This window comes from Leptopilina heterotoma, unplaced genomic scaffold, assembly GCF_015476425.1.
Source record: "Leptopilina heterotoma isolate Lh14 unplaced genomic scaffold, ASM1547642v1 Lhet_66, whole genome shotgun sequence".
NCBI classification, from domain to species: Eukaryota; Metazoa; Arthropoda; class Insecta; order Hymenoptera; family Figitidae; genus Leptopilina; species Leptopilina heterotoma.
Window position 1 is genome coordinate 998062 of NW_025111153.1, and position 144179 is coordinate 1142240.

The 144179-nt window shown below is 28.5% G+C and overlaps 9 protein-coding genes and 1 non-coding gene across 14 annotated transcripts; 6 read left to right on the top strand and 4 right to left on the bottom strand.

Moving 5' to 3' along the window:
- Window positions 1–1220: 1220 nt before the first annotated feature.
- Window positions 1221–11095, bottom strand: LOC122510106 (RNA transcription, translation and transport factor protein). The gene is made up of 4 exons (XM_043624520.1): window positions 10898–11095; window positions 1980–2201; window positions 1809–1907; window positions 1221–1677 (listed from the first exon to the last, which is right to left on the bottom strand). Exons 1-4 carry the CDS (start codon window positions 10956–10958, stop codon window positions 1313–1315), a joined length of 747 nt encoding a protein of 248 aa, XP_043480455.1. The 5' UTR covers window positions 10959–11095; the 3' UTR covers window positions 1221–1312.
- Window positions 11096–12103: 1008 nt separating this feature from the next.
- LOC122510108 (F-box only protein 7-like) lies at window positions 12104–13821 on the top strand. The gene is made up of 3 exons (XM_043624522.1): window positions 12104–12414; window positions 12797–13045; window positions 13454–13821. Exons 1-3 carry the CDS (start codon window positions 12398–12400, stop codon window positions 13641–13643), a joined length of 456 nt encoding a protein of 151 aa, XP_043480457.1. The 5' UTR covers window positions 12104–12397; the 3' UTR covers window positions 13644–13821.
- A 628-nt stretch (window positions 13822–14449) lies between these two features.
- On the top strand, window positions 14450–17168 carry LOC122510105 (speckle-type POZ protein B-like). Its single transcript, XM_043624519.1, has 2 exons — window positions 14450–14665; window positions 15134–17168. The coding sequence occupies exon 2, from the start codon at window positions 15174–15176 to the stop codon at window positions 16125–16127; it is 954 nt and encodes a 317-aa protein (XP_043480454.1). The 5' UTR covers window positions 14450–14665; window positions 15134–15173; the 3' UTR covers window positions 16128–17168.
- A 4930-nt stretch (window positions 17169–22098) lies between these two features.
- On the top strand, window positions 22099–23937 carry LOC122510109. The gene is made up of 3 exons (XM_043624523.1): window positions 22099–22212; window positions 22686–22737; window positions 23501–23937. Exons 1-3 carry the CDS (start codon window positions 22135–22137, stop codon window positions 23926–23928), a joined length of 558 nt encoding a protein of 185 aa, XP_043480458.1. The 5' UTR covers window positions 22099–22134; the 3' UTR covers window positions 23929–23937.
- A 2304-nt stretch (window positions 23938–26241) lies between these two features.
- LOC122510110 lies at window positions 26242–32057 on the top strand. 2 transcript variants are annotated; one of them, XM_043624525.1, is made up of 6 exons: window positions 26242–26652; window positions 27133–27301; window positions 30771–30922; window positions 31009–31244; window positions 31357–31569; window positions 31634–32057. In XM_043624525.1, exons 1-6 carry the CDS (start codon window positions 26440–26442, stop codon window positions 31761–31763), a joined length of 1113 nt encoding a protein of 370 aa, XP_043480460.1. In that variant the 5' UTR covers window positions 26242–26439; the 3' UTR covers window positions 31764–32057. The 2 variants fall into 2 exon arrangements, with proteins under 2 accessions (XP_043480460.1, XP_043480461.1); XM_043624526.1 differs by lacking the exons at window positions 31357–31569; window positions 31634–32057 and having other exon boundaries at window positions 30771–30905; window positions 31009–31140.
- Window positions 32058–43057: 11000 nt separating this feature from the next.
- Window positions 43058–51082, bottom strand: LOC122510111. The gene is made up of 2 exons (XM_043624527.1): window positions 50890–51082; window positions 43058–48126 (listed from the first exon to the last, which is right to left on the bottom strand). The coding sequence occupies exons 1-2, from the start codon at window positions 50971–50973 to the stop codon at window positions 44719–44721; spliced, it is 3492 nt and encodes a 1163-aa protein (XP_043480462.1). The 5' UTR covers window positions 50974–51082; the 3' UTR covers window positions 43058–44718.
- A 357-nt stretch (window positions 51083–51439) lies between these two features.
- LOC122510112 lies at window positions 51440–54076 on the top strand. The gene is made up of 2 exons (XM_043624528.1): window positions 51440–51579; window positions 51700–54076. The coding sequence occupies exons 1-2, from the start codon at window positions 51502–51504 to the stop codon at window positions 53830–53832; spliced, it is 2211 nt and encodes a 736-aa protein (XP_043480463.1). The 5' UTR covers window positions 51440–51501; the 3' UTR covers window positions 53833–54076.
- A 40-nt stretch (window positions 54077–54116) lies between these two features.
- On the bottom strand, window positions 54117–70166 carry LOC122510113. 4 transcript variants are annotated; one of them, XM_043624531.1, is made up of 3 exons: window positions 70124–70166; window positions 69789–70056; window positions 54117–56920 (listed from the first exon to the last, which is right to left on the bottom strand). In XM_043624531.1, exon 3 carries the CDS (start codon window positions 56858–56860, stop codon window positions 54812–54814), a length of 2049 nt encoding a protein of 682 aa, XP_043480466.1. In that variant the 5' UTR covers window positions 56861–56920; window positions 69789–70056; window positions 70124–70166; the 3' UTR covers window positions 54117–54811. The 4 variants fall into 4 exon arrangements, with proteins under 4 accessions (XP_043480466.1, XP_043480465.1, XP_043480464.1 ...); XM_043624532.1 differs by having other exon boundaries at window positions 56867–56920; XM_043624530.1 differs by lacking the exons at window positions 69789–70056; window positions 70124–70166 and adding an exon at window positions 58933–59354.
- Window positions 70167–79752: 9586 nt separating this feature from the next.
- On the bottom strand, window positions 79753–79825 carry Trnak-uuu. The gene has a single exon. It is a non-coding gene; the product is annotated as a tRNA-Lys (tRNA).
- A 6879-nt stretch (window positions 79826–86704) lies between these two features.
- Window positions 86705–94486, top strand: LOC122510080 (tryptophan--tRNA ligase, cytoplasmic). Its single transcript, XM_043624488.1, has 3 exons — window positions 86705–86974; window positions 89895–90832; window positions 93623–94486. Exons 1-3 carry the CDS (start codon window positions 86842–86844, stop codon window positions 93785–93787), a joined length of 1236 nt encoding a protein of 411 aa, XP_043480423.1. The 5' UTR covers window positions 86705–86841; the 3' UTR covers window positions 93788–94486.
- The last annotated feature ends 49693 nt before the right edge of the window (window positions 94487–144179 follow it).

The window sequence follows — 144179 nt, forward strand, 5'->3', positions numbered from 1 at the left end:
AATTTTTATTCAATACTTGGTTGATATTAAAAAAAAAAAATTTTATTTTCGATTTTTGAAAAAACTCAATTTTTTTTGGTTCATTTTTTTGTGGTAATAGTATATACTCACTTCAAAGTCCTGTGTGAATTTCAAAATGGGATCTGCATAACTTTCTGAGAAAAAAATAAAAATGTAGAATGCTATGGATTACAGTTTTTACTTTATATCATGCGAATATGGCTCAATTCCGAGAGCTTGCGGCAAATTCTTGTAATTGAGATTACTTCATAACGTTTGTGAATTCTTGTCATTATTTTGGTGTTACTTGCAAGATATTGTTTCACAGTTTCTTTTCTCATTTTTGAATTGTAATACGTTTGATTTTCGTTGAATAATGAAAAAATTGTAACAAAAATGTTTTCAAGTGCTGTTAATTGTTCAGAGCCATTTACAATCATGGATAAATAAACGTTTCTGATTTATTAACTTTCCTGTCAAAAAATTTAACCTATTTGGTTACTGCTACCTATAGCGCAAATTTCAAGCCCTACGACAATACATTTTTATTTTTTTCTCAGAAAGTTATGCAGATCCCATTTTGAAATTCACACAGGACTTAGAGGTGAGTATATACTATTACCACAAAAAAAAATTAACCAAAAAAAAATGAAGTTTTTTCAAAAATCGAAAATAAAATTTTTTTTTTTTAATATCAATATTGAATAAAAATTTTCTCAAAAATTTTTCAACGTAAAGTGTTCTTTTTTATTAACAATTTAAAAAAAAGTGGACCTTAATATCTTTTGCTGGAAAAAAGTTGTGGTTGAATATTTTTCCAAAAAACCTTCACTACTTTTTTAGTTACATTCAAGGGAACAATTAAACACATTTTCATTGAAATCCCTTACTAGAAGGAAATTTCTATGATCACTTACCATGGAATTGCTCAAATAATAATTGAATTGAAATGATGAAAATAATTTTTAAGAAGTACAATATTCTTATAATATTAAATAATGATTTTATCGATTTGCCATCTTTAATTATTATAAAGCATGAAGATCGACATCTTCATGTTTTATAGTTATTATGATTATGAAAAATTTAATTTATAGTTTTAAGTAAAATGTTCTCTTATTTGACTCGGACTAGTTATATTTTTGTCAGTAATTGGTCCGTATTTTTCATTTTTGCCTGATTAGGTACCCCAAGGCTTTTAATTATGTATACACATAAAAAATCGTACAATATTTATGTTTATTTTTAAATTTCATATAAAATGATTCAATTTTTGATAAATTATAAATTAAATTATTGTAAAGCTAATATTTTAAAATCCAACTTTTCCCAATTTCGTATCGGTTTTTGGATTCGCAGTGATCGATTGAACACTGACAATGGATTCGTTGATTTTCGTTTGTAAATCGCGGAGATCTTGAATGTAGAGGAGTTGAAGAATTCTCGATGCTTTATTTAAAACCGGATCCTTCATGTCGGGTCCAACTTTATATTCTAAAATTGGAAATGGTTTACCCTCGGGTATGAAGGCACTTGGATTTTTTACAACAGATGGACTTAACTTTTTACAAACTAGTTTACTGCATGCCTCTAATGTTACCAAATGATCCGGATGTTCTTGAATGTCCAAAAGTTTCGCTAAAGCGGTCACACCTTCCTTGAATTCTTTACTGTCAACTGGAAATAAAAGGAAAAATATTTTTAAAATATTTCCCAAAAATGAAAAATTTGAAACATTCATTTATAGATAAAATGAAATAGAATTTAATAATTTATAAATTTTTGTTTCATTTTGTGTAATAACTTACAATCTAAACTGTCGAGTGGATTTGTTGATTTCACTGTAGGAGCAATGATTTCGGTTTTTTTGTTTAATTTGTTACTCAAAATATCTTGACAGACTTTTTCTGAAAAAAGGAACATTGAAGAATTAATTTTTTTAAAATTTTATTTACGATTTAGAGTGAGAAAAAACTTACGATTATCCTCGTATTCGTAACGAATTGCTTGACCTACAAGCCACTCAACTTTATCTAACAAAGAAGTTGTCGGTGGACATCCAACTTCTTTGCAATATTGATCAAATGCATTTGGCCAATTATTCGATTCGATTTGTCGTAAAGCTGTTCGTCCTTCGGGTTTGTGATAGCGAATTTTTTGATCTTCAAGCCACAAAACAAGATGTCGAAGTTCATTTGGATCTAAATGAATTTTAATTTCTTTTTTAATGCTTTATGGTTAATAAAAGTTATGAACATACATGATCATAATTTTCTGAATCACTAATTTTAATTTTTGAAAAAATTAAATTTTAAAATGATTTTTGACAAAGTTTGAAACCATGCACATTAAAATGAATCCTGAAAAGGGGGACAAAAAATGTACCAAACAACAAATTAAAATGTGTTAAAATTTATATTAGGAATGTAGTAATATTCAATTACACGGTGCTACAAAAAATTTTTTTTGTCATATACTTTTGATCTCATGTATAGGAACTTGTAGAGGAGGTTGAACTATTAATTTTAGTATGTTTGAAATTTCAAATACACCCCCGAAATTTAAAGTTATAGTTCAAAAACCAAAATTTCATCAATTTGTGTATAAAAATAGTTGTATATTGGTTATTTTTCAATCGATTTGGGTGATTCAGGGCTTATTGGAAAGCTAAAAGTTGTCGTTTTTCAAAACTTCAAAGTTAATAAAGTTTCATTGAAAAATGTGGAAGCTGTGAGCCAAAACATACGAACAAAAACTCAAAAAATTCAATTATGGTGACTTTGGCTTAAAAATACACCCTAAATTTAAAGTGAACCCACATTATATCATATATTGCAAGAAACTACATGTATTTCCCTTCAAAATGAGCTGTAAATGGACTCGATTGGATAAAAATTCTCCAAATTATGAAGGTTTTAGTAATTTTTGTCATTGTTGGTATTTTTATAAATATAACAGATTTCACTTCTACAAGTTAAAAAGCATTTTGTTTTTAAATAATTTAACATTTTTATAAAAGAAATATATAAATTGTAAATTAAAATTAAAATTAAAACATTAAGACAAGAAATTAGAATCAATCGACCAGCTTGTTAAACTTTAGCAATAACAAGAGGGATAACTCCGAATTTAAACAAAAAAATTAAAACGTTTTAACTTTTTGTTTGCGTTTGTATGAAGCTGGATCGGTCTCTCTTTTTAACGACCAACAGTAGTTAGAAAGCATGCTTATTTTATTTTTTCCAAGAAACCGATTTTCCATAGCTAAAATCTCCTGATGGAAATGTTCACCCTGTTCATCAGAAAATTGGCCCAAATTTTCGGGAAAGAAATCCTGATGCGAGTTCAAAAAATGAACTTTAATGGACATATTGCATCCCATTTTGCTGTAGGAAGTCAAAAATTCTTTTATAATGCTGACATAGTTTTTGCTTCGATGATTGCCTAAAAAGTTTTGACACAAATCGACAAAACTGTCCCATGCTCTTCTTTCAATTGGCGTTAATTTACTCCTAAATTCTTGGCTTTTCATGAGAGTTCTAATTTGTGGACCAATGAAAATTCCTGAAATATTTAATAACAAAGCTCATGCAGTATATATTAATTGAATTCTAAATTCGAGTAAAAGTGTTCTTCAAAGAGGCCGCACAATTATTTAAACAGATGATAAAATTTAGTAATAACAGTTGTAATAACCTTCTCTTATTTTAGCTTCGCTCAGACCTGGAAATATTGCTTTCAAGTATTTAAATGCTTCGCTGTTCGGGTCTAACCTTTTTACAAACTGTTTTATGTAACCGAGTTTAAGATGCAGTGGTGGCAGAATAACATTTTCTGGGCTCACTAATGGAATATTTATAACATTCTTTTTACCAATCTGAAATGCACTTCGCCGTGGCCATTCTTTACGTGCATATTGATCAATTTTTGCCCGATTGTCCCATTCGCATAGGTAACACGGATGTTTGGTGTAACCACCTTGCATCCCAAATAGAATAGTTAGAACTTTCAAATCGGCCACAATTTTCCACTGATGGGTAGTGTAATCAATAAGATGAAGAATGTGTTTCAAAATGTCATATTTTTCTTTCAAGTTCGTCGCATATGCTACGGGAATCGAAGGCAACTTATTCTCATTATGTAAGAGCACAGCTTTTAAACCTAAATGTAAAAAAAGAAATTAATATTTATAAATAAGTGCCATCATATTATGTCGCAAAGAGCCGTATTATTTTATAATTTAAAAAATTTATTTTAAAGATTCACCGGTTAGTTTTTTAAATTGGTCTATTTTGATACAAAAACTTGAAGTTACTTTAACCATAAAATTTGGAACATTCTGTGATAATGACTGTTTTAAATTTATTTTAACTAAAAAATATAATACAAACTTTTATTGGAGCCGTCTATGAACAAACGCCAATCTTTTGGATTATACTCGCATTCAAAAGCAGCAAATAATTCTACGATATTTGAACAATATACGAGGTCTTTGTATATAATGTCCTCTTTAAAAACTTCCTCAAATGCATTTCTATATTTGTGGTCTCTAGCAAAAGTTATCCTGAAATCTGGTGCAACCAAATTAAATTCTTTCAAACGAGAACCAAGAAGTTCAGTTTGTCTCCAAGTAATACGCAATTCTCTAATCATATCCATGTATCGTTCATTTGAAATTAATTGAGGCTTTTTAGAAGTTGATGGTGCTTCAAAGCTCGTGTCTTGATCTGACATAGATGCAGCTGATGACTCTGATGATGTTGAAATTCGAAGTTTATTTAGGGCAATATCTACATCAGTATTTTCAAGTATAATTGACGCCTTTATTGGCGGAACATTTTCATGGAATATCGGTTTTGTTACTGTCGGAACGTCAGCATATTTAATAAGTTTTCGCGTTTGAAAACGATAACCTGTAATATTAGTCTGACAGAAAAAACATAATCGTTTAATATGCAGTGGTACAGGCTTCCAAGTCATTGGTAATGAAAACTGAAAATGTGTTCTTCCCTTTCCACTTTTCCATCCTTTTAGAATCATTGCACAAACGGAGCACACGAATTCTGGTTCATACCATTCACTTGTAGTATACTTACGATTAAAAAATTTATTGTATGCTTCAATAACTGATTTATTTGTGTCGAATCTTATTTGATGATTTATGTCAACAAATAAACCACAGACATAACAAAATTTATTCCGCTTGTCGCACATTTTATTATTTTATTTACAAATAAACGTTAACTATCTTTCAATTTCTCACTCCCGAACTGTCACTTAGGTAGACAACTTCAACCGTCATTTATTTGTTACTATGGTGAATCAAAAGTACACTCTAAACATACATCAGAGAAATAGAACGTTTAACAATAAAAAAACTTGCTAAAATTGGTTGTAGGTATTAAATTAGGCAAGAAAATAAAGCAGTAGTTTAACATAAAATAAATATTTTAATCCTCACAATTTTGTTATTCATAGTATGTACATAAGTATTCCAAGCTATTTAATACATAAAACTGCACCAGACTTTAAAATCTCATTTGCGTTATCCAAAAAATTATTGAAACTAGATTTTAAAACTAATGTTTAATAATATAAATTTTTCAAACTAAAATCTTAAATTCTTTAATGAATTTAATAAAAATGTTGAATTATTTAAAAATAAAATGCTTTTTAACTTGTAGAAGTGAAATCTGTTATATTTATAAAAATACCAACAATGACAAAAATTACTAAAACCTTCATAATTTGGAGAATTTTTATCCAATCGAGTCCATCTATAGCTCATTTTGAAGGGAAATACATGTAGTTTCTTGCAATCCTTATTAATAAAATCAGACTTTTGTCTGTACATTGCATAGAATTCAAAATTTCTATTATATTCCTTCTTTTTACACTCTAAGGAATGCGAAAATACTATTAAGAAAATTATGTGTGTATGTGTATATGTGTGTATGTGTGTATGTGTGTATGTGTGTATGTATGTCCGCAAATTTTCGACCGCGTATCACGGAAAAACGGTTCGATCGTTTGAAGTGAAACTTGGCAGTCTTTTAGGCATTAGCCTAACTTAAAATCCTAGCGATAGTAGATTAAAAAATATTAATATGGACGAAAGTTATGCCATTTTTTCAAAAATTCGAAAATTCGAAATTTTTAGTTTTTTCATATACTTTAGTGAATTGTACTTAAACTTGGTACAGGGTTAATTTTAGTGTTTTTTATGAAGATTTAATCGTCAGAATAATAAAATTTTGAATAACAAATAAAAAGTGTTAGATTTAAATATTGAAAAATTAAAAAGTTTAAAAATTGAAATTTTTTTGTAATTAATTTTTATACGGTTGTATTTCTTAGGTCAACAATAAAAATTTGTTGTTGAGATCATAAGTTTACTTTCTTAAAAGAATTCTATTAGGTCAGAATATTAACAATATCCATATAATTAATATGAGACTTTTGTCAGTATGTTGCACAGAATTCAAAATTGCTATTATATTTTATTAATTAATGATCAAAAAATGAAAAACTCAAATTTCATTCTGATGACTAAATTGTAATAAAAAATACTAAAATTAACCCTGTATAAAATTTAAGTAAAATTAATGACAATAATTATTTCAAAAGATAAATTTTGAATTTTAAAAATTTTGAAAATATATAGCACTAGCTGTCATGTCGTACCCGTCTTCGACGGGTTTTAGTTTCTACCAATACATTTAACAATGTTTCTACCAATCTGCGGAAAATCAAAAATACCCGGGATAAATTAATTAATAATTAATAATTAATAATTAATAATTAGTTAATTAATAATAATTAATAATTAGTTAATAATTAATTAATTAATAATTAGTTACCATTAGCTATTTCGGTAGTATAATTATACTATTTGAATAGTCTCCACCCTTTAGCAAAAAATCAAAAATTATCAAAAATTCGAGAAACCGAATTTCTTAAAATTTAACATTTTTTTCTTCTCTTTTATATCATTAAGCTTCATTATTTTTGTACTCTTCAAAAATACTTTACTTATATTTAATAGTCTCCACCCTTTGGTAAAAAATCTAAAATTATGGAAAATTAGCAAAAATTCATAAAACCGAATTTATTAAAATTCAACATTTTTTCTTCTCTTTTATGGCTTTTGGCTTCATTATTTTTGGGCTCTTCAAAAATACTTTATCTAATTTGTTATCTCCACCCTTTGGTAAAAAATCTAAAATTATGGAAAAATAGCAAAAATGCAAAAAAATGAATTTCTTAAAATTAAACATTTTTCCTTCTTTTTATGGCATTTAGCTTTATTATTTTTGTGCTCTTAAAAAATACTTTACTTATTCAATAGTCTCCACCCTTTGGTAAAAAATCTAAAATTATGGAAAAATAGCAAAAATGCAAAAAAATGAATTTCTTAAAATTCAACATTTTTCCTTCTTTTTTATAGCATTTAGCTTTATTATTTTTGTGCTCTTAAAAAATACTTTACTTATTCAATAGTCTCCACCCTTCGGTAAAAAATCTAAAATTATGGAAAATTAGCAAAAATTCAAAAAACCGAATTTCTTAAAATTCAACATTTTTCCTTCTTTTTTATGGCATTTAGCTAATTATTTTTGTTTAATGTAGCAAATTTCTTACTTTACATACTGATCTTTAAATAAAAAACTTTAATAACTTTTCCTGAAAAGCTTGCTTAAAGATTAAAAATCACTATTTTCTTAGAAAAAAGTTGATCTAAAAAAACGAAAAAAAATTTCAAAATACATCTTTTTTAAAAATTTTATCGTAGAAATGGGTTGTATTTATCTGAAAAAGTTAGCTAAGGATAGTTTTTTCATTCATTTTACAAAAGATAAAAAATTTGCATTTTTTTGTTTTTTTGAATTTTTTGGAAAAATGTCATAACTTTTGTTCAAGTTAATATTTTTTAATCGGATAAGGCTATGATTGTAAGTTACTTTAATACCTAATAGACTGCCAAATTTCACTTTAATTGGTTGAACCGTTTTCAATTGATGCGCGAACAAAGTTTTGCATACAGACAGAGACAGACAGACAGAAATTTTTTTTACATTTTTAGAATTCTAATGTCTCAAAACGAAAAAATATATAAAAATTTTAAAGTTTGGAGCAATGTACAGATAGTAATCTGATTTTATTAATATAGATAATGTTCGTTCACATTAATAACTTTTAGTTTACTATAGCTACACTAAAAAAAGTTATATGATTCAAGTAATTATAATTATTTGAAAAATAATATCTTATTTAAAAAGTTTTTATTTCGATCTAATAAGAATTTATTTCGTTTAAATAATTTTATTTAGTTGAATCAAATAAATCTTAATTGGATTAATTAAATAAATACTTGACTCTAATAAATAAATTTATTTAACACAAATCATTTCTAAATTTTATATTTTTTCATGGATTGCTTCTAAACTTTCTATAGTTGAGTATTACATGTTATTTAGTCACATTTTAGCATAATTTTTCAAAAATACTTTCTTATAACGAAGATGTAAGTATAAAAATGTTTTGAATATCAAAAAATTGAAAAAATTATAATTGATACCAATTGCTATGAAGCTTCATTCAGTAGTATTTGTGGGCTCTCTGATTTAACTTTTAGAGATATCTTGATCAATGTAAAGACAAAAGTTAAACACGGTGTTTATTTTGGTTTAAAACAATTTCCGGCTTTGTCCAAATTTTTCCTGGTTTACTGGACGGGTTTTTTTTAATAATACATTTAACAGGGTGTTTACCAACCAGAAAAGACGTAAAATATCAGGGAATTTAATGTAACCGAGAAAAACTGGATCTACTTGCTATACAATTAGTTCGAATTAGACTGTACTATAACTCAAAAAACTGGAGGAAATTTTAGATTTATTTTAATACATTATATTGATTGAAGTACTACAAATTGAGAAATATTGTTTTCTGCATTTGAATTAGTTAAAAATAACTAATTTGATAATAAAAAGTCGGTCACTGTTTCAAATGGTATTATTTTCCTAATGAAATAGACAATAGTAACTAATTATTATTTTTTCCCTGTCAAATCAAATTCCCGGCTATTTTCCGGTTTCCTAGGTTGGTAGATACACTGTTAAGTGCATTATCAGAAACTACAACCCGTCGAAGACGGGTACGACAGCTAGTATATGATATAATGTGGGTTCACTTTAAATTTAGGGTGTATTTTTAAGCCAAAGTCACCATAATTGAATTTTTTGAGTTTTTATTCGTATGTTTTGGCTCACAGCTTTCACATTTTTCAACGAAACTTTATTAACCTTGAAGTTTTGAAAAACGACAACTTTTAGCTTTCCAATAAGCCCTGAATCACCCAAATCGATTGAAAAATAACCAATATACAACTATTTTTATACACAAATTGATAAAATTTTGGTTTTTGAACTATAACTTTAAATTTCGGGGGTATATTTGAAATTTCAAACATACTAAAATTAATAGTTCAACCTCCTTTACAAGTTCCTATACATGAGAACAAAAGTATATGACAAAAAAAAATTTTTGTAGCACCGTGTTATTATCTAAAATTTTAACTAAAAATTCATTTTTAAATCAATTTTTATTAGAATATTCGATGAGAAGTCAATTATTTAAAAATAAGAATAAATAATTTTTTGAATAATTGATTAATTCTTAAAATTGAATTCTCATAAAGAATTTCATCAAAATATTTTTAAATACATAATTGAATTCTTTCGACGAATTTTAATTAAATTTTTAAGAATAATAATTACATTTTTCGAGGAATTCGATTAAAATTGTATTAAAAATAATTGAAATTCTATGCGATGAGTTTTATTATTTATGAAATTATAATTCGATTTCGATTAAAATTGTATTAAAATTAATTGAAATTCTATGTGATGAGTTTTATTATTTATGAAATTATAATTGAATTATTGCGAAGAAATTTTAAAAAAATGTGTAAATAATTAAATTCCTGTGAAATTTTGATTATTTATGAAAATAATTAAATGTTTGGATAGAATTTGATCAAAATTATTTTCAAATAATTGAATTCTTTTGAAAAATTTTATTAAAATAGTAAATATTGAAAATCATTGAATTGAGGAAAATTTTTGAAAATAATTGAATTTCGGAGAAGAATTTTGTTACAATTATAAAAATATTTAAAATTTTGATAAGAATTTTTTAAAACTAATTGAATTTCTGCGAAGAATTTTATTACTTTAATTGAAAATAATTGAATTTCTGCAATCATTTATAACTTCTGCAAAGTTTAATTTTTTATTGTTTTTAACTAAAATTTTTCTATAAATTCATTATTTTCAATAATTAATTAAATATATATATTAAAAATTTAATTAATTATTGAAGAATTTGAATTATTAAAACTTTTCAAAAATCTAAGTTCTTTAAAATTTCTAATTAAATTCATTGAAAATTGAAATTTTTAGTCTCCATTTTATTTTTTCCAAAAAAAGTTATTAACATTAAAAAATCACGAGAATGAACATAATGTATCAATCTGAAACTTTCCTTTTATAAATTTTTAACAATTGTGAATTAGAGAGAAAAAAGTGCGAAGAAATTGTGAAAGTCTATCACAAGAACTTTATATTTCATAAGTTTTTATTTTTGTTTAATAGTTTTTATAATTAATTACTAAAAATCGCAAAAATAAGTTCCTGTAAAAAAATTAGTCGACAATGACATAAGTCGAAATATAATGGACTGACTCTAACATTAAATTTTTTTCGACTGCAATGAAAGGTTTTTTAAGGTCTTTTCTTAAAAAATTAACTACAATTTTGTTATATTTATTTTCTTTAATATAAATAAGATTTACAATACCTAACCTCAAAACCGGATTTTCAAGAAAATGACTCACCGTTTCCATTAAACTTTTCCCAATCTTCGAAATCTAAAGCTTTTAATCTTCTTCGAAACATATCTTCAGTTTTTAAAAATCAATTTTTACTGTTTTCTGAATGAAAATGTAGAAAAATATGAATTTTGCTATGTACCCGATGTACTAAAGAAATGTGTTTACAATTTACAACCAACACGCAGAGTTCTGCTCATGCGCAATTTACAATGAGAGAAGTAAACGTGAAGCCGTGAAAATGATTACTAGCAGAAAACTTTTTGTCCTTTTTGTATAGGTATAGGCTCAACTGTCAAATAAAACCGGAATGTTTTTTTTTATTCATCGTCCGTGTGATTACAATAGTCAACACTTAAAATGAATGCTCCTTATTTAGTGGAAGAAAGTTCTCTCGTTCAACTGGCTCCAATTTTAGAAAATTTAGTAAAATCGCTACCTAATAATGCGACACAAAATGATTATTTAATTACTGCTGTTATTGTTGTTTTGGCAGAAACAGGATTTTTCATTCCTCCTAATAACGAACAAGAAAGGTATGTAAATATATTATTTTAAATATACATTTTTAAAAAAATTATTTTAATTATTTTTTCTAGTCTTGCATTTATGTTTTTCTGTATTTTATAATTTTTATAATAGAAAAGCTTTCAATTTTCTAAATATGAATAAAATTATTTAAGTATTTGTATAGGTAATTACTGGTTCAATGATTTTAGTACCTACCAATACATTTTAATGTTTGTCTTTACATTGCTTAAAAGTTAAAACTGCTTTAAAATTTATGAAATTCATAAATGCTTAAAAGCAAAATGTTATTGTTTTCATTATGTGCCACGTGAATTTAACCGAAAGTTTTTAGGATAAAACTTTATCATTGTCAATTATTTTTTTTAAAAAAAGTTTAGAATAATTTTTTAAATATAAAATTTTTATGTTACAGAGTAACTAACTTACTAAATAACTAACTAACTTAGTTACTAACTTACTAATTAATTTCCTAACTAACTAACTAACATAGTAACACACTTACTAACTAACATAGTAACACACTTACTAACTGTTAGTTACTAATTAACTTACTAACTAACTTCCGAACTAACTAACTAACTTAGTAACACAGTTACCAACTAACTGTTAGTTACTAACGTTACTAATTAAACTTACTAACTAACTTCCTAACTAACTAACTAACTTAGTAACACAGTTACTAACTAACTGTTAGTTACTAATTAACTTACTGACTAACTAACTAACTTAGTTACTATAACTAACTGTTAGTTACTAATTAACTTACTTACTAACTAACTACACTTGAATCTTGATATAACGAGTGCTTGATACAACGAACTGTAAACTCTCGTTACAATGAGAAATATTTGTCAAAAATGCACGATTTACTGACCAAAGCTGATTATAGAGCCATTATTCAATAAATTACTGAATTATCAAAACTTAAAATTACAATAAAAATCAAACGGTTGCTAATTTTTGAAAACCCATCAGATGTTTTACTCTGCTCGGTGAGTACTTTCATCCCATTATAGTCAAGTCTTAACCCAAAAAATTTTTCTAAAATTGTTCCATTGTGTAATTGATTTTTGTATGGAAAGAAGTTGAAAGAATTTTTATTTATGGCATATTTGGAATTTTTTCTACTTATAAAGATTTATGAATAACAAATTTTCTAGTTTCTATAAGCAGAACAATGATGGAAGTCTGATTTTATTTATATATGTAGATTCAAATATAAATTTTAATGATTAAATTCGAAAAACTAAAGTTTATCACACTATGCTTCTAAAATATTCTTTTAATTACAAATTCCTTTTTAATTTAAAAATTACGAAATATTTATTATTCATTTTCCAACTATAGCTAATATTGTTATATCATTGTTTTTAGGTGTTCTATTAAATCTCTTCGGATTCCCGAAAATTGGAAAACTGATGGAATATATCGAATCGCATTTAGATATAATATTGGAGGGGACTTTACATGTAAATTAGTAGCAATTCCCGTAGGGGATAAAATAGTACTTAACTTTTCCTCTCGGTCCCTCTATTGTATAGTTCTTCAAACTTTAAAATATATTAATCCTCATTCCAGTGAAATCGGCGGAAAATTTTGGAATTTAAAGGAGTTTTCTTATAGGTGAAGTTTTATTTTAAAAGATATAAGAAGCGAATAATTTTTTAAATAAATTATTTGCTGTGAAGTATAAAAGAAATTTAATACTTCTCAAAATTATTCATTTTAACTTTGCAGTAACTGAAATTATATTTAAATGAAAAGTTGTTTATTCAGTCGCATGAATATTAATGGGCAACTCTTTGTCAAAAAAGCCACTCCTGCTGTCCATCACAGAATTATTGTTGGAAAAATAAAAGACTTTCTGTCTCGACTCTATTAGACAGCTGTAGAAAGTTCCAAATAAAATTAGGGGTTTTAAGCTACATTTTTCGTTTTTAGAAACAAATTTTCAACATCAATGATCATGTGATGGTCAACAAGACTGGCTTTTTTGACAAAGAATGTCCCTAATCAGAAAATTCTTTATAGATTAAAAAATGAAATACTGACACCGTTACGAGTGGAACTCCTTACTGCATTCGGACTTCCAAGTCCAAGTCTTCTTGGAGTTCCGGAAGAAGTAAAAAGTTATATATTTAAAATGCTGGACTCTCGTAGCAAAAAAAGTTTATTATTATGTTGTCCACGTTTCTCGAATGTTTACACACGAAGAAGATAACATCATTTGTGTTGAATATTGTCTGTACGTGTTTAAATGATAATATAAAACAAAATATATTATATATTTACCACATTTTATGTATATTGTAAATTACAATTTTAATTTTTAATTATAAAATCGACAAAAACAATAAGGGCTTTCATTATCTATACATGTTTCTACAATAAATATATTTTATATCAGTACCACTCGTTCTTTCTTCTCCTCCCCTTTGTTAAATATTATAAGCGTCAATATTCATTAAGACATATTAGTAAGATATTTGACAAAACATTATTTTCTAAGATGGAATCGTTTTTTTTATCTTACACATAAGAGAACAAATAAATTACCTATTCTTGTAGTGTAACTAGGGCATTCACCTCATATAGACTTTATTATCATCAAAAAGTTTTTATCACACAGTCATTTTTTCTACAAAGTTAAGATTATTTTTGGATGTCCTCTTATGAGTTCAACGTTTATTGCTAATTAATTTTGATAAATTTATTTTATTAAAAGTTTTTTACCCTGGTAATATTAAAATGGAAATGAAACAATATTAATTATTTTATTATTAATAATTTCTTAGAAACTTTGATTCATACTATAAAGAAAACAGGGTCACTGACTTATCTTATAAGTAAACAATTCATAAACATATAATTATGAAGATATATATTTTTCAAATATTTGGAAACGTAGTTTGTGCTGAGCCGAACAATAGTATAGATAAAGGAGATATTTTACTTTGCAAAAGATTAACAAATATTAAGTGTAATTAATAAATTACCGATTCAAAACTTAGTTATCACTTCGTTAGAGTTGTAACAAGATTTAAATCAGTCATATTGAATCTTCAAAGTAGTAAAATTTAAAATTTAAAATTTAAAATTTTTCTAGTTTATTGAATAAATTTTGAAAAATCGAAACTTTACGTAAAATTTAATATTATAAATTCAGTGCTTAACTTGTCCTACATTGATTCAAATAGGAGAGAAGAATTCTTGTTCTAGAATAAGGATCAACTACATTAGTGGGTAAGAGATTTTTCAATGCTTATCCGCCATATTGGATCCACCATTTTGAATTTTTAAAAACTGACCCCAGATTCGTATTCAGCGACTCCAAAAACCTCTAAATAACGATTTTCAAGCAAATTCAGTAAAAAGAAAAATGCGTGACTCAAAGGGTTAAGTATATAATATATATAAAGTTTAAAATTTAAATTTGATTGTCATTTATTAAATTATTTTTTAGTTTTAGAATTTAGTCTGTGTGATTGCACAGGGAGCACAGAACTTTGTTATAAACGTTAAATCTTTCATAAGTACATAGTTACAATTACCAAAAAAAAGTGACAATCCCAAATTTCAATAGCAAAATATAGTTCCTAATATATAGTTGCCAGTTTTCAAATTTATGTGATACGTATAATATTGATAAGTCATAAGTGTTTTATAAAACTGTAAGTATGTTGACTTTTTTCTTTCTTTCTTCTGTTTTAGGTGTTTTATTTGAACTACCAACTGAAGCTCACAACTAAAAATGAGTAAAGACACAATAAATACCATCTACACGTGGGAAATTAAAAATTTCAGAGAGTCCATTTGTTCACCAACGTTTACGCTGACAAACGATAGCGAGACAATATTAAAACTGGAGATTGAAAAAAGTTTTCATGTCTCATTATATTTAGCATTTCTAAAAATAAGCAACAATTTAAAAAAAAATTCTCAAATTAATATGAAATGTTCTATCATGAACAGCGATTCTGTAAAAGTACTTACTCGACGAGCAAATTTTTCAATCGATAACATTGACGATTATGAATATGAATTCTCAGATTTTATTTCATTATCAGAATTAGAAAGTTTAATGAATCATAAAAAAGCAAACAAAATTACGATAATTTGTAAAATCAAACAAATGTGTGATATTTCTTCAAAAGTTTACTTTCCTGAAAACATTCCCTATTTTGAGGGATTTAAATTTTTCATAAACAATGAACATTTAAGCGACGTAACTCTTAATTTAGGTGAGCAAAAAATTCGAGCTCATAAAGTTATTTTGGCTGCTGCAAGTCCTGTATTTTCAAAAATGTTTAAACACGAATGTAAAGAAAACCTTACAAACGAAGTAAAAATCGATTTCGAGTATGAAACATTTTTAAACATTTTAAAGTATATTTACAGTGGTAAAGTTGAAAACTTTAATAGTCTAACAATTGAATGTTTTAAAGTTGCTGACTATTATCAAATCGATTCTTTGAAAACAGTTTACTTAGAATTTTTACAGAATAATTTAGAAAAATTAAATAATGTGTTTCAAGTTTTAAAACTCGCCGATGACTATCAATTGAGTGATTTAAAAAATTACTGTATAGCATTTTTTGTTGATCGTAGCAAAGTTTTGATACAACACAATGATTTAAAAGCTCTAAGTGAATCACATCCTAATTTATTGTTCCAATTGCTTGAATCAGTAATTGATAGAAATTAAAAAGATATTATGTAAAAAGAAGACTGTATCATAAAAGATGAAACTGCAAACTGGTATTGCTCAAAAATCCACTTTTTACTTTTATAAAAGGTTATTTAGATTTAGTTAGTTGTAATGTATCAAGTAAAACTTTATTTGTTAGCAATAAAACAAGAATACTCCAGTGAATGTATATATGTATATGCGGCATTTTACAGAGTATCGCATATTCTCAAAAAAGTGAGAATTATCATATTTGTTTGAATTCAGTGCAAAGACAACTGAGGGGCTCAAAGTAAAAGTGGTATAAAATAACAGTGCAAGCAAAAGTGAGTCAAGTTTTCGTAAGCGCGGAAGAAAGAAACAAATGTTACGCTACGAGGAAAAACGAATTACTTTTGGCTGCGAGCAAAAGCGGGATAAGATTTCACTGCGCGCAAGAAAGGGATACAGATATATTCCGTTTTTGCCCGCACTCATTTTAAGATTCATTTTTGCCTGTTTCACTCTTCCCATATATTTTATATTATTACCACTTTAATACTTATAATGATATTATTTCAAAATTAATTAACAAATTCAATTTTTTAAAATTTTAATTTTAAAATAATATAATTATTTCAAGTTTTAGGTATTTAAATTTAAATTCAATTACTTTACAATCAGACAAGAATCGAAAATTTTTTTTCAGCAGACCATCAATTTTTTTGCATTTTCCTACTCAAGTAGGTACCCAATAAATACCTAATAAGTTTCGTCCTATTATCGATAGGGGAAAGTTGTTAAATCAACCCCTAAATTTAAAAAAATAAAAAAAAATAGGAAAAAATTGTTATTTAAAAACTAATAACGAGACCATAAATTTTATTGCATAAAATTCATTCACTCGATGCCCAATCAATACAAAAAAATTTTGACCCGCAAGTCGATAGGGGAAAGTTGTCATTTTCAACCCTTAATATTTAAAAAATCGAAAAAAAATTACAAAAAACTTTATTAAAATTGCAGTTATCCTTTGACCAGCGATTTTCTTTTTGTTTATTGTTTCTACATACTCCACTAATAAGTAAAAATAATTTCAGAAAAATCGCCGCCCGGAAAACTTGACTTTTTTGCCCGTAAAAATTAAAAAATTGAAAAAAAAGTTAGAAAAAAATTTGTGAAAATTACAATTATCCTTTGACCAGGGATTTTTTTTTTGTTTATTGCTTCTACATACTCCACTAATAAGTAAAAATAATTTCAGAAAAATCGCCGCCCGGAAAACTTGATTTTTCTGCGCGTAAAAATTAAAAAATTGAAAAAAAATTACAAAAAAATTTGTGGAAATTACAATTATCTTTTGACCAGGGATTTTCTTTTTGTTTATTGCTTCTACATACTCCACTAATAAGTAAAAATAATTTCAGAAAAATCGCCGCCCGGAAAACTTGATTTTTCTGCCCGTAAAAATTAAAAAATTTAAAAAAAAATTAGAAAAAAATTTGTTAAAATTACAATTATCTTTTGACCAGGGATTTTCTTTTTGTTTATTGCTTCTACATACTCCACTAATAAGCAAAAATAATTTTAGAGAAATTGCCGCCCGGAAAACTTGATTTTTCTGTCCGTAAAAATTAAAAAATTGAAAAAAATTAGAAAAAAATTTGTTAAAATTACAATTATCTTTTGACCAGGGATTTTCTTTTTGTTTATTGCTTCTACATACTCCACTAATAAGCAAAAATAATTTCAGAAAAATCGCCGCCCGGAAAACTTGATTTTTCTGCCCGAAAAATTGAAGAAAAAATTAGAAAAAAATTTGTTAAAATTACAGTTATCTTTCGACCAGGGATTTTTTTTTGTTTATTGCTTCTACATACTCCACTAATAAGTAAAAACAATTTTAGAGAAATTGCCGCCCGGAAAACTTGATTTTTCTGTCCGTAAAAATTAAAAAATTGAAAAAAATTAGAAAAAAATTTGTTAAAATTACAATTATCTTTTGACCAGGGATTTTCTTTTTGTTTATTGCTTCTACATACTCCACTAATAAGTAAAAACAATTTCAGAGAAATTGCCGCCCGGAAAACTTGATTTTTCTGTCCGTAAAAATTAAAAAATTGAAAAAAATTAGAAAAAAATTTGTTAAAATTACAGTTATCTTTCGACCAGGGATTTTTTTTGTTTATTGCTTCTACATACTCCACTAATAAGTAAAAACAATTTCAGAGAAATTGCCGCCCGGAAAACTTGATTTTTCTGTCCGTAAAAATTAAAAAATTGAAAAAAATTAGAAAAAAATTTGTGAAAATTACAATTATCTTTTGACCAGGGATTTTCTTTTTGTTTTTTGCTTCTACATACTCCAATGATAAATAAAAATTATTTCAGAAAAATCGCCGACCGGAATACTTGATTTTTTTGACCATAAAAACAAAAAAAAATAAGAAAAAAATTGTAAAAATTACAGATGTCTTTTGACCAGAGATTTTCTTCTTCTTCTTACTTCTACACATTCCCCTAATGTATCTACACAATTTCAAAAAAATTGTCGCCCGGAAACTTTGACTTTTTTGCCCGTAAAAACAAAAAAATTAAGAAAAAATAGGTAAAAAAATGGTGAAAATTACAAATTTCTTTTGACGAGAGATTTTCTTCTTGTTTCTTACTTCTACATATTTCCCTAATGTATCAACAAAATTTCAAAAAATTCGTCGACCGGAAACTTTGATTTTTTGCCCGTAAAAATGAAAAAATTAAAAAATTAAAAAAAAAATGTAAAAATTACAGTTGTTTTTTGACCAGGGATTTTTTCTTCTTTGTTATTACTTCTACATATTCCTCTAATATGTGTACATAATTTTAAAAAAATTGCCTTCCGGAAAGTTTTACTTTTTGCCCGTAAATATTAGTAAAACTCAAAAAAATAAGAAAAAAAATTGTTAAAATCACAGTTGCCATTTGTCCGGATTGTGCAATTCAAGGGGAGATTTTTATTTATCGTGTCTTCTTTTGGCATTCGTTCAGTGCTCGGCCAATGCAGCGATACTTTAAATCCTACGGGAAGACGAGATTACCCGAATACACCCGAAGTAATTCTCCAACACAAACTCTCAACGTCGCCTGTTCTCTCCGCGAACTTGAGTGTTTGCCTGTTGGGTCCTAGCTCTGGTGCGTTCGGCAATTTTCGGCTTACCTTGAGATTTAAAGACTCGCTACGTTGCTTTCCACGTTTAGCACAACGAACGAAAATCGAATAGGGACTACCAAATGACATTTTGGTCCTACACACAGTGGGATTTTTTTACAATTTACTTTTCAAAAATGTCTTCAGCCTACAATTTTTAAACGATTTGAGTGTTCTTGTATTTAAATTAAAGGGGAATAAATTCTTATGACATCCCTTGAGACTGATTTTTGAGATTTTAATTGTTTATAATTTTTTAGTTTAATGAAAGTTAACAAATTAATACAATTTTTTAAAATGGACTTTTATTTCTTATTCCGTTACTGCACATGATTTAAATCAGTTCAAGATAATCCAAGAAGACCACTAGGCAATTAATAAAACATATAATAATTTTTTTAAATTGTTGTAAGCAATAATAATTGAAAAATAGATTTTTCTGAAATTATTTTTACTTATTAGTGGAGTATGTAGAAGCAATAAACAAAAAGAAAATCCCTGGTCAAAAGATAATTGTAATTTTCACAAATTTTTTTCTAATTTTTTTTCAATTTTTTAATTTTTACGGGCAGAAAAATCAAGTTTTCCGGGCGGCAATTTTTCTGAAATTATTTTTACTTATTAGTAGAGTATGTAGAAGCAATAAACAAAAAGAAAATCCCTGGTCAACAGATAATTGTAATTTTCACAAATTTTTTTCTAATTTTTTTTCAATTTTTTAATTTTTACGGGCAGAAAAATCAAGTTTTCCGGGCGGCAATTTTTCTGAAATTATTTTTACTTATTAGTGGAGTATGTAGAAGCAATAAACAAAAAGAAAATCCCTGGTCAACAGATAATTGTAATTTTCACAAATTTTTTTCTATTTTTTTTTCAATTTTTTAATTTTTACGGGCAGAAAAATCAAGTTTTCCGGGCGGCGATTTTTCTGAAATTATTTTTCATTATTAGTGGAGTATGTAGAAACAATAAACAAAAAAAAATCGCTGGTCAAAGGATTTCGATTTTTTAAATATTAAGGGTTGAAAATGACAACTTTTCCCTATCGACTTGCAAGTCAAAATTTTTTTGTATTCATTGGGCATCGAGTGAATGCATTTTATGCAATAAAATTTATGGTCTCGTTATTAGTTTTTAAATAACAATTTTTTCCTATTTTTTTTATTTTTTTAAATTTAGGGGTTGATTTGACAACTTTCCCCTATCGATAATAGGACGAAACTTATTAGGTATTTATTGGGTACCTACTTGAGTACGAAAATGCGAAAAAATTGATGGTCTGATGAAAAAAAAATTTCGATGCTGAGCATCGATGGCAACTTCAGGCACATTAAAATTTAATTATTTAAAATTTCAATCTAAATTCTAATGTATATTTAATAAAAATTGAATTTTAGAAAAATTAAACTACGAATATTTGTAAATTTTAATTGCTAAAAATTTGCCTTAAATTTCATACTATAATTTTTTGAAAATAATTAATTTGAAATATAATTTTTGTTAAAAAGTTTGTAAATAATATAAATGTAGGAAATTTGAAATACAAATTTTTGTATATTTGAAATACTTACTTTTTTTCACAAATTTAGGTCAGTAATTACATTTTAAGGAATTTTTAATGCGAGATTTTTTAAACATAATTGAATTTCTAAAAAATTTTATTACAATAATTGAAATTGACTTATGAAACTAAACTTTTATTAAAAAAATTTTAATAATTGAACTTTGGAAGAAATAGAGTTATAATGTTTAGGAATTTTGACTTGAAATTTTTTGTTAATTTCAATTATTAAAATTTGTTATTTAACAACCTTTTGAAAATAATTTTTCGAGAAAAATTTTCGAGAAAAATGAAAAAGTTTTCCAGTAAAAATTAGCATGTTAAAAACTTGAAAAATATTAGGAAATTATTTATCTACATATAAATAAATAAATAACATGATCATATTTTTAATGTAACTAACAAATTTTTCAACAACAACAAAATATTAAAAATAAGTTTTGGAAGAAATATTCTGTTCACTTTAAAGGAATATTCTATCAATATTCACACATTATTATTATTATTTTTATTATTTATTCTTATTTTATTATTCACACATTGAAACAATTAAATAAAAGTAAAATAAACGAAATGGAATCAAACGTCAAATTGTCAAAATGTAGCGACGGCTCGTATCTCGACATTACTATAGACTTCACGGTGCGAGCAAAAGCGGATCAACTTTTGACTAAGAGCAAAAATGGGATAGCCATTTAGCCCGCTTTTGCTCGCGCTCGAAAGAAATTCTGTTTTTCCTCGCAGCATTCATCTGGCCCATTCTTACCCGTCAGAAAAGTTAACTCACTTTTGCTCGCACTGTTATTTTATACCACTTTTTCTTTGAGCCCCACAACTGTGAGTTTGCTTTTAACTATTTATAAGTGTAAAACAAGTACTCAATTAAAATTTAAGTGTAATTTTTTACTTTTTTAAGTAATTATCTCAATCATAATGTTTTCATTATTTAATTACATCTTATAAATTTATTAAATAAATAAAGATTTCAATGTTTTTTAAAAAATGTGAGTTCTGTCTTATTTAGAGAATTATAATTTTAACTCAAAATTAAGTTAATGAAGTAATTTAGATAATTTATTTGAAGATAGTGGATTTCTTTTCTTATTAATTATTACTTATACACCCTTTTGTAAATTATTTTTTCTTAGAGAATATTATAGAATTGAAGAATCATAAATAGAAATACACATATAAATATCATTTGTTTTGCCTAACAACCTTATAAGACAGAAAAAAATCAATATCATATATTTTTTCTTCGTTTTACTTCAAACAAAAGAAATAATAGTTGTTCAATCATGTCAAAAGTTACTTTTCAACTAATTTGTCTTTTAATTTCCATCAAAAACTGTATTTTTCTACCTACCAATAAACATGTAAGTTTTTCATATGAACAGTTTTACGATTTTTAAAAACTTTTTTTCATTAACAGTTTTTATTGAAATAATTAATCTTTTATAAAAACTATGATCTTATGTCTAGTTTTTAAATAAAAAACAAAAAAAAGTTACAATAATAAAAATCAACAATTAATTATTTATAATTGTTCCAAATAGTGAATAAAATCGCATATTATTTATTTCAAAAATTAAATGGATTTGAATATATCCGTTTCATTACAATAATTATTATATTTGATTTCAAGTATTTTAAAGTAACTTTTATGTATTCTGTTTTTAATGTATGGTCAAGCTTTCATTAAAAATGTACACATATCGCATTATTTTATGTTATATGCGCATTAGAAAATTAGAAATTAGAATAGCGCATTCTTGTTGTTTCTTTATTAATATGTACAACATTAAAGAAAAATAAATTTAGGTTTTTAATAATTAAGAAATTTTTTTAGATGAAAGAAACTATGTATAAATTAGCGGAAGCAGAATTATCTAAATTTCCAGGTAACAATAAAAAATACGAAAATAATTTATTACATAGGAAAAATAATTTTTGTTTAGGTACTTTATATTCATATATTAAAAGGGTCCAAATTACATCTAAAATATTTTAATTTGGAAAAAGTTACAATTAAAATTTTTCTTAGTTAAAAACATTAAAATTTCGAATTTTTTTTTACATTAAAGTCTCGGAAAGGTTTTATTTGAAATTTTGAAAAATTAGGTTTTCGAAATATTTCAATTCTGTTGTTTAAAAATATATGAATTTTTATAAACAAGTAATTATTAATTATGTTTGAAAAAATAAAAAATGTTCATTTAATAAAAATATGAAAATTTTTTTTTTTTTAATTGTTTATATGTTATATCATTAGAAAGTGCATAATAACAGCTAAAAATTCCATAATAGAAAACATCTTTTCCTTCTTGTTTTAAAGAAACTACAAATTTTTCAAATATTCCATCTAAGACAAAAAGTTTAAACTTTAACCCCCTTCAGTTTGTTCAAATAAATTAGTAATATTTGGTATTTTTAATTGTATCTAATAGGACTACTGTTTGTGCAAGCTTTGAACCTAATCCCAAACATTTCAAATTTGGACCCGGATCACTTGACGACGTGGGAATATGCCACATATTAAATATGTGGCATAATTATAATTATACTATAAAATAGTAATTTTCCTTAGCAATTTTGGATTGGAATTTTTTTTACATTTTTGTAAACCAATCAAATTAGAAAATACATTTTTTCTGATGATTTCAGTTATCATGATGGAAATTCCAATGAAAGTTGATATAAATAATCCATTACTTAAAGGACTGCTGGAGAAGGAAGCAGAAAAATACAAAAAATATTATGAAAAGTCTTATGAACCTCTCATTACCAACATTCGTAGTATCAAACATTTAATAAAAATCCAATCTGAATTTATATTCCATGTGACATTTGGAGCCAGTAATTGTACCAAAGGATTAAAAGAACATTGCGTTCTTATACCAAATGGAGAGAATGATGAATGCATCATCGATGCTTATTCCCTCTTTCGCTCTACTGATAATAAAAATTATCGAGTCTTTCTTTATTGCACTCAAGATGTATTAAAGGAATACCAGAAATCTCCAGTGAATTTATTAAAAATACAACCTTATGTTTTCTCACCAATTGTTCTTCGAAGATGGTCGTTAAGATAAAATTGTGACACTACTGCATAATCAGAAAACAATATACTTTTTAAATATAATGTATACTTTATATATTATATATAGCTTTTAACATATGTATTAAAGATTAATAAAAAGCAAAATAGTTTTATCTGTATTAGCTGCATGAGTTTTATATTAGTTTTTAAAACTGTTCAAAAATAGTGCTAAACGTGGTCCAAAAAGATGAATATAACAATACTAATTTTATTTAATTAAATATTTAAATTTAATTAAAATAATTTGTTTTAAGCCTGAATTTTTACATCCAATAGCTTGGGAACACTTTCTTTTCTCTTTCTTTTCTTAATTCAATAAATAAGGATTAATAAAAAATAAGTGGAATAAATTCCATACATTCGCTGAAGACGTATAAAACCTTTCCGGAATTGGGAAAATTGATAATAAGGAAGATATAGGAAAATATAAATTTTTATTTACTTCTATAAAAACTGATAGTTGAATTTACAGTTTGAAAGTTGAAACTGGAATTGGAAACTGGGCTGAAGTTCAGTAAAAATCAGGAACTTGAATTTAAAACTTGTGAGTTGTGATTTACTAATAATTATAGCAATTGAAATTTAAATATTTTAAAGTGGGAACCTTGAAAATTTGAAAATAAATGAGACTTGAGACTTTTTGTTCTTTAGAAGAATTTCTGAGAACTTGAAGAAATTTAAAAGATAACTGAGCTTTTGTCAAAGAACATGTATATTTATATCAATTATACCACTACCAATTTTCTTAAGGGAGGAAAATTTGGGGATGGAAATATTGTAGAAAGGGAAAAAGAGGTTGGCTATTTTAGGATTGTTTTAAGAAAAACAATATGGAGAAAAAATGCATTAAGAAAAGGGTCTAATTGGTGAACTTTGGGTCCGTCCCATTTTTACTGAGTTTTCCTTTGAAAAAGGTGCTGGGACTTTTTCTTCCTCAACTTCATCTCCCCTTCCAACTCCAATTTCATAGAATTTACAAAAATGTCGAATTTTCCTAAATTTAACATTTTTTCTAAATAATTCAAATTTTCGTATAAAAATTATTTAAAAATTACAATTATGAATATTAACTTAAAATTTTGAATCTTAATCTTAGAAAATACTATTTTTGTCTCTACACGCAAATAAAGATTATCTACTTGAAACTAAATTATTTTTAGCAAATTAAAAATATTTCTAATTATGAAAAATTAAACAATAAGATTGTTTAAAAGTTTTTGAATTTTTTTAATCCAAGTTTGACGACTTGCATTTTCTGAGAAAAAAAATTATACGTTAATACCTATAAATAATTCTCATTCTGTAGAAAATCATCTTTAACTCACATTGAACAAAATTATACTTTATGTATAAATTATTATAAAAACATTTCAAATAACAGATGTCTTACTTGACTTGATAATATCAGGTATATTAAATTTAGATCTGAGAAATAAAATCTTTGCTTTTTGTATTTGATGATAAAAATTATTAATTTTTTTCTAGTAAAATTAGTCTAATAGCTTATATATTTATATATATATTTATATATATATATATATATATATATATGTACATACATACATATTTATATTCATATAACCTATTAAAAAAAAATTAAAAATTTTTTTTTAAATCCGATTATTCAAATTATCAATTTTTTCTTGTAAAATTTGTGCCTTTTTCTAATATACGAAGAGAATCAATATATAACTCGAAATTAAAGAAAAATTAAATTAAGCGTTAAAAAATGTAACTATATTTTCCAACAACAAAATAAAGTACTTAATAAAAAAAATTCACGAATTTAAAAAAAATTGCCGGGGTTTTCCTGGTTCGCTAGACACCCTGACTTAATGCATAAAAGATTGAAAATCAAAGTTTCACTATTAGCACAAAGTGTCTATCGAATTATGATTTTCAAATTCCTGGATCTCCCAGGTGAAAAATTAAATTTTCCCGGATTCTTTTTTTAAAACATCACTAACTAAACTATTAATTTATTAATATTTTAATAAAAAAATATTTAAAAAAAGCTGATTATATTAAGTCCATATATACGTTTTCTTTATTTGTAGACATATAATATTACTTGTTATATCAACTAATAAATTAAATAATAAAATAAAATATTGAATAACTAAAGTAAGTTACATCAAATTTATTTTCATTTGTTATAATTTTTTCTTTTGAAAAACTTGATAAAACATATTTTTAAATTAAAATTTCTATATATAGGGGAAAGGCTTGCAGGTTATCTCACTTGCATTATTTTTATTCTAGAAGTGCCATAATTAATCCGTCAGCAGTCGCGCTTTCAGATGACTGAAAGTCATTACCCATTTCATCTGCATAAAAATGAAGTTTTAGCTCTTTTACTAGAGGCACATGATGACACTGAGAACTACAATTGGTCAAATGATTCACCTTATCAAAAAAAATTTTGCTGTTTCGCTGATAAGTTTTCTCATGAAAATTGTTTTTTCTGTTAAGAAATGAAGTTACCCGTGTGGAAAAAGCCCCCATGAAGCCCACACGACGTGTTGTTTTGCGAAAACTAAATGTCGTGGAAATGAAAATTGATGCTCGAAACGCAAGTGGTAATACCCCTGTCAATGAAGTAACGGCAACATTTTCTTCACCAGATAAAGATTTGGAAATATTTCCTGTGACCAGTACTTTGGAATTGGATAACGTTGAAATTAAATTAGCTGTTCCAGCATTTTTCAACAAACTCGTAAGCGTTTTTAGTTATTTATAAAAATTAATTTTTTTATAAAATCAGGAAAGTCAGAAAAAATTAGTTATAGAAATAAGGGAAAAATAAAAGAAAATTTTCAAAAGTACCGAAAATATGGAATTTTTTTGTAAATAATGGGAAATTTTTTTTATTTTGATGTTTAGTGACCTCCAGAACCCTTGAAACCTTTTAATTCTTCAACGAATTTTTTTATTTTCAAGAACTTTAAATTGCTTAATTCTTTAAAATAAAAATTATTAAAACTTCAAATTTAATTTTACATGTGATTCACATCATCAGAGGTTAAGAAAAGAAACTTAAAATTTTATGTGGTAATCATGAAAACGGGGGAAAAACTACATCAAATTCTTTTAAATCACAATTTTAAAAAAATTTGAAAAATGAACAGTTGATAGGTAACAATCAAAGTTTCATGAAACTCATTTTTACATAGTAATTTATTGTTATCCATTTCAGTCAGGTGCTGCAGTTTATTTAGGAAAATCTTTTTCAACGAGAATGACCGTCACTAATATTATGAATCATTTAATGACTTATAATGTGGGAAAGCTCTACACAATGAAGGGAAAAGGAAAAGATGAAAAACCGGCGTTTGAAAATAAAAAATTAAACGCTTTGGTACATAGTAAGTAAGTTTGTTTGCACTTTTAAATAAAAATTTAAAATAAAAAAATTGGACAAGTGCGAGTTGTACTCGCACTGCAATGGCGGGTTCCGCACACAAATATTAAAACAATACTTGTAACATTGATCGGTAATTGGTAGAATTAAAATAAACAATTATAAAAATATATTAAAATCATTTGATAAAAAAAAATAACTAAAAAAAATTAAAGTATTGTATATATCTAATATTGTAAACAATAATAAGCAGAGGAACAAAATTTTCAAAATTTATTATAGTTCCTCTGCTTATTATTGTTTACAATATTAGATATACAATACTTTAACTTTTTTTAGTTATTTTTTTTTATCAAATGATTTTAATATATTTTTATAATTGTTTATTTTAATTCTACCAATTACCGATCAATGTTACAAGTATTGTTTTAATATTTGTGTGCGGAACCCGCCATTGCAGTGCGAGTACAACTCGCACTTGTCCAATTTTTTTTTATTTTTAGTTAAGAAATTAAAGTCAGAAAACAACCTCTCATTTATTCAAATCAAACTCCTTCTACATTTTTATTCATTGGTTCAGTTAAACAAAATGGAGAAAAAATTATTATTTAAGAAATAAAACATAATTCCAACCCCCCCCCCCAAAATGGATGTTTTAGACCAATTAAAATAAAATTAAAACTCCTCCTTCTTAAAGAAAAGTATTTCTTATTTGTGGCTTCAATAGAACAAAATGGAGAAAATATTTATATTTAATAAAGATAAAATTTAGTCCCAACCCCCCAAAGATAAGATGGATGTTTAAGACCAATTAAATTAAAATTTAAACTCCTCCCTCTTAATAAAAGCTAGTTTTTATTCGTGTGTTCAATAGAACAAAATAGAGAAAATATCAAACTTTAAAAAATATAAGTCTCAACCCCTCACGAAAAAAACTGCTATTAGCCAATAAAAAAATCAAACTCCTCCTATATTTTTATTCATTGGTTGAGCTAAACAAAATGGAGAAAAAATTATTAGTTAAGAAATAAAACATATAATTCCAACCCCCAAAAGAAAAAATGGATGTTTTAGACCAATTAAAATAAAATTCAAACTCCCCCTTTCTAAAGGCGGAGAGTTCTTCAATAGAACCAAATGGGGAAAATATTAAACTTAAGTAACGAACGTGATTTGAGGTTAACTTCCCCTCTAATGTTGATGACAGAAAAGTTAATTATTAAAAATAATTAATTTATAAATGAATTTTAGTTAAAAACACTACAAAATTTGAATTTTGAAGAAGTTACAAATGATTGATAAAAAATTCAATTATGTTCAAAATTTACAAAAATATCTCAACAAAATACCAATTATTATGATTATAAATTTAAAAAATCTTCTTGAAAATTTAATTATTTTTAAAAAATTTCCTCATTTCAATGAAACATTTGTTTCATACAACAAAGTGTTTAAAATACTTATCAGCAATTGAAAATCGTCAGCTCTAAAACTAAATAGTTTATTTGGGTAAAAAGCGATGTTGATTTTAAGAAAAGTTGAGTTCCTTATAAGAGAAAAAATTCTATTTTTTCTATAAATAACATATCAGAATATATCAGATATCAGAAAGTCATAGATCTGGCTGATTTTAAACAGAAGTTGACAGAGAGGATTCGCAATAAACATGCAAATGTTGATAGAAATCAATCTAAATAATTCAGTTGTTGCCATATAATTGCTGCAATTATATGTGTATAGCATGAAGAGAACGCAAGCATATAATTTGCAAAATATATTCTAAAGATAGTAAGTGAGGTTTCATAATTATTTACTACATTGTCACTGTTGTACTCGAACAAAAAAGAAGAGCAATGGAGAGATTATTGAAACGGGACGCATGATTATTCCCCAAATGTCATTTTTCCGAAATGTCATTTTACCGAACTGCACTTTTGCGAATAGTCATTTTTGCGAAAAGCCAATTTTGCGAAATGTCACTTTTGCGAATTGTCATTTTTGCGAATCGCAATTTTTACGAATTGTCAATTTTCCGAAAAGTCATTTTTGCGAATCGCCATTTTTACGATTTGTCAATTTTTCGAAAACTCATTTTTGCGAATTGTCATTTTTGCGAATCGCCATTTTTACGATTTGTCAATTTTTCGAAAACTCATTTTTGCGAATTGTCATTTTTACGAAAAGACATTTTTGTGAAATGTCATTTTTGCGAAAAGTCATTTTTACGAATTGCCATTTTTGCGAATTGTCACTTTTGTGAATTGTTACTTTTGCGAATCGCCATTTTTACGAATTGCCATTTTTACGAATTGTTATTTTTGCGAAAAGCTATTTTTGCGAATTGTCATTTTTGCGAATCGATATTTTTACGAATTGTCATTTTTGCGAAAAATACAATAGTGAATTTATAGATACCTACAAGTTTCTATTGTATTTTTCGCAAAAATGACAATTCGCAAAAATGACTTTTCGGAAATTTGACAATTCGTAAAAATGGCTATTCGCAAAAATGACTTTTCGGAAATTTGACAATTCGTAAAAATGGCTATTCGCAAAAATGACTTTTCGGAAAATTGACAATTCGCAAAAATGGCAATTCGTAAAAATGACTATTCGCAAAAATGGCTTTTCGCAAAAATGACATTTCACAAAAATGTCTTTTCGTAAAAATGACAATTCGAAAAAATGAGTTTTCGAAAAATTGACAAATCGCAAAAGTGACAATTCGCAAAAATGACATTTCTCAAAAATGACAATTCGCAAAAATGACTTTTCGAAAAATTGACTAATCGTAAAAATGACATTTCAGAAAAATCTCTTTTCGCAAAAATGACATTTCACAAAAATGTCTTTTCGTAAAAATGACAATTCGCAAAAATGACTTTTCGGAAAATTGACAATTCGTAAAAATGTCGATTCGCAAAAATAACTTTTTGAAAAAATTGACAATTCGTAAAAATTGCGATTCGCAAAAATGACAATTCGCAAAAATAGCTTTTCGAAAAAATAACAATTCGCAAAAGTGACATTTCGCAAAATTGGCTTTTCGCAAAATTGACTATTCGCAAAAGTGCAGTTCGGTAAAATGACATTTCGGAAAAATGACATTTGGGGAATAATCATGCGCCCCTATTGAAACTTGTAAAGTGGGTTCCGAATAACGTTCGTGAAAGTATTTATCCTCTGATTTTCATAAACTGGCTGTCAATCTTTGGCTTCAGTGGATACCCCTTAGGCGGTACGAAATATAATAAATTCCGTTCCATTCCGGTAATAATATTTTTAGGTATGTTCTGCAAAATTATCTGCAAATGGCTCCACTAAATAATAATAATTTATTAATGACTAACAAAAAACAACTTATGTTCATTCTTTATTGATTTTGTAATTATTTGATTGAATAATTATTATTATTAATTTTTATTATTAATTTTTATTATTAATTTTTATTATTAATTTTATTCTTACTACAGGTATTCTTTGTTTGATGATTTGTGACGTTTTTCACGGATTACAGTCTGATAATCTCTCGATAAGCTCATTTGCATATGTTTTCGAAGGAGTATTTGTGATTGACACAATAGTAATATTTGCTGCTCACATAAACGGTTGGTTTAATTTTAAGGTACGTGATAATAATTTTAAGACGAAATTCAAGCATATGTTAAAAGTTCCTACAAGAATTGTAATTTGTGCCTTTCAAATTAATAGAAGTTGAATGATCTTTATAAAAGTATGATGGAACTGATTGATGCGACTAGAAATTTTGGCTCCAAGGAAAATTATAGTACAACTTTTAAAAGTCTACTAGGATGGATATTTGCTTTTTCATGTTTAGGCTTCATGACAGAAATTTGTATGTATAAACAATGGCAATTGTATGGAATACATTTTTCGGTGTTCTACTTTCCAACAGTTATAGATTTGAATATACACTCAAATATCAAGTACGTATATTTATGGTATTTTAAAATCACAAAGCAACTGAAAATAATTTACAAGTTTTTTAGAAACATATGTTATTTAAGAAATAAATAATTTTTTTATTTTATGTAACAGATTCATTGCTATTAAAATCAAATTCTTAAACAACTTGCTGATAGAAAAGTTTGAGAAAAATTCAAATGGATCAATCTTACATGATCTGTTAGAACATTCTGCATTCAACGCAAATGCATCTGATGCTTCTGATTTTCATTCGTCAATAGAAACAATTTATTTAGAGTCTAGAAATTTAACAGAAGAAAAGAAGAGTTGTTTGCAAAAAATAAAGTAAGTATATACATATTCATAAATAAGTTTCTTCTATTTAATTTACCAAAAAAATTTTTTTCAGATGCCTTTATTTGAGTCTTTACATTCATTCTCAGCAGTTAAATCAAATTTATGAAATGCATTTACTTTTGCAAATGTTCTCTAACCTATATAATTTAGCAATATTAACTCAGCTAGGGTACTGTGGATAATCTTTACGAGAAAAATATTATGCCAAAACCATTTAACAAAAAATTCATTTATCCGAAATTTCGTTTGTTGTAATTTTCAAAATTTACGAATTATTTTTTAATATTTTAATCCAAGTCCCAGAAATATCATTTTTCCTAAAATAGCAATGAAATTTTAAAATATTTTTCCCATCTCTGTAATATTTTAAGACAAAAATAAAATTTCTGAGACTTGCATTATGTGTTAAAAAATAGTTGGGAAATTTGAAAAATGTCATATGGGAATTAGGTTAAAAATTCTTTAAATCATGTAAATATTCGAGTAAATAAAATTTAGGTGAATAAAAATGTTTTAACATTTAAATATAATATAGAAAAATGAAATTTTGCAACATTTCAAAGGTGAAATAAGAAAATAAATAAATTTATAAATTAATGTAAGTAGTTAATTATTAATCATTAATTATATTTATTTAATTATGTAAAACCAATAATGGTTTTATAATAATGATTTGTAGTTAGGTATATTAATGATTGCACTGGGTTACAAAAAAATTGGCAAGTCGTGTTTATTTAAAATTTTCTGTGTTTATTTAAAGTTTAGGTGTCACTGAATAAGAATGTACCAGAAAAAATTTTTTTATTCGGTCATTCTCATACAAAACGAGATTAAAGTTTCCAAAAAACCGCATTTTTAGCACTTTTTGAGGCAGTGTAACAAGAAAACGCAACATGATAAAAATCTCTACAAGAGCTTAAATAAAAGCTTAAAACTGAAAGCTTAAAACTGAGGCTCAGAACTGAAAAGTACTTTAATAATCACTGGAAACCTGCAGTCGCTATCTGAACTTTCAATAAACACAGGAAAATTTAAATAAACACGACATGACCATTTTCATTATCATCGAACAAATTAAAATGATTTGTCTGGGAATGTAAAAAATCTGCTAAATTTTAAAAAATTGGGAATTTCCTCATACTTTTCATTCATTTTCACAATTTTTTGACAAAACTCGATTCATATCTCAAAATGTACTACATTTTAACAGTTCACAGCTTGTTAAAATTCTCATTTTTCAAAATTTGACAAATTTTCTTAATTTTAAAAAACTTACAGTAAAAGGCGTTTCATTTTATTTTACATTTAGTTTAATATGTACTGTTTCTTGTGAAAATTATATATTTTATTAATTAAGGAAGATTTCGACTATATCAGCAATTACTGACATCTATTAGACGTCAATTGAACTCTTTGGTTTAGAGTCAGGTGTTATTCTTAAGATAATTATTCCGATATGGTTGTCGGTAAATAATTATATTTTTTGAATTTAATTTTTGATCTGAAAAAATAAGCTGCGTGAACGACTGCACTGTGCATCTGTGAGGACTCGAACCCCAGTTAATAGCTGCCTTTCGCGGGACTAACGCCTACCAATGCTCCATGCCAACACAGCCTGGACGTTCACGTTTCTTATAATCTCAGATCAAGCCCATACACTAGTCGAAGAGCTGTATAGTTAATGTAGGAAATTATTTGCTGATGAAGAATTTTAATTAAGGAAGATTTCGACTATATCAGCAATTAGTGACATCTATTAGACGTCAATTGAACTCTTTGGTTTAGAGTCAGGTGTTATTCTTAAGATAATTATTCCGATATGGTTGTCGGTAAATAATTATATTTTTGAATTTAATTTTTGATCTGAAAAAATAATCTGAGATGATCTGAGATTATAAGAAACGTGAACGTCCAGGCTGTGTTGGCATGGTGCATTGGTAGGCAATTTCATTCATTTTTTCTTAGGGGGTTGGTATTATATGTTTTATTTTTCAAATATTAATTAGATTCTCCATTTTGTTTAACTCAACCAACAAATAATACATTGCATTTTGAAAATAGGACCCACATAGCACAATAGTATGAGGTAAGGTTATGTTGAGTACTAATCGTAAGGCTCATAAGGTTACACGATATTGCTGTGGTAGACCTGAGGTGAACTAAAAACTTCCGCCATGGAGGTAAGGTTACATGTTAGGGTGTGGTGACTATATATGATAAGGCCATGGTAACCTTACACGTTAAGGTTGAGGTAACGTTACATGTTAAGGTTGAGGTAAGGTTACATGTTAAGGTTGAGGTAACGTTACATGTTAAGGTTGAGGTAAGGTTACATGTCAAGGCTGAGGTAAGGTAATTATTAAGTTGTAAGGTTGAGGTAAGGTTGTGATAAGTTTACCAGTTATAGAAAATATTGAAAAAATAATTAATAAATAAATATTCAATTAAAATGTTAAGTTTGTTGCTCTTCTCTATTTTGGAAACCTGACATGAAGCAGAAAATTTTGAAAACAAATTTGGGGGGACTGGGATTCGAACCCGGGATCGGCGCGCATAAACCTATCATTCTAACTAACTGAGCTAAGTAGAGAACTGGCAGAAGAAAAATTAATGTTGCCTTTAAGGTGAACCAAGAAGATGATTAACTCCTTAAAGGCAACATTAATTTTCCTTCTGCCAGTTCTCTACTTAGCTCAGTTAGTTAGAATGATAGGTTTATGCGCGCCGATCCCGGGTTCGAATCCCAGTCCCCCCAAATTTGTTTTCAAAATTTTCTGCTTCATGTCAGGTTTCCAAAATAGAGAAGAGCAACAAACTTAACATTTTAATTGAATATTTATTTATTAATTATTTTTTCAATATTTTCTATAACTGGTAAACTTATCACAACCTTACCTCAACCTTACAACTTAATAATTACCTTACCTCAGCCTTGACATGTAACCTTACCTCAACCTTAACATGTAACGTTACCTCAACCTTAACATGTAACCTTACCTCAACCTTAACATGTAACGTTACCTCAACCTTAACGTGTAAGGTTACCATGGCCTTATCATATATAGTCACCACACCCTAACATGTAACCTTACCTCCATGGCGGAAGTTTTTAGTTCACCTCAGGTCTACCACAGCAATATCGTGTAATCTTATGAGCCTTACGATTAGTATTCAACATAACCTTACCTCATACTATTGTGCTATGTGGGGAGGGGTTTATTTTTATTGGATAGAAATCTTTTTTTCTTAACGCGTTAAGACTAAATGTAACTTTTTAAAAATTAAATATTCACTCCCTTTTTGTACTGTTGAACTAATGAATAAAAAAATTGCTTTCGTTGAGTAGGAGGAGTTTGAATCTTATTTTTATTGGCTAGAAGTCTATTTTTTGTAAGAGGTTGAGCTTAAATTTTATATGTTCGCTCCATATTTTGTTCAACTGAAGCAACAAATAGAAAAATTTCTTCCTTTATGTAGGAGGAGTTTAATTATTATTTTCATTGGTGTGGATCATCCATTTTTTCTTTACGGTTGGGATTATGGAGAATTTACTCGCAATTTATATGGAATATTTATGGTTTCTCCAATTTACCAGGATGTTCAGGATAAGAATGGATTTTATGTTCTAGAATTAATAATCAACGACTGATAATTCAACAATTTAACAACAGTATATTACTAAAGAATTTACAGAGCGATATTTAGATCACTGCTCAGTTTGCCGGTAGTCAAAACCAATCTGACTCTCCTCATCTCTACAGTCTTCTTTTCCTTTCCGTGCGGTTGGCGCACGCGCACTACTTTAACTCTAAAGGTTGGTCCCCACATATACTCCCCCCTAAGTGTTAACGATATATAAAAATTATTAACAATATTTGGGGTCGTAGACAGAAAATTAAATTACATTTTGTTATGACAAAAAAGAAAAAATTACGAAGATTAACTTTGTTAAATGAAAAGAATTTTGTTTTTTTTTAAAACTCAAAATAAAAATTATTCTTAAATGTTTATAAAAAAGAAAAATAAAATATGTGGAATCAATCAAATTTCTGAGCAGTAGATCTTGTATACAAAAAAATACATTCGTATAGAGAGAATTTCTCTTTTTAAAAAAAAATGATAGAAAGGTAAAAATACTTTCTAATATCTTATATAATATGAGAATAAAATTTATGAGATCATTTTTCTTCTCTTTAAATACTGTCGTGTTTCTTTTTAAAAAAAATTATTTTACGTAATACAGACGTAGACTAGACATTTTACATCTTTCTCGCGCTGACAATTTTCTATCTATTCTCTAAAAGTGACTTTCTTTCTTCTTAAAATATTCGGTTGAAACTTTTTCGGTTTATTAATACTGACAAGAGGATTCACGATATAATCGTGATCGAGTAATACGTTCGTTTTAGTCGCGATTTTTGAACTTTCATGATTTGTTATCGCTCTTGCAAGATTATCACGATTTTCGACTTTAGGACTAGAGTCATAAGAATTTTGATCGTCAGAAGGTTGATCGCTTTCGAAACTTACAAGCACAGGAATCGGTGGCGGCGAATCTTTTTTATTAGAATCGTTATTGAAAATCGTCTCATCTGGCTGAGGATCCACCCGCGTCGGAATGGATCTCGGAATTTGGAGATTATTTATCTCGTCAGGTCCGAGTACCACGAACGCGGGTTTCAATCTCTCGACAGACACCACTTTGTTTGATCCATTTATTTCTATCTCGAAAAGTCGATCGGAAACGCGGCCAACGATCCTGTGCGGTCCGGAATACAGAGGTTCAAGCGATCTTCTCACCTTATCGACGCGTAAAAAAACATGTGAGCAAGAGGTCAAACTTTTTGATACAAAAATCCTGCGCCTGCAGTGATGAGCGACTTTCGCGGGCCTTACTTCGCGCATGTGTTTTTTGAAATCAGACAAGAAGGTCTGAGGATCGCATGAAAAATCATCGGAAAGTAAAAACTCGCCTGGCAAACGCAAGGTTGTACCGTACAGGTATTCAGCGGCGGAAGCTCCGCACTCCATAACGGCCGATCTCAGGCCCAAAAGCACGGTGGAAAGAACACGTGTCCATCTGTGATCAGAATGACACATTATGGAGGCTTTGAGCGAGCGATGCCATCGTTCAATCATCCCGTTTGATGCGGGATGATAGGCGGTGGTTCGAATTCGGTATGACCCGGACACCTTCAAAAGCGCGGTGAAAAGACGGGACTCGAATTGTCTGCCCTGGTCGGTAGTAACGGTCTCAGGGACTCCGTATCTAGAGATCCAATGATCCACAAAAGCCTGACAAACGGTCTCAGCCTCCATGTTCCTCATGGGGATGGCCTCAGGCCACTTTGAAAAACGGTCCATGATGGTGAGACAATAAACGAAACCCTGATCGTCGGGAAGTCTGCCTACGATATCAATATGGATATGCTTGAATCTTGATTTGGGAGAAACGAAATGAGCCGGCTGTAAAGTCGTGTGACGAGCGACCTTGGACCTCTGGCAATCCAGACACTGTCTACAATACTCCGCAATTTCTTTGTGCATCGAAGGCCACACGAAATGTTTGCGAATCATGCGGTCCATGACGCGGGCGCTTGGGTGAGCTGGAGAATGGTGAGCGTGAAGGATTTTTTTACGCATGGTAAGTGGAACAAAGAGTCTCAAATCGTCGCCTGAAACGTCACAATAAATAACAACATTCTCGGGACCCCAAGGTAATCTCTTCAAACGAATTGACCACTCTTTGGTCTGAAGGGCTTTTTTCACATCCTCATCATCTCTCTGAGCTAAAGCAATTTCTTTCAGTTCGACTTCCGATGACAAAACGATAGATTCGACCCGGGACAAGGCGTCAGCGACAACGTTCTCAGATCCGGATAGATGTTCGATATCCGTCGAAAACTGAGAAATGAACGATAGTTGACGCTGTTGACGCGGAGATGACTTTTCTGACTTTTGTTTAAATGAAAATATCAGGGGCTTATGATCCGTCAGAATGCGAAATTCGCGGCCTTCTAAAAAATGGCGGAAATGACGAATCGACTCGTAAATGGCCGTCAATTCTCGGTCAAAAGTGCTGTAAACACGTTGCGCAGATGTGAATTTCCGGGAGAAAAAGGCCAGTGGTCTCCAAACTTCGGAAGAAGATTCTCCACTAAAATCTCTTTGCTCAAGAGCAGCACCGATTCCGGAATCTGATGCGTCCGTTACTAATCGTATCTCACAGTTTAAGGAAGGATGCACCAGAAGAGAGGCATCCGCGAGAGCATTTTTTATTTTTTCAAAAGCCGCCACAGACTCCGGGGTCCAATTTATCTTTGTTTTATCTTTCTTTTTAGAATTAACGAGATACTGATGTAAAGGTTCAAGAATCTGAGCAGCGTGTGGAATGCTACGACGATGGAAGTTAACTAACCCTAAGAAACGACGGAGATCATGAACCGTTTTCGGAAGAGGATACGAGGTCACAGATTTCACCTTCTCGGGAGTTGGAAGAATTCCCTGAGCATTAATGATGTGGCCCAAAAATTCTAGTTCTTGTTGGCCAAATTGACACTTATCAACGTTAATACGAAGGCCGGCATTCTTCAATCTTTGAAACACCATATTGAGATGTTTCTCATGCTCAGTGACGTCAACTGAAGCAATAAGAACATCATCAATATAGGCGAATACGAAATCCAAATCTCCTAGCGTTTGAAAAATATAACGTTGAAAGGTCTGACCTGCATTTTTTAGGCCGAAGATCATTCTGCAAAATTCGAAGAGACCAAAAGGTGTTATTACAGCGGTCTTCTCGATGTCCTCGGGGGCAACGGGGATCTGGGTGTACGCCATATGGAGGTCAATCTTTGAAAAGATTTTCTTTCCAGCGAGGCAAGAAGCGAAATCGTGTATGTGTGGGACTGGATATCGATCTGGAACAGTTACGAAATTCAATCGACGAAAATCACCACAAACGCGAAAACCTCCCCCCTTCTTTGGGGCCAAATGAATCGGAGCGGCCCAAGAACTACCAGATGGTCGACAAACACCCTGTGCAACCCAATTCCTGAATTGATTCCTTGCTATCTCGAGCCGATCAGGAGCCAAACGACGAGCACGCTCAGCCAAAGGAGGCCCCTGAGTATCGATATGATGAAAAACATTATGTGTTGATGCAACAGGTGACTGTGAGATCCCGGTGAGTTCCGGATATTGTGCTAAAATTCTTGAAAACGGTGAAGAGCGGTCGATCGTTTTTACACTCAAAGCACAAACATTTCGAAATGTCGCGTTAGAATGCAATTGTGTATGTGAATCAACAAGACGTCGTTGACCAAGGTCAACGGCAAGACCAAAGTGAGCCAAAAAATCGGCACCTAAAATGGGGTGTGGAACCGAAGCGACACAAAAATTCCAGCTAAAATCGCGTCTAATTCCGAGATCCAGGGTCATGCGTTCTTTACCGAATGTCGAAATACGCGAATCGTTAGCGGCAAATAAAACCATATCGGAGGGTTCGCGTTTTGAATTTTTTTTTACTGGTATGAGCGATACATCCGAACCGGTATCAATAAGAAACAATAAACCGGAAACACGATCGCGTATATGGAGACGTTTAGAGGCTGATCTCAATCCGATCGTCTCAACACGATTAGGCGAATTTAGTTTTCCGAAATCTTTTTTTTTCTTTGATTTGAAAGAACACGGTTCTTTGCAATACTTTGCATCTTCAGCGAATTTTCGGTGATACCAACAATCCTGAGAATCCTCAGGTTTTTTATCGCGTTTAAAGTTGCGCGACTTCGAGCGAGATCGATGGTTATTCTGTTTTGATATCTTTGAGTCAATGGCATTTACACGTTTTATTAAATCGCCAAGTTGAGATTCAAAATTATGTGCGGAAGTGGAGGGTAGACTAGGTGAAAGTTGTTGATTTCCCTGAGTGGAAGCGGAACAAGTGTACGAGGCATTTCGCTTGCTGGGTGTAAAATCATGATACCTCGGATTAGCGTTGAAAAACATGATACCTCGGTTTTGATTTGAAAAACATGACATATCGTCGTTTGGTTTGAAGAACATGACACGTCGAAAACAAAAAATTTTTATTCAAATTTTGGTTGGTACCACTGACCGCGAAATTTAAAATGTGTCAAATATTTGAAACTTATATGAAATAAATAATTTCGCTTCATAATATGTCAGGTCGAAGGAGAATAAGGTAAAATAATTTTTTATAGCAACAGTTACAATTCATAAGAATATCAATTCGAGAAATGCAAATTAGCGAAACAACAATTACCAAAAATAACAACTCATAACAAAACAATTTCGCAAAAATTAACAATTAGCAGAAGCATCTATCAATTCTTTAGACTGTTAATGCGAAGAAAGCAAGTTTGCAAAAATAACAGTGAAAAAATTAATATTTTGTAAGAATGGAAATTTGCAAAAATGACAATTTACAAAATAACAATTGGCGAAAATAACAATTCTGTGACTTCCAATTCGCTATAAATCAAACTCTTTAAATTTAAACTTGAAATTCCACATAGAACTGAATGTATCCCCGATTCAAATTAAACTTAGCTTGATGATTTTTAATTTGACATGTCAAGTAGAATGTAGTATTCGAGAATCCAAATTGAACCAAGTAGATACTTAAACTTAATTTTTGTATTTGGAATTGCAAGCTGATACTTTTAGTATGTGCGAACTTGGAAATGCAAGTAGAAATTATAAGATTAGAAATCCATGTTAAAACAAGTCGAAACAAAAATTGAAGAGGACAATCCAGAATAAATCCATTTCAATTTTATATTGGATATTCATTTCAGTTACATAAATCGGATTTCGAAGTTAAAACCAGTAGACACCAGTAGATCCATGTTCAATTTCTACTAGTCTCAACTGGTTCTTTAATATAGGGAATTAAAATAAATTTCATGTCGTGAAATATTTAAAATTATATGAGTAAAGTGCAAGATTTTACTTTGATTTTAATCTCTTATCATATATTTTTTAAAAATGTAATATAACAAATCATTTTAAATTTCGCGGTCAGTGGTACCAAACAAAATTTCAATAAAAAATTTTTGTTTCGACGTGTCATGTTCTTCAAACCAAACGACGATATGTCATGTTTTTCAAATCAAATCCGAGGTATCATGTTTTTCAACGCTAATCCGAGGTATCATGATTTTACACCCAGCAAGCGATTTGTAGTCTCGTAAACTTTATCGGCTAAATCAGCCAATTCCTGAAGGTCTGTGACTCGAGAAACTGCGAGAATCGATTTTGTACTAACAGGAAGCTGGTCCAAGAAAACTGACTTCAACACATCATTATTACACTGAGTGTCACCTAAACTCCGCAAACGAGTAAGAATCAGAGAAGGTTTACCGTCGGAAGGGAAGTCGCCCTTTAAAAGTTGACGCAATCGAGATTCAGAAGAAACAGAATAAGAAGCTAAAACCCTTAATTTAATCTGCGTATAAATATTTGCAGGGCGTGGTTGAATCATGATAATGTCACGAGCGCACAGCAAAATTTCAGGGTCGAGTTCAGCGATAAGGTATTCGGCTCTAGTTCCTTCGGAGGTAATACGAGAGCTATTAAATGCTGCTTCAATTTGAATAAACCATAACGCGGGATCATTTGTAATAAAACGAGGTAACTTAGGTGTACGGATCGGTTCGACTCGAGCGTGATTGTCGTGCAACGTTCGAAGTTCCTCAGTAACATTTGCCAACTCGGCCCTCAAATTCTCAATCGCGGCATCCGACTCGGCCTTTATCCCGGCAGCCACGGTGTCAAAGTCGTCGTCTGTCATCCTGATTCCGGAATTAAACAAATTATTGATAATATAGACAATAAAAAAAAATAATAATATCAATAAGACCGAGGAACCGAAGCCCAACAGTGCAGGCGCAAAGTGGCAAAAAAAAAGAAATTTAAATAATCCGGTAAAAAAGGAAAATTTCTTTTTTAACGATCAACCTTTTTCGACGATTAGCGCGAGAAAAAAAAAAGGAAACAAGGTATATTTGTTTTGCATAAAGACGTATGCAACAGTAACAATTTACATTATGGTCCGAGAATTGTTATGTAAATAAAATGCAGATTTGGATCGTAACACCGCGCGTATTTTTTGTTTGTTTTTTAAAAAAAAAATTATTAAAATTGTTGTCGATAGCTCGAAAAGAGAATCGTTTTACCACGAAAAACAAATTATTTTATTTTCGCGATGAGAGAATGCATTTAACGTGCCAATTTAATAGAAAAAAAAAAATTTTATGAAAGTTTCATCTCTAAAAATAAGAAGAAAGAAAGCTATTTTCCCTGTCCTTAAAGACTAGTGATAAATTATATTTACTTTGAAAAGCAACTAAAATTTACTTTAAGTCAATAATGAGAAAAAAGTGAAAAATCGATAACTTTTTGAAAAATAAAAATATTTTCGAAAAAAATTACTATAATTTTCCTGATGATTACGGCGGTGTAGTCCATCGGTGGAAGATCTGCGATGGCCTCTGGTGAGTGCAGTCGATTTCCCAGGAAGCGCTGAGTCGAGAGGTTTAGTAAAAGAAATGGCAACTGGTTCTGTTGAATTTTTGTCGAACGATGTCACTGTATTTGCGAGGCAAGGCAGGAAATGTCCCTTGTACGTGAAAACGAGGGAAGACGCTCGGCTTGTACTCCACAGCATTCGGAAATTTTTCAGCATGTAAAAAAATAAACGTGTCACAAATTGGACCGCTTTTTGAGACGCTGAATAAAAAAAATGAATTTTTGTACTGACCTAGTGTGGGTGAACAATGTTCACCCACATACGAAGATCTGCGCTCGAAAAGAATAAGTGGCTGCTTGGCAAAACAGGATACTGAAGTCGGAATGAGACCTCGAATCGATCCTTGTTGAAACCTTCTTGGTTGCAGTAAAATCCCTTGAAGAGAACAGGTATCGGATCAGCTTTTTGTAGTGGTAAAGTAGCCTTGATACGTTTCCACACCATGTGCCGTTCGTCAAAGTCCAGGAGTTGTTCGAAATTTGTCAAAATCAGTAAAAATATCTCGTCAGAATTGGTGAGAAATATTTTCTAATTTTTTTAAAGTTGTTTGATGCAGTAATAACTGATGGATTGTCGAGATACAGGTAGATTCTCCTTTTTTTCGAAGGTCGAACATGTGCACCGGAAGTGAGGTTATGTGAAATTTTCACAGTCGAAAAAATGGTATTTTTCGGAGTTTTTTTGAGCTGAAGGTAGAAAATTCTTTTTCAGCAAGAAAAACTTTTTCCTCTTTTTTTCCAGTTGACGCTTTGTAGACTCAAAATGAGAAAAAAAATCCTATTCCGAAACTTGCGACGGGGTCACCACTATGGAGAATTTACTCGCAATTTATATGGAATATTTATGGTTTCTCCAATTTACCAGGATGTTCAGGATAAGAATGGATTTTATGTTCTAGAATTAATAATCAACGACTGATAATTCAACAATTTAACAACAGTATATTACTAAAGAATTTACAGAGCGATATTTAGATCACTGCTCAGTTTGCCGGTAGTCAAAACCAATCTGACTCTCCTCATCTCTACAGTCTTCTTTTCCTTTCCGTGCGGTTGGCGCACGCGCACTACTTTAACTCTAAAGGTTGGTCCCCACAGGATTATGTTTTATTTTTAAAATATTATTCTTTCCTCCATTTTGTTTAACTAAACCAACAAACAACAAATATAATAATTGCTTTTTGAAAATAAGAGTTCGAATGTCAGCCTCACCATTTGTCGTGAAAAATGCGCGGCGATATATCAGTAGTATTCTAAACAGCACGCACTTTAGCATATTGGGTCGAACGCTGCCAGGGGAAATCTGCTTCGTTGTGTAATTTTTATAGTTACCCACACTATTTACATTTAATTAGAATTTTAATAATTATTAATAAATTAGTGTTATAATCAACGAAAATTGACTTATTTAACAATTCTTTATTAATATTAAGGGTCTTCTCTGTTGATTTATATTTCTTCACTTTAAAAATTGGCTAAAATAGAGAAGAAAAAAAAGTCACACGCATCACTACACTTTTATAATTATTATTTATTATTTATTACTTTATTTATTATAATTATTGTATAAATCTACTCTATATCTAACTATTTCATCATATTTATGCATGTTTCGTACTTTTCTACTCAAATTAATAAGTATTTTATAAAAGAACCAAAAGTGCACCCAGCTGGGTTCACTTTCGGTTATTAATCAAATCAAACCACTCGAGTGGTTTGAAAGTTTCTTTGATTTTTCTTTTTTATTAAATTTATTTCAATTTATTTATTACCTGTGGTACGTGAATATAATTTCAATATCAACGATAAAATTCACATCAACCATGCAAAACCAGAAAATATGAAGTTTAATTTAGAGGGTTACAATGGTTTGACAAAATAACACTTTTCTATTGACAAATGCTGGTTTACACAATGTTGCTGACAAGGAGCCAAAAATGATTTCATTATTAATCAATAAAATTGACAAAATTAATTCGAAATATATGTATGATTTGAAGAATAATCCATATTATCAAGGACTCTTAAGACAATATATGAATATTCTACGTTCTCTATGAAAATTTTCATAATTATGTGCAATAAAAAAACATGAAAATTAATAGAAACATTGTTTATTTATACACAAACACGTGATATTTATCACATTTGACAAAACTCATTTCTGTCAAAAGTTCTGCGGGGGTGTCCACAACAGAACCATGCCCACAACCGAACCTCTTCCCCTATTGATCAACATTTTATTTCAGAAAAATTAAATAATAAATAAAATTCAGTGTAACATTAGGTTAACAATCTTTTTTGTATAGATTCACTTTTTCACTCATTTATTTATTGAGAATAAGTCCATAGGGCTAAAAGCCCTTCAAGAAACAAAGTACATATAGTATAATTGTAGAAATCAAGCAAATGAATATAAAAATAAATAACACTTTCATTTGAAGGCTGTAAGAAAGGAAAGTAGCTATAAACTATTGTTAAAAATAATATACATTTTAGAAGAAAAACTTTAATTCTATGCACACAAATAATACAATTGCGGGACTTATTGTTGGAGTATAGTACAATTAACAATTAGTTTATTCAATATGTGGAGTCGCAATAATTATTGATATAAGATTGTAGATTATTAGAACGCAGCAAACGGAAATAATGTGCAAAAAAAATTTGATACATTTCATTGTAGCTCAAGTCAATATTGTAATCTTTGTTGAATTTAATAATTCTTTGTATATCGGCAGCAACAAATGAATCAACGTCGTTGATTTTACGCAAACCGGATTTTCTCAAAACAAAAGTGAGATTATTTAACTTACTATTGTGGTGTTCTTTAAAATTTATTCTAAAACGACTTGGTTCTTCATGGAAGAAATGTATTTTATCACCAAACTTAAATTTAATAGTAGCATTGACAAGATTTTTAGTTCTGTCGTCGCTGATAAATTTGTGTTTAAAAATGGTCGAACAATCTCTTTCAACTCGGACAGAAAAATATAATTTATTATAAAGAGCACCATGAATGTTGTCCTTAATTTGTTTTATAATTATTGTCAAATCAACGTAATTTATAAATATCTTTAAGAACAATACGTTACCATATCCTAAAGCATCGAAAGTATATTGCAGTTCGGGTGTATGTGCTTTTTCACCCAAAATATTACTCGTCTCATTCCGGATATTGTATAAACCATCGTTTTTCAAAAGAAAATAGTTAGAGTTTCCTAGACTATGATATCCAGGTAAATTAAACTTCAGTCTGCTTGGTTCTGAATGATAGAAGTAAATTATGTCGCCCGGGAAGAATTTGTGAACTTCATCTATAAGACTTTTATTGTTCTCAGTGATGCCTGAAAATTCATGTTTAATAATAACATTACCATTTCTTTCTAAACTTATCAAAAAATATAGTTCATTCGAAAAACGATGATGAATATCACGCTTGTTTTGTTTTAAAGTTATTGTCGAATCATCGAAATTTATATATATTATAAAGAACAGTTCGTCATCAAATCCTAAAGCATCAATAACATGTCGTCGTGTACCTTTATAAGCAATTTTATTTTCCTTCATATCGTAAACTGAATTTTTGCTTAAAGAATATAAACCGTCAGTTGTCAAAACAAATGAATTCTTCTCTTCTACACTATTATATTCGGGTAAATTGAATTTCAGTCTTCTTGGTTCTCGGTGGTAGCAATTAATTTTGTCACCCGGAGAGAATTTGTGAACTTTATTTAACAGACTTTTATTCTTCTCCGTATCGCCTGAAAATTCATGTTTAAAAATAACATCACCATCTCTTTCTAAACTTATCGAAAAATAAAGTTCATTCCAAAAAACTCCATGAATGTTATGTTTGATTTGTTTCAAAGTTATTGTTGAATCAATGTAGTCGATAAGAATTATCAAGAAGAGTTCGTCACCAAAACCTAGAGCATCAAAAGCATATTGCAATGCAGTTGTGGGACTATTAAAATAATTTACAGCTTTTTTAACATCAGACTCAGATTGTACTTTTGATTCTGGAATGATTGGATTCAAACCGACATTTGTAACTAGAAAAGTATAACTGTTCTCTGCTACTTGATCCTCCCACTCTAAATTTAATTTTAAACGATCTGCATCTTGGTTGTAAATAGTAATTTCATCGTTGATTTTAATGACTTGCAAAACTGGAGAAAATGTCTGGTGCAGTGAATAATGGCTGCAACTGTATTTCATAATGGACGAACCATTTCGCTTCAAGTTTATCGAAAAGTATTCATCATCGTTTGTCGAATTACCGGAGATTTCATTATGCAATTGTTTTATTCTGAGCGTCATGTCAGAGTATCTTATAAATATGTTTAGAAATACGTTGTCATTAACATCTAAGACATCAAAAGAGTAGTGAATCAAGGGCGAAGCTATATCCTCTGGAATATTTCTCACATCAACCTTAATATACGAATAGTTTTTAATAGAATGATATGTTATGACACTAGCGTAAACATTTTCACCTTTCTTCTCTGCTATATAAACAGAGTAAACACCTGCCGGCAATTCCAAATGCATCATCCAAAAATAAATAGTGTGACATTTGTTATTTAAATACAGACAACAGTTCGTGAGATCAATTGGAGATATTATTTTAAATGCAACTTTTACATAATTAATTTCCATCTCTGTCATCAACATCAGAGGAGAAATTTCTCTCAAATCGCGTTCCTCACTTCTGATACTTAAATCGGTTGGCTTAATACGAGAATCAACGGCAGGCATTACATTCTTTCCGGTCGCAAGTAGTAATTCAAAATCGTAATTCAATAAACTGTGTTCATCAAAATTGATCACTTTCTTCAAAAATGGTAATAAATTTATATCGTACAGATCAAAAAATATTTCCAGAATAGTAGGTACTATATTATTCGGGAAATCAGAAGTTACAACCTGATTGTTAGGCATATGTCGAATTCGAAATTCCCTTAAATTCGTGTCAGTTCCATCATAGCCAAAGAGACTTATAAATAAACTTAACTTTTCTTCATAATTCCACTGTGGGAAGAGTTTTCCATATTGATAACTAAAAATATCATTTAACTTATATGGCACGTCTGTATTAACGCGATTATTTTGTTTTCTGAACCTTTGTTGATACATGATTGCAAACATATCATTCCACAAATTGTACGTTTCTCCAAAACTAACATCCGTTTCCTTCCTGTTGTAGTAGTGGGCAAACTGTTGCAATAAGATCCAACTCGATCCTCTTTCAGGTTGTAGAAATGCTTCAATATTATCAGTAACAGATATCCAATGAAAATTGAAATTCGAACATGTTGCTGAATTAATAACATTGTTTGCATTGCATCTTTCTGAGCGTATAAATAAAGATGTCCGATCGATGAATTTTAGGGAAGAAAGAATGTCTTTCTTCTCATAAGTATGGATAGTTGTCAAATAGTCGTAGTACTCAACTACCTCAATTTGATTCAGTAAGCCAACGTACAGACTAGAAGATGATGATTTTAAATTTTCAATGTCTTGCACTGAGAGCAACATTTGTGTATAGTAGTTTTCAACGAATCCGTAAACTTGTACTTTTTGGTAAAATTCAGATTCATCCTTTTCTGAAGAATGAAGTGTAACATCATTGGAATCAAAAATTGGTAATGGTAACCATTCTCTAGTTTTAATTCTTATCGTTACTGGCACATTGTTAGAAACTGACATCATAGGCACACAATCATAGTATGCTGTATAGGATTTACTAAAATTCGATTTCCCAGCAAGATCCAATATGTTGAATGAACCATCAGGTGCATCAGCAAGACAATAGAAAAATAAGTTTTCTATTGTCGAGGCTGCCTCCACTGACAAACTTATTTTCGATCCTTCTTTAATAATTATTCCAAAATGAGTTTTGTAATGATAGAATTGATTTTGAATGAGATTTTTCGTCCAGGGATCCGAAAATTCTCGAATCAATGGTTTTGCGATTCTTGTAGTAACCTAAAAGATATATTTCTTAGTTAGAATACTGTATATTATAAAATAATTTCAGAATATTATAATTTCATTTCGATTTTAAATAATTTTATAACACATTTTCGAAAATCGTTTTCTGCAAAGCAACCTGTTAATAAATAAGTTGCAAGTCGTGCATCAAGTCTTTATAACTATTAGCAAAGTTTGGCAAAATATAAATAGATTTTACGGATTTCAGGACGTAGTTTAATAAATAATTTATAAATTATAAAGGAGAAATAACACAGCCACACAAAAAAAATAAAGTGTTTTGATCTGGGGTCGAGACATATGTATTCCGATGTATTTCGATGCGCTGAATCCGAATCCGCCCTCAGAATTTGGCCAATGGGTCCTGGTTTCGCCCTAACCTCAAAAAATACCCTAAAATCGTTAAAATGGTCACTTTTGATTTATCAAAATTGAATCTAACCGCATGTTGATAATTTTCTAAGATCCCTTAATTTAAATAAACTATTCTATAAGCTTTTCAATTGAAAATTCTTATAAAACATTAAATCTATCGAACCTAACCTCAAAAACACATCTAAGATTCCAAACAAACAAATTATACCATACACAGCGCAATAAAAAATAGGTAAGCTCATGAAAGTTACAACTTAGGTGTTTCTATGACTGCTGATTACGAATCCGGTGTTAGTTTATCAAAATTCAAAATGGCGGATCGAATATGGCGAACAATATAATTAAAATTTGTTTTGATTGGCTTGAAAATCGTTACTCGGGGGTTTTCGGGGTCGCTGATGACGAATCCCATGCCGGTTTATAAAAATTCAAAATGGCGGATCCAATATGGCAGTTTTTAATATTTTAACGATTATTTTAAATTCATCACTCGCGGTTTTTCGGGACCTTTGATAACGAATCCTACACTGTAAAAAAATCTGCTGTAAATTTACTATGTCCGACGTTGGAAAGTTTGGTCACTATGTCCGACGTGGTATTTTTACACGCCGACTGTAATCTACATAACCTGCAAATATTTTTTGAAATAATATTTTCAGTCGTAACTTTTTGTATTTATGAAATATAGCCCAAAACTTTTTGTTATATTATTATTTACTTATAAATTAGCATATACTTTCTATAAATGTACATTATATACACTTTTTTAGAGTTATTTATAAAAACTTGAAAATTTTTTGAAAATCTTAAAGGAATAAGAAAATTACATTCGCCATGTAATTGTACAGATCGTACGACGTAATATTACGTCAAAGTGTAGAAATACACGCAATGTAAAAATACCACGTCGGACATAGTGATCAAATTTTCCTACGTCGGACGTAGTAAATTTACACAAAACTATTAAATTACATAGTCGTATAATGTAAAATTATTAAAAATAGTAAAACTACTTTTGGAACGAAATAAATTTACTACGTACAACCTATAATTTTGATGTGTGAAATTACAAGTTTCGTGTTATTTTACACCAGATTTTTTTACAGTGTATATCAATTTTTATAATCTTAAAGTCTTACGAATTGTTAGAAAACAATTCGTAAGACTTTAAGATTACACGGAAAAAAATTTTTACTGTGGGAAACAGCTAATTTCAAAAATAAATAACATAAAGAATCTATTCAACTAATTCAATGAATGATTTCCAATGCAGTAGTCAAACTGTTTCTCTGATATAGAGAAAATGAATTTCACTGGTCAGCCATATTGGAAATATTTGACAGTTTACCATTCTCATAGAAATTTCTCTAAAATCACAAATGTCAAATTTACATTTCTTACCTCTAAATACGTATTAATTTACTGATTTTACATATTATTAGTTATAATATAAAAAATATAATTAATAGAATTTGAATAAACGCTTTGAACATTAATTTAAAAATGTTTTCATTCAAGTGTTATTTTGAGGTTACGTTGTTTTCAAAAGATAACGCAAGAAATATAATTTTCGCTAGATCAGCGAAAATGGATTATCGATGGAGCCAAATCAGTGAAACTTATAGCTATTATAGTGATTGTTATCTCTACTTTAGTAGAACTTTTTTTAGCGTGTATAAAAATTGATATAGGATTCGTTATCAAAGGTCCCGAAAAACCGCGAGTAATAAATTTAAAATAATCGTTAAAATATTAAAAAACCGCCATATTGGATCCGCCATTTTGAATTTTTATAAACCGACATGGGATTCGTCATCAGCGACCCCGAAAACCCCGAGTAACGATTTTCAAGCCAATCCAAACAAATTTTAATTATATTGTTCGCCATATTGGATCCACCATTTGGAATTTTGATAAACTAACACCGGATTCGTAATCAGCAATCATGAAAACACCTGAAGTTGTAACTTTCATGAGCTTACATAATTTTTATTGTGCTGTGTATGGTATAATTTGTTTGTTTATAATCTTAGATGTGTTTTTGAGGTTAGGTTCGATAGATTTAATGTTTTATAGGAATTTTTAATTGAAAAGCTTATAGAATAGTTTATTTAAATTAAGGGATTTTAGAAAATTATCAATATGCGGTTAGATTCAATTTTGATAAATCAAAAGTGACCATTTTAACGATTTTAGGGTATTTTTTGAGGTTAGGGCGAAACCAGGACCCATTGTCCAAATTCTGAGGGCGGATTCGGATTCAGCGCATTGAAATACATCGGAATATATATGTCTCGACCCCAGATCAAGACACTTTATTTTTTTTGTGTGGCTGTGTAATCAAAAAATTATTTTTATACCATTTGTAGAATTGCAACTTACGTATGAATTCCATTGAATCCTCTGCTTTGCTATTGAAGAAACGACAAGTATTGATAATAACTTTAATAGTAATAAGGTATTCATTATTCACTATTTTAAGAATTAAATAATAACTTCAAAACTTAAGTTTAAAATTTTCTATAATGTCACGTCTTATATAGCAAAAATTCTGTTAGATTTCTTGGAAAGTAAGCATTTACATTTTATCAACATTATGCGTATGATTTGACGTTTCAGTAAATAATAAAATCCTAGTAATATTTAAATTTTTCTCTACTGAGAATCTATGAAAATCAATAAAACTATTTGTAGAAACTACGTCAATCGATAGAGACAATCGATTGTCGTCATAAATTTGAAGAATTGATTTTAGATTTTAGAAATTTCTTAGAAATTACATAAGAAAATTAATTATTATAAGAGATCATCTACATCATTTGTTTACCTATCAAATTATACAGCAGTCACGTAGGACAATTCAAACATATGAATAAATTTAAATTTGTTTAATTAGTAAAAAAAAGTATATAAATTACAAAACTGGTTAAAATCTCTTTAATAGTAAGAGAATATTTGTTAAATTACTTATTAATTTCTAAAATAGACATAAAAATGATAATATTAACAATTTTGAGTATTTTTTTATTTAAGGTTTCGAACACCGAAGGTGTAGTAAACTGGAATACCGAGGTACGTATTGAAAAATAATTATTACAAGCTATGTATGTATTTTTTATGTTCGATAATGAATCGACTATTTTGAAATTTTTGAAAATTAAATTTTTCTGATTCAAAAATTTTTTTGTTTAGGAAATTGAGAAAACAGTGATACCATTGGTTAGGACATTCGACGATTCTTGGAAAGTTCATACGTACAGATCTCCAAGGTATCATTACAAGAGTCACTTTGGAATAATAATTAAAAAAGGAACAACTTTTACCCTAACGACTCAGGCAGTAAAAAATCTGACATATTTTCACTTTTACTGCATTACTGAAGAGTATGAAAACCTTATCGATGAAGACTTTGAGAAGACAAACAACAGTAAAAAAGTTTATACAACGACATCCGATTGTGTGCCAATGTTACCAGTATCGTACAACATCGATGTGAAGGTAAAATTAAGAACTACCAATTGGATTGATCTACCTGTTTTGGATACAAAAAATATAACCTACCGTATGTCAGAAGAAGCTGAAAGAGAGTTTTACAAAAGAATAGAAGTTTATGGTTTTGTTGAGAGTTATTATGTACAGATTTTAATGACAGCAAGTGACGTAAAGGCAATGTTAGCAAATAAGTTCAGTTTGTATGCTTCTGTTCAAAATGAAGAGGATATAATAAAATACTACAACTATGTGACAGGTGCGAGTCGATATGTAAATAAAAATGATTCGTACGGACATATTATGGTTGAAAAATATAGAATTTTTGATCAAGTTTATAACAAATATACTGGACTTTATCATGAAAGAAGTATATCATTTGGTAAATCTATAGTAAACAATTTTCTAAATCCTGTTCGAGGATTACGATGGGCTTTAATGCACGAAATTGCACATTATTATGATCTGCCATATTTAGTTAATGGTTTTGCAAATTCCTGGGAGACCTGGACCAACATATTGAGTTCTTTTTATAAGAAAAAGATTTCAGACGAACCCGCATTATATGACTATAATAAGTTAGAAGACAATGAAATTATATCTAATTATCGACAAGGTATTAGTATTAACGGAAATTGGAATAAACAAGAAACAAAGTATGACTTTAGAGACAAATTACAAGTCTTTTTAACATTATTTGGATACGATGGCACTGACAAATCATTTAGAGAATTCAACATTCGCTATTATTCAAAAAAGAATACAGCAAAATACGATGTAATACCAATAATTTTGGAAGTGTTTTTTGATTTGTACAAGATAAATATATTGCCATTTTTAAAGAAAGTTGTGGACTTTAAAACTTATCATTTAGTAAGTGAATTTTTAGAATTACGACTTTTGACCGGTCGTGCTGTAATGCCGGCTATTGATTTCGGCCTAAAACCAACCGACATGAAACTTAGGAGCAGGGAAAGAGACTGGAGATCACATTTACCTTTGATGTTTATGTCTAAAATGAAGAAAAAGTTCGTTGAGGTGATATTTACTATTGAATCCCCAATAGATCCCACTGGTGCTTGTCTGTATTTGAATAACATTTGTCACACTATTGTTGGCAATCGTATGAACATCAAATTATTATCAAACGTGTACTCTGCTTATGTTTTACAGGAAAAAAACCAGACCTTATACGTGAGTGATATAAAATACCACAAGATATCAAAAGATAAAAAAATTGATATCAAACTAATGGATCTTCCTTCTATTGCAACAAAATTATTCTCCGATAGTCATCAATCCTTTACCATTCAAGGACTTAATTGCCTAATTTTTAAAATATTTATAAATTATAAAGAAATGACAATACAAGTAAAGCAAATCAGTACCTACATTGACCCCTATTTTAATAATAAATTATATTTTTCAATAAGTTTAGAAAGGAATAATTCTTCTATTTTTAAATACAACTTTTTGGGTTATCCAAGACTGAATAAAACTGTCGTACGTGTACATAATTTCCAGATCAATGATAAAATCCACATCTACCATGCAAAACCAGACCACCGTATAAAGTTTGACTTGGGGGTTTACAATGGTTTCATAAAAAATAACACTTTTCTATTGACAAATGCTGGTTTACACAATGTTGCTGACAAGGAGCCAAAAATGATTTCATTATTAATCAATAAAATTGACAAAATTAATTCGAAATATATGTATGATTTGAAGAATAATCCATATTATCAAGGACTCTTAAGACAATATATGAATAGTCTACGTTCTGAAGGATTAGAAAGAATGATACCAAAAAATTGGATTACACCGAGAAACTAGAATTTTTTATATTTACTATTTCTGGTACATCTGTTAAACCATTCAGTGTTCGGTTACTGCAAACTATATGAAACATGAATTATATAATTTACAATTAAATCAAAAGAATTATATTATTACCTTCTCTATATATGTCATTCCTAATTTTTTAAATCTAAAAGTCGAAAAAATTATTGGCAATTATCAGTTGGCGTAGATCATCCATCTAAAAAATTTTAACAATTGTATATTTCTTCAGAAAACAAAATCTTTTGAATTCAGTTAATTAAAAACATTTGTGACGACGGTTTGTTGTGCAGAATTTGTAAAAAGTGTTTGTGAACAGAGAAATATTTGTTAGAAAATGATTGTTTACCAATTTTACGTGCCTGTGAACAGAGAAACCATCGAACACAGTTAAATAATAATTGTAATTTTAATTACACTTCTTAAAGTGCAATAAACTATGCTATTGCTTTATGATTGATTTTAATGACTTTCTTATCCATTCATCCTTTATGAAATATTTTATTACCTTCAAACAGTGGTTTACAGCTACAAATTATTATAAAGTTTCTGTGAAAAACTACATAGAAATGTTGTTGTCATTGTAATACTCCAAATCAAAATTTATTAAGAGTAAGTTGTTCGCGTACAACTTACACTGTTTTTATTAAAAAATATATTAATTTCAACAATTTTTTTAAATAAACAAAAATTCGTTATTTTAAAGGAATTTGACGCCAAAATCAATTCCTAATTAAAGTGAAATTAAATTACATGTTCACTAATATAAATATTATGCTATTACATTCCTTAGTATAGGTTAAGTTCTAAACAGAAGAAAGTCAACTTATTCCAGTTTTACACTCCAAACGATAAGTTCAATTATTCTTTTTTCTTCGTGTATTATTATAAAGTTTTGCTAACAAATGTCAACATTCAACACAACTGATTAATTCCACAGCAATAATTCGAAAAAAATTGCCACAAAGATATCTTAGTTTGCTGCTGTAATCCAGTTTTTTGGTATCTTTTCTTCTAATCCTGTAGAACGTAAAACATTCACATAATTAATTAACATTCCTTGAAAATATAGATTTTTCTTTAAATCCTCATTGTATTTCAAATAATAATTATTAACGTTTTCAATTTGTAATGAAATCATATTTTGCTCCATGTCAGCAACATTATGTAAACCGACTCTTGTCAACAGAAAAGTATTATTTTGTTTAAAATTATTGTATTCCTTCAAATCAAACTTTAAGCGAGATGGTTCGACATGGTAGATGTGAATTTTATCATTAATCTGGAAATTATGTTCACATAGCAGAGCTTCATTTCTTTCTGGATAACCCAAAAAGTTGTATTCGAAAACAGAGGCATTATTTCTTTCTAATCTTATTGAAAAATATAATTCATTTTCAAAATTCTTGTGAATGTAGGTATTGGTTTGGTGTATCGCTATATTCATATGTTTATAATCTATCAAAATTTTCATAAATGTCCACGAACCGTGACCTTGAATAATAAAGGAATATTGTATTAGAGATAAACATGATTCTGTTTCCCGCAAATCCTTTACTTTGACATAAACATTTGTATCTTTTGATATGGTGTGGTATTCTATATCACTAGCATACATGCCTTGGTCTTTTTTACTTAGAATATAAACTGAATAAACGTCTGATAATAATTTGATGTTCATACGATTGCCAACAATAGTGTGACAAATGTTATTCAAATACAGACAAGCACCAGTGGGGTCTATTGGGGATTCAATAGTAAATATCACCTCAACGAACTTTTTCTTCATTTTAGTCATAAACTTTAAAGGCAAATGTTGTCTCCAATCTTTTTCTCTGCTCCTAAGTTTCATGTCAGTTGGTTTCAGGCCGAAATCAATGGCTGGCATTACAGCCCGACCGTTCAAAAGTCGTATTTCTAAATTATACGACAGGGAAGGAATAGTTTTAAAGTTGATAACTTTCTTTAAAAATGGCAATATGTTTATGTTGTATAGATCAAAGAAGACTTCTAAAAGTATTGGTATTACATCATTTTTGTCTGTATTATTTTTAGAAAAGTATCGAATGTTGAATTCTCTGAAAGATTTGTCAGTACCATCATATCCGAACAATGTCAAGTAGAAGTGTACTTTTTCCCTATAATCCCATTTTTTATTCTCGATAGTAATTCCATTGCGATAATTCGATAGAAGCGTGTTGTTCTCGTGATCTTCGTAATCAAGCCAATAATCCATAGAGGAAAATTTGTGTTGATAGAATGCAGAATAAATATTAGTCCACGATTCCACGGTGTATCCAATACCGTTAACAGTCCCTTCAATATCATAATAATGAGCAATTTCGTGTAATAAGCCCCACTCAAATCCTCGAATAGGATTTAAAAATGTATCTGCTGCAGAGGTGAACGCTATACCGTATGGATATAAATGTCCCCCGTAGAAATCTTCTTCAGTACGGCTAAAAATTCTGTATTTTTCAACTAAAGCATATGCGTATGAATCATTTTTATTTACATATCGACTCGCGCTTGTCAAATAATTGTAGTATTTAATTATATCTATTTGGTTTTGTACTCCAACCAATAGACTGTAATTTTTGGATTGCATTTCCATGATGTCTTTTGCTGTCAGCAGCACTTGTACGTAGTAATTCTCAACGAAACCATAAACTTCTACTTTTTTATAAAACTCTCTTTCAGCATCCATTGACATGCGATACGTTACATTTCTAGTATCCAAAACAGGTAGATCGATCCAATTTTTTGTTTTTATTTTCATTTCCACATCGACGTTGTATGATACAGACATCATTGGTACACAATCAGAAGTTGCTGTCAAAACTTTTGTAATGTTACTATGATCTCTAAATTTTATTTCATGAACATTATACTTTTCAGTTATACAGTAAAAGTAAATATTTCTAAGATTTTTTAATGCCTTAGTCGTCACAGAAAAAGTTGTTCCTTTTTTTATTATTATTCCAAAGTGACTCTTGTAATGATACAATTGTTTATTGATCATGTGTACTGCCAATGAATCGTCATATTTTCGAATAAGTGGCCTTACTGTTCTTTCGGTTTCCTGAAAAATATAAAAAAAACATTTTATTTATGTTCCACTAACATGTGGTTGCCTATAATTAAAAGTACATATTACTATTTGTTAACTTGTATACATTATGGTATCCAAAAAAATTTAATTTCGAATTTTGATTATTAACACATGCCAATAATCAATTCAAATTTCCAAAGAAAAATACATGGGTGAAATAAACTTTTCAAAAATCCTAAATTTTTCATTTTTAGCTAAAAATTTCCCCGGTTTCAAAATAGTGGATGATGAAAGCTGCGTTATGAAAATGAATTACAATGAAAACAATGTTTTAAAACATATTCATTGACAGAAAATCAATAAACTTTTTTTCTACAAGGATTTTGGGATTGTTAATCCAGAATTTAGTAACAGAAAATAAACACGTTTTGTTTAAGGGGTTACCCCCACTTGCAACTTTGAAAAAATCGATTTTTCTTTTATTGCATTTTTTTGAAGCATAAGTAACTGAAAGTATGTCCTGAAAATTTCAAGTCAATTCCAACAAAATTGACTGAGATATGAGCTTTGAAAGAGGCGAAAGAGACTGATATATACTGATTTGTATATACATATATGCATCGATAAAATGAATATCTTTTTTTTAATTACCACCATGACTTTTCAGCCTACTTCTGGAAACCAAACTATTACGTACTCCCACTTACCGGAGTTGATTCTATGTAACTTTACAAAAAAATTATTTTCTTCGTGGAAACTGAAATTGAAACTTTAAACGCGTTTTTCTCGAAATGGCATTTCTGAAGTCGGTGACCAAGATTACTCAAACACTAATGAACCGATCTTCTTGAAATTTTGCAGGCTTATTTAATACATAAAAATGTAGTCTTTAATCGTTCGATTTTCTTTTTCGAAAAAAAATGTCCGTTTTATAGCCAAAAAACGGACGTTTTTTTTCGTTAAAATCGAACTTTTAACTTAGACTGTCAGCCATTTTGTGAAAAATAAATATTTTTTTAAATCCTTCGATTAAAGACTAGTTTATACTCATATTTGACTAAATTTATCCACATTTTTTGATTCCGATGATTCACTTCGCCGCAATGTTGGTCACCGCAAACCGTATAAATAAAAATATTATTTCGTTGACGGCAGTTTGACACTTAACTATGTAATATTTTTTAACAAAAAAATTACTAAAAGTTCTTCAATATGTGTTCTTTAAGATGATATAGTTATAGATTAAAAAGGTTTTGTAGTTTTCTTTAAAAAAATTCATAAAAAAGGCTTATTTTTTTGCGCTACAAGTGGGGGTAACCCCTTAACATAAGGACATGAAAAAGAGTACACACTGGACATATGCTTAAATAATTATTTTTCAAACATACCTCAGTATACCAGTTAACTACTCGTTTGGTGTTCGAAACATTAAGAAATAAAAAAATACTTAAAATTCTTAATATTATCATTTTTATTGCTATTTTTCAAATCGGTAATTGAACCAAGCAGTCAAAAAATATTCTCTCACTGTCTTGTGATTTATATACTATTTTTTACTGATAACAAATTTAAATTTAATCATATGTTGGAATTGTCCTACGTCACTGCTGTATAATTTAAAAAGTAAACAAATGTTGCAAATTGTCTATTTTAATATTTAAATTTCTAATGTAATTTCAAAGAAATTTCTAAAATCTAATATCAATACTTCAAATTTATTTACAAAAGATTGTTTCTATCGATTGACGTAGTTTCTACAAATAGTTTTATTGACTTTCAAATATTCTCAGTAGAGAAAACTTTAAATATTACCAGAATTTTATTATTTACTCAAACCTCAAATTATACACATAATGTTGATCAAATGTAAATCTAACACAATCTAACAAAATTATCTAACACAATTTGTGCTATATAAGATATGAAATTATATAGAAAATTTTAAACTTAAGTTTTGAAGTTATTATTTCATCCATAGGCCTTCAATGTGATAACATTTTATAACCTCAAAATATATGATTTTTTTAAAGCACCTAATTTACCTCGTAATTAATATCTGTTATAAATAATATCTAAAAAATATTTTATTACATTAAAATTGTCGATTTAAATTAATTTGGTTCATTTTTATTTCTTATTTTTAATTTTTTATTTAGGAACAATCACATCATCGAACCACCGAACCAGCGAACCATCGAACGTGTTCCTATGTTTCACAAGCTAAAACGACATTAGCAGAAACAGATTTCCTCTCTTTGCCTCGTGGCGCGTAGGCGCTTCCGTACAACAGTGCTTACATGTGATTCGCGTCATTTGTGGATTTTATTTTGCATCCTATAAATGTGAAATTATAAACAATTAAATTGTGCGTGCAAGTGTTTTTTCTCACACAATAAAAATAATAAAAATGATAATTTTAAAAAAATAATTGTTCTGTGCATATATGTGTGTTTGTGATTAAAATAAAGTGATATTTATATATTTGTTTGTTATGTATTTATTATAAGAATAAATCGTATTTCAATACTTACCTTAAATAATATTTATTTTAGTTGCAATATTATATTTAATATATTAAATTATAATAATTAATGATATTTCATTATATAAATACCCCCACAGCACCGAAACTTTCCTAAAAATTTGTTAAATATTTACTTGCAATGTTCGGAATATGTAATTGCAATGTTTATTGAAAGTTGTGGAAAGATCAATTTTCACTAAACTTTTTAGTTAAATATGCCGAATATTGCAAGTAAATATTTAATAAATTTTTAGGAAAGTTTCGGTGCTGTGGGGGTATATATATTTTTTAAAAAAAAATGGTATTCATATATGACCGTAAATACGACCCCAAATACGGGCATAAATACGGCTGTATTTACTGTTTCAATTACACTACCCTACTGAGGCCCGTATTTAGGGTCGTATTCACAGTCATATTTACGCTCATATTTACAGTCGTTCTATTTCAGTACGGCCGAAGATTAAGAAAAATGTGCAAATAAATGATGTGGATGATCAGTTATTTGAAATTGAAGTTCTTGAAAATCAATTTGATTTGGAAGCCGAGGATGAACATAATCTGCTTGATTTGGAATTGGAAATCAATGATGCCGAAATTCAGTTTATTCAGGAATAATTCACAGAGGAATAAGCTGTTAAACTTAAATGTTCATTTATTTATTTAATTTTATACGTATGTATTTCTTTATTTTGTGTTAATTTGAAAATATATATTTAATTATTTGAAAACGTCTTATGGCTGTTTTTTTATTCTGCAAATAAAAAATCTAATTTTTTTAATCATTCGTAAATTTATTAATTTAAAAATAAAATATTAATATATTATTTAAGTTAGTGGATAAACTTCCGAAAAGCGCATACCTCCGATTTTAATGAAAGTTGGTATACTTACGTAATTTTGTACCCTGATTACGAAAATCATAGTGAAAATTGGCGCAAATAAGGTTATCATGGTGAAAAATCCGAGGTATGCGCTTTTCGGAAGTACACCCAAGTTAGTTATTTCATTTAAAAGAATTTAAAAAATTTTTAAGTAGTTATTAATTCTAAATATTTCTTAGTTCCAATGAAATAAAATCATTAAATACAGAATATCTTGTATTTAATTTGAATTTTACCGCCTAAATACTTGAAACATTGAAATGTTTCATGAACACTGTAAAAAATTCTGGTGTATTAAAACATACTGAATGTAATTTTACACAGCAATATTATAGGCTGGACGTAGTAAATTTACTAAGTTTCAAAGTAGTTTTACTATTTTTAATAATTTTACTTTATATGACTATGTAATTTAATAGTTTTGTGTAAATTTACTACGTCCGACGTAGGAAAATTTGATCACTATGTCCAGCATGTTGTATTACACTCGTCTGTTTTTTTACTTTATTCTGTGAATTTACAATGGTCATGTAAAGTTACCACGGATACGTAAATTTACGTTGTATTGCATGTAAGATTACATGCCGCGTGTATTTTTCCTTTAGCGCGGAGTTAAATATATTATATGGATGCTTGCACATGCTCAAAATAAAGTGAACTGCCAACACCGACATTTTGCCTTTTTTGTGTTTTTATTATTAGTATATATATTTTAGTGTTTTCAATTAGTATTATTTAACAGATTACGCATTAGTTAAATTACATGCGGCATGTTTTTGAACAGAACGCTATTTGAAGCAACCCATTTTAACATTGAGCATGTAAAATAACATGCAGGTTATGTCAAATGATCAGCCATTTGTAAAATTACACGCTTGACGTAGTGATTTTCTTTTCCTACGTCGGACGTAGTAAATTTACATGAGAATTTTTTACAGTGAAGCATTAAAACTTTCATGAAACATTTCATTCAGCCAAAGTTTCATGAAACTTTACATCCCTACTACCATTCAAGATTCCACTAGAAAGTAAGGTTAGGTGTCAAAACTTGACGTTAAACATTTAACACATGAAAATTCCTTTCAGTAAGAGCATTTTATATTTTATCGTAAGCACTTTGCGTTTTTAACCATATTTTCACTACACGGAGAGAAATCTGTTGCTATTATTGCTTGCAGAATCTTTACAAATTTTATTAGTCACTGGCTGAATAGAATTTTAGCTTGAGGTTATAATAATTTATATACGAAATCATCTATTTAATGTAATGGAGAGTTCGATGCAATAAAAACAAAAAGCAGCTGCTAATTTTGCACGAAATCTTTATTATAAACCGAGTAAAAAAAAAGTATTCAGAATAGAGAAAAAGTATTGGTGGAGACGTTCGGTGAATGCGTTTTCGCGACAAAACCGTATTGGTGGGTCACGGTGAATACATTTCGCTTACCGTGAATACTTTTTTTTTAAACTCTCGATTTAAAGATTCCTAAGCAAAGTTGAGAATATTTATAAAGAGCGTAAGTGATCTGAAGTATAAAAATGACGATTGCGAGAAGGAAATAAGAAATTTTGAGAAAAAACGAAAAATTAAATGTGACAAACCTACAACGTATGATGATGAAAAGGAACATTGACGATACCGACAGAAACTTGAGAAATCCAAGTAAATGTATGTGAAACAGTAAGTTCCGCCGGTAACGTCAAAGTTCCTTTTAATCATCATACGTTGTAGGCACAGAAAAGCATATGGTAATTGATCAACATTTGACAATCTGTTTGTCACATTTAATTTTTCGTTTTTTTTTTAAATTTCTTATTTCCTTCTCGCAATAGTCATTTTTATACTTCAGGTCACTTACGCTCTTTATAAATATTCTCAACTTTGCTTAGGAATCTTTAAATCGAGAGTTTAAAAAAAAAGTATTCACGGTAAGCGAAATGTATTCACCGTGACCCACCAATACGGTTTTGTCGCGAAAACGCATTCACCGAACGTCTCCACCAATACTTTTTCTCTATTCTGAATACTTTTTTTTTTACTGGGAATATAAAGAGAACGTGCTATAAAAGTATTAGATTCTTCTTATAAGAATCGCTCGAACTCCGACTAATTTTCAGGCGGACTTTATACAACACAATCTTACTTGCGTGTACGCACATATAACTCACACACACATAATTATATTTCTCTGGATGGTTTCGAGGAACGGAACGCGTACAAAGCGGTGACGTTTGCAATAACATAACCTAACAATTTTCACATGTTGCTTATATATTCAAACACGAACAAAACTGCAATAATTTTTAAATAATATACTTACTATTAAATAAATATTATCTTTTTATAACAGCAACAAGTATTAAATACTACATATAATATATAATGTTTTACAGGACAAAGAAATATCAAATATAGAGAGAGAGAGAGAGAAATATATGTGTGTGTGAGTTATATGTGCGTATACACAGGTAAGATTGTGTTGTATAAAGTCCGCCTGAAAATCAGTCGGAGTTCGAGCGATTCTTATAAGAAGAATCTAATACTTTTATAGCACGTTCTCTTTGTATTTATAATAAAGATTTCGTGCAAAATTAGCTACTGTCTCTTATGCTTATTGCATTGAAAGTATTTTTACAATAAGTATATGAATCCATGCTAAAAATATAAGAGAAACGTTAAGCAATTTAAGTAATGTGCTCTTTCGAGTAATATTAGCAGCAGATTTCTCTCCGTGTAGTTTTAATATTTAATTTTAATAGTTTAGCACTGAAATAATTACAATGAAATTCACACGACGCGAAACATAACTATCACTGCGTTTTATTTTAAAGTAATAAGCCTAAGATCATTAAAAAGCGTACATTATTTTAGAAGTTATTACAATTTTTGTAAGACATTGAAAATGACGATTTTTTAAAAATATCTAAATAAAATATTGGCCAAATGACTTCTGAAAGATGTTGTTCTATTCAAAATGTTATCATCTTTTAAAACATAAAAGGAAAAAAAATTTAGTTTTCTTACTTTAAATGTTTTGAAATGTTTTTCATTCACCTGAAAATGGGTATGGTCTCTAAATTTTGACTGGTAGTGAATATTATATTTTTATTAGGGCTTTTCTTCTATTTAATATTGAAATACCATTAATATATATTACAAGACTAATTGTGTTCATATAATATCACAGATGTTTTTGTTGGAATTAAATTATTCTGGGATAAATGATTTATTACTATTATATTTACATATTAGTAAAATTAATATAATTTCGAAAATATTTACATGTTTTAATGTTCTTTGGATAATGCTAAAATAAGCATCAAGTTTATTTTTAAAAAATTAATGTTTTTGTTTTAAAAAAAAAATATTTATCATTAAAATTTAATTCTAAAAGTTACAGATGCTGAAACTATAATCCAATAATTATAAAACCTGTTTATTAACTGTTACACTGCAAAAATAAGTGTCTTATTTGATATCTTAAAATAAGATGTAAGATAGAAAAATGGTATCTTACATCTTAAAATAAGATGTTTTCTAAAGTATCTTACTGATTTTTAAGATGTTTTATAAGTCTTAGATATTTCTTCTATCTTAAAAAAGTAAGATACTTCTGTAAGTTTTTTAAAGTATCTTAAATTAAGATGTTTCTGTCTCAATAAGATGTTTAGCGATAAGATACTTGTGAATTGTAAGATGCGAAAAAAATTTAAGTTACTAAAAACTAAGATGCATAAATTGTCTTACATATAAGCCCATAGTTAACCTCAAAACTTTTTTCCCAAAAAATATGATGAAAATGTGTACGAAGATACTTTAAACATCTTAAATTAAGATATTTCAAATAACTTAAACGTGACTACCAAAACATCTTAGAAATGACTACCAAAACATCTTAAATAAGATACTTCTTTTTGCAGTGTAGAGTTTAATTTTATACCTTAAATGCTTATTTCAGCTTTATTCAAAGAACATTAAAACATGTAAAGTATTTTCGAAATTATATTAATTTTACTAATAAATATAATAGTAATAAATCATTTTTCACAGAATAATTTAATCCCAACAAAAACATCTTTGACGTTATAATATAATATAAGTAAAAAAATAACAAAAGTTATAATAAACTGATGAAAAAAATCTGTAGTATTTCTACTTTGCAATTTACATATAATGAACACAATTAATGAAATATTCTTGCATAATAATTGTGTTCTTAAATTAATGTTTTCTTTTGTCTCAAATGATAATAAAAATTCCCCTCCTTTACCGCAGTAAATTTAGTTTTTAGGAAGTAAATAATAATAATTATTAATAATTCTTAAAACATTGTGTTTTATTTAAAAACAAAGAAAACGAATGCTATCATTAATTTATTTATAATATTTATTTTCTTTACATTAGAATGAAAACATTTTGAAGCTGTATAATGGAAGAAAACTCCCCTCCGTTACCGACGGTATAATTATTTCCATTACACAGTACCTAAATTACAGACTTTATTAATCATCAGATTCGTTTGAAACTCGTTACTCGGGGGTTTTCGGGGTTGCTGATTACGAATCTGATGTCAGTTTTTGAAAATTCAAAATGGCGGATCCAACATGGCGGACACTTTTTTGAAACATTCATCGCATTTTGCTTGAAACTCGTTATTCGGGGGTTTTCGGGGTCGCTGAATTCGAATTTGATGTTCGTTTTTGAAAATTGTAAATGGCGGATCTAGTATGGCTAACACTCTTTTATATCATTAATTAGATTCGCTTAAAACTTGTCGCTCTGGGGTTTTCGGGATTTTGAATTTTCAAAAACTGACATCGGATTCGTAATCAGCAACCCCGAAAACCCCCAAGTAACAAGTTTCAAGCAAATCCGATGAATTTTTCAAAAAAGTGTCCGCCATATGCCCATATTGGATCCACCATTTTAAATTTTCAAAAACTAACTTAAAATTCATAATCAGCGACCCCGAAAACCCCTGAGTAACGGGTTTCAAGCAAGTTTCATCAATTTTGAAATTGATTGTCATTTTTAAGAAATGTCACTTTTGTGAATTGTTACTTTTGCGAATCGCCATTTTTACGAATTGCCATTTTTACGAATTGTTATTTTTGCGAATTGTCATTTTTGCGAATCGATATTTTTACGAATTGTCAATTTTCCGAAAAGTCATTTTTGCGAATCGCCATTTTTACGAATTGTCAATTTTCCGAAAAGTCATTTTTGCGAATTGTCATTTTTGCGAAAAATACAATAGTGAATTTATAGATACCTACAAGTTTCTATTGTATTTTCCGCAAAAATGACAATTCGTAAAAATGACTTTTCGGAAATTTGACAGTTCGTAAAAATGGCGATTCGCAAAAATGACTTTTCGGAAAATTGACAATTCGTAAAAATTGCGATTCGCAAAAATGACAATTCGCAAAAATAGCTTTTCGAAAAAATGACAATTCGCAAAAGTGACATTTCGCAAAAATGTCAATTCGCAAAAATGACTAATCGTAAAAATGATATTTCAGAAAAATCTCTTTTCGCAAAAATGACATTTCACAAAAATGTCTTTTCGAAAAAATGACAATTCGCAAAAGTGACATTTCGCAAAATTGTCTTTTCGCAAAATTGACTATTCGCAAAAGTGCAGTTCGGTAAAATGACATTACGGAAAAATGACATTTGGGAAATAATCATGCGCCCCTCATTTTTAATATATGGTCTGGTACACCTTTTTTCAATAAACGATATATTAACGGTGTTCGACGGTCTCTGAAATTTCTAGATTACATTCGACAAACCGCTATCACCCAACAAATACGGCACTGCCTGGTTTAAATGACGTGAAATTGGTAAACAATCATTTTCGAACGAGTTTTTCTCTGCACACAAGCACTTTTTGCAAAATCTGAATCCGAACCAATGACACAAATCTTCTTAATTACCCAAATCCAAAATATTTTTTTAAACCTTGAAGAAAAGCGGTTGCAAAATGGGAAAGGCCGGAGTAATGTAATGCGAATCATTTTGACAGCTGAGCCTTTACGCTCCCTGCATGCTTCTGCCCTCTAATGGCAAATGGTTGTAACAAACGTCTTGCCGCCTGTCATTACATTACTTTTGTTGCTTTTGCATTTACCATTTTGCAACCGCGTTTCTTCATGGATTAAAAAAATATTTTGGATTTAGGTAATTAAGAAGATTTGTGTCATTGGTTCGGATTCAGATTTTGCAAAAAGTGCTTGTATGCAGAGAAAAACTCGTTCGAAAATGATTGTTTACCAATTTCACGTCATTTCAACCAGGCAGTACCGTTTTTGTAGGGCGACAAGTGTAGGTCGCACATAACCTACAAATTTCAGAGACCATCGAACGCTCTTAAGCCCTCGATCCAGGCCGTGTTAAAGGCTCTCTCAAGGTCAATCAGGCACGCTGCCACTACTTTTTTTTCCGCGAGTTCCTTTGCTATGTGTGAGGTAAACCTCGACACGGCGTGGATAGTAGATGTCTTATAACGAAAACCGAATTGTTCATATGGAAGCAGCTGATTGTCCTCAACGTATTTATTTAGCGATTTAGTTATTAAAATTTCGAATAATTTCCCCATGTTAGGTAATAGGCTTATTGGTCTAGCTACTTATGTTTTTTGGATCTTTATTTTTTTTAATATAGGAACTACTTTTGCCGTTTTCCACACCTTAGGGAAATATCCCATATTTAGTAAATTATTGAAGACAATCAGGAGCAAGGTCATGAAGTTAGGGGGGAGATTTTTTAACGCGATCGTAGGTATATTATCGATACCTGTTGATTTTTTATTGTTTAGTTTTTTCATGATTTTTATAAAAGTTATATAATCATAGAAATAATTTTTATTTTCTTCGAATCTAGGATTTATTGCTGTATTTGTGTCTAAAAAGTTTATTAATGTATTTGTTTGATTACTATTTATTTTGTTTCTTTCTTTAAATTCATTGATTGTTTTGTTTACTATTTGTTCTAGTCTTGGACTGTTTGAGATTCTATTTTTATTATTTATATCGGAAAGATATTTAGCTAAAGCGTTTGCTTTATCAATGGGTTCGGTAATAATTATATTATCTGTTTGTTTGATAATCTTATTTAAGTTTATTGTTTCAGCATTTATTATTTCTATGTTGTTGTTGTTTATTATAAAGTTTGGAATTTCTGTATTCGAATTATTATTAAAAATTGATTTTATTTGGGGGAACATGTTTTCGGAATCATGGCATTTAATTTTTGATATTTTATCATGCCAATATTCATTTACTTTTTTGTCTAATGTTCTTTTTAGTTTTTGTTTAGTGTGTTCTAGTGCCCTTTTTAAGATTGTTATTTGTTCTCCATTTGTAATAAATTTTCGATTTAATTTGTGTATTAGTGATAAAAGTTTTGTTTTTAATAGTTGTAATTTTTTTATTTCTGGGGACAAGTATCTGGATATCGAGTCTTTGTGGCTGTATTTCGGCGTTACTTTGTGCAATTCATTTATCATATTTTCGTTTATCATTTTTATAAATACGTCAATTTCATTTTTTTGTAAATTCCTATTTTTTGGGATGTTTAATTTAATATTTTGTAAATTTTTTTTGTAATTATCCCAATTAGTTTTATTATAATTGAGTTTATTATTTTCAAAAGGTGCAAACAAGAAATTATCTAAATTTTCTATTTTTATTTTTAGTATTAATGCTTTGTGATCGCTGTCGTAAGGATATACTTTGCACATATTATTAATGAAATTGATAATATTTACTCTCGCGTCATGCATGACTATATCCAGATACGAGTCGCCTGAAGGAAAAGTTGCCATTTCTGGCCCTGTTAATATAGTTCTAAATTTAATTTGGTTTTGTGTGAGCCATTCTGCAAGAGCCGCTCCTCTTGTGTTTACTCTTTTGTCGTTCCAGAGGGGATGTCTTGCGTTTAGGTCACCTGCCATGATATAGTAATTGTTTATATTATTTAATTTTAATTCGGAGATTTCTTGGAGGTCGTTTGAGAAATTTGCTCGTCTGTCTCCAGGCGAGTAGGTGCTTATTATAAATAAGTTATTATTATTTTTTAATTTAAGTTTTATTATAGTAAATTCCAAATTTGTGATTTTATTTTGGCAAGAGAGATTTATTTTTTCATAATTTATTAATTTATTAATTATTATGGCAGTCCCACCACCCTTTCCCTTGGGTCTGTCATCCCTTATTATATTATAATTTGGGAAATTCATTTTATGTCTGTCCTTTAATTTGGTTTCGTTTATTAGGGCTATGTCGATTTTTAGTTTTTGTAGTACGTTTAATAAATTATATCTTCTGTTGTTAGCTACTATGGAATTTACGTTAATCGATAATAATTTTAACTCACCAAATTTAGTTATCTTCCCTTCTTTGTATTTATATTGATTATTGCTCTCCATTATTGATATTATTATTATTATTAGTTATATGCTGTTGTAAGATTTCTATGTTTTGAGCGTTTCGCTGCACCGTTTCCCTAATTTCGTTAATTTGTGTTGATATGAATGACTTCATTTGGTTCATAAAAGTAGCTAATATTATGTCAAGGCCATTATTCGTGAGTGTGTCGTTTTTCTGCGTATATAATATTTCGTTTGCATTTATTTCTAAATTATTTGTCACGTTTTCTAGATTCTTGTGCTCGAATCGCGTCAAGTTTGTTGTGGTTTCGTGTTTATCTTTTGTTATTATTTCAGGTGTTATTGTTTCGATTACAGCATGGTTTTTGTTCGCTACATCGGTATTATCTTTTAAACTTGTTTCGAAATTCAATTTATTTTTGTTGGTTATTGTCGCAAAGGAGATGCCCGGTTTTATCAAATTTTCTACCATAATTTTCTTTTTTTCTTTTAGCATTATTAAATTTTTTTTTATTTCTATTTTATTTTGATAATCAAGCAACACCGGGCATCCCCTGTACGATGCAGGATGGCTGTGATTTTTACAGTTTATGCAAAATATTTTTTCATTTTCGGAGTTTTTTTCTAACAATTTGCATTCTCCTGGCCCGTGTTGTTCCGCGCATTTTACACACCTGTATCCCCTATTGCAGAATTTCGCTGTGTGTCCGATTCGCTGACAGTTAAAACACTGGATTGCATTTTTATTTCTTATTTTATCCCACCAAACTACCTGGTTTGCTAGTCTAGTAATTTTTAGCATTTCTCTATAATCGCTATCTGTTGTTATTTTAACGAGGAGGGCATCGCCACCTCTTTTTGATTTGAAAAAATTTTTTAAATTTATTTTTTTTATTTCTTTAAAGTTAACGTTTTTGATATTCGCTTTAAGTAATTCTGTGCGGATGTCCTCCTCGTTAAAATCCCCTGCTACTCCCCTCAGGAGTCAAGAGTGAAGTTTTTCTTGGTTAGGAGTTTTTGTACGTAAATTGCTATTTTGTTATTAGACAAGTTTTTGAAAATAAAATTTTAAAGACTTAGAAATTTTATTAAAATACCTGTTAATAAGTTGATTTTTGTGTTTGTTACTATGAATGGTGGTTGTTGCGTCTTGAATTTTCCCTGGGTGGGGTGTTGTTCCTCCTTATTTATTTGTCGTTGATGTTGTTGTTTTTGTTCGAGGTTGTCATCTCGCTGCTCCTTGTTGTGTCGATCTTCAATTAGTTGGTGGTCCTGTTGTTTATTTATACTGAGGTTCATTTGTTGGGGGTTGTCATCGGCTTGTTCCATGCTGTCGTCGAAGTCCATTGAGGTTTGGAGCAGAGTCTACAATGAGAGAAGGTGCGCATCGATGTTCATAGCTATAGATATACCACAGCATGCTTTAGTATACCTATAGCTATGAACACCGATGCGCACCTTCTCTCACATTGGAGACTCAACTTGGAATGTTTCTCGAATTTCTTTTTCGAAGTCATTGGGTGGATCGTCCATGAAGTTGGAGTCGTATGTGTTATCAATTATGGGCGTTATTATCCATTGTTTTGTCTCATCTGTTATATTTTGTATTGAATTTTGCACGGGCTGTTGTGCTGTTAGTGTAGTTGTTTGATAATCTTCTTGATGTTGTATCAAGGTGTCCTTTTTATTTTTAGGGTTGTTTGGAGCTTGAATGAGCTCTTCGTCATTGAAGTTATTGTGTGCGGAACTTTGCGGCATAGGTGATACGCTTTTCCTTGTTTTACTTCTTTGTGTTGTTAGTTGCTTAGTTAATGGTGTTTCCTTATCAGGGTTGGTGATTTGTTTTTTTGGTTGAATGATAGTCACTTTGCTTGTTTTATCATTTATTAAACTTTTAATTATTGAATCAATCTTAGGATTTTTCGTGTAATTAGTTGAAAGTTCTCTTAGTCCATTTATTAATGAAGCTTTCTCTTTTTTGGATGAAACGAGCTTTTTGTTTTTTATGTTGAATGCTGGCCTAGAGTCAATATTTAAACCCGGCGTTGCCATGATCGTTTTTGTTGTTCACTTGGCGGGAAGATTGTTCACTCATGCGTCATTTTATCGGAGTAAATGTACGCGAGTAATTTACTGAGTTTTCCTTTGAAAAAGGTGCTAGGACTTTTTCTTCCTCAACTTCATCTCCCCTTCCAACTCCAATTCCATAGAATTTACAAAAATGTCGAATTTTCCTAAATTTAACATTTTCTCTAAATAATTCAAATTTTCGAATAAAAATTATTTAAAAATTACAATTATGAATATTAACTTAAAATTTTGAATCTTAATCTTAGAAAATACTATTTTTGTCTCTACACGCAAATAAAGATTACCTACTTGAAACTAAATTATTTTTAGCAAATTAAAAATATTTCTAATTATGAAAAATTAAACAATAAGATTGTTTAAAAGTTTTTGAATTTTTTTAATCCAAGTTTGACGACTTGCATTTTCTGAGAAAAAAAATTATACGTTAATACCTATAAATAATTCTCATTCTGTAGAAAATCATCTTTAAAGTAATAAGCCTAAGATCATTAATAAGCGTACATTATTTTAGAAGTTATTACAATTTTTGTAAGACATTGAAAATGACGATTTTTTAAAAATATCTAAATAAAATATTGGCCAAATGACTTCTGAAAGATGTTGTTCTATTTAAAATGTTATCATCTTTTAAAACATAAAAGGAAAAAAAATTTAGTTTTCTTACTTTAAATGTTTTGAAATGTTTTTCATTCACCTGAAAATGGGTATGGTCTCTAAATTTTGACTGGTAGTGAATATTATATTTTTATTAGGGCTTTTCTTCTATTTAATATTAAAATACCATTAATATATATTACAAGACTAATTGTGTTCATATAATATCACAGATGTTTTTGTTGGGATTAAATATTATTCTGGGATAAATTACTTATTACTATTATATTTACATATTAGTAAAATTAATATAATTTCGAAAATATTTACATGTTTTAATGTTCTTTGGATAATGCTAAAATAAGCATCAAGTTTATTTTTAAAAAATTAATGTTTTTGTTTTAAAAAAAGAATATTTATCATTAAAATTTAATTCTAAAAGTTACAGATGCTGCAACTATAATCCAATAATTATAAAACCTGTTTATAAACTGTTAGAGTTTAATTTTATACCTTAATGCTTATTTCAGCTTTATTCAAAGAACATTAAAACATGTAAAGTATTTTCGAAATTATATTAATTTTACTAATAAATATAATAGTAATAAATCATTTTTCACAGAATAATTTAATCCCAACAAAAACATCTTTGACGTTATAATATAATATAAGTAAAAAAATAACAAAAGTTATAATAAACTGATAAAAAAAATCTGTAGTATTTCTACTTTGCAATTTACATATAATGAACACAATTAATGAAATATTCTTGCATAATAATTGTGTTCTTAAATTAAGGTTTTCTTTTGTCTCAAATGATAATAAAAATTCCCCTCCTTTACCGCAGTAAATTTAGTTTTTAGGAAGTAAATAATAATAATTATTAATAATTCTTAAAACATTGTGTTTTATTTAAAAACAAAGAAAACGAATGCTATCATTAATTTATTTATAATATTTATTTTCTTTACATTAGAATGAAAACATTTTGAAGCTGTATAATGGAAGAAAACTCCCCTCCGTTACCGACGGTATAATTATTTCCATTACACAGTACCTAAATTACAGACTTTATTAATCATCAGATTCGTTTGAAACTCGTTACTCGGGGGTTTTCGGGGTTGCTGATTACGAATCTGATGTCAGTTTTTGAAAATTCAAAATGGCGGATCCAACATGGCGGACACTTTTTTGAAACATTCATCGCATTTTGCTTGAAACTCGTTATTCGGGGGTTTTCGGGGTCGCTGAATTCGAATTTGATGTTCGTTTTTGAAAATTGTAAATGGCGGATCTAGTATGGCTAACACTCTTTTATATCATTAATTAGATTCGCTTAAAACTTGTCGCTCTGGGGTTTTCGGGATTTTGAATTTTCAAAAACTGACATCGGATTCGTAATCAGCAACCCCGAAAACCCCCAAGTAACAAGTTTCAAGCAAATCCGATGAATTTTTCAAAAAAGTGTCCGCCATATGCCCATATTGGATCCACCATTTTAAATTTTCAAAAACTAACTTAAAATGCATAATCAGCGACCCCGAAAACCCCCGAATAACGAATTTCAAGCAAATCCGTTGAATTTTTCAAAAAAGTGTCCGCCATATTGAATCCACCATTTTGGATTTTGAGAAACTGACATCGGTTTCGTGATCGGCGACCCTTAAAACCCCTGAGTAACGAGTTTCAAGCAAGTTCCATCAATTTTAAAACGCATTTAGCTGCGAGAAATTTTCAACAAAAATTCTGAATAAAAAACTTTAATTTTTAATAATAATGTTTCTGAAGATTGTAACCACGTATTTTATAGGCTTATTAAGATTCCCCTTTTGTCACAGGACTAATAATAAAAGTGATTTTTTAAACTTTTTTAAAATGAAATTTCAATTCTGAATTTGTTCCTTTCTAGAGATTGACCCTAATACATGTGATTTTCGTATTTTATATAAATTTTATAAAAAAAATAAAAAAGAAACGCCCGAACAGGGACTCGAACCCTGGACCCTCAGATTAAAAGTCTGATGCTCTACTTTTTTTTTTTTTTTCATTTATTTATTATTAACAAGTCATATACATTTAATATTGGCGAATAAATAACGAAAGAACGCCGTATAACAATAATAAGTTTATATTAATTTTTCGATCGGACACTAGGTCACTCGCCGAAGAGAATTTGTCTATACATACATACATTACATACAATTTTGATTTGTTTTCCATTACACTTTACAATTATATTTCTTTTTGTCAACCATAAAAAAAAAGGAAAATACTACAGTGTTTTCCAAAAAAATGGCCATCCCGCCTCGTGTGAAGCTTAATTTAGTAAAAGATAAAAAAAAGAAAAAGACAAGAGGCAAGAAAAATTTTTGCGTACCATAATTTAATTATCTTGAGTTATATTAGTGGTTTTTAAGCCACCAATACTTCCACTTTCTTTTCTCTGGGTTTGACATTTTAACATTACGCGCCATTGCGACAGAATATTTTAATACAATTGACGCATCTCTTTGTACGTCTTCCGCGTTAAACTTTATACTTCTCACCGATGAGTGCCTGTGTACATGGTAAAGCAGTGGTACATTGTTTTGATCCTGAATATAATCATGCCTGTCTAGGTATGTGAACGCATCCACAGAGAGATATCCTTTATCTATTTTATTTCTTACATTATGATTTTTAAATATTGATGGTATTAGTGGATTTATTTTATTTTTGTTAGCTTTTTCAATGTGGTTTCTTATCAAATCTAAGATGAATATATCGATGCGTGGTATACCTGCTGCATCGTATATTATCTGATTTGATATATACTTTTCAAAATTGGTTTCTGGGTCCCTGTACATGCGCAAACACACCCGCAGGCACGATCCTTCAAATACTCTCAATTTTTCCATTTCTGGTGGTGCAATGCCGTACCATATATGGCACCCATAGGTGAGTATCGGTCTAATCAATAGCACGTAACAAATTATTTTTACTTTTGGATCTAGTCTCGAGGAGAAGAACAATCTTTTATTTGCGAAGAATGCTTTTCTGGCTTTGTCCAGGGCTGCGTTTATATGAGAGATAAATTTTAGTCTATCATCTATGTCAATACCTAAATATTTGACCAATCTTTTATGATTTAACTTTTCGTTTTCTCCCTCTCCTGTTTGAATCGCGAAACTCCTCCATTTTACTTTATATTTCTTATTTACACAGTCGACCAGCGGCCTGAAAAGTATGGTATCACATTTGTCAACATTAACCCTTAGTCTCCATGCACTTAGAAATGCACATATATTTCGAAATAGTTTACATAGCTTATCTTGTGCCATAAATAAACATTCCGAAACTACATACATTATCAAGTCATCCGCGAAACCTATACATTTAATGTCATCCACAATGTTCATACCATAAGACTTTATCAGGTCGCTTGTGTAGATATTGAATAACAATGGTGAATTTACCGCCCCCTGTTGTAGGCCATTCAACAAAAAATACTCTTCGCTATTGTTCCCCTCATCGAGAGACACACATATTTTTCTGTCTCTTATCAAACTCCAGATTATTCTAATTACATGTTCGGGAATTTTTTTCTTTATTAACTTGAATATTAGTCCGTCCAGCCAGACGGAATCGAACGCTTTTTCGACATCAATTAAGCATGTCGCTACGAATTTATTTTTACATAATGCATCACTTATATCGGAAGTAAATTTCGAAATTGCGTGGACAGTTGAGCATTTTGCTCTGAATCCAAATTGTTCGTATGGAATTGTTTTATTTATATCTGTGAATTTAATTAAACTTTTGTTAATTTTCGTTTCAAAAAATTTGCCTAAGTTCGGTAATAAACTAATCGGCCTGTAACTTTTGTGGGAATTTGGATTTTTATTTTTTTTTAGTATAGGAACTACTTTTGCTAGTTTCCATTTCTCGGGGAAATATGCGTTATTTAACAGATTATTAAACAGAATTACCAACTGCCTTATTAGACTATCAGGTAGTTTTTTTAATGCTAAATTGGGAATTCTGTCATGCCCTGCTGATTTTTTACTATTTAATTTATGTAACATTGATTTTATCATTTCAAATGTAAAAAAAAATTCGCGATCTATATCGAATTTAGGTGATGAGGCTAGGTTGTCTAGATTAAATTGTAGCAGTGGCTTTGCTTGTTTTTCATTTAATTTATTTTTTTCTACAAAGTTCCCCGTCGTTTTATTAACAATTCTTTCTAATGCCTCGCTATTCGATGCACTATTTGAATTGTTAATATCGGCAAATCGCTTTGCTAAAATATTTGCTTTGTCCCTCAAATCCGTAACGTTTATGATATTATTTATTTTATCGTACTTATCAAAATTGACATTTATATTATTTATTACATCTAATTCATTTGTAGGTATTTGTAAAATGGGAATGTTTTCTTTATTTTGTTTTCTAAATATTGAATTTATTTTTGGAAACATATTCTCAGTATCCTGATATTTTATTTTACTTATTGTTTTTTTCCAATAATTATTTACAGTTACGTTAATTTCTGCTTTTATTTTCGTTTTTACATTTTCTAACATATTTTTTAGAATTTTTATATTATCCCTATTTTTTGTTCTTTTATAATTTTCTTTGTGTAATTCTGTTAATATTCTACTTTTAACTTTTTGTAATTTCTTGATCCTATCATTTACATATTTTTCCATGATATCAAATTGTTTTATTATCGGGGTTGATTTATATAGATTGCTCGATATATTTTCGCTAATTGAATCTATATATTTCTCCAAATCATCATTATTAATATTTATATTATCCGGTATAGTTAATGCATTCTTTTCAATATTCTTACCAAATTTTTTCCAATTTGTTTTTTTAAAATTGTAATGTTTTTTATCTTCGTTAAAATTAATTAAAATTTCGTCAAAGTTTTCAATTTTAAATTTCATTAAAATTGCGTTGTGATCACTTGCGTAGGGTAATACTTTTAATTTTCCATTAATGGAGTTTGTGATTTTCACTCTAACGTCTTTAATGATTAAATCTAGATAGGAACCACTCGACTTAAATGTTGGGATTGCTGGCCCTACCAATCTTGCCTTGTATTGCATTGATTTTTCTTTTATCCAATTTTCTAATTGTGTGCCTTTGTTATTATTTACATAATCCCCCCATGTTTTGTTTCTCGCATTTAAATCGCCGGCCAATATATAATAATGATTTGGATCTTGAAGATTCAATTCCGCAAATATCGCATCTAGGTCTTTTGAAAACCCTTCTTTCTTGTCTCCGGGTGAATATGCACTAATCAAAAATAAATAATTACTATTATGCAATGAAATTTTTATAACTGTAATTTCTAATGATTTCAATTTTGTTTGACAACTCAATAGTACATGTTCGAAGGACAATCTTTTGTCAAGCACTGCCGCTGTCCCTCCCCCTTTCCCCTCTATCCTATCGTTTCTAATCACATTATATCCCTTAAAATGTACTCTGTGTATATTTTTCAATTTGGATTCATTTATCAACGCAATGTCGATTTTATTATTTTTAATAAATTCAATTAAGTCAAATCTCCGTTCATTCGATACTAATGAGTTTACATTTATTGTTGCTAATTTCAATTCTCTAAATTTAATTATTTTGTCCATTTTCTGTATTTAATTTATCAAATAGCGATGCAATATTTTTTGAGTTTATATTTACTGTTTGTTTTATCTCATCTAGCTGGATAGTCATATATTCTTTTATTTGTATCATAAATGAATTAAAAATTATATCCAAATTTGATTTTTCAATATTATTCGTTGCCGTCTCATTTAATTTTATTCTCGTATTTTTTCCTTGCGAAATTGTTCCTACCCCCTGTGCAATTGTTCCTATCTCTCCTGTTTCGAGATTAGAGAATTCTCTATTTATTGTCTCTATATTATCTATATTCTCATTAACTTGTGTTTGTTTATTTACATTAAAATTTTCTGTTTCAAATTTATTTTGTGGTTGTTCTCTAATTAATTTACTTGTCTTTGGGTTGCTATGTTTTTCTGTCAAAATAATATTATTTGAAGAATTTAAGATTGAATTTATATTTTCACCTCTAGTTATCGCTGCAAATGATTTATCAGGATTTACTAACTTTTCGAAATATTTCAATTTTCTTTCTCTATTTATTTTAACACTATTCTGTCTTTCTGTGATTTTATTTTGAATATCAAGCAACTTTGGACAACCTCTATACGAGGCGGGATGGCCAGTTTGTTTACAATTTACACAATACACATCGTTCCTATTTAATTCTAAATTTATCTTTACTTTACATTCTCCCGGTTGATGGTTTTCTATGCATTTCACACAACGGAATGCTCTATTACAATATAATGCGATGTGTCCAATTCTTTGGCAATTAAAACATTGAGTTTCATTTTTATGTGATATTTTCTCCCACCAGATCATTTGATCCAACAATCTGGACATTGAAGTTATTTCAGCTGAGTTACTGTCTCCCGATATTTTAACGAGAAATGCTTCCCCCCCTCTTTTGGATTTAAAGAATAATTTATATTTTTATTAGGGCTTTTCTTCTATTTAATATTGAAAAACCATTAATATATATTACAAGACTAATTGTGTTCATATAATATCACAGATGTTTTTGTTGGGATTAAATATTATTCTGGGATAAATTACTTATTACTATTATATTTACATATTAGTAAAATTAATATAATTTCGAAAATATTTACATGTTTTAATGTTCTTTGGATAATGCTAAAATAAGCATCAAGTTTATTTTTAAAAAATTAATGTTTTTGTTTTAAAAAAAGAATATTTATCATTAAAATTTAATTCTAAAAGTTACAGATGCTGCAACTATAATCCAATAATTATAAAACCTGTTTATAAACTGTTAGAGTTTAATTTTATACCTTAATGCTTATTTCAGCTTTATTCAAAGAACATTAAAACATGTAAAGTATTTTCGAAATTATATTAATTTTACTAATAAATATAATAGTAATAAATCATTTTTCACAGAATAATTTAATCCCAACAAAAACATCTTTGACGTTATAATATAATATAAGTAAAAAAATAACAAAAGTTATAATAAACTGATGAAAAAAATCTGTAGTATTTCTACTTTGCAATTTACATATAATGAACACAATTAATGAAATATTCTTGCATAATAATTGTGTTCTTAAATTAAGGTTTTCTTTTGTCTCAAATAATAATAAAAATTCCCCTCCTTTACCGCAGTAAATTTAGTTTTTAGGAAGTAAATAATAATAATTATTAATAATTCTTAAAACATTGTGTTTTATTTAAAAACAAAGAAAACGAATGCTATCATTAATTTATTTATAATATTTATTTTCTTTACATTAGAATGAAAACATTTTGAAGCTGTATAATGGAAGAAAACTCCCCTCCGTTACCGACGGTATAATTATTTCCATTACACAGTACCTAAATTACAGACTTTATTAATCATCAGATTCGTTTGAAACTCGTTACTCGGGGGTTTTCGGGGTTGCTGATTACGAATCTGATGTCAGTTTTTGAAAATTCAAAATGGCGGATCCAACATGGCGGACACTTTTTTGAAACATTCATCGCATTTTGCTTGAAACTCGTTATTCGGGGGTTTTCGGGGTCGCTGAATTCGAATTTGATGTTCGTTTTTGAAAATTGTAAATGGCGGATCTAGTATGGCTAACACTCTTTTATATCATTAATTAGATTCGCTTAAAACTTGTCGCTCTGGGGTTTTCGGGATTTTGAATTTTCAAAAACTGACATCGGATTCGTAATCAGCAACCCCGAAAACCCCCAAGTAACAAGTTTCAAGCAAATCCGATGAATTTTTCAAAAAAGTGTCCGCCATATGCCCATATTGGATCCACCATTTTAAATTTTCAAAAACTAACTTAAAATTCATAATCAGCGACCCCGAAAACCCCTGAGTAACGGGTTTCAAGCAAATCCGTTGAATTTTTCAAAAAAGTGTCCGCCATATTGAATCCACCATTTTGGATTTTGAGAAACTGACATCGGTTTCGTGATCGGCGACCCTTAAAACCCCTGAGTAACGAGTTTCAAGCAAGTTCCATCAATTTTAAAACGCATTTAGCTGCGAGAAATTTTCAACAAAAATTCTGAATAAAAAACTTTAATTTTTAATAATAATGTTTCTGAAGATTGTAACCACGTATTTTATAGGCTTATTAAGATTCCCCTTTTGTCACAGGACTAATAATAAAAGTGATTTTTTAAACTTTTTTAAAATGAAATTTCAATTCTGAATTTGTTCCTTTCTAGAGATTGACCCTAATACATGTGATTTTCGTATTTTATATAAATTTTATAAAAAAAATAAAAAAGAAACGCCCGAACAGGGACTCGAACCCTGGACCCTCAGATTAAAAGTCTGATGCTCTACCGACTGAGCTATCCGGGCGCGTTGGTTTGCGCTGCTTGAGAATAGGTCCCTTGACATGTGTGTGAAATCGTAGAAGCGGGAATCATTATAGACGTGAAGGAGAGTCCAGAATAGAGATGAACGCGCTGATACTAACGCGCTCCTCCTATATGTATTCCATATGGACGAGCGCGTTACTATCAGCGCGTTCATACCGACGTCGACTCTATTCTGGACTCTCCTTCACAAGTAATATTTTTATCATCCAAGCCAGTGCTGTAACGCGCTTCTACATTCTTGCTTCTACATCACTGCTTTTTCATCGAAGTGAAAATATGTCCAATAGTACGATGCGCACAAGTTACTACATCGATGTAGGACATGGCCGACCATAACAGGTTGCACCGTCTGCGTGTAGAAAGGGATAACGCTATTAGACTATTTCAGTTGTGACGTCAGAGTCGATTTCAGGTGTGATGCTGATTCCACACTTACCCAGCGCTCCGCTTTTCCGTGGCGTTTTGCGTGAGATAGAAAAAGACAGAGACTATCTCTATCTTTTTCTGTCTCACGCGAAGCGCCACGGAAAAGCGGAGCGACTGGGTAAGTGTGGAATCAGCATGAGGCTGGAGTCCCATGGTAGCGTTTTGCGTTGCGTTTTGTAACTAGGCAATGAGTGTGAGAGAGATGGAGATATGTGTTTGCTATATTTGCACTCATGGCCTAGTTACAAAACGCAACGCAAAACGGTGCAAATACGGTGCAAACGTATATTTGCGCAACGCAAATATACGTTTGCTGCATTCTCTCTTATTACAACGCAACGCAAAACGCTGCCATGGGACTGCGGCCTCAGGGTGCGATCCCATGTATGCAGAATACGTCGACCGAAAGCAGAAAATCATGAGAGTGAAAAGAACAACAATATCTATCTATCTCTTTCGCACTCATGATTTTCTGCTTTCGGTCGACGTATTCTGCACTCATGGGATCGCACCCTCAGTCTCTTGAAGAATCGATTCTCGATTCCTACGATCTGACAAAATTTTCGATTCTAAGAATCGGAAAATCGAAAGCAAGAATCGATTCTTTTAAAGAATCGATCCCGATTTTTTAAAAATTTTGATTATATTAAAATTTGAATTAAAAAAATTAATATAATATAAATAATATTTTTTATAATAATGAAAAATATAATTTAAAGAAGCGCGTTGTACGATCTTTACAAAAGTTCTCAATTTTCATTAGAGTTAATATATTTGATTCGTTGACGTCCAATTTTTTGAAACTTTTCTATCGGCAAAGACAATCAACGACATATGTACAGGTATCTGACGTCATATTCGAACTCGAAATATCTCGATGCGATGTAGTGAAACAGTCTAATGGTACAGTATACAGTAAGGATGTATTTGCTGCCCGATGACAATATCGAGGAGCTGCATAATGGAAAGCACAGATGCATAGGCCTCGTTAAAAATGCCTGCAGCCAAATTTGCCGCTATTTCGAAAATTTTAGAGCCGGAATTGACGTGTTTTGGGTTTAAGGCCTAAGCACAATAGATTCGCGAAAGTCGTTCGCGAACGCAAAGCATGAGTTAGAAAAGGACAGAGATATATTTGTGTTCTTGTCTATCTCATGCGTCTCGTTCGCGAACGACCTTCGCGAACCTATTGTGCGTTGGACTTTAGGCGCTACACAAGCGAATTGAACGCGTCTGCTTGAGCATTCACACGTTCTCGACGGTCGATCACAAAATCTGTTCTATTCGAAAGTATTGTCGAATTGGCCTCTACAATTTTAAAGTCACATATTCTTCGATAGTTTTGGAATATATTTAAGACAAAAAGAAAGTCGATTTTTTAAGCCTATGAAGGAGACTACTGCCTTAATAATTCTCCCTACTGTTTAAAACGAGACGAGTTTATGTAAATTTCCGAAGAAGATACAATATACCCCACTTCTCTATTCTGTAACAGAATGCGTGCGCAAAAATGTTAACCAATGAGATGTATATAGCTAATACCCCCATCAGTCCCAATATGCATTTATACAGTGTTAACACTGTATTATAGGCTGTCTATAAAACTACTGGACCACTCCTAATTTTTGTCGCCCTTGGTTATTTCTTTTGGTCACTATTTTTGTCACTTCTTTTGGACAGTTCGAGTCAATTGTTTTAAACTAAGTTAGATTGTGTTCCATCAGGCAGATATGCCATAAGTTTGTCGAATAAGACTTTCTTGACGAAATTATACACTCCAAAGTACTCAGAACATTCGTAGGTTCCTGATGTTAAATTAAGTCAAGAAGTTGTAAATCTTCGACTGAGTGATAAATTGTTTTATTGTTCGACATTTGTTAATAAATGGATAAAGTTGTCTCAATACAGAAAAATATTCAAAATATCCGTGAATCTGTAAATCAAATGCGTCTACAATAAATCCCGAATTGATTTTATATCGGCAAATTACGTTTAACTCTTTGCCGTAAATAAGTTTTCCCCACCTCAGAAAAAAGCAGTTTGACAGTTGAATCACGTGGACAATATCAGGGCCGAATGTTAGTTTGATTTTGAGGTTATGTTTACATAGGATATTTATGTTTGATAAAAGTCTTTAACAATCAAATTTACCATTTTTAAATTGTAATAAATTGCAAATATACATTTGCACTTTACACAAAAGGTACGATCCTGCAAGTTTAGACACTTACATACTCACACATAACTAACTTATCAACACAAGTATAAACGCCTCTTCTCATTGGCTGTTCCCCCAAAAAGGACTCTAGACGACATTTCGTAACATATCAACGGCAAAGGGTTAATATTATTTTTATATGTATATAAAAGATCAATATCACAATTAAATATATTACAATTCGCATCATACACACACTCAACCATAAATACACACTACAATTATACATAAACAATTTTAACAGAATAAATAAATTAATACGGCTCACGACCAATCGGCGATATTTTCCAATCCTGCGAGTTGGATTTCCTTATCGGTTTAGCTTTCGATCAATAATCCTACGAGCTGGATTTCCTTGTTAATTGATTTTGTTGTCATCAATCCTCTGAATTAAATTCCCTCGCAGAATCACCTTTTTGTTTTACTGATTCGTCGAGCGTCCCCGCACGTTCAACAAATATTAGGCACTCGACCAATGGTTCCACCATGAAAGATTGCAGGATTGCACAAGTCCAGGTGTTTTGTTCAAATGCGTTCCATTCTTAAAAACATGTCATTGTTTATTGTCAAATATTTTTTAACAAATTAATTTTATATCAATAAAACTATATTTTTCATATTCCTTAAAACATTTCCTATCAATTAAAAAAATGAACTGAATTTCATTAATTTAAGACAAATATATAAGGTTTCAAAGTATTGCAGGGTACAAAGCGCCCATAGTGTATCAAACGTAAGTTTTTGAAGTTTGTACTTTAAGATTAAGGGTTAATAGTTCCGTTTCCCAATAAAAACCGTCTTGAACATTACAAAAATTTTTGCAATCGCACTGAAAATAAAAATAAGACGATAATTCGATACATTTTTCATATCTCCACCTTTGTGAACCGGAATAATTATACTTCTTTTTCAAATCAGTGGAAAAATATCATTATCTAAAGACAAATTAAATAAAATAAAAAGTGGTTCAACAAAAGCAGAGCTGCATGACCTGTTGCGGTTCTCCATTTTCTATGTCCAGATGTCAATTTGTATTGTTTTTTAAAACCCGGATTCATATTGACGCTCATAGAAACACTACATAATTAAAAAAAAATTTTTTCCTTTTTTAAAAAAAGTATCAGGATTAAAAAAAAATAAATTGTAAAACTGAAAAATTTGGTGAAAAAAGCATAAAATTTTGAATAATTTGAAAATTAAAAAACATATTTTTTCTGAAAATGGTTTTTTTAGGAATAAACAATTAACTATAATAATCGTCGTATTCATTCTGTCCAGTCTGTCCACACCTGAAGTTAGTCATGGTTATTCTTTTGTTTTTTATTCGTTTTGATAGAAAATAGAAATAAAATATAAAATAACGATTTTTTAACAAAATTTATGCTTTTGTTTTTTATATGTTTTGATAGATATAATATTACATTTATTTATTTTGTTTTTATTTTTTTTGATTTAATAATATTATTTTTATTTCTCAAATAATTCAACAATATTTTTATTAATCTAAAAGAATTATTAATATTATTATACTATTCATTATTTCCTTTGATTCTAAAAAATTAGCATTTTGTAACAAACATTTTAGAAAATTAACAAATGTAAATCCTGTAAAATATTTTCTTTTTTTTTTAATATGAAAAACTTTATTACTTAACAAAATTTTGACTTCTTCCTTGACTCTAAAGAATATTCTGATTCTCTCTAAAAATGATTAGATACTCCAAAAAATGTTCCATTACATTTATTTACGAATTTCTTTAATTCTAAAATTATTTGAAAACATCAATTACTTCTTTTCTAAATAAATTTTAATCATTATTATTTTCCCACAGGAATAAATTATTTTTAATAATTTTTAAAAAAAGTTCTTTGAGAATTTTAAAATCCATTTGTTTACGAAATTTAAATTATTCAGAAATTCTTCAACTATAAATACGAATTAAAAAATAAATATTTCAAATATTTTCAGAAAAAAATTCAATTAAACTTTTTTAAAATAATTAATTCTACAGAATTGTTAGTTATAAGTATGAAAAATACAAATTTTTAAAGAATTTGATTTGGAACCATTTTAAAATTTAATTATTTCTTAAAATTCATGCTGTAATGCTTTTAATATTCAATTATTATGTATAGAACTTTAACTGAAATTCATTTTGAAATAAATTTGTATTAGAGAATTCAATAATTTGAATACAAAAATAAATAATTTATTGAATAATTAAAATTTCTTAAAATTTAAGTCTGATAAAGAATTTTATCAAAACATTTTTAAATTCATTTTTTGAAGGCACAAATATGAAATTTTATGCAAAGTTAGCAAAGCAGTGATATATTTTGTAAATTTCAATTTTTAACGAAATTTTTTAAAATTTTTTAATTATTTTTTGTGATTAAGTAGTTAAGTGATTAGGTACCAGTTTTTATTGTTAATAGGCATTATTATTAATTATCTATTAATACTAGGAGAAACTACACGCGCGTTTTTTTAGCTGTCACCTGTAATAATTTTAAAAGATAACATTTTTGTAATTTTTCATAAATTTTTCGAAGAATTTTTTATTGAAATTTTGTAAAGATAATCGAATTTCTTTTGAGTAATGATAATAATAATAATAATAAATTAAATACTTTGTTTGGCAGGCGTGACATTTACTACTTATTTATATATTATTTATAAAAAAATTTTAAATACAAATTTCATAAAATTCAATTATTTTTTTAATTTTTAAATAAAAAATTATTCCAAAATAATTAATAAAAAATAATTTTTTCTCGATAGTTTTTTAAAAATTAAATTATTTAAGAAAATTAATTCTAAATCTGTAAAGTCTAATTATTGTTAAAAACAGCAAGAGTTTGAAATATATAAAATCTTTTTAATGCTCAAGAATAACATTCAGAATTTTCTTATGAATTGTTGAAATTGAATATTATTCCAGCACTTTTGACAAAATTTTCTGACTTTTTCCTGATTTCCCGGAATAAATTTAGAAAAATAGTGATTTTGTGTAGAATTCTTCTGAATAATTGAATTTTTGAATGTTAATGATATGAAAATAATATTAATTAATTTTGACTAGAAAACTATTAGAAACAAAATAACAAATAAATAATTAATTCTAATTAAATGTAATTTATTTTTGATTATTAATAAGTCAAAAATAATGTAATGAACATATTTTTCATTATCGTCTCATTGGCATTCACGCTTTCATTAATTTTCATGTGACATGTAATGTAAAAATTACATTATTGTTATATATATATGTTAAAAGTGAAACAAGAAACTTAACGCGCGCTTTAGCGCGCGTTATTTGTGCTAGTAATAATAGTAACTCTTATAGCAGCGAAAACAATGGAATTTCTTTTTATTTGTATTACCTTCTAATGAATAAATAATAAAAAAAATAATATAAAATAGGTATTCTTGTTTATAAAAGATTAAACAAAAAATAAAATTTTTAACAAATTATAAAAATAATATGTCATATATGTAAACTACTTTACCCCCACAGCACTGAAACTTTCCAAAAAATTTATTAAATATTTACTTGCAATGTTCGGCATATTTAACTGAAAAGTTTAGTGAAAATTGTGTAAATATTTAAATGTCCCGATTAAAAAAATACTTATAATTAGGCGAAAATGTAATTTAAATGTTCAGGAAAGTTTCGCGCTAAACATTTATTTAATCGGGACATTTAAATCTTTACACAATTTTGACTAAACTTTTCAGTTAAATATGCCGAACATTGCAAGTAAATATTTAATAAATTTTTAGGAAAGTTTCGGTGCTGTGGGGGTAACCGCTTTTTCTATTCATTGCATTAAGTTCAAAAAATTTTTTGTATAGGTAAAAATAAAAAAAAATCCAAAAATAATGTTTTATTAATTAAATATTTTTACAAAATTTATGTTTAATAATATTTTTGTAAACAAATTTCCTTTATTGTTTAATATTTCTCTGTATATTTCCATTATAATATTTTCAAAAAGTAAGTGTAATAATAAATAAATGTAATAATTATAATAATAAACAATAAAAATAATGACTTTTATTATAAATAATAAATTTTATTATTTTTGTTGCTCATGTACATCCCGTTACTTTACCATAGCGTTATCCACTTTTTGCACGCAAACGATGCAACCTGTTATGGTTGGCCATGTCCAACATCGAGCTGCGATTAATTTTTTTCTACCGACAAAGGTGTGAATGCACCTTTAGTATCTTGTTTTAACAGCATGGGAAAAATCTAAGCACTTAATTCTCACTTTTATATTTAATTTATTGAAAATTAATAATTATAATATAGTGCAAATTGTAACTAATAAACAAACATTAAAATATGAGTACAGAAATAGGGATTGAGAACTTGTCGATCGACGCCAACGGGGAAATTCGAAATGACGATATTGTAACACCTTGGTGTGTTGAAAGTGTGTCTGGAAATAAAGGGATAGATTATGATAAACTTATTGGTAAGCGAAAACATGTAAATTCTTTTAATGTTTTGTTTTTTTTCTATGTATTATTGTTAGGTTTGGAAATATTTTTTCCCAGAAACTTAAAGTTTTTCAAAATAAAAAATAACCGGCAAAATCAGAATGATCATATGGATACATAACCTTAGAAACATTTCTTGCGTTGATCATTCTGCATATGGATTAAAAAAATAATTTAATATTTATCATTTTATAGTACTATGAAGAAAGTTAAAATTTTTATTAAGTTTTCTTTGTTAATTTACTTTGTAATTACTTTGTAATGTTAGTTTTACAGTTTCTGTACAATTTAATTTCAAACTATTTTTAAAGTTTAAAAATCATTTCTATATTCTGAAGTATACTCAGATTTGATGAATTAAATATATCAATTATAGCAATTATATTATCTAGTTTGATGAATCAGACTTATTGTTAATATTAAATAAAATTTTTTTAATTTCAAAAATTGTTAAGTTTGAAAAAGTCAATTTTACATGAACTAATCTAATCGAAAATTTTTCAAAGAACGTATAAGTCATTCTTGTTTAATTATTAATTTTTAATTATAAATATAAATATAAAATATTAAAAAAATAATTAATTATTAATTAATCAATCTTTTAAAATAGCTTTTTTAAATAATTTAAATCGTGAACAACTATCATAAAATAAATAAGTTATTTAATGAATAATTTTACTTTTTAATATTAAAAAGGTTTTCAATTTGAAATTTTATAAAATTTCAATTTTTAATGAATTTAATTAGACATTTTTAAAAACTTAGATTTTTGCAAAATGTTAATAATTAAAATTCTTCAAATTAGTTAAATTTTTCAATATATATTTAATTAATTATCAAAAATAATAGATTTATAGAACAATTTTAGTTAAAAAATTTTAAAAATTGAATTGAATAAAATTCAACTATTTTCAAAAATTTTAATAAAATTCTTTTAAAAATTTTCCTCATTTCAATGATTTTCAATATCTATTACAGTTTTAATAAAATTCCCTAAAAGAATTAAATTATTTAAAAACAATTTTAATAAACTTGAACGCAAACATTTAATTGTTTTCATAAATAATAAAAATTTCACAGAAATTCAAATATTAGAAATATAATTTGCATAAATTTGTTCATAAGAAGTAAATTCTTTGAAACTTTTTTAATAAAATTCTTCGCAATTATTCAATTATTTTCATAAATAATAAAACTCATCGCAGAATTTCAATTATTTTTAATACAATTTTAATCGAATTCCTTGGAAAATATTATTATTAAAACTTTTATTAAAATCTGTCAAAAGAATTTAACTATTTATAAATTTGTTGATAAAATTCTTTATGAGCATTAAATTTTAAGAAACATTCAATTATTCAATAAATTATCTATGTTTGTATTTAAATAATTGAATTCTCGTAGAATTTTCTAATAGAAATTGATTTAAAAATTAATTTCAGTTAAAGTTTTAGATAATAATTGAATTTTGGAGAAGTTACTAATATTTGCAATTTTTTTGAATAATTGAATTTTGAAAAGGTTTTAAATGAAAATCATTGAAATTCTTAATTTTATATATTTTTAACAAACAATTCTATAGAAATAATTCCTTTGAAAAAGTTTAATTGAATTTTTTTTTGAAATTCTTTCAAGTTTTTATTTTCTAATATATATATTTAATTAAAGAATTTTCTAATAATTGAAATTTCACGTAAAATTGAAGTGTAAACAAAGGGATTTAAAAATTCTCAAAGAAGAACTTTTTCAAAAATTATTAAAAATAATTTATTTAAAGAAGAATTTTAGTTAAAAACACTAGAAAAAAATTTAATTTTGAAGAAGTTACAAATTATTGCAGAAATTCAATTATTTTCATGAGTAATAAAGGATATTTATACTGTTCTCTAAATTTTAATTACCTAGTTAAAAATAATTAAAAAATAATTATCGAATTAATAGAAATTTTGTAAAATTCAACTGAAAATAATTAAATTTGTCAAAGAATTTCATTAAAAACTTTTTAACAAATCGAATTTTTAAAGTATTTGAATTTAATAATTGATAAATAATTGAATTTTATAAAGAGTCACATTCTTATGTTCAGAAATAATAAAATTCATCCCAGAATTTCAATTATTTTTAATACAATTTTAATCGAAGTCTTTGAAAAATGTAACTATTCTAAAAAATGTTATTAAAATTCGTCAAAAGAATTCAATTATTTAAAAATTTGATTAATAAATAATTTGAAAATGAATTTTAGTTTAAATTTTAGATAATAATAGAATGTGAAAATAATTTTTAAGAAGTTACAGTAACAATATTCTTATAATATAAAATAATGATTTTATCACTCAATTATTTTTAATTATTATAAAACATGAAGAAATCGATCACTCCGAGTCTTTGACTCCGAGTTACATATTTAATTTCAAAAAGGTTTGAATTTGAAATTTTTGAAAATCTTAATTCCTATTAAAAAAATAATAATAATTTAATATTTATTTAGAAAAGAAGTTATTGATGTTTTTGAATAATTTTGCAATTAAAGAAATTCGTAAATAAATGTAACAGAACATTTTTTTAAGTTGAATTTTTTCCTTTATTTTCTAAAAATTCAAAAATTTTATTTTTCAATTAAAATAATTGTAATTGACAAATAGAATTTATAAAAATTTTTTTCCTTTATTTTTAGAAAACTTAAAATTTTATTATAAAGCAATATTGTAATTAAGAAGTAGAAATGATCCAAATTATTTCCTTATGAAAACTGAGAATTTCTATTTAAGTATATTAGAATCTTTTCAAAAATTGTAAATTTTGAAAAACTAAATTGTGTTTAGTAAATTTATTATTACATTTTAATATTTTGCGTTGATTTTGTTTGAACTAAATAATATCTTTGTTCAATAGTGCGCTTTGGCAGTTCGAAAATCGACGATGAGCTTCTTCAAAGATTTGAAAAAGTCACTGGACAAAAACCTCATCATTTTCTTCGTAGAGGAATTTTCTTTTCTCACAGAGATATGCATACCATCCTGAATTTGTATGAACAGGGGAAACCATTTTATCTTTACACAGGACGAGGTCCAAGTTCAGAATCAATGCATATCGGTCACTTGATTCCGTTTATGTTTTGCAAGTGGCTGCAGGATGTTTTCGACGTTCCCCTTGTCATTCAATTAACCGACGACGAGAAATCCATTTGGAAGAACATTAAACTTGAAACTGCAATTGAACTTGCATATTTAAATGCCAAAGACATAATTGCTTGCGGCTTTAATATTAAGAAGACATTTATCTTTTCGAATCTCGAACATATTGGCAACAATCCTGCCTTCTATCAAAATATGATAAGAATTCAAAAGTGCGTTACCTTTAATCAGGTAAAAGGAATATTTGGATTTGGCGATAGTGATCCTATCGCAAAAATATCGTTTCCTCCCACACAGGCGGCTCCTGCTTTTTGTAGCACATTTCCGTTTATTTTTAAAACATCAAAGGCACACTGCCTGATTCCATGTGCGATTGATCAGGATCCTTACTTCAGGATGACGAGAGATGTAGCTCCAAAACTTGGCTATCCGAAACCGGCCTTGTTGCATTCGAGCTTCTTCCCTGCATTGCAAGGTTCCAAAACGAAAATGTCTGCCAGCGAAGACAATTCTGCCGTTTTTCTAACGGACACTCAAAAGAATATCAAGGACAAGGTGAACAAGCACGCGTTTTCTGGCGGACAAGCGACTCTAGAGGAACACAGGAAACTTGGAGGCAACTGCGATGTTGATATCTCATATCAATGGCTTACATTTTTCCTGGATGATGATGAGAAATTAGAGAAACTCAGAGTTGTACGTATTTTTAAATACTTAATTACAATGTGTTACAAGGCCTTCTCTTTTTTTCATTGTAGATAAATTTTGATAGCACGAAAGCCAGGCTTTGCACTCATCTACTAAAACCAACTATTTACTACTTTTTTACTTTATGCTACTATTTGGGTAGTTTTTTTAGATTTCATCGACTAAAAGCTACTTTTTTGTATTTTTTGAGAATTCTACTTTAAATTCGCTAATATTACAAATCAGAAAACTAATCTCAAAAATTATTATCGAAAGATATAAATAATTTAAAAATTCAATTATTTTCAATATCTAGTATTTTCATAAAATTTCGCAAAAAAATTCAATAATTTAAAAAATAATTGATAAAATTCATTCAAAATTCAATTATTTTCATAAATAATAAAATTTCCCAAGGAATTCAATTAATTTAAAAAAGCATTTAAAAAAAAAAAAATTCAAAAAAATCAATTAATTTAACAAAATTTTTGATTAAATTCTAAGCAAGAATTCAATTATTTTCATAAATAATAAAAGTCATAGCAGAATTTCAATTATTTTAAATTAATTAAATTCATTTAATTATTTTAAATTAATTAATCGAAAAATTTATATTTTTTCACAAATAAAGTTTTCCACAAGAATTCAAATTATTTTTTGTTTTGAAATAAAATTTTGATAATATTTATTATATTTCGAAAAACTTAATTAGGTATTTAATAAAATGTTTATAAAATTCTTATAAAGAATTCAATTATTTTCAAAAATAACAAAATTTTTCACAGAAATTCAATTCTTTTTAAACAGTTTAATAAAATTTTTTGCTATACATTCAATTATTTTCATAATAAATAATAAAATTCTTTGCAACTATTCAATTATTTTCGTAAACAATAAAATTCATCCCTGGATTTCAATTATTTTTAATACAATTTTACAAGAATTGCTCAAGAAATGTAATTATTCTTAAAAATTTAATTTCTATTCTCAAAAAAATCAATTATTTAAAAAAAATTTTGATTAAAATTGTTTGGAAGAACTTAATTATTTACAAAAATATTAGAATTTTTCACAGGAATTTAATTATTTTCAAATATGTTAATAAAATAAATTGAAAGAAATCAATTATTTTAAATACAATTTTAATTAACTTTTTTTTGAAATAATTTAATTTTACTTTTAGATTTTAATAAAATTCTTTCCAAGAATTCAATTATTTACATAAATAATTCTTCGAAAGATTTCAATTATATCGATAAATAATAAAATTATTCCCGAAAATTCAATTATATTGTCGCATTTTAATATAATTCTTTGCAAAATTCAATTATTTTCATAAATAACAATATTCACAACAAGAATTCAATTTTTTTAAAAGTAATAAATTTCTTCTTGGAAATTCAATTATTTTTAAAAATTCTAATAAAATCGCTTGCAAGAATTCAATTATTTTCATAAATAATAAAATTCTTCTCAGAAATTCAATTATTTTTGAAAATTTTAATAAAATTCTTAGCAAATATTTAATTATTTTCATAAATAATAAAATTCATCGCTGTAATTATTTTTAATACATACAATTTTACTTACAGGAATTGTTCGAAAAATCTAATTATTCTTAAAAATTTAATTTCAATTCCAAAGAAAAAATCAATTATTTAAAAAAATGTTTTTTTCAAATTCTTTGAAAGAATTCAATTATTTACAAAAATATTAGAATTTTTCACAGGAATTCAATTATTTTCAATTATTTTAAAATACAATTTTAATTACTATTTTTTTTAAATAATTCAATAATTCTTTTAGATTTTAATAAAATTCTTCGCAAGAATTCAATTGTTTACATAAATAATTCTTTGAAAGAATTCAATTATTATTAAAGATAAAAAACAAAATTATTCCCGAAAATTCAATTATTTTGTCCCATTTTAATAAAGTTCTTTGCAAAATTCAATTATTTTCATAAATAACAATATTCATCACAAGAATTCAATTATTTTCATAAATAATAAAATGCTTTTTAGAAATTCAATTATTTTGAAAATAATTCAATAAAATGTCACACAGACATTCAATTATTCTCAAAAATTTTAATAGAATTCTTTGTAAAATTTAATTATTTTTAAAAACTTTTTGCAATTCAATGATTTTCAATATCTACTATTTTCATAAAATCTCCAAACAGAATTCAATTATTTAAAAAATTTTTTGTAAAAATCTTTGTAATAATTCATTTCTTTTAACGGATAATAAAAATTTCTCAGGAATTCAATTATTTAAATTAGAATTTGCATAAAATTAGTGGAAAGAAATAAATTATTTACACATTTTTATAAAATTCTTCGCAAGAATGAAATTATTTTTATAATTATATTTAAATTCTTTCATGAATAATAAAATTCGCTGCTGGAGTTCAATTTATTAACAGGATAAAAAAGAAGTAAATATTTTTTGTCAGTTTTGTAAAGTTTTTAAAACTATGGTTTTGGTCTTTAAGCTTAATTTTTCGATAACTACTTTTTTGAGTTTGAAAGCTACTTTTTGCTACTTTCTTAAAATTAATTATTGAGTGCGAAGTCTGGAAAGCATTAAAAGATAAAATTGAAATATTCAAGCTTGTGAATTTGCACGCATTTTGCAATAGAAACCCCATTGTTCTTAAAAATTCATAATAACAACACTAGTTAAAAGAGTAGATCTTTTCTAAAGTTTATTTTTAATCTAAAATACTTTTTATAATAGTACTTACTTTTTTATAATACTTTTTTAATAATAATTATTCCAATTATTATTTTTCAGGGATATACATCTGGAGAAATCTTAACTGGTGAACTAAAGAAAGAACTAATTTTACTGCTGCAAAAACTTATAGGCAGTCATCAAGAAAACAGAAGTAAAATAACTGATGAAATTATAAAAGAATATATGACTCCCAGAGATCTCGGATTTGTATCAAAAGCATAACGTCATATTATTTCTAATTAATAAGTTACACATTTTTATAAACAAAAGATTTTAAAACAAATGTTTTGTTTTTAAACGGATTTAACGATTGTTAAATACTATTAGGCTAAGTTAAAAAGAGATTATTTTTTTAATTAAAATGTTCTTTTTATTATTAAGAAGTACTATAAAAAATGAGTTTAATCGGTTACAAAATCAAAAGAAAATTTTTTTTTATTGTAAATTATTTTTACTATTTTTTGTGAAACTTTGATTTGTACATAAAAAAATTCATTTTACAATTCAAAAACCTTCTTTTTCGGATTTTTCATGTTATCAGCTGTGTTAAAATAAAAAATAACTGATTTCCGAATTTTTAAAACATCAACATTTTCAATTTCTTGATGAAAATTATTTTATAAAGTGGAGAGACTGTTCAAGACTTATTAAAAATAAGAATTGTTTAAGTTATTCTTTCCATAAGTATTAGTTTCTCAATGGAGAACTATTTTCAATTAGTACATTAATTGTTCACGCGAAGTCAAAAACATGTCAATTACTAACTAATCTTTAATTTACATTTGTGAAATCAGCTATAAGTGTGATTCTTGTACAAAAGTCAGCTTTTATAATTTAAAGATTAGTAAAATAATTCTAAAATGTTCAATTTTTTGTATTAATTTTAATGCTAAAAAATAAATGTAATGGTTTCTCATTTTATCTTTTTAGTTTATCTTTGTTACCAAAAAAGTGGCGTTAAAATAATTGCATCATGTTCAACCCAAAAACATATAGGATGGTAAACAGTTTAATTTTTAAAGATGTTAGAATTTTTATTTTTTCACCCGTTGGCTATTTTTGTTGTTCAAAATTGTAAAATAAGCTTAGAAAAGAAAATTAACGTTAAAAAATATTGAAAGTTGTGAGAAAATATTAATGTTTAATGTTCAAATATTAAAACTTTTGACATTTTTCGAAAGCCCTACACATATAATCTTTTTGAAACTACAGTAGAACCTCGATTATCCGAACCTCTGTTATCCGAACCCTCTATTATCCGAACCGAAAATCATTTTATCCGAACTTCTATTATCCGAACTTTTTTTTGACCTCCCGAATCTTTCAAAGGAAAATAACGATATTTATGCCAGAAAAATCTTAAAAAATTCTCAATTCTATGTTTTATTAATATATTATTATGAATTAATATATATTTACGTATATATACTGATGTATATTTAAAAAATGGATTAAATGAAATATATATATAATTCAACTGTTAATTTTTTTACTTTAATTATATAAAAAAAAGTTAGTTCGGATAATCGAGGTTCCACTGTATGTGTGTTTACATAAATTTATGCACTGACTGCAAAAATCATAGTTAAATTTGTGAGTTAACTTATTTTCTTGGAAAAAATTATGATATACACGGAAAAAAATTAATCTCTAAATTAGAGATTAAATCTGAGATTTAGGCATAAACTATCACTGGAATCGGACGTAAGATGTAAGCAGATCACTAAAACTGAAATTTGGTATTATATATCTAATCCGAATATTAGTATTGTGAAGAACACGTATTTCTTATGCCTAAAAATGATATTAGGAATCTCAAATTTTATGACATACAGTGCCGCTCAATAACTTTTGCCCACCCGACAGCGATTGAGAGCTGTACAAAAAGTTTTGTATTTTGTTTATTATTAAAGATAAAAAGCTCAAAAAGGTCTCTTTTTAAAGCTCTTTTCCTGAGCTTTAACACTGTATAAAATAAAAATTAAAAAAATTAATTTGTTAATGTTTACAAAATGTTATTGCAACATAAAATTTTTCGTTTTTTTTTGTTTTTTTTAAAGTGATACAGTTTGTTAGGAAATGGTCGCATTTTAATCCCACATATATTTTCTGAAAGCTAGTTTTATCACCTTTAAAATGCATTTTTTAAAAATTTTATACGATAATTTTTAAGAAAAATATGATTTTTTGTTTAAAAAAATAGCCATTTTTTCAATTGTTGATAACTTCTGCACATAAAAAGGAATAATTTATGTTCTTAAGAATTTTTTCCTAAAGTAACCGTTTTTGAGTTATCAGCAATTGAAAAAAATGGCTATTTTTTTAAACAAAAAATCATATTTTTCTTAAAAATTATCGTATAAAATTTTAAAAAAATGCATTTTAAAGGTGATAAAACTAGCTTTCAGAAAATATATGTGGGATTAAAATGCGACCATTTCCTAACAAACTGTATCACTTTAAAAAAAACAAAAAAAAACGAAAAATTTTATGTTGCAATAACATTTTTTAAACATTAACAAATTAATTTTTTTAATTTTTATTTTATACAGTGTTAAAGCTCAGGAAAAGAGCTTTAAAAAGAGACCTTTTTGAGCTTTTTATCTTTAATAATAAATAAAATACAAAACTTTTTGTACAGCTCTCAATCGCTGTAGGGTGGGCAAAAGTTATTGAGCGGCACTGTATGGAACATATGTTCTAAACTATCAACTTACTTGAATAAATTCAAATCTAATATATTATTTGAATAAACAATATTAAAAATTTTAGTCGTATATTTATATAATTCTTATTTTTGTAATAACTCGATGTAATAAGAATTTATAATTTATCACAATTTAGAGTGAGAATTATTCACAAAATATTTATATTGTTTTCCCTGTATGAACTATACATTGACAAGTATAAAAAAAGTAGTTGGATATTTTTAAAACACAATACGAATTTTATATTTTTATTTCATTTTTTTGTTTTAACGGCGTTGGAAGGGTTGGAAGGTCTGTAAAATTTGTAGGTTACAATTATCGCCTGATAAAATACGACACTGACTGATTTAAATGACGTGAAATAGGTAAATAAACATTTTTCAACCACTTTTTCTCTAAACACAGACACTTTTTACAAAATAGGCCAACATACAACGAGTAGGAATCTTCTTAATTACCTATAATTTCAAAAGATGGTATGAATTCATGCAGAAACGCGGTTGTAAAATGTAAAATTGGAAAGTGATGTAATGCTAAGAATATAACAGCCCCAGATAACAAACGTGCCTGGCACGTCACAGGCACGATGGGCGGCGGACCGCGTACCGGCTATTACGCACCGTTCCACAGTGGGGCCAAATGTACTTTCTGTGTCAAAATCAGTCTACAGGTCACAATTTTCATTCAAATTAGGCAATTTTTTTTAAAAATCTTTGTTACTAAATTCTCTATCGATTCCTCCAGGCCGATTTTTTAATTTTTGTTTATTTATATTTATTTGTTTATAACAAAGTATGAAAAATCGATATGTTGCTATAAAATAAAGTTTTTAACATTTAAAAATTTTTTAAGTACATTAGAAATCAAGTTTTAGTATTCCTGAAGTAACATTTTTTATATAATTACACTTTTATTAAATAAACAATACGCTAATTAATTAACTTTTGTAAAAAAGAACATGATTGAAAAAAATTGAATTTGCAGTATATTTCTTCGAGTTTTTTACCCGAAATTTAATGGGTAATTAACATATAAACATTCAGTATCAATTTAATAAATTTTTAAAATGTTTAACCCGGCGAGTATGTGGCGGGAAACTGTTACACCGACTATGTGGTGGGCATGACATGCCCAAAATGTAAAATTGCTTATAAATGTTACATATAGCTATATTAAGTTAATTTCTGGTATTATATTATAAAAAGGCATGTAATAAAATATATTTCCTTAATTATTTATTTATTTATAAAGATAAAATCAACTCCTTGTCATAAGATTTATCATATGATTAAATAAAACAATGAAAACTTAAAACTTTTATAAAATCAAATTTGCACTTTTATAAAGGCAGGACTTTAAATATTAGTGAATGAGGAGCATAATACTGCTTTTTAGAATATATCTCAATTCAGTTGTCATTAATTTAGTAGAAATTAGGAAAAAAAAATTCGCCAAAAATATGCAAAATTGACGTTTACGTCCAAGTAATTTAAAATATAATTTACATAACACTATCACCATACCATCATCTTCTCTTATGAACCCATAACTTCAGCTACTCGAAGTTTCAAAACGTTACAGTGGAAATTTTAGGATTTAAAAGGATTTAAGTAAATGTGGGGCATGACATGCCCAACCACATACTCGCCGAGTTAAACAATTTTTTATTGTTAATTGTAACTTTTTTTCAACAATAACCAAGAAAATTTTTTTTTTACATTTCTTAACATTTTACGCAGGAAATAATTAAATACAAAAATGAAAGGTATTGTGTAAGTATTTAAAAATTGTTTTAACAAATTAATTATGTTTTTTTTAATTTTATTTTTAAAAAATTAAAATTCCAATTTTTTTTATTCCTAAAAATTTTTCTATTTAAATGAACTAAACTTAAAAGTGTGGCTTGCAAATGATAATTTTTATAATTATTTAAACAAATTATTAATATTTGTAACTTTCAATAGAATCAAGATACTAATTTACATTTTATCTTGATTTCTAAAACATTTATAGTAAGAATATGTAACTATAAAAATAACTTCCTTATATCTAATTTAAAAATTGTTTAAACAAATTATTTTTGTTATTTTAAAAAATTTGAGTGGCTTAAAAAAAATTTTTATGTTTTTTAGTTTTTATATTTTTTTCAGTTAAAGCTTGTAATAAAAAAGAATTTAAAATTGCATGTTACATTTATTAAATAGAAAAAATTTTAAATTCTTTTTTTATTTCGAGCTTTAACTGAGAAAAAAATATAAAAACTGAAAAACATGAAAATTTTTTTTTAACCACTCAAATTTTTTAAAATAACAAAAATAATTTGTTTAAACAATTTTTAAATTAGATATAAGGAAGTTATTTTCATAGTTACATATTCTTACAATTTCTTAATATAAATGTTTTAGAAATCACGATAAAATGTATATTAGTATCTTGATTCTATTAAAAGTTAAAAATATTAATAATTTGTTTAAATAATTATAAAAATTATCATTTGCAAGCCATACTTTTGAGTTTAGTTCATTTAAATAGAAAAATTTTCAGGAATAAAAAAATCAAAATTTTAATTTTTTAAAAATAAATTTAAAAAAAAACATAATTAATTTGTTTAAACAATTGTTAAATACTTACACAATACCTTTTATTTTTCTATTTAATTATTTCCTTTGTAAAATCTTGAGAAATGTACAAAAAAAAATTTTCTTGGTTAATGTTGAAAAAAATTTACAATTAACAATAAAAAATTGTTTAAACATTTTAAAAATTTATTAAATTAATACTGAATGTTTAAATGTTAATTACCCATTAAATTTCAGGTAAAAAACTCGAAGAAATATACTACAAATTGAATTTTTTCAATCATGTTCTTTTTTCCAAAATTTAATTAATTAGCGTATTGTTTATTTAAGAAAAGTGTAATTATATAAAAAATTTTACTTCAAGAATACTAAAACATGATTTCTAATGTACTTAAAAAATTTTTAAATGTTAAAAACTTTATTTTATAGCAACATATTGATTTTTCATACTTTGTTATAAACAAATAAATATAAATAAACAAAAATTAATAAATCGGTCTGGAGGAATCGATAGAGAATTTAGTAACGAAGATTTTAAAAAAAAATTGCTTAATTTGAATGAATATTGTGACCTCTAGACTGATTTTGACACAAAAAGTACATTTGGCCCCGTTCTTGCCGTTCATTATTTCCAAGACCAAGTGTGCCTGCAATATGCCGGAATGTTTTCAACACTCTATAATTTGCTATTTATTAATTTTTTTTTGTTATTTAGTAATTACATTTAATATATTTTAATTATTATAACTTAAAATAATTATTAACAGAATTAACAGTTACATTGTTCCTTTTGAATTAATGTTGAATTATTATATTATCTGCTCTGGTATAATATATTAATTAAAAAAATGAATGTCATTCTTCTTAAAAATTTATATTTATATATAATATATAAAATTATACAATATAAAAAATTATTATAGATTATTAAAATAATAATAATAATAATTTGTATTATTACGAATAATAAAAATATTTTTTTTATAAAAATTGAATCCTTATAATTAATATATGTACTAGTAAATGGTACGCGCGAAATATTTTGTTGAATTTATTATTATGCAAATTACAAAACATTTTATTTTCAAATATGAATTTTTGAAAAGTTTCAGATTCAAACTTTCAAAAAATTAAATTTTTAACTAATCTACTAATTAATTATTCTTGTTTATTAATTCCTAAATTTTCAATAAAATTCTTTCCGCAAAAATTCAATTATTTTCATAAAGAACAATATTCTTTGTATGAATTAAATTATTTTTATAAATAAAATATTTCAAAAATTAAATTCACTTATTTTTAGAAATAATAAAATTTTGTGCAAAAATTACCAATAATTTTCAATAAAATGAATTTGATTTTAATAAAATTTCACGAAAGAATTCATTTTTTTTAATTTTTAAAAAAATTTTCGATAGAAATTAATTATTTTCTAAAATTTTAATAAGTCCTTGGAGGCAATTCCATTATTTTTAAGTGTTGCAGTTAAATTAATTGCTAAATTAAATTATTTTTGTAAATAATAAAATTGTTCTATGAAGAAATTTTATTTTCAAATTGAATTTTGAAAATAATTGAATAACTCTGAAGAAATCTATTATTTATGGACAATATTGTATTATTAAGAAGAAACACAAATCAATAATTATTTCTTTAAAGAATTTTATTAATATTTGAAAATAATTGAACTCCTGTGAAGAATTTGATTAATTTTAGAAAATAATTGCATTTTTGTGAGGAATTTTATTAATTGTTGAAAATAATTGCATTCTTTCCAGGAAATTTATTATATTTGTAAAAATGTAATTGAATTCTTGAATAAAAAAAAATTAGTAAAATCTTCACAGAAATTTAATTAATTTCAAAAATAAAAAATTATTCCAATTTTTCGAAAGACTTCAATTATTTTCTAAAATTAGTAAAATTATTCGTAGGAATTCAAATATTTGCTTAAATCATAAAAATTCTTCACAGAAATTCAATTATTTTTCTAAAATCTGTAAAATTCTTCTCAGGAATTCAATTATTTATAAAAATTAGTAAATGTTTTCACAGGAATTGAATTATTTTAAAAAAATTGAAAATAATTCTTAAGGTATTTGTCGCGCGACTGGTCACTGTCAAAAGTTTGTATCCGTTGAATGTACTTATGAAACGATTATATATGAATGCGAGTTTTTGTGTGAACATAAGAAAATATTTTTTATTGGAAATTTGGTCTAATAAAAAATATATAACTGCAAGGCAAAATTAAAATATAATTTTTTTAACCCTTAAACCGCACACTTACGAATCCATCCTTAAACCGTACACTGGGTGTGCGACACCCAGGGACTTTTAAGTGTGTTCTCCAATCTGGAATAGGATATTATCTTTTGGAAAAATTATCTTATATAGCTCAGTACATCTATTTTAAAGGAAAATAGGTTTCGTAATGATTTATTTAATTTTAATAGGTAATTATGATAATCGATAAATTAACAGAAGTTAATTTTGCAATTATTCGCGAAACTAGTTCGTATTTTTCTGTCACCGAGTATAAGCGAAGATTCCGAATTGTAGGAATGCGGCATCAGCCGGTTGCACTAGGCCGCGTCAGCCAATCAGAGCGTTGCTCGCTCCCACCGCGCGCGCTTCCCCACTCAACGGCGCTACAGAGCTCGGAGACAGAGCTCTCATCGTCACTTACATTCGAGCAGCCGACCTGCCTATAGCACCGCTCTCGACTACCGCAAACTGTGTTACAGCGAATTCACATTGTAACGACTTCTTCCCGAGCTGGCTGCCTGCCCGGTCGCACTGCTCCCAACCAACGCTAAAAGTGTTTTCCAAATAAAAATAAGACGACGCTGTCATTTTGTTCATTTAACTTTCTGTTTTTTCCCCTTAGTTTTTTTCCCATTAATTAATTTTTCTGATTTGTATTTAACGCGCTTTTTGTCTTATTAGTTTTTCCCATTCTCAGCAAAATTTTGGAAACTCTTGCGAGGGTCCAAAATTTCCTTTCTTTTTCTCCTTCCCTTTAAGAATTTTTAGAAACTTTCTAAGGGTCTAAAATTCTTAAACTTTCTTTTTTTTAAAGTAACAGAAACTCCCGGAGGGTCCGAGGTTGTGTTTATTCCTTTATTCCCTTTAATTTTCTTTTTTTTTACATAGAGAAATTCCGGTTTCGTGGAAACTCACCGAGGGTCCTGAATCTGTTATTTCTATTTTTCTGTCCCATTTCGTTCTGTAAAAAAGGTGCTGATATAAGTGGGTTGACATTGTTCTTTGATGCTCTCAGAAAATGGTCTCTTATGAGCCTACAATGAAGACATCGATTCTGCAAATGTTCGCTAAGTTGTAAAGTCTCTGGTTCGAAATATGTTTCTCGAAGTCTGACTCCGCGTCTCGGAACATTCCCAAGCAAGTGCGGAGGCAGCTTCGTTAAAAAACTCGAATCTTCTCCATGTATGAGGGCGAAATCCCATACCAGATTTGACACCCATACGTAATAATTGGTCATATTAAGGGGAGACCCCACCTTAATTTTGACTCCTTTAAAATAAAATTATTAAAGGAGGTAATATTTTTTTTCTTGCATCATTTTTAACCTGAAAACATATAAGATGGTCAAAAATATTTAATTTTAATTTTTGAAGAGGTTAGAATTTTTTTCTTCTGACCTATTGCATATTATTGCAAATCCATGCGAGAAGTTGTTTAGAATGGTAAAATATGCGTGGAAAAAAATTTTCGTTAAAAAATATTAAAAACTGTAAGAGAAGATCGATTTTTAATATTCAAATCTTTAAATTTTGCCTAAATTTCGAAAGCCGTAAATCTTTAATTTTTTTCCAAATTGTGTATATTTACGTAATTTGATGCTACTATTAAAAAAACATTGTTCAAATTTATATTTAGCTCATTTTCGTGGTAAATTCCATAAAAATCATAGTCCGAAGCTTTTATGGTATACTTTATATATACCGAAATAAATGCAAAAAGGCATGATTTTTATAGTTTTTACCATGAAAATAAGCTAATCGTCAATTTTAACGATGTTTTTTCGACTCAGAGCATCAAATTGGAAAAAAATAAAGGTTCAGGACTTCCGAAATTTCGGAAAAATTTAAAGATTTGAATATTAAAAATCGATCTTCTCTTACAATTTTTAAATATTTTTTCACGAAATTTTTTTTCCATGCATATTTTACCATTCTAAACAACTTCTCGCATAGATTTGCAATAATATGAGCCTCCGGAAAGTATAACCACACATAAAATTCTGACGCCCATTGAATTAGCATGGCGGTCAGAATTTTATGTGTGGTTATACTTTCCGGAGGCTCATATGCAATAGGTCAGAAGAAAAAAATTCTAACCTCTTCAAAAATTAAAATTAAATATTTTTGACCATCTTATATGTTTTCAGGTTAAAAATGATGCAAGAAAAAAAATATTACCTCGTTTAATAATTTTATTTTAAAGGGGTCAAAATTAAGGTGGGGTCTCCCCTTAATAAGAGATAACAATTTAATTTAACTCCAGTGTTAAGTTTAGTCGATAAGAAGATGTTTTTGTAGTAAAAAAAAGCTTTTCTCGACTTCTCAAATGTGATAGTGATATGTTCATTGCACATTGGTCGATCATCTATGTGGATCCCCAGGTACTTCACTACTCGCGAGTGTGCAATAACTTCCCCGGAGCCCGGTTTTGCCTTGATATTGAATGTATTCCACCCTTCTCTGTTTTTTTTGTCATTTCATCAATCAAGGGTCTGAATAGTATTGATTCATATTTATCAAGGTTGCATAATAATTTCCAGGCTTCGAAGAAATCACAGATTCCATGGAAGGCGTCCTGGAGACCACTCCTTGATATCGCTACATTTTTGCTGTTTCGATAAACTACAAGGTCATCCGCGAATCCGATGCCTTTCAGCAGGGGGGAGTCATTAATTCCGTACATCTTCAATACGTCACTTAGGAATACATTGAATAATAACGGCGAGCTGACCGCCCGCTGAAAAAGGCCACCCCTTAGCTTATATATTTTACTATTTACTGAGTCATTTATAGAGACAAACATCCTCTTATCGTTTAACATGCTCCATATTATTTTTATCAAAAAATCTTGGACACTCTTTTTGAGTAGACGATAGATCAGGCCCTCGATCCATCCCATATCAAAGGCCTTCTCAAGGTCAATTAGGCACGCCGCCCCCACTCTTTTTTCATTTAACTCTTTTGAGATCAGATGTCTGATGTATATTTTGTTATGGCGTGGATGGTGGATGTTTTAAATCGAAATCCAAATTGTTCATATGGTAGTAGTTGGTTATCTTCGATATATTTATTTAAGGATTTTGTTATTAAGATTTCAAAAAGTTTACCCATATTTGGTAAAAGACTTATGGGTCTGTTGATACCGTCAATTTTGGCTAACAGCTATCAAAGGTAGAGAAGAAAGGATTTTAACGGTTTAGGCAGCTTGAAAAATAAATTTTAGTATTTTCTCGGACCCTCCAAAGAGTTTCCAGAAATTAAAGAAGTGAGATAAATTTCTTTAAACAAGGGAGAGAGTCTCAATTTCAGACCCTCGTGGAGTTTCAAAAAATTGGTCTATTGGTAAGGAAAAAGATTTCACTGTGATATTGGACCCTATGAAAGTTTCCAAATCTTCCTAAGGGAAAGGAGAAAAAAGTAAAAAAAAAACATGAAAAGGGGAAATTCTAATCTCAGACCCTTTGGTAGTTTCCGAAAATTAGAATGACGAGTGGCGGATGTAAAAGCAATTCGGACCCTTCGACAAATTAAATAAATGAATTTAAATTCCGGACCATCAAAGAGTTTCCAGAATTCTGATATACGGAATGGAAAGAAAAGAATTTTGGACTGTTGTAGGTTGAGAGCACACACCCAAAATGATGAAAAAACAAATAAATGCGTTTTATTTGGTATAATTGTTCGACAAATAGTTGGTTAGGTAAGAACTACACGACTGTGCGGGTTGGCGGCTCAGGCTGTGTTTACATGCTTGCGTTCAAACGCTGCGATTTGCGTTGAGCAGTGAGTGTAAGAAGGACAGAAGTATATGTCTTTCTTTCTCTATCTCATTATTCAACGCAAAACGCAGCGTTCGAACGCAAGCATGTAAACACAGCCTCAGAAGCAAGTGTCGGAGAGAGCTCCGTCTCTGGGCTCTCTGACTCGGCGTGGAGGGAGGACGCTACATGGTGGGAGCAAGCAGCGCTCGGATTGGTTCGAGTCGTCACGTGAGAGTACGGAAGCGCCTACGCGCCACGAGGCAAAGAGAGGAAACCTATTTCTGCTAATGTCGTTTTAGCTTGTGAAACATAGGAACACGTTCGATGGTTCGCTGTGGTTCGCTGGTTCGGTGGTTCGATGATGTGATTGTTGCTAAATAAAAAATTTAAAATAAGATATAAAAATGAACCAAATTAATTTAAATTGACAATTTTAATGTAATAAAATATTTTTTAGGTATTATTTATAATAGATATTAATTACGAGGTAAATTAGGTGCTTTAAAAAAATCATATATTTGGAGGTTATAAAATGTTATTACATTTAAGGCCTAATGTTGACCTTTTTCCATTACTTTTTCATAACACATTTTATAACCTCAAAATATATGATTTTTTTTAAAGCACCTAATTTACCTCGTAATTAATATCTGTTATAAATAATACCTAAAAAATATTTTATTACATTAAAATTGTCAATTTAAATTAATTTGGTTCATTTTTATTTCTTATTTTAAATTTTTTATTTAGCAACAATCGCATCATCGAACCACCGAACCATCGAACGTGTTCCTATGTTTCACAAGCTAAAACGACATTAGCAGAAACAGGTTTCCTCTCTTTGCCTCGTGGCGCGTAGGCGCTTCCGTATGAGAGCCCCGCGCTACAGAACCCGGTCTCGGGACCAACCGATCGATAATTTCGTTCGAAGACAGAAATAACAAAACGCAGTTAAATATATATATATTTTTCTTGAACGTAATTTTACGCATATCACTGTAACTACTAAAGTTTCGAGGGTCTTAATTTTTTTTAAAGATTGGTACCACTTTTGCTAACTTTTAATTAGGGGTCGTTCACAAACTACGTCACGCTTTTTCGGACTGATTTTTACCCCCTCCCCCCCTTGGTCACATTTTTTACATACAAAAAAATTTTTTTCCACACTTCGTCACACACAGCTTGACACCCCCTACCCCTAGGAGTGTGACGTAGTTTATGAACGACCCCTTATTCAGGAAATATCCATCATTTAATAAATTGTTAAAAATAATTAGGAGTAGTGCAATAAAATTTTGCGGAAGATTTTTTAAGGTAATTGTAGGAATGTTATCTACCCCCATTGATTTTTTATTGTTTAGTTTTCTTATAATTTTTGTAAATGTTAAATGATTATAAAAATAATTAGGGTTTTGCTAAAAAATTGGATTCGTTGCAGTGTTGTGTGTTGAAAAATTTATTTGAGTGTTTGTTTGGTTATTATTCATTTTGTTTCTTATTTTGAAATTCGTTGCTTGGGTGCAGAAAGGTGCCAATTCAGACTAGTCGTGAAAAACGTGCCGTTTCAAAAAACACGTGAGAAACCTGCCACTTCAGCTGCGATTTGGAAAACATGCCAACTCAGAATTGACGTTTATTTTTTTTATTTTAGGTACAAGAAAGAAGTTGTCCTTCAAATAATAAATAATTAACAAATTAATTCAATAAATTAGTAAAAATATTCCTTTTTCAAAGAAAAATAACAATTATGCAAAATGCAACTAAAAAAATAATTTTTGCTTTAAATTTTTCTGTACTGCCAAATGTCAACCTAAAATAAAAAAAATGAACGTCAATTGTTGGCATGTTTTCCAAATCGCATCTGAAGTGTCAGGTTTCTCACGTGTTTTTTGAAACGGCACGTTTTTCACGACTAGTCTGAATTAGCACCTTTCTGCATCCAACTGACAAATTATTGATTGTTTTATTTACAATTTGTTCTAATCTTGGACTATTCGAAACTCGGTTTTAAGGGTTTCGTGGCCAAGGGCCAAAACCCTAATAGCGAGACTTCGGTGTCCGTCCGAAGTTCTTACGTCTTAAGTTTTAAGTCTTATGTATTAAGTCTTAAGTCTTAAGACAACATAAAAACCGTTGCCATGGCAACCGTTAAGTCTTATGTCTTAAGTTTTAAGTCTCATGTATTAAGTCTTATGTCTTAAGTCTTAAGTTAAGTCTTAAGTCTTAAGACAACATAACAACCGTTGCTATGTTAATGGTTGCCATAACAACCGTTGCCGTGGCAACCGTTGTTATACTAATGGTTGCCATGGCAACCGTTACTATGGTAATAAAAAAAATTTCAATTTTAAGTACAAAAAAAATTCTAAATAAATTATTATTTATTTTGTCATTTTAGGCCACGAAACCCTATGATGTAGGCGCACTGCGCCTGCTTCTCTGACTGATTTTTATTGTTTATGTCCGCTAGGTATTTTGCTAGAACGTTTGGCTTATCTGAGGATTCAGTAATAATTGAGCCGCAGCATGCAATAATAACAGCTACGCTCGGACTGTCCGGAGAATAAAGCTCTAAATTGAATTTGGTTATCGCTCTGCAAGAGCTGCTCCTCTTGTATTTATTTTGTTGTCGTTCCAAAGGGTATGTCTCGCGTTTAGATCTCCACCTAGGATATAATAATTGTTTATATCACTTAATTTTAATTCAAAAAAAATTTCTTGGAGGTCGTTAGAGAAATTTGCTTTTGCATCTCCTGGCGAGTACGCACTTATTATAAATAAATTCTTGTTATTTTTTAATTTAAGTTTTATTATAGTTAGTTCAAGATTTTTCAATTTATTCTGACAAGGTAAATTAATTTTTTTAAAAGTTATAAATCTGAAAATTATTATGGCTGTCCCCCCTCCCTTACCGGAGGCTCTGTCATCTCTTATTATATTGTAGTTTGGAAATCTGATTTTATGTCTATCCTTCAATTTTGTTTTGTTCATTTATGCTATATCAATTTTGAGTTTTAAAATAAGTGTGTCCAATAAATTATATCTCCTAGCATTGGACACAATAGAATTGACGTTAACTGATAGGAGATTGTTGTTAATTAAATGTAATTGCAGAATGTCTATTTTTGAGTGTTTTGCTAAACTTTTTCTTGAATGTCATTTAGTTGTGTGGTCATAAATGTTTTAATCTTATGCATGAATGATGATAATATATTGTCAAGGCCATTGTTGTTAAACTTATTTTCGCCCGATTAAATTTAATAAGATGTTAGAATTTATTTCTGTTCCTTCTATAATATTCGTTGAGTTATTATTATCGTGTCGTACTACGCCCGGTCTGATTAAATTTTCAACCATTACACGGAAAAGTTTTTGGGCTAGTCGCTGTATTTGTTGTTGGTCGCTGCGTTGTTCTTTGTTTGTTGGGTGATTCTGGTGCTGTTCTGCGGGTTGCTCCTGTTATTGTTAGCTCGCGTCGATTCTCTCCATGCTGTTGTCGAAATTCCTTGAATTTTACAGGAGATATTCAGTGTGGTAAGTTTCATCCTTTTTATCTGTTCCGGCCGTTTTTGTCTCAACGTAGTTGCGTCCGTCGTAGTCTCGACAGTTTCTCCTGATGAGATTTGGTGAATTTAGTTTAAGAAGAGTATTTGAACCGATAGATGCAAATTATTAAATTAATAAATATCGCGTTACAATTAATAACAACTGCTTTTCAAGAATTACATGAAATAGGGGTAAAAATTGTTTCACTGACATTTGATACTACAAAAATGAACATCTACATAAGTACAGCAAAACTATTAGGCGCTAACTTCCAAATTAATAATCAAATTTTCCGCATTCTGTGACTGGTGAAAACGTAGCTGTAATTTTAGATCCCTGCCATGTAGTAAAACTCGTGCGAAATACCTTCGGCGATACAAAAATTCTATTTGATGAAGATGGAGAGGCAATAGAATGGCGATATGTTGTGGAACTAGCAAGTTTACAAGAAAAGGATTGTTTACGGTTGGGAAATCAAATAAATATGTCTCATATTAATTATGCTAAAATAAAAATGAAAGTTTGTCTTGCGGCTCAAACTTTAAGTTATAGTGTTGCTGACGCTTTAGAGTATGCAATTCATTTCTGTTTATAAAAGGTTGCTTATTCGTCACGAAATTGTTGCAAGTAATGGAAATGTTGAAATGCAAGATAGTACGACTATATTGCATGTTTCTTCTGCTACACAAAAAATTGCTAAACTAGAAAGGTATGACTCGCAAATTTATGACAAAATGGCAAATATTTGTGTGGTAAAAAAATATCAACTGGATAGAACGATATTTGAAAATCCATTAACGTTTCCTGAAATTCTTCTTCCAGAAATAAGTCTCTTCTTTCGAAGTGCAGTTGCTTACATTTCCGGATGGATTGTTCGTAAACTGTGGAATAAAATATCGTGCGAAACATGCAGAAGTGCTCTTATTTAAATAATGAACTCGAATTTCCACCAAAAATATCAAATTTATTGCAAACATCAACTGATTATCCGTCATACATAGATGTATTAAAACTTATTGAAATCAAAAGTAGTGGTTATTTAATATTGCCTAGCGAATCGCTATAATTATAAAGTAGTCCGTCATTCTATTGCCTGCAACAATGGACGCGTACCAGTAGACCAAAATTTCCCAGCAATTCTTTTATTAAAAATTATAAATAACCTTCTAGATAGTTCACAAAGTGCAGGGAACTTATTTTCATGTTTAAATCAGGGGCGGAACCAGACAATGTTCTTAGGGGGGGGCATCTGCTAGACGCTAGCTTGATGACCTATTATGAATGAAATTTTTATTTAAAAAATTCCAGGAAGTTTGAATTCTCGGGGGGGGCATGCCACTGTGACCCCCCCCCCCCGGATCCGCGCCTGGTTTAAATGGGCACATTTTTAATGAGTCGATAAACGATCTTGCTGGTCATGTTTATATATTGATAAGAAATATGCCGTTAAAGAGTATATTACATTGCGAATGTTTGCATTATCAAAAATTTGCACGATGAAGGAAGTAGGAGTCAAATTAAGACATTTTAAAAATAGAGAATTGGTTTGGTTGGGCATGTAAAAAGCTTTATTTTAAAATACTTCATACCAAAGTCGTCAATATAGTTAATGTAGTTTTATATTTGTGCATGTCGTAGTTTGTTCAATTTTATTCTTAAATCAGACTGTTTTTCTTGCAGTGTCTATAAAAATGTTATTTATTTTTATAATGGTGGATTCCACGTCAGTTCAACACACTTATTTTCATGACTTTTGGGATTTGGTTGTATTTTTGTAAATTTATTACTTTTATAGTGATAAACAACTCCACCAAATATTTTTTCAAAATTTTGAAAATTACTAAAAATATGGCATTTTCAAAATTTTTGTCTTTTTTTTTTAAAGTGCTATAACTTTGGCTATAACTTTGCTATAACTTTGGTTACGTTTTATTTTTTTACTCCGAATCCCTTTGAGATCCCAAGATGAAACTTACAGGACATGTAAAGCACATTTGCCCCAACATTTATTAAAATTTTGAAAAAAATCGAAGATGATGTTTTTTCAAAAACGGATTTTTAATTTATTAAAATTTCAAAAAAAAAATTTTTTTGAATTTTTCTTTTATAATATATTAATTGTAACTTAAAACCAAAGAAATCCTTTTTTTAAAATCCAAAATCGGTTAGTTAGAACCAAAGTTATAGCACTTTAAAAAAAAGACAAAAATTTTGAAAATGCCATATTTTTGGTAATTTTTAAAATTTTGAAAAAATATTTGGTAGAGTTGTTTATCACTATAAAAGTAATAAATTTACAAAAGTACAGCCAAATCCCAACAAGTCATGAAAATAAGTATGTTGAACTGATGTGGAATCCACATATTAGATTTGAAGAAAATTCTATACATTGGTTTACGATTTTCACGAATAATAAGTATTTGAATTAATCTGCTTTCCTTACTTTTAAGTAAGGAAAGCAGATTTTTAACTCTTATTTTCCCCAATTTTATGTAAAAACTTATTAAAATATTTTTCAATATTTCGGAATATTTGGATACCTGATGACTGGATATGTTACCTGCAAACAAATTAAATCGTCACAATAATTAGTAACGAAAAAAAACAACAAAAATTTAATTTCTTAAAAAACATATTCGAGAACTTATTATATTAAATTTATTAGTCTTGACAATGATTTTTGGAAATTCACTTTAGAGATTCAACAACACAACGCCTGGGACTCTGCGAGTAATATCTAGAATTTTCTTAAAATTTTTCATTTTTTTCATGTGGAATTTTTGTTGCAATCATGGAAATTTATTTTCATTTAATTTCACCATTCTTTACAAATGTGTGTTTAATCGAATTTAAATTGTTTTATTTAACTGATTTCCATGTGAAATTTTTTTGCTGCAATTATAGAAATTTACTTTTATTTTATTTCATAATTCTTTACAAATTTGTGTTTAATCGAATTTAAATTTTTTTATTTAACTGAATTTGCAGTTATCAGAATTCTTATTTCATCGTATTTGCTTTTGATTGGTTTTTCACTCATTCGTATTAACATTTTGCTTTTTTTATAGGCTTAGATAAATATACTACCCAGGTAAAAAAAATTCGATACACGGACCGCGGAGTTCGTATACGAGCTCGGTAGCTCGTATGAGAAATATGAGAAATCTCTCATACGAGCCTTTTCCGTAATGAGAAGTGTATAGATGCTTGTATACGAGGTGACTTTTAAAGCATTTTACTTAATATAACACTATTTTAAAGTAAATGTAGATAATAGAAATGAATTTTCTCATCTAAAACAAAGCTAAATTCATAAGGGAAATGAAGTTTTAAGAAAAAAAGAATAATTTTGTTCAAAAAATTTATTCACACTGAAAAAAGGTTAGAATTTGATAATTCCTTGTTACTCTTACTTACCGACATTAGAGATTTCTCGGATGCGGTAAGCACGATTTTGTATTAAATTTAATTATTTTATATAAGAACATTTATATAATAAATAAATAATAATATATTATTAATTAGTAATGAAGAAAAACTTATTTATTCTACCGCTAATACAAAATCGTGCTTACTGCATCCGAGAAATATCTAATGTCGGTAAGTAAGAGTAACAAGGAATTATCAAATTCTAACCTTTTTTCAGTGTGAATAAATTTTTTGAACAAAATTATCATTTTTTTCTTAAAACTTTATTTCCCTTATGAAGTTAGCTTTGTTTTAGATGAGAAAATTCATTTCTATTATCTACATTTACTTTAAAATAGTGTTATATTAAGTAAAATGCTTTAAAAGTCACCTCGTATACAAGCATCTATACACTTCTCATTACGGAAAAGGCTCGTATGAGAGATTTCTCATATTTCTCATACGAACTACCGAGCTCGTATACGAACTCCGCGGTCCGTGTATCGAATTTTTTTTAAGCAGAGTCTACAATGAGAGAAGGTGCGCATCGATGTTCATAGCTATAGATATACCACAGCATGCTTTAGTATACCTATAGCTATGAACACCGATGAGCACCTTCTCTCAGGGTGCGATCCCATGTATGCAGAATACGTCGACCGAAAGCAGAAAATCATGAGAGTGAAAAGAACAACAATATCTATCTATCTCTTTCGCACTCATGATTTTCTGTTTTCGGTCGACGTATTCTGCTGTAATGGGATTGCACCCTCATTGTAGACTCTGCTTTAAGTTGAGTCTCCAATGTGAGAGAGGTGCGCATCGATGTTCATAGCTATAGGTATACTAAAGTATGCTGTGGTATATCTATAGCTGAGGCATTATTCCTGAACTGCCCCAAAAATAAAAAAAAGTTCTTGGATTTCCTTTATACTTTGGAAATATGTTACCCTAGTAGGTACAAGTTACTACACCAATTTACAGGTCCAACCCCCCACCCCAATCAAAAGGGTGGGGGGTTGAAATTTCAGCTTCAACTCGAACATGCATTCTTTAAACATTTGTAGTTTCTACTTAAATTATTCAATTAAAAAAAGTAAGTAGTGTTTTAGAAAGGTTTTTTTGTGTACTTTTAAAATATTTTATTTATATAATAAAAAAAAAATTTTTTTGCAAAAATTTTTTTAAATAAATAGTTTTTTGCAATTTTGTACAAGTTCGGTAGTTTTTATTTTCTTTTTAATAATCTCAAATGAAAGCTTGGGAATTCCCCTAAAAGAAGATATAAGTCTGAAAATGGGCCGAAACAATTTGCCAAAGATATAGTGTAATAAGTAAAATTTGTCCGTCCGCTCGCGCACTCCAGCGCGATGAGCAGTGGAATTTTTTTTCAACTTACTATTGAAAATTGTCTAGAAACTACAAATTTTATCGGATGTTGATGTTCTTGATTTAAAATTACTAAGAGATCCATCAAAGTCGATTTTTGAATTTTGAATTGTTTATTTTTTTCTTGTTACTCAAAAATTTGACAAATTACAATATTTTTAGAAAAAATCATGTTAGTTTTTTTATTTTTCCATTACACATGATCGAAATCAATTTAAATTAGTCTAGTATGACCACCGGACAATTAATTCCCATTTCATTAAGGAGTTCTTTTTTATGATAGTAAATATAAAAAAAAGGAAAAAATTTTGTTTGATGAAAAAAGCTACTTATTTGTTTAAAAATGAAAAGTTTGTTTATAACAAATGTAATTGTTTAAGCTAATAAATTTTTTAAGTTTTTGAAAGAATGTACATATGATATAAATATTTAAAGTTTAAAAAATGACGAAAATGTTTACAAATACAAAAGGAAGTTGATTATTGTTTATATAATTGTTAATATTAATGATAATTTTTAACTGTAAAATAGTTTTTTACTAAATTAGACATAAATTTAAACTTGTCTGCAAAAAAACCAATTTTTTTTATGAAGAAGGTCCGAAGTAATCTATTTGTTAATTAACATTGTTTGCAACAATTTAAATAAATTGTATTATGCTTTATTAATTGTCCGGTAGTCATACTAGACTAATTTAAATTGATTTCGATCATGTGTAATGAAAAAATAAAAAAATTAACATGATTTTTTCTAAAAATATTGTAATTTGTCAAATTTTGGAGTAACAAGAAAAAAATAAACAATTAAAAATTCAAAAATCGACTTTGATGGATCTCTTAGTAATTTTAAATCAAGAACATCAACATCCGATAAAATTTGTAGTTTCTAGACAATTTTCAATAGTAAGTTGAAAAAAAATTCCACTGCTCATCGCGCTGGAGTGCGCGAGCGGACGGACAAATTTTACTTATTACACTATATCTTTGGCAAATTGTTTCGGCCCATTTTCAGACTTATATCTTCTTTTAGGGGAATTCCCAAGCTTTCATTTGAGATTATTAAAAAGAAAATAAAAACTACCGAACTTGTACAAAATTGCAAAAAACTATTTATTTAAAAAAATTTTTGCAAAAAAATTTTTTTTTTATTATATAAATAAAATATTTTAAAAGTACACAAAAAAACCTTTCTAAAACACTACTTACTTTTTTTAATTGAATAATTTAAGTAGAAACTACAAATGTTTAAAGAATGCATGTTCGAGTTGAAGCTGAAATTTCAACCCCCCACCCTTTTGATTGGGGTGGGGGGTTGGACCTGTAAATTGGTGTAGTAACTTGTACCTACTAGGGTAACATATTTCCAAAGTATAAAGGAAATCCAAGAACTTTTTTTTATTTTTGGGGCAGTTCAGGAATAATGCCTCAGCTATGAACATCGATGCGCACCTCTCTCACATTGGAGACTCAACTTTACTGGGTAGATACGGCGAGGGTCGATGGTGGGGACTACCGATATATATAGCATACAAAATTTTCAGTGTATGTTAGTGCTGCCCTCTTCAACTTTTCGCCGTTTCCAAGGTTACCGATTGGAAATCGCATTATTTGAGTCATGGTCATAAAAGGCTAAAATTTCATTTTTTCTCCAATATCACTAAATCAGGATGTTCAGAAAGGATTGAGAAAAAAATTTCCTGACTATTTACAAACCTCATTTTTGCTTTCTTGGAACAAAAATATGAATACTAATTACGTATTTAACAAAAAATTAATATCTAATGATAGTAATACAAACCATTTAAGTCCTTTTAGATTAAAAAAGTTTATCATTCACACAAAATTTTAATTTTTTTTTATAAATTTCTAGAAATTTCCCTGACTATTCTCTGACCACTGTACACTCTAAATATTTAAAATTATTGATTTAAATAATCCCAAGAAAATTAATGGAATTGTTTCTGATTTTTAATTATTAACCCTCCGTCACACACCTAGGGAAGGATTTCCTCTACGGTTTCAGTATTTTTTAAATAACTTTTGTTTTCCTCATTGCAAAATAAAATCAGTTTCTATACCTTTCGACAATTTACTCCTCAACACATTTCTAAAAAAACGTTTAGTTTAAACATAATTAATATTTAATTATGAAGCTTTAAAGCCAGAAAAAGTGAGGTTATGTTAAATAAAAAAATCAAGTTTTCAAAACATTTTTTGTTCCACTGTTGGTTAATGACAAAATTATATTTTAAATATAATTAAAATGAATTGTTTAATGTTTTTTTGCTTATTTGTTTATGTTACATTATTTTTACATGTCAAGTGGAATTCCTTAGAAGATGTGCATTCGTGTAATAAATTTTTATTTTTGAGACCGAAAATTAATTTTATTAATTTTATAATTTAGAATAATTTACTACATATTTGTAAGTTTGTGTAAAAACTAAATTTTTGTTGATTCCTTTGTTTATGTTGTAATGTCGCTTATTTTACAATGTGGTGAGGGATTCCCTCTAAACGTGTGTAAAGTCGTAATTTTTTCTAATGTGTGTGACGGAGGGTTAAAATCAAATGTGCAATATTTTTTCTAACTTTCCACAGCGGCTACTATGCATGGTCCAACACATACCACTGGCATTTCCCGCCAACCAAATATGGTTTCCTTAGCGTAGATGAAGCCATCTTTTAATAGATCAATTGAATGGCCCAATTGAAGAGAATAATGATAAAATATATACTCTTTTAATGCAAATATGAGCCATTTTTCAAACATTGAATTAATAGTTGGTATATCTTCTATGTCATTGAAAAATCCCATCTGAAGCTTAAAAATTATGCTAATATTGGTCAATATGTCTCTATTCATATCTGCTGGAGCTAGAGCTTGGTGTTCTTTTAGTAGCATATATGCGGAATGTAATAATTCTCTTCTTGTCTCTACAGTCTCGGAATTATCCCAATCAGGATAGTCTTCTACACTCCAATTTACTGCACCTAATTTGGCTTGTAATAGAAATTTTAAATTTTTCGTTTTGCATTTTGGCTTTTCGTTGCTCTTTGCTTTATTCAATGAAGTTTCGTAATTATGACGGTTTAAAAGATTTTGATAAATATTAACGAATCCAACTCCAAATTTCTTCTTATTCTTTCTGTCTTCAAAAGTGTTAGGATATTTGTCGACAAGGTCTTTCGCCACAGAACGAAAAACTGTGCACGGAATCGTTGTGCTAATCTTTCTCATTTGTAAAATAACTCTTTGTAAGTTTGTACAACTTCTCTTCTCAGCTTATCACATCTTGTTCCTTTGTTGAGTTATTCTATGTGTGATGTGTCTAAATTCGACTAGTCATATACATAATCTGACCAAATATTGACATCAGCTTGCGAAATCCTAACAGGATCAATTCTTGGAATTTGATTACTGTTGATTTCTTGAATTCCGGCATTATCCCTGTTTTTAATGGTAGGGTCAATCTCTATAAGTGGTTGGTGCACATCATTCTTACCGTTTTCAAGTTCTTGTGTACCTTCGATGCTAATATCTTGTTTCTGCTTATTATCAGTAAAATTTACATTATCACAAAGAGATGAAATTCCTCCAGGAGTCAAAAATTCAAAATTTTGAAGTATGATGAATGTTTCTTTAGAAAAATGATTCAACATTTCATCTGAATCGATTATCGTCCTATCTAGTGTTGCATTCGAGAATTTCGATAAAGAAAAAAGACAGAACTTAGATATTCATTTGTTTTCCATGTACTTTTAACGAGATTCTCGTTTTTTCAATTTTTTACAAGCGATTTTTCGCTCGAATGCAAGTCCCATATCACTCTCCAGGCAAATATGCGTCTCACTTATATTAAATTTCGAGCTAGCACGTTCAATAACTTGATCCACGGTGCATTGGCATATAATAAAAATTCTTTTCTTTCTATGAAATGACCAAATTTTAAAGATCGAAATCTGCAAAAGAAAGAATATATTAATCATTAACATTTAGGAGAAAAATGGAAAAAAATAACTAAATAAAATGAAAAAAATTAATAAAAAGAAAATAATAAATAAAATAAAAAAATTAATTTAAAAATTTGCATTGTTTTTCAATTTCTATCAAATAAAAAAACAAATTTTTGTATTACAAATTCTTATAATATTTATTACAAAACAAAATAATTATAAATGAAGATTTAAAAAATATCAATTTTTATCAGATCTGATAACTTTGGAATAAAATTAAAAAAGTTTTACAAATAAATTATTATTGACAATTATTGAAATTTTTGTATAACTTTATACCAAAACTAGCTGTCGTACCCGTCATCGACGGGTTTTAGTTTCTACTAATATATTTGAAGAGGTGTCTACCAATCGGGAATTTAATTTGACTGGGAAAAACTAATAATTAGTTACATTAAGGGGAGACCCCACCTTAATTTTGACCCCTTTAAAATAAAATTATTAAAGGAGGTAATATTTTTTTTCTTGCATCATTTTTAACCTGAAAACATATAAGATGGTCAAAAATATTTAATTTTAATTTTTGAAGAGGTTAGAATTTTTGTCTTCTGACCTATTGCATATTATTGCAAATCCATGCGAGAAGTTGTTTAGAATGGTAAAATATGCATGGAAAAAAATTTTTGTTAAAATATATTAAAAACTGTAAAAGAAAATCGATTTTTAATATTCAAATCTTTAAATTTTGCCGAAATTTCGAAAGCCGTAAATCTTTAATTTTTTTTCCAAATTGTGTATATTTACGTAATTTGATGCTATTATTAAAAAAACATTGTTAAAATTTATATTTAGCTCATTTTCAAGGTAAATTCCATAAAAATCATAGTCCGAAGCTTTTATGGTATACGTTATATATACCGAAATAAATGCAAAAAGCTATGATTTTTATAGTTTTTACTATGAAAATAAGCTAATTGTCAATTATAACGATGTTTTTTCGACTCAGAGCATTAAATTGGAAAAAAAGGTTCAGGACTTCCGAAATATCGGCAAAATTTAAAGATTTGAATATTAAAAATCGATCTTCTCTTACAGTTTTTAATATTTTTTCACGAAATTTTTTTTCCATGCATATTTTACCATTCTAAACAACTTCTCGCATGGATTTGCAATAATATGCAATAGGTCAGAAGAAAAAAATTCTAACCTCTTCAAAAATTAAAATTAAATATTTTTGACCATCTTATATGTTTTTAGGTTAAAAATGATGCAAGAAAAAAATATTACCTCGTTTAATATTTTTATTTTAAAGGGGTCAAAATTAAGGTGGGGTCTCCCTTTAACTATTTGATTAGAAAAATATTACTGTTCGAATCAGTAAATGACTTTTCCTATGAAATACTATTTTTAACTAATTTAGATTTACAGAACAGTATTTTGGCAATTTATAGTACTTCAATCAATGTATTAAAAATTAATCCTAAATTTCAACCAGTTTTTGGAGTTACCCAGTAAAAAAAAGTATTGGAAGAGAGCGAATAGTATTGGCGGTGAGTTTCTGCCAATACGTTTTCGCGTGAAAACCGTATTGGGGGCATTCTGCTAATCCTGCTTTTTCACCGTCAATTATGTCCTCTTGAATCTTTCGATTTCACGTTCATTGACTCGATTTGGCATTTTAATAAAAAATACTAATTGATTTAATGTGTAAAAATGCTGATAACGAACAGGAAATATAAAACTTTGTTAAAATGTAAATAAATTGAATTTGACTGTGTACTGTTGGTCTATTACCATATGACTTAGGGTATTTTCTAGATAAGCGCTGTGACTTAAACTCACAGCGCCCCTAGCGCGAACGTCGAAAGCTCCCTAAATCATGTGGTAATAGATCAACAGTACACACTCAAGTCGAGTCAATAAACGTGAAATCGAAAGATTCAAGAGGACATAATTGACGGTGAAAAAGCAGGATTGGCAGAATGCCCCCAATACGGTTTTCACGCTAAAACGTATTGGCAGAAACTCACCGCCAATACTATTCGCTCTCTTCCAATACTTTTTTTTACTGAGATCATACGCAAGACAATTTGACGGTGAGGTAACGCAGGCGCTGAAACAATATCACAGACTTCTCGTAAGGATAAAATCATTTGACACACATGATCTTTCTCATCTCTTATTTTATCTAAAATTGCTAACGGGAGAATATGAATTAATCTTTTTATTTCACTAGCTGTATCGCACAACTTTTTGAGGCTCTTTTTACAAATCGGAAGGACTGATTTCGTTGAACTACTATCAGTTGACAATCTTGTATTTCGAAGTCGGTAATTTAAAAAATTAATTCGGAACCACTTTTTTTAAGAAATATTTAATAGCGTACAAAACATCTCGAGGTACAATGCCTTCAAAGAAGTCATGCCCAACACATGGTGGCAACCCTGGATTAGGGGAGAGGCAGCTAAAACGGCGCACATAATGTAAATACTTTAATTATATAAAAGTAATAATGTTATCATCAACGAAAAATCATTAGTTCAACATTCGAACTAACTTATTGTGCAGTGAAAATCGTATTGACATTAATTAAAAAAGTTAATTATAGGTTTTAAAAAAAGTGCTCCTGCGCCAAGTTACCCTACCCAAGCGGGTAATACGGCGCACTCCAATCCTGAAGTATAAAAAAAGAAAAGCAAACTAGGTTCAATGTTAAAAAAATAAAATTTTGATGCAAAAATCTATTTTAATCCATAATTATACATTAAACAATTTATATATTATATATATATAATGTAATAATAATCAATTTTCGGTAACTATTATTTCTGACTCTTAAAAAATTCTTGAATTTTTAAAACATAAGACCATGATATTTTTTATAATCTTTTTTATTGATTAACATAAATTGACATATTTCTTTAAAAATACATAAAGTTATATTAAACTGTATATTTAATAAATCATTAGAACGAGAATCACAGCTTTGATTGCATAAATTTATATGTATTTAGAAATAATTATATAAACTCTGATTAATTATGACAAAATAATGCTTAAAGACGAAGACTAGTAGAACTTTGTACCTTTTTAAAACAATGCTTAAAGACGAAGACTAGTAGAATTTTGCACCTTTTCAATATAATACTTAAAGACGAAGTAGATATACAGAGAGCGTTCTATATACAGATTCCTGCACCGACATGTTACCGACACTTTTAGCCCAGATTCAAACCATTGGGGGGGTAAGAACTTGATGACTAGGCGGAAATGACGTCATTCACAGATTCCTGCATCGACATGTTACCGACACTTTTTAGCCCAGACTCAAACAAGTTGGGGAAGGGTGCGATTCAGATTATGATGCTAAGCCGGAAATGACATCACAAGGGGGGGTAATATTCAGACCATGATTCTGAGGCGGATATGACATCACGGGGGAGGGTGCGATTCAGACCATGATGCTGAGGCGGATATGACATCACGGATGAGGGTGCGATTCAGACCATGATACTGAGATGGATATGACGTCACACTTCCTAGAATTTTTGCATGTGTAATTTGATATCTTGTTGATTAGATTCTTATCTAAGGAATGTTTACCATTTACTTGTTGTTTATAATGTCTTTGATTTATTGCTTCCGGTTTAGGATTTATCTAAGGAATTTTTCCCACGTGTAATTTGATACCTATTTATTTCTTGGAATTATTGTCTTTATTTAAGCTATTGTTTTACATGTAATTTGATATCTTGTTTATTAGATTCTTATGCAAGGAATTGTTCCCATGTACTTGTTGTTTATGATATCTTTGATTTATTGCTTCCGGTCTTATTACACAGTTTATTTATTTTGTTTTGACTAAGTTTTATCTAAGGAATTTTTTTATAAACATTTTTGGTACTTTTCATAAGCTTTAAATCATACCTCAATTCTACGAAATATATAATTAACTTCAAGGTCAAATAGGTCGTATCTTGTGTATATAAAGACAGCAATTTTTCTAAACGAAATCATTCCTTCAGTTTAAGTTGGCTGATAAACATATTATTAGCAAAGCATAGTGAAATTCAAGTGCGATTAAACAAATTAATACAAGAAATTGATAAAGTTAAAAGCTTAATTATAGTCTGATCGGAGTTAATCATTTTAGCAAAAAACTAAAAGTTTCAATTCAAGTGATAAAAATGAATTTCGATAAATTAAACACAGCAATTAAAGTTATGGAAACTGATAAAAGCTCCAGTTATTGTAAAGATTTTGTGAAAATTATGAACGATGCTTTTAAAACATTAGGTAAAAAAACTACAACGGAGGAATTAAATTTTTGGATAAGTAATAGTGTAAAGAACATTAGATTGCTGAATAAATTGTTAAGAAATGGATCCGTGTCATGTGGAGAGAAAAGAAAGATTTTGTCAACTATTGGACTACTGAAAGCAAACAGCAGAAAGTTTTAGAAATTAAGAAGAACAGGAACGGGCTTATTTAAAAAGGATAAGAGATGGATCAGGTGGGAAGAATTAGAAAATGCTTTTGAGAATCGAATTAGAACAGGTGTAGTTATAAATTTAAAACATAAAAATATAGACAGTTTTCTTAGTGATGCAAAGAAAATGATTATTTTTCGATTAAAAAATGCGTTTAAAAAGACGGGAAACATGAAAGTTAATGTTATTCTTGCGGCAAATGTTAGTGCTCTAGAAGAGTGTAAATATAAATAAATATGTCCCTCTTGCGGCTGGATACTCAACTTTTATAAGAATGCCAAAGTTTATAATTGATAAAAGAGCTGTGATTAATGTTAAAAATTTTGATGAATACTGTTTTTAATGGTCTATCATTGCACAACGATATCCAGATGAAACGAGCCAGAATCTTACAAGTTCATATCCTCACTTTAAATATACTGATTTAAGGTTTGATGATTTTGAATTCCCCATTTCTCTAAACGATATACCAAAATTTAAAAAATTAAACAACCTGAGTATTAATGTTTATGGAATTGATAAAAGTAGTAAAAAGAATGAAATTGTTCCACTTTATTTAAGTTAAAAAAAATCAAATGAACCTACTTGTCACTTGTTAATGATAGAAAATACTGAAATTTATTTAAACGATGATGATGATAATTTTCAAAATAACAAAGTTTATCATTATGCATTAATCAATAATTTATCTCGTTTAGTAAAATCTCAAATAACAAAAGATCATAATCGAACCATACTTTGTGATAGGTGTTTATGCCATTTTAAATACGAAAAATCCTTTAATAATCATAAAATGGATTGTGATAAAATAAACATGTGTCGAGTGATTTGACCTAAAGAAAAAGACAAAATTTTAAAGTTTAAGAATTACAGAAATAAAGAAAATGTTCCCTTTGTCGTGTATGCTGACACTGAAAGTCTCTTAGAACCTATAGCAAGTACACACACAAACACATCAACATACCAAAAACATATCCCGACAAGTTTTGCTTTCTATGTACATTGCAATTTCGACGAATCTCTTTCAGAATTTAAATCATATCGGGGTCCAGATTGTGTTGATTGGTTCATGACAGAATTAAAACAATTAGCTGAAAAAGCAAATTCTTATTTTACAAATATTATTCCAATGGAAAATTTAACTATTTTACAACAAATTCAATGTAATACTGCAACAGTTTGTCATATTTGTGAAAAACCTTTTAAAAAAGATGACATTAAACACCGCGATCATTGTCATTTCACGTGAATATATCGTGGTCCAGCACATCAGGGTTGCAATGTAAATTATAAAGATTCACATGTTGTTCCCATAATTTTTCACAACTTGTCAGGATATGATGCCCATTTCATTATTAAAGCTTTAGCAACGTCTTTTGAGGGTGAAATAAAACTGTTACCAATAAACAAAGAAAAGTACATTTCATTTTCAAAATATGTCAAAGGCACAAAAACAGTATTAAGATTTCTGGATTCATTTAGGTTTATGCCAAGCAGTTTAGACAAATTATCCTCCTATCTTGAAAATGATGAGAAAAAAATTACGAAAAAGTATTGTAAAAATGTCGACGAGTTTAATTTATTAACAAGAAAAGGAATATTTCCTTACGAATTATGTTAGTAGCTGGGAAAAATTAGAAGAAGGTCAATTGCCAGTAAAAGACTCTTTCTACTCTAAATTAAATGATTCTCATATTTCAGACGAAGACTATGAGCATGCTTGTAACGTATGGAAAACGTTTAATTTAAAAACAATAGGAGAATACTCTGACTTGTATTTACTGACTGACGTTCTTCTACTTGCTGACATTTTTGGTTAGAAAATTAATGTAATGACTTTTTCTTGAATATTCCAGATGATTCTCCTGAAGGATATATTCTTGAAGTAGATTAAGATTATCCAACTGAACTTCATGATTCACATAAAGACTTGCCGTTATGCCCTGAACATTTCATACATCCTCTCCCAAAATGTACAATTCCTAAATTAATTCCAAATTTATTACAAAAGAAGAACTATACAATTTACTATAGAAATTTAAAGCTATATTTATCTTTAGGAATGAAATTAACTAAAATACATAGAGTTTTAAAATTTAAGCAAAAGCAGTGGTTAAAACCCTACATTGATTTAAATACCGAGCTTAGAAAAAAATCGAGTAATGAATTTGAGAAGAATTTTTACAAGCTAATGAACAATTCCGTATTTGGCAAGACAATGGTAAATGTTAGAAAGCACAAAGATGTTAGATTAATAACAAAATGGGAGAGAAGGTATTGCGCGAAAAATTTGATTGCTCCACCAAACTTTCATAGTTGCACCATATTCGATAAAGATATGGTCATTATTGAGATGAATAAAACAAAGGTATTCTTTAACAAACCAATTTACATAGGATTCACTATTCTAGACATATCAAAAATAATAACATATGACTTTCATTACAATTACATTAAAGAGACTTTCAGTGATTCTGCAAAATTACTCTACACAGATACTGACAGTTTGTTTATCATATTACAGTGCCAAATTTTTATGATTATATTAAAAGAGATTTACATAAATTCGACACATCCGATTATCCTGAAAACAACATTTATAATATACCACTTGCAAACAAGAAAATCCTGGGTCTTATGAAAGACGAAAATAACGGTAAAATTGTAGACGAATTTATAGGTTTAAGATCAAAACTATATGCATTCAAGTTATGGGGTGATGAGAAAGCTAAAAAGAAAGCAAATGGGGTAAAATATTCAACTTTAAAAAAATAGGATTCGATGATTTTAAGCATACTCTCAATGAAAATGAAAACCTGATCCGATTTCAGCACTTTATACGCAGCAAAAAACATGAAGTATTTGCTGTAAAACAAAATAAAATTGCTTTAAGTTGGCAGGATGATAAAAGAATTTTGATACCAGGGAAAACTGACACCCTTCCTTGGGGTTACCAACGCCAAGAGCCAATGGAAATAGATGAAAATGATGTATAAAATGTTAGTTTGTATTAGTTCTCTATTGTTTACTTTGTACAATTTTTACAATAAATTATACTTAAAAATATTCTAATTTATTATAATAAATAAATGTAATCAAAATAAATGTTGTTGTTTCTTATACCTGAAAATAATAGGGTTAGGTTAGGAATAATAATTACAGTCCAATTGATATTTTGTAATTTTATTGAGGAAAAAAATAGAATACACATTTTAAACTAAAATACTTAAATATTACAGTTTTTGAAGAACCATGTTTTTAAGTTTATAACATTATGAAGAGCACAAGTAAAAGTTTTCTTGATTAAATGTTTTGAACAAGTTCCAATACATGTTTCAATGTTTAACTTTTTTAATGAAGGACAATTTAAATCATTCATGTCGATAATTTCAATACAATATTTTTCATCGATTAAGCTTTTTTACCATTTTTTCTTCTCTAAACCTTTAACATAAATTGTCTTTGCTTCTTTAAACACATTTTCTAAAATTTCTTTTAAATAAACGTACGGCACATCACCAGCATTCCAAAGAATACCATGGAAATTATTTTCTAACCAACGATTGATACATTTATATATTTGTTTGTGACGCAATTCTATGGACAAGGAGGTTGGAAAACCATATTTATTAGTATTGAATTATTATTTACAGAAACTATAGCTAATTCTTTTAAAACAAATTTATTAATTGGCAATTTGAATCCTTGCACATCCATCAAGTACTGCATTTTTAAATCAACTAATCTCATTACGCGTAAAGAGTTAAATATATATAAGCTTAAAGTTAAACAATTTTTTTGACAATTCCACTGATTGGTTTATACTCAACGATGCGGTCATGCAAAATTAAGCAATTAGCTGAAGTATTGGCGGGAAAATTTTCTTTTGATTCAAATTCTAAGCGGATATCAACTGGTCCACTTTTTAAAGACTCATTTTGTTTTGAACAATCTACTACAACTAAAGGAGCATATTGTAAAAATTCTTTTTTTGATAAAATTGGTTGAGACTTTTTACTATAATAAGATGTTTGAAAATTTGTAAACATTTCATATAAAGTAGAGTACTGATTTCTACCAATATTGAGATTCATGTTGCCATAAGGATAACATTGTGAATTTAAAAATAAATTTACATCATATAAATCACAGTGATCGAAAAAACTAGAGTTTTGAACTGTATTATTTTTTCTGTTTCTCTGAAACCGTAATACAATAAATCTAGGTTTTTCTAATTGACTTGAAGTTTTCACACTCCAAATATGCTTAGGAGTAATTGGTAATAAAGGATATTCATACAATTCCCAAGTTCTAAAACTTATTGGGATGTATGGACCTTTTTAATATATTTTAATAATTTAAATTTTCGAGCATCTGATAATTTAATGTATGGTAATAACCATTCAATTTTTTCAATAACAATTTTAAACTCTTTTAACCCTTAAACCGCACCCTGGGTGTGCGACACCCATATTCCTGCTTTTTACACCAATATATCGTTTATATTTGCAAAAATTAAACATGTGTCGCTATTGGACGGTACATTTTGTACTTAAGTTTATGTTCCGTGAGTAATATTTGTCTCCCATGTATCTTTGCGTATTTGAAAACTTTATGAAGTTGAAAGCGAAAAATTTATGAGTGGCTGACACCTAATTTTCGGTTTGAGGTAATTTCAGTAGTTTAAAAATTTTTTTTTTATTATTAAAATTAAATAAATTATTATGAAACCTATTTTCCTTCAAAATAGATGTACTGAGCTATATAAGATAATTTTTCCAAAAGAAAATATCCTATTCCAGCTTGGAAAACACACTTAAAAGTCCCTGGGTGTCGCACACCCAGTGTGCGGTTTAAGGATGGATTCGGCAGTGTGCGGTTTAAGGGTTAAAGGTGCTACTTGCAACACTGCGTTAGCATCAGTTCTTGATCTGATTAAAATAAGCTCATGTTTAGCGTTAATAATGACTTTTTGGTAATCTTCAGCAAAACCAAAAATCATACTCAGAGAAATACAAACATCAAAATAACCTTGTGCATTTGTTAAGGTTGGTTCATTGGTAAATTCTAACCAGCCAACATTTTCAAGAAATTTATTTTGACTAGCATCGAGAGAAATATAATTTTTCATTAAACTTGTAAGACCAACATTTTTATTTTTATTGATTTCTACACCATTAAGTTCATACTTTGCTTCTTCAAATAAATTACATATGCCATTAGAAATTAAATTTGTACGCTCTAGAGCTGTTCCATCAGGTTTAACAAGTTTTCCAGTCATGTGAATCGAGCTTTTGCTTGGAAATAAGCAATGATACTGATTTTGTACCGTGATGCGGATTTCGTCACTATTGTTGTATGTTGATGAGGTGTATGGTTGTTGCGCATGAACTTCATAATGAGCAATAGATTCATCAAAAATTACTGGTGAATCAATATTTAAAATGTCTCCTTCCATAGCAAATAATAATACGTTGAAATACAAAGGCACAAATACAAGTAAAAATAACCTTAAATCTCTTTTTTACTCTCTTCCTTTTTTTACAATCTTTAGACCGAGATTTTTCAGTAGTTGCAGGTTCTGAGGTGTTAATCTCTTCAAGATTCGTTGACGACTGACTTGCTTCTGGCATGGTGTCTTAATTTTATAACCAAAACCAATCCTTTTTCTATTATTAAAAACAATACCCATTATTTTAAGGATTTAATATGAAGCCTTATTGTTAAAGTTTCCCCTCGAAAATTAACTAAATTTCCGTCTTGGTCTACAATTCGCAATTGAATATAGTCTATTGTCTTGACAGCGACTGGCAAGTAAATGACGTGATTTGGTACTTCCACTATTTTATATCCTGGTGGAACAATAGGAAAAAATTCATGAATTGTATGCACTTTTTCACCATTAATGTATGCTCCGGTTGTTATATTACATTCTACTCTTAAGAAATTTATTTTAATGATTGATACTGGTTGATCAGACTCATGGTATTCTTGAGCTTTTAATTTGCGAGGAGAAAATCCTAACAAACTACCTATAGAATCATTGTGTTTAAAATTAATCTCTTCATCACAATAAACTGTACATTTCAATGTATTATTGTTTGGTTTAATTCTAAAATTAATTCCTTTATTTTTTAAAATTAAATGCAAAACTTGATCAATATCACTAACTTCATAACTTCCTGTGGGTATAATAATTTCTTCATTTCCTACGTAAAATTTATTCTTTCCAACATCTATATTAGGAATAGAATTAAAAGTTAAAAATTCAACAAGACCAAGAGCATAATTTTTAAAATTAGACAACTCTATTGGTGGAAAAAATTGAGATTCTAAGATGGAAGAATTTCCAGACAATGTTAAAATAAGTGAATCGTCCATGATAAGGTCAAATTAATAACTGAAATTTAAACTAAGAATATCATTTATTTATATGCAAAGTATACAAATCAGGAATATTCAATTGTTTACATAAGAATTTAAGACATAAATGTCCGCATACATATGTATTATAGTTTTGATATCGTTTATGATTATATTTTATGCTACCAACACCAAAATATTTAATAAGATCCGAAGGTGGTCGAAGATTACCAAAGCTATCAAAATATACGATTTTATCTTTATTCTTTTTATATGCACACCAATGTGTACCAGGACCATTTTTATCATCTAGATTAATAATTGCAAATTCATTTTCTTTAGGACCACGCATAGGTAGTTCATTTCTCATAAAAACTCCTCGAAAATATGGAATTTTTAAACGCTTTGCAAATTTTTAGTAAATCTAAGTCTGTTAGCGCACGGTGAGGTAGCTTTACTTCAAGTTTTTTTACTTGCATCCTTGTCCTACTTTGTATAGTTTTAGATGAAGGCCTAGTCCTGCTTTATATGGTTTTAGAAAGAGACCTTTTCCTAAGGCAATAGATTCCATTTTTTTATTATGTCGCTTGCTTTCCTCTAGTTGACGTTTTGCAGAATTTGCATCATTTACAGCTTTTGCTCTGACAGCTGCTCCTTCTGCGAGAGCCCCTGTTGCACTTAAACCAGCAAACAAAGGAATAAGAAAAGGTAAAATTCATCCCGCTTTAGAAGGTATCGGTAAAACTCGAGGTTTATTAATTTTTCGCCTGCCACCAGCAATTTTAACTGCCAAACGTGCACCTTCAAGTGCTGATTTAATAGTAGACTGTGCATTTGTATCTAATTTCATAGATTTTTTAGCTGCGGTTACAATCTTCCTCAACGTTGATTTTCTATTTTCCCTCTTTTTCTTCATATTTTCTTTAGACTTAATTCCCATGTCCAATTTTGATTTGACCTTCATTGCATTTGTTATTGCGTAAGCTGCAGCTCTTTCACTATAATTTGCGTCAGGAGCAAACACACGTTGCCAAGCTTTATCAGCAATTACTCTATCAGCTGCGTTTCTCACTTCTACACTTTCCCTATTTTTCGAATAAGAAATATCGTGCTCTTTACAAGCAGCATCGAGAGGGTTGATTCCTGAATCACCTCGTGCTAATCTTTTCGCTAATTTTGTTCCTGGACCGCAGTATTGATAGCCAGGTATATGAAGTTCGAAAGGTAATTTGTTGATAATTTTATTCAAGACACCTCTACCTCGTCTTACTCTTTTCAAAGTTTTCTTTAAACTAATTTGTTTTTTATTTACACCCATATTTATATTCTTTTCGGTAAGAAAACTTTTTCAATACTGTAGTAGAAATCTATACAACCAATGTATTTATAGTTTTTTGTCATTTGACTACACACAGTCGACCTTTAATGATCTAGCAAAAAAATTATGACAGTAATAGTCAATTATCACAGTAATAGTCAATTATCTCAGTTGCCTCCGGCAGTAGGGCTTAACGCGGACCTTGCCCAAAGCATGAAAGAGTTAACCATCGACACCAAATCGCAAACATCTCCTAAGAAATTATATCCACATAAACGTCATTATTGGACTTACATGCAAACGTTACAAGTGTCTACAGTGAACTGACATTGAAACTATTAAAAACCTTGTATTTATAGTTTTAACCTCAGTTATCGTAAGAATGGAGTTTGAAGCACAGTCGATTAAATTGACAGTCTTCAATTTTGACACTCTTGTTCAAGATTGTAATAAGAAAACAGAAAATCGACATGGAAATTTAGTGCCAAATAGTGTGCGAGCAATATTTTGTGGACCGTCAAATTGTGGAAAGACAAATGCTTTACTCGCTCTTTTCATACATCCCAATGGATTACGATTTGAAAATGTTTATGTGTACTCAAAATCGTTATATCAACCAAAATACAAATTTTTAGAAAACATTTTGCAACCAGTAGAGGGTGTTGACTACTTTCCATTTAATGAACATGCGGATGTTGTAGAACCAAACAATGCGTTACCAAACTCAATATTTATATTTGATGACGTAGCATGTGAAAAACAAGATAATATTAAGGCCTTTTTTGCTATGGGAAGACACAAAGCGGTGGATTGCTTTTATTTATGTCAAACATATGCGCGCATTCCAAAACATTTAATACGTGACAATGTTAATTTATTAGTTTTATTTAAACAAGATGAAATGAATCTTAGACATATTTATGATGATCATGTAAATACTGATATGACATTTATGGAATTTAAAAATTTTTGCAACTCTTGTTGGAAAAATAAGCATGATTTTATTGTGATTGATAAAGATCGTGATATTAATGAAGGTAGATATAGAAAATGTTTTGATTGTTTTATAAAATTAGAGAAATAATATTCTTTGTAAACAGTTTCATTCAAGACATTGGTCTATCAACATGTCTTCTACACACTTGAAACATTTGCGAAAGCAAAAAGATATTCTTAGTCAAATTGCGAAAGCCAGTGATGCTATTCGACGAAAGCATAGACTGATGAAATTGGACAAGGAAGAAATTGAACAGACTTTAAATAATACCTTTAAACCTATAGTGACACCAATTCAGAAATTAGTTGACGACATTGAAATTGTCAAACAAATTCGACCAGTAAAAATTGAAAGAGAGGGAGACCTTCCTTTAGAGTTTGAAGAAGATCAAGAAGTTAAGAGAGAGAATGATTTATTTTTAAGAGATGACTTATCATTTGCAACAGCTGCTGATGATGACGATAACGGTGATGATTATGATGATGATAACGGTGATGATGATGATCATGATGATGATGATGATGGAGATGTTAATGGAGATGTAGATAAATCAGAGAAAGATGGTGCTATTTTATATCGTCAAATGTTGGATGAAAAGGGAAAAGATTTAGATCCTTCATATGGAGTTCGTAAATTATCTAAAGGGCAATTAATAATTGGTAATTCAGGAATAAATTTTGAACAAAATAATATTAGTGTAGGTAATAAAACATATCCTGCAACGAAAGGTTTACTTGAGCTTTTATTTAAAAAAGTTCCAGAAGAAGCTGTTTTAAGTGTAGTTGATCGAGAAAATTATAAAAATATTGTAATATCAACTAATGCTCATAAAAAATATTACAAAGCAGATGTCGCTGTTAGAGATAAAAAGAATTTAAAATATCTAAACTATATTGCAGAACATTCTGGTGAAGGTTTAATTCCAGAATATATGACTCAACAAGAAGATACAAAAATTGATTATGTTTATTGGGATGATCCTAATGAATTGGTTTCGTAGATTTGAGGTATGATTAAAAGCTTATAAAAAGTACCAAAAATGTTTGTAAAAATTCAAATTACCTAAAATTTGTTACTCGGGGGTTTTTGGGGTTGCTGATTACGAATCTGATGTCGGTTTTTCAAAATTCAAAATGGCGGATCCAGTATGGCGGACGGATTTTTAAAAATAGATCAAAATTAGCTGATATTTGTTACTCGGGGAGTTTTGGGGTCCCTGACTACGAATATCATGATGGTTTTTAAAATTCAAAATAGCGGATCCAATATGGCGGACATTTTTTTTAAATTTTTGATTAGCTCGAAAATTATCATTAGGTGGTTTTCGGGGTCGCTGATGACGAATCGGATGTCTGTTTTTAAACATTTAAAATATCGGATCCAATATTGCGAACATTTTTTTAAAAAAATTTTGTTATTTTTAAAGCAAAACAAATTTTACAAACACCGGTTTCATACAACAGCTATAAAGAGCGTGCAAAAATTGAAATTCCTTTGAAATGTCCTAACGCATTTCACCTTTCCAATAAGTTCATAAGTGAAGTGGATCTCCACAGTATGCCATATTGGATCCGCAATTTTGAATTTTGAAAAACTGACATCGGATTCGTCATCAGCGACCCCGATAACCCCCTAATGATAATTTTCAAGCGAATCTAAAATTTTTAAAAAAATGTCTGCCTTATTGGATTCGCCATTTTGGATTTTGAAAAATCATCATCATATTCGTAATCAGCGACCCCGACAACCCCCGAGTAACAAATTTCATGTAAATTGAATCAATTTTTAAAAAACTCATCCGCCATATTGGATCCGCCATTTTGAATTTTGAAAAACCGACATCATATTCGTAATCAGCGACCTCGAAAACCCCCGAGTAACAACAAATTTCAGGTAAATTGGATCAATTTTTAAAAAAGTCGTCCGCCATATTGAATCCGCCATTTTGAATTTTAAAAAACTGACATTATATTCGTAATCAGCGACCCCGAAAACCCCCGAGTAACAAATTTCAGGTAATTTGGATCAATTTTTAAAAAAGTCGTCCACCATATTGGATCCGCCATTTTGAATTTTGAAAAACTGACATCATATTCGTAATCAGCGACCCCGAAAACTCCCGAGTAACAAATTTCAGGTAATTTGGATCAATTTTTAAAAAAGTCGTCCGCCATATTGGATCCGCCATTTTGAATTTTGAAAAACTGACATCATATTCGTAATCAGCGACCCCGAAAACCCCAGATAATAGATTTTAGGCGATTTTAGACATTTTTTAAATAAAAATGCATTGTATTGTCCATGGCAAAGATTTTAAAAAATTTGCTAAAAGTGTTGTTTTTAAAAATTTATAACATTTTTATAATTTATTGAATTTAAAGACAGAAACGTGTGTCGCATTCTGCATAGCGTTGACTTTTAAGAAATCATTTTATTTTTAATTTTCAGCTAGTTTTGACTTTTTTAGATCAATTTTTATCATGGCAAAGATTGTCAGTTTTCCGGCAGTCAGAGCAAAGTCCGAAATGGCAAAGATCTTTGCCATCGGCAGTCAAGGGGTTAAATTGTGTTCATACTTTATGTAATCGTATAAACAATTTATGTTGAAACATTATGGTCAACAAATTTAAAAGTCTATCATTCTTTTTTTCTGTAAATATTTCTGATTCTGGTCAACACAAGAGACAAAATAATACAGATTAAGAAACTTTTTAACTATTTTACATTTTAATTACAGATTCACCGTTCTAGAGAAATTTTTTTAAAAAATTTAATTAATAATAAAAATTTAATTGAAAATTATTTTAATAATTTATAGAGGTGTGCAAAAAGATCAAATCTCGATCGGGTATTTTCGAGCTTTTCAGTTTTCGAGCTTAGCCGAGCCGGGCTCGATGTATCGGGTACTCGAAATTTTCGAGTACTCGATTCAGTGTGTCAGCAGGAGGTTAAACATAGCTGGAATAGAAAGAAGATTTTTCTCTATTCTAATGTTGCGTTTTGGCAACGACGGACGAGATCTGCGTCGATTTTGGTTTTCGTTTCTTGCAGGTGGTTGCTCCTGCCCTTCCTCATTTCTTTCCAGTCTCAAATTTCCTTGTTCTTCCCTTTCATTGTCATTTCCATTGTCATTGTTTTCTTCTTCATCCCTATCTCCATAATAGAATTGGCCTGATTTCTCGAAGCCACACGTTAACTACAACTTACAAAAAAAGAAAAAAAGAAAAGAAAAAGTAAAAAAAGAAAAAGTAAAGAAGAAGAAGAAGAATCCCTATCTTCATTGTCGCCTGCATCTAATCCCCCTCCATTCTCAATCCTATTTTCCTCAGGCGCAACCACCCTACGCAACTCTCCATTATTACTACATCCGGCCCCATCTCTGTTATTGGTCCTATTTGTGAGTGTTTCTAGTAAAAAAAATCTGTCCGCGCAAACGCGGGGGCTCGCAAGTTTCAGCGCGCCTTGGGGCGCGCGAATATTGATCGTCGCGCTTCGCGCTCTGGCGATTATTTCACACGTCGCGCTCCGTGTGTTGTTGCGCGCATCGCGCGCAAATTGCTCGCGGTTGTCTGCAATTGTTGTGCATTATTTGTGTTCTTGTTCTTGTTTCCTATTATATGTTTCATAAAACATTTTTTTTCTTAAAGTTACTACGACTTTAAGGATTACATTCTCATCACATGTTTTTGTTTGCTGATGATTGAAAGATAAAGTGGATTTAAATGTATATTTTTGGTCTTGATAATTTAAATTGTGAATTTATTTTTAATTATACTAACTCTCTTAGCAGAAACATGATTTGCAGAAGCAGATACAATATTCTTAAAGTATTAGTATCAAGGTTTTTGTGTAGTGTAGACCGGAGCGTAATGGCTAACTTTTCACTCTTTGTTGATTTACTCGTACATTTTTGTTTTAATTAAGTGTTTATCTCCTAGAAATGTTACTCCGGTATCTTAGCTTTCTTTTAAAAAAACGAAAGTCCCTATATTACTCTTACTTTTTTTCTACAATGAACGTACACTTCGTCGGTATCGTAGGTTGCTCTTTATGCATAGCGTGTTGCATTAGCCAACACGCCCTAGTGGTACTTGGGAAATATTTTGTAATTTTTATCAATACAGTAAGTGTGAATCAAAAATCTCAAATTGACCCTAAAAAAATGTTTCAAACTTAAAACGCGATTTTAGTTTCTTTTTTAAAGTTATTTTAAAAAAATTATAACGAAAAAATGAAAATTTTGAAATGTTACTTTCATATGTGAAATACAATTTTTCTACTATATTTCTTACAATAGTGATTGAATAATAAATAATCAAACTTTGTAGAAACTTGCAGTACATCAAGTTGTCTTTGGAGCGAAATCATTTCGATTTACGATTTTTAAATAAATAACAATTATTCATTACGCCCCTTAGCCATTATGTCCCGTTCCCCCTATATACGTGATTTGTAAATGGGCAATTCCACGTGAGATTTAAGTCGACCTCTTAAAATCGTCCAAAAATATTTTTTTTCTATTCTGTATCGAAAAAAACAGATACGTATTTTTTTATTTATGTTTAATTGTCCAAATTTTCGAGTTATGAATTTTCGAAAATTTTGACTTTTAATTGTAGATCTATATTCAGTAGCTTATAAGCCCGAAAATATTGAGTTTCGGAAAAAGTTGTCAAAAAATGAAAGTTTTAGTTTTCTTTCGACTTTTAAGAAATGTAAACAAAAAAAATTTTTTTTTAACTTTTTAATAAAAAAAAAATTTTTTTTATAAACAAATTAATTTTTTTTAAATTTGGGCCGGATTTTTTTTTATTTTTTTGTACCTTATAATATAGAGAAGATTTTCCAAAAAGTCCCGAAATGGGCCTGATGTGTTAAATGAGTTTTTAAATATATTTTCAAAAATCACTTGCAAGCATCACAGTGGGATTTTTTTACAATTAACTTTCTAAAACTGTCTACAAGGTATAATTTTTAATATATTTGAGTGTTCTTTCTTTTAAATGAAAGGGTCTACGCTGTAAACAGTTTTAAAAAGTTAAATGTAAAAAAATTCCACTGTGATGCTTGCAAGTGATTTTTGAAAATATTTAAAAACTCATTTAACACATCAGGCCCATTTCGGGTTTTTTTGGAAAATCTTCTCTATATTACAAGGTACAAAAAAATAAAAAAAAAATTAAAAAATCGACCAAAAAATCCGGCCCAAAGTTGAAAAAAATTAATTTGTTTTAAAAAAAAATTTAAAAAAAAATTTTTTTTGTTTACATTTCTTAAAAGTCGAAAGAAAACTAAAACTTTCATTCTTTGACAACTTTTTCCTAAACTCAATATTTTTGGACTTATAAGCTACTGAATATAGGTCTACAATTAAAAGTCTAAATTTTCGAAAATTCATAACTCGAAAATTTTGACAATTAAACATAAATAAAAAAATACGTATCTGTTTTTTTCGATACAGAAAAGAAAAAAAATATTTTTGGCCGATTTTAAGAGGTCGACTTAAATCTCACGTGGAATTGCCCAAATATATATCAAATGTATGAATAAAAACATGTAAATCCGGATACAGTGAATGTGATAGTTTAATTGTTATAAGAAAAACGTTAAATTTACTAAAGATTTAAAAATGAACAATTAGTCAAATTTTCTGCATGATTTTTTTAAAAGAGCGTCCAAGTGCCTAAACTTTCGGTAGGACCTTCCGGCCGGACGCGCCTCTTACATAATTTATTAAATATATTAACAAATATTGTTATTATATGTTATTTTGAGCTTAAACAAGAAATTTGATTTTGAAAAAAGAAAAAAAATTTTTTAGAGATTTTGAAAAAATCGCCATTTTTAATGCTATACAAATATTTGAATAACTTATAAAATAGTAAACGTCTTCTAAAGCTAATCTTCTTATTTTAAAGATCATTTTCAACAGTATGACATAAATGAATATAAAAAACCATTTCCAACAAGATAGGACCAAAAATTAAAATGTTAAAAAGAGACAGACCAGCCCAGCTGAGTAAAAAAAATTTCAATGATTTTCTAAAATGTTAAAACTTTTATGAATATATTTTAGTTATAACATATTAGAAAATCAATAAAAAATTTTAACCCAGTTGAGCTAGCCTGACCCAAAAACTTTAAAAAAAAGTAATTAATTTTCTATGAAAAAATGTTGTAGAGAAAAGTTGTTCGTACTTTTCTAATCTAAAGTAATATAAAGTTAAAAATATTGAAATTTGAAAAAATTGAATTTTTAAAATTTTGAAAGTACTGTAGTTTGTGTAGTTTTCGACGAAACTGTCTGGCTAAAGAACTCGATCTGTATTTTAACAGTAACTTTGTACTTGCAAAGTTGCAAGTTGATACAATAAGTTTTTCAAAAGTTATCGTAGCGACACCATTGTGTCTACAGACAGACACTTTTTTTAGACCATGATTTTCGGACTCAGGGGACCCCAAAACGTCGAGATTTCATGAAATTAGCGAAAGTCAATTTTCGACCAAAACTAATAATTTCTCATGTGATGAGAATGTAAGAATCACATCAGGAATCACAGTATTTTTTTTGAAAAAGTGAAATAAAGATTTTAAAATAACAAATTTAATATTAGTGAGATATTGTTTAATTTTAAATTTGTCGTTACATATTTAAGATTATAAGGTCTAAATTTTATTAGTGGGAGTCTGTGATCCTTGAAGTAATATATTATATAAAAAAGTAAAAAAAAATTTTTTAACCATGTACATTAGCAGCTCCATCTTTATTTTTTTCTGATTCGACTTGATTTTTCTATTATAAAATAAAAAATTTAGTCAATTACTATACTGCAAGTTAAAATGTAAATAAAAGGCTTAAAAACTATTAAAAGAAAATAATTCTTTGTCCTAACTGTATGAAAAGTATGGCATTGAGGGCACGAGCGAAGAAGAAATTGACAATATTGACAATATTCAATTGACAATATTCAATAGTCAGTCCAATATTAAGAACAATATTTCAAAACGCACGGTAGTAGAAAAAATGCGTTTTGAAAAACTCGCGTTTAAAGTTTTCGTTACAAAAAAAATATTACCTCGTTTAATAATTTTATTTCAAAGGGGTTAAAATAAAGGTGGGGTCTCCCCTTAAAACGATATTGTTTATAATAATTTAATATAAACCTTTTTAATTTCCTCTTCAGTTTCAGATTCTTCAGTTTCAGATTCTTGATCATAATTCTCATTGTTTCTTTCATCATCCTGTCCTACAAAACTTTCCTCGGAATGATAGCATTTTGGAAACCTTAATCTATGATTTCCGGTGTCCAATTTTTTAATTTCAATTTCCAAATCTTCTTCGGATACTTAAAAAATAAAATATTTGAAGTATTTATATAAATACTTGATAAACAATGTGTATGGTGATTTTATTAGGGAATATCTTCTTAGGTGGACCTGATCCAAGATTAGACCACCTTTCTTATTTTTATACAAACAAAGTAAAAATGTTTAAATATCTGTTTTAATAAATATATAAGCACGAGGTTTGCCTTAATCTACCATAAATAAATATAAATTCTATTAACCCTGAGAGTATGTGGTTGGGCCTGTCATGACCCATACTTACTTAACCCTCCATCCGTTGCACCTTTTTCAGGGTGGCCGCAAGATTGACTTTATCAATTTCCCTGACATTTTACTGACATAACAACGAATTTTCCTGACTAAAATTTGTTTGTTGAGAGCAAAAAATGTATTGCATGACCGTCTTAATTTCTTTAATTGCCCTGACAAAAAAATTTGTCCTGACATTTCCATGACTTTACTGACGAAAAATTCGCGTCAAAAATCCCCAACATTTGCTGCTTTCAAATTCAAAAACAAATAAATTAAAAATTTAAAAAACACAAAAATTGTTTTAATGTAAAGAAGAAGAGTGCTGTAAAAGGTACTGAGAATATGAAATTATAATTTTTTGTTTTTAAAAGTTATAAATAAAAAAAGAAACTGGGTGAGGAAATTTCTCACCATGCGACGGATAGAGGGTTCTTATTAAATCCAAAAGTTTCCTTGGTATCGTTTAGGGACTTCGAGTAGCTGCAGTTATGGGTTCGTAAGAGAAGACTGTGATATGGTGATAGTGTTGTGCAAATAATGTTTTAAATTACTTGTACGTAAACGTCATTTCGGCATATAATTCGGCCTATATATATGTACAACATGCGAGATTATTTTGCCTTTAAATGAAAGAAAATTGAATCGTAATATATTCTAAAAAGCAGTATTATACTTCTCATTTTATAATGTTTAAAGTCCAAACTTTATAAAACTGAAAATTTTATTTACTAAAAGTTTTAGGGCTCGGATCGACTTTATGACCTAAAAAAGTCGCATAAAGTCACAACAAAAGACAAAAAGTCGCATGAAATTTTAGAGAAAATGACAAAAAAGAGGCATGAAATTGTAAAAATTGTAAAAAAATGGCAAAATATTAATGGAGTATTATTAGAATTGAGTGTAGAATGTAACAATATTTTTATGAAAATTATTTTAATTGTAGTTTTTCTATTTGCAATGAGACACAAAAATAATAATTATTTTAAATATTTATTTCCTTTCGTTTTTTTAACATCTTTGTCAATATAAGTAAAAATACTACATCTAACTGAATAAGTGACGATAGAAAGTACTTTTTTTATATACCATGAGACACAAAAATAATTTTTAATCGTAATAATTATTTTTTAATGCAAAAAAAATACTTGAATAAATCGAATAAAGGGTTTATTTTCATTTATTTAAAAATATATTTTTTTTATTATTTGAAAAAAGTTTTAATAAAATTGTACGCAAACATTTAATTATTTTCATAAATAATAAAAATTTTACAGGAACTCAATCATTTACAAATTTTTTATATATTTCTTCGCAATAATTTCATTATTTTTATAAATACTAAAATTTTTTTAAAGAATTCAATTTTTTTCATAAAAAGTAATTAAATTCAAGAAAATAATACTCGGTCACTTTCAATTATTATAAAACAAGAAAATATCGATTGCTCCGAGTCGAAAACTCGGAGTGATCGATTTCTTTGTTTTATAACAAATTTTTATAAGTTGCTTAATTTCAAAAAGATTTGAATTTGAAATTTTTGAAAATCTTAATTTTCAGATAATAAAAAATAATAATAATTAAATATTTATTCAAAAAAGAAGTTATTGATGTTTTTGAATAATTTAAAAAAAATTCGTAAATAAATGTAACATAACATTTTTTTGAGTAAATTTTTTTCCTTTATTTTCTAAAAATTTTAAAAATTTCAATTTCATTTTTAATTAAAATTTGTAATAGACAAACATAGGCTTCATAAAGCCCGGAAAAAGTATTTTAGGCGAAATAGGGAACTTTTAGGGGACCATAGAAATTAGTTAAATAAAGATAAAAATAATTTTATGTTTTATAATAATTAAAGATGACCGACTGACAAAATCATTTTTTTTTGCAGCACCAACCTCTAAAGTTACATTTTAATCACCGAAAAGTATGTGTAAAGAACCTCTTTATAAAACGGTGTGTAAAGTGATTCACTTTACGCACTGTTTTGTATGTTTTAATGATTATGCATGTATTCATAGTATATACTATCACGGAAAAAAAAGTTCACGAAACTCTCGTGAACTAGTATATCACTTTTGGATGGGACACAAAATTTCAAAATTTTCATTCACTTTTGATTAGAAATGGCGAACGTCAACGAAAAACTGAAACAAAGTTAATGAATTTTTGATGAACTGTTAATGAAGAGTAGTTCGTCAAAAGTAGAGGTACAAGTTTACGAAAAAATCGTGAAGTCGCGAGTTTCAGTAGTATGCGCAGTTCGTAATGCGCATCAAATATGGCTGATCAAGCATTCATCATTCAGTCCGGTGTCAATACATCATAAAATAAGTTAAAGGTTACGACAAGGGTCTTTTTCTACTTTGTACGGTCCTGAGTTTTACAGCAGACAAAGCTATAATCGTGTCGTTTGCAGAAGTACTGTGTATATAGATTTAGCCGTGGCGGTTAGTTGTTAGAAATATTATGTTATAGGGTACTAGGTTCGAATCCCGTGAATAAAATTGTGTATTCTGTGTAATTGGGTGCGTATAGGCGTCAAGTTATCAAATTAAGTGAAATACTATAAAAAAGTAGTGTCTGGAAATTATTTTTTCTTGTTTTTAGCATTTTTTGAAAGTTCACGAATTTTTCGTTAACTTTGACAAAAAGTTCGGAAACCGTACTATGTTTCTAGTGAAGGAGTTGATGAAATTTTGACGAACTGTGTTTGTTGATTTTCAAGAATTGTGTGTCCAATCCGAAAGTGATATACTAGTTCACGAGAGATTCGTAAACTTTTTTTTTCCGTGTATGTATATGTTTTTTTTATGTTTTATCTTTCATTTATTTATATATTCGTATATATAAAAAAATAAAATATATATATATTATATGAATACAAATAAACAACTACAATTCCTCCCATAGTTACTACACTTGTATAGAAATGTTGCCTAAATATTATTAATATTTTTGCAAAATTCAGTGAGAGGGGGAAGTAAGTGTTACAAAAAATGTTGTATTGTTACTGTAATTTCTTCAAAATTATTTTTATCATTTCAATTCAATTAACATTTTCTAGAATTTTTAACTAAAATTCTACTTTAAGGGGTTAAACCACTCTAGAGCGTCTAAAAGAGGTTCTAATTTCAACATTTTTTAAAAGAAAAGTTCAAAAGTAATGAAAAATATGTTTACATATCTCTATCAGGTACACTTTAAAGAGAAAAAAATATACTTTATAGATTTTTTTTGTTTAAAAACAGCAGATGTACATGAAAGTGTTGGAAACCTTTTGTAAAAAGAATTCATTTGCTGCCGGAAAGGTTTTTGGTACAATTTTCATCCTGGAACAGAAAACAAATTTTTTTCTATTTTTACATCTCAAAAGCTAGAGAAAGAAGTAGGGGATTTTTTTTAAATCGATTTTTGCAAAAATGGTGAACATTTTATGGAAAAACTGAGTTTTTGACTAAAAAAAATAGGCACTAAATTGTTTATAACTAAAAAAATATGCAACATAAAAAAATCCCCTACGTCTTTCTCTAGCTTTTGAGATGTAAAAATATAAAAAAATTTGCTTTTTGTTCTAGGATGAAAATTTTACCAAAAACCTTTCCGGCAGCGAAGGAATTCTTTTTACAAAGGGTTTCCATCACGTTCATGTACATCTGCAGTTTTTAAACAAAAAAAAATTTATAAACTATATTTTTTTCTCTTTAAAGTGTACCTGATAGAGATACGTAAACATATTTCTTATTACTTTTAAACTGTTCTTTAAAAAAAATGTTGAAATTAGAACCTCTTTTTGACGCTCTTGAGTGGTTTAACCCCTTAAATTAATAACATAAATTATTATTGAATTAAACTTTTTCAAAAAGAATTAATTTTACAGAATTGTTAGTTAAAAGTACGAAAAATAATAATTTAATTCTACGAGAAATCGTAAATTCGTGAAAATTTGTAAAAATAATGAATTTCTTAGAAGAATTTTATTACTTTTGAAAATAATTGAATTCTTGGGATGAATATTGTAATTTATGAAAATAATTGAATTTTGTAAAGAATTTTATTAAAATTGATAAAAACTATTCGATTTCTGTGAAGAATTTTGTTATTTATCAAGATGATTGCATTAAAAATTTTGTAATAATTAAATAATATTAAAAAACCAACAAACTTTTAAACATAATTGAGACTTGACTTCACCAAAATATACTAATCTTACAAATTGTATAAATTTCATGAAAAATTTCATCGACCATAAATTTGAAGATTTGAAACGGCATGGCACTTTGCTAAATTTGGTGTAAATTCATCATTAAAAGATAAAAGAAAAAATAGGAGAAATTTAGGGGAAATTTTCAAAATAGGGTATGTTTAGGGGCCAAAATTAAAAATTGGACAAGTGCGAGTTGTACTCGCAGTGCAATGGCGGGTTCCGTACACAAATATTAAAACAATACTTGCAACATTTATCGGTAATTAGTAGAATTAAAATAAACAATTAAAAAAATATATTAAAATCATTTGATAAAAAAAATAACTAAAAAAATTAAAGTATTGTATATATCTAATATTGTAAACAATAATAAGCAGAGGAACAAAATTTTCAAAATTTATTTTAGTTCCTCTGCTTATTATTGTTTACAATATTAGATATACAATACTTTAATTTTTTTTAGTTATTTTTTTTATCAAATGATTTTAATATATTTTTTTAATTGTTTATTTTAATTCTACTAATTACCGATAAATGTTGCAAGTATTGTTTTAATATTTGTGTACGGAACCCGCCATTGCAGTGCGAGTACAACTCGCACTTGTCCAATTTTTTTTTTTTAGTTAAGAAATTAAAGTCAGAAAACAATCTCTCATTTATTCTTTTAAAATTTCACTCTCTTCCTTAAAATATTTAATGCCACGTGTTTAAACTAAAAAAAATTTAAAAAAATTTTTTTTGATTTTTTTTTCAAAAAGATTCTTAAATAAATTTTTTGTCGTCAGACTGTAATAATACACTAAGATACCAATTTTCAGCTCATTAGGTCAAATAATGTAAAAGTTAGAGAAAAAAAATTTTTTTAAAAATTTTTTTTAGTTTTTCCTTGACAACGCTATGGCCATCATTACATATCAAGTTCTCTATATTTTTTCTGTAATATTCGAGTAAAAATACACCAGCATGCAAAATTTCAGCTCTCCATGTCGAATAGTTTAGAAGTTAAGGGGGGGGGAATGGTCACTTTTTATGCATTTTTGGCCAAAAATCTTGTTATTTCCTTGACAACGCTATGACCATTACGTCCAATCACATTCGCTATATTTTTCCTGTAATCTACGAGTGAAAATACATATCTGGACCAAATTTGAGCTCTTTAGGTCAAACAGTTTAGCCGCTAGGGGGGGGGGGACACGATTTGGCTACGGACAACAGAGTCTCACCAATAGGGTTCCGCCGTTACACCGTAGGTGTACGGAACCCTAAAAAGGGGACTTTTAGGGAAATAGGGGACAGACTGTGAAGCCTGCAAACAGAATTTATAATCATTTTCTTCCTTTATTTTTAAAAAACTTTGAATTTTATTAAAGCAATTGTAATTAAGAAATAGAAATGATGCAAATTATTTCCTTATGAAAATTAAGAATTTTCTACAAAAATATTAAGAATCGGGATAATAGATCATTTATAGAAAATAATTTATGCTATTTAAAATTTAAGTCAAAAGTAATTAAAAAATGTGAAAAAAGTCGTTTAGTCGCATTTTACTCAAAAAAAATTCATTTTATTTTTTCACAAAAAAGTCGACAAAAGTCGAACAATCCGAGCCCTGAATTTTGAATGTTACATTGTTTTATTTAATCATATGATTGATCTGAAGTAAAATACTTGTTTCTGTCATCATGAATAAATAATTAATAAATAATTAAGGAACTACATTTTATTGCATGCCTTTTTATAATATTAAACCAAAAATTAAATTAATACAGCCATAAGTAACATTTATAGGGAATTTTACAGTCAGGGCATGTCATGTCCACCACATAGTCTGTGTAACAGTTTCGCGCCACATACTCCCCGGGAAAAAAAAGATCTGTGTTTATTTAACAAAAGCTTTAGAACAATTATAAAGTTAAAAAAATAAAAATAAAAAAAAAATTTTGGTTTATTTCACGTGAACGGTCTTGTTTTTTAACAGAGTACTTGCCTAATGTCAAATAAATCATTTTTAAACAAATAAACCCAA

Excerpts from the sequence above, each read along its gene's own strand:
- LOC122510109 (XM_043624523.1), top strand. The coding sequence starts at position 22,135 with ATGTCAAAAGTTACTTTTCAACTAATTTGTCTTTTAATTTCCATCAAA. Across the intron at positions 22,213-22,685 it reads TTCTACCTACCAATAAACAT|ATGAAAGAAACTATGTATAA; the intron begins GTAAGTTTTTCA and ends AAATTTTTTTAG. Across the intron at positions 22,738-23,500 it reads AGAATTATCTAAATTTCCAG|TTATCATGATGGAAATTCCA; the intron begins GTAACAATAAAA and ends TGATGATTTCAG.
- LOC122510080 (XM_043624488.1), top strand. The coding sequence starts at position 86,842 with ATGAGTACAGAAATAGGGATTGAGAACTTGTCGATCGACGCCAACGGG. Across the intron at positions 86,975-89,894 it reads AGATTATGATAAACTTATTG|TGCGCTTTGGCAGTTCGAAA; the intron begins GTAAGCGAAAAC and ends TTTGTTCAATAG. Across the intron at positions 90,833-93,622 it reads AATTAGAGAAACTCAGAGTT|GGATATACATCTGGAGAAAT; the intron begins GTACGTATTTTT and ends ATTATTTTTCAG.
- LOC122510105 (XM_043624519.1), top strand. The coding sequence starts at position 15,174 with ATGAGTAAAGACACAATAAATACCATCTACACGTGGGAAATTAAAAAT.
- LOC122510110 (XM_043624525.1), top strand. The coding sequence starts at position 26,440 with ATGAAGCCCACACGACGTGTTGTTTTGCGAAAACTAAATGTCGTGGAA. Across the intron at positions 26,653-27,132 it reads CAGCATTTTTCAACAAACTC|TCAGGTGCTGCAGTTTATTT; the intron begins GTAAGCGTTTTT and ends TATCCATTTCAG. Across the intron at positions 31,570-31,633 it reads AGTTGTTTGCAAAAAATAAA|ATGCCTTTATTTGAGTCTTT; the intron begins GTAAGTATATAC and ends AATTTTTTTCAG.
- LOC122510112 (XM_043624528.1), top strand. The coding sequence starts at position 51,502 with ATGATAATATTAACAATTTTGAGTATTTTTTTATTTAAGGTTTCGAAC. Across the intron at positions 51,580-51,699 it reads TAGTAAACTGGAATACCGAG|GAAATTGAGAAAACAGTGAT; the intron begins GTACGTATTGAA and ends TTTTTTGTTTAG.
- LOC122510106 (XM_043624520.1), bottom strand. The coding sequence starts at position 10,958 with ATGTTTCGAAGAAGATTAAAAGCTTTAGATTTCGAAGATTGGGAAAAG. Across the intron at positions 2,202-10,897 it reads GGAAAAGTTTAATGGAAACG|ATCCAAATGAACTTCGACAT; the intron begins GTGAGTCATTTT and ends AAATTCATTTAG. Across the intron at positions 1,908-1,979 it reads TTACGAATACGAGGATAATC|AAAAAGTCTGTCAAGATATT; the intron begins GTAAGTTTTTTC and ends TCCTTTTTTCAG.
- LOC122510111 (XM_043624527.1), bottom strand. The coding sequence starts at position 50,973 with ATGAATACCTTATTACTATTAAAGTTATTATCAATACTTGTCGTTTCT. Across the intron at positions 48,127-50,889 it reads GGATTCAATGGAATTCATAC|GTTACTACAAGAATCGCAAA; the intron begins GTAAGTTGCAAT and ends TATATCTTTTAG.
- LOC122510108 (XM_043624522.1), top strand. Across the intron at positions 13,046-13,453 it reads TTAAAGGAGTTTTCTTATAG|ATTAAAAAATGAAATACTGA; the intron begins GTGAAGTTTTAT and ends AATTCTTTATAG.
- LOC122510113 (XM_043624529.1), bottom strand. The coding sequence starts at position 58,359 with ATGATAATATTAAGAATTTTAAGTATTTTTTTATTTCTTAATGTTTCG. Across the intron at positions 56,921-58,278 it reads TAGTTAACTGGTATACTGAG|GAAACCGAAAGAACAGTAAG; the intron begins GTATGTTTGAAA and ends TATATTTTTCAG.